This window comes from Canis aureus, chromosome 24 (genome assembly GCF_053574225.1).
Source record: "Canis aureus isolate CA01 chromosome 24, VMU_Caureus_v.1.0, whole genome shotgun sequence".
Taxonomy (NCBI): domain Eukaryota; kingdom Metazoa; phylum Chordata; class Mammalia; order Carnivora; family Canidae; genus Canis; species Canis aureus.
The window spans coordinates 23,083,790-23,227,968 of NC_135634.1; positions in this window are offsets into that span (position 1 = coordinate 23,083,790).

Consider the following 144,179-nt stretch of genomic DNA (forward strand, 5'->3'; position numbering starts at 1 on the left):
AGTGAAGCTTAGGAGATCTGCATACAATAGAGAGATCATAGGGAGGAAAAGAGGAAAGGCATGTCCCATGAAGAAAAGAAGATGCTCAGGGAATGAGGAATGTGTAGGTTGAGACTGAAATGGTATAAGAAGACAAGATACACAGAAGGCGAGCTAGTCCAGATCATACCACAAAGTCCAGATCTAATTTAGATGCTAGACTAACAATGGATAGATACATTCTGGATGGATTTATTCAGTCCACTTGTGGAACTAAGAGGATTGTTTAATCCACCAACACTGCCTTTTCCTCTTCTTTATATGTATTAATTTCTGCCTCTTTTGATCCCTTTATCCCTGAGACCACAGTGCTAAACAAAATGTGACCTCTGTCTTGAAGATCCTCTACTTTATTATGAGCCATGGTTCTTTTATTTACATCAGGAAATTATTTTAATCCGGAGTCAATATAATTTAGTAGTTACCAGAAGGAGTCAGATTTATTGAATTGAGTTCTCTGATCTTTAATTTGGTAACTATTACTAGTTACAATTACTCTGTTATCTCAGGTTTTCCAACTATAAAAGCATATAATAAGGGATGCCTGGGTGGCTCAGTGGCTGAGCATCTGCCTTTGGCTCAGGGTGTGATACCAATTCCAGGATCGAGTCCCACATCGGGCTCCCTGCAATTGCAGAGGAGCCTGCTTCTCCCTCTGTCTTTGTCTCTGCCTCTCTCTGTGTGTCTCTCATGAATAAATAAATAAAATCTTAAAAACATATAATAAGTATCAGCGCCCTCAGGTTGCTTTGAGGATTAAATGAGATACAACCTATAAAGTGCTAAATTAGGACAAGCCCTATACAGAGTAAGTTCTCGATATTTTTAGATTAAAAAAAATTTATCAAGATTCAAACTCTTGTAGTCTTACACAATGCAATTTCTTTTTATTTCTCTTTTTCTTGAAATATTATAATGTTTTCATAAATCTAAGCTACAGTACATATACAAATCACCACTACTGCTATGTTTTCCCCCAGAGATTCTTTAAATCCTCCCTACAGGGTACAAACACAACTATTTTTTCTCTCTATTCCCTTCTTCTATGACAGGAAGTGATAGAATGTCTTCTCAGCTGGGCTACTACCTTCCATTTTGTTTGTCTGTTGTTTTGGTCTTACCTGTTGTATCTCATTTAAGAAGCTTGATCACAAAATAATTCTGGCCTCAGATTTCAGTATAGGGAAAGAGGGATGAAGAAAAAGAGAAGGTTCTGTGCTTACTATATTGTGAGAAGCTTAAGTAAATATGGCAAATGGTGCCCTTCTTGTCCCAACCCAGTGTACGAGAGTTTTCTGCAATGAGAAATCAAGCAAAACCCACACTTAGCAATAAAATAACACTTTGGTTAACTTAGCAACTCTTTTGTGCTAGCATCTTCGCATAGAAATGTTCTGTGGCCTAAGGCAGATTTAATGTTCTTTATTCTTCTTGCTATAGAATACAGCTCTTTTACCAGATTTTCTCATTTAGTTTTCTACATTTAGTATCCCGATTTATCTCTTATTCCCTAAGATTCATTGAAATTACTGGTATTTGAATAATTGTGTTAATTTCAATTTTCCTTGGAACCATGGGAAAAAATTCCTCAGAGTCAAAAATTTGAACTCAGAAGGTAGATACTAACTTTACTTGTCACTTTCAGGTTTTCTTTCCCCTTATAAATGTTTATCTACTTATTTTGTAAAATACCATTTATTTATTTGAGAGAGAGAGAGTGTACACAAGCGTAGGAAGGGGCAAAGGGAGAAGCAGACTCCCCACTGAACAGCCAGCCTGATGCGGGGTTTGATCCATGGGTTCTGGGATCATGATCTGAGCCTAAGGCAGACGCTTAACCCACTGAACCATCCAGGCATTCCTATACATGTTTAAATTACCCAGTTCAGATATAAAATTTAAAAATATTTTTATATATTTATTATAGTTACATTTATAATATCCAATCTTAAAACAATAAAATGAAAGCACATATATTTGATGCTAAAATAAATAAAATTTCAGGGAAAAATGATAAGCTTGGAGGAAGTGTCTCCAACAAATTTAACTAAAAATGGCTTATATATTTAATAAATAACATTGGATTAGATTTTATTTAAATAATCATTAGTAATATTCCAACAGACAAATGGCTTTTAGAAGTTAAAAGCCAGAGACAAGCAGTGCACACATCTCAATTGATGTGGTGAGTTTTGTTTTTATTTGATTGTTGCTGCATATGGCAAAATTTCCTTCTTTTTATGGCTGAATAATATTCATATTCACATCAACATATATTGGTATTCTTTTCTTTTCTTTCTTTTTTCTTTTTTTTTTTTTTTTTTAGAGGGGGAGAGAGAGAACGTGAGTATAAGGATAGGGGCAGAGGGAGAGGGAGAAAGAGTATATTAATCAGGCTCCTTACTTAGCACAGAGCTACACATGAGGCTGGATCTCATGATGCTGAGATCATGACCTGAGCTGAAATCAAGAGTCAGACACTTAATCGACTGAGCTACCCAAGTGCCCCCATGTATCTATATTCTTTATTCATTTTCTTTACATGTTTTATCCATTTCAAGTTTCCTTTATCCATCCATTGATGGAAACTTAGGCTGATTCCATATCTTGGCTATTGTGAATAATTTTGCAAAGAATGTGGGAGCACAGATATTTCTTGAGATCCTGCTTACATTTTCTTTGGATATATAACCAGAAATTGGATTACTAAATCATATGGTAGTTTTACTCTTTTCTTTTTGAATACATACACAGAGGGAACACACACACACACACACAATGGGATATTATTCAGCCCTAAAAAGAATTAAATTACACCATTTGTAATAACATGGATGAAGCTGGAGGACATATGCTAAGTGAAATCAGCCAGATGCATAAAGGCAGATACTGCATAACTTCACTTTTAAGTGGAATCTGAAAGAGTTTAATTTATAGACACAAAGAACGGAATGATGGTTGCCATGGGATGAGGAGTGAGGAAAATGAAGAGATGTTGGGCAAGGGTACAAGTTTTCAGTTCTGGAGATCTAACTTATAGAATGTTTACTATAGTTAATAATATTTTCTTGAAATTTACTAAAAGAGTAGATCTTAAATGCTGTCACCAAAACAAAATGAAACAAAAAAACCTCCATGTGAACTGATGGATATGTTAATTAGCCTGATAGTGGTAATGACTTTAGGATGTATACCTATAATTTTTGTTTGTCAATTATACCTCAGTAAAGCTGGAAGAAAAAAAAAACAGTTGTGAAAGAGGATTTCTCTTATCACAGTAATTTCAGGGAAGATGATAAGGAAAGAATTTGCCTGTGGATGAATGCAAATTAGAGAAAAACAGATTTGAGATGTCAAAGGAAAGAGTTCAATCCTGTTAATATTGTCTGATTCATTCATGCCCATGAAAGAGATAGTCACTTTCTAAAGGCATCAGAGAAGAGGCAGGACCTAGACAGAAGACAACTGTGCCGTCTGTATTCTGACAGGGTCAGAAAGTGAAGTAGCTAAGTGAAAGAACAGCAATCCATGGAACCAAATGTCATGCTAATCAGTAAAAAGCATGTCACAAAATTCCTGTTCAGACTGGTAGACCAGGATCAGATTCCAACCCAAACCCTAAATGCCTTTGCACTAATAAGTTCACAACTCCTGGAAAACATACTGATAGTAGTAGGTTTGGGCTGGACATAAAAATTAAGTTATAGAAAAAAAAAACCAACAACAACAACATCATACTTGTACACTTAGTGGGTGGACCAGGATCTATACATAATATGTTATGTAGCCTTCTCTCAGGTTGAATACAATTTTGAAATATTTGGAAAGTTTATTAAATATTTATCTGGAGGCATGTAGTATCTCATAGTATTTTGGCGAAGATCTTTTTTGAGGCAAGAGATAGATTAAATGTTCCTTTGAAATACATTTCAGATTAATGATTCAATGGTATTTGCTTTTATGTTCAGTATAAAAGCCAGTACTTATACTTCAAAATCAGTGGCCTTTATGATTTTTTAAATTCTGTGACAGTTTTATTATTTATATAGAAAAAATCTCCTTAGGCACGGCATAATAAGAATTATGTAGTAAAGAAGAATTTAATTTTCTTTTCATCTTTGGTCACTGTTATTTTGGGTAGCACAGTATAGATGTCTATAGTCCATCCAAAGCAGCAGGTGAAATGTGTTAGATCTAAACATCATGGCTTTTGGTGGCCTTCTCTTTGCTTAAATTATAGCTAGGTATCTATAGTCACCATGATACCTTTTGCCTGTCTTCATTTCAATACAGTGGCTATGTAATATATTATGTCACACTTGAGAGTCTGGTAAGACAGGATCATAACCTATTTTTCCAAGTATTAGCTGTAAGACTGGGAGAAATAATTTATTAACTATAAAATTCTGTTTCTTCATAATAAATTTACCTGAGTTATTTTATTAAAATACAAATGTAAAATAAAAAATATAGAAAGTAGATACATATTTTATTTCATTTTTAAAAAGATTTTATTTATTTGAAAGAGAGAACATGAGTGGGGACAAGCGTGGGGTGGAGGGAGAAGGAGAAGCAGACTCTCCTCTGAGCAGGGAGCCAGACCTGGGGCTCAATACCAGGACCCTAAGATCATGACCTGTGCTGAAGGCAAAGGCTTAACCCACTGAGCCACCTAGGTGCCCTTAGACACATATTTTAAAGCTCTATTTATTTCAGACATCTCTCAATCAAAATTTGCTGAACCTAGATTTATTTATTTTATTTGATGTTTGGTTAAAATAAAATATTAAATTTTTATTTAATTAATTTAATCTCTTTGCTTGTCAGAAAATTTAAAAAATAATAGCATACCATTAAATGCTTTTACATTATATTACCTCCTTACAACATCCCAAATAAGCCAGTAATATTATTTTCCTTTTACATGAGAATAATCTGAAGAACAGTAAATTAAGTAACTTGGCCCAGCATCACAAGTCTTAAGCAGCCAAAATATGATGTAAACACAAGTCTATATCCACAACACATATTCTCAGCTAAGTACTCCATGATAGTCTTGTTTCTACTTCTAATTGTCATAATAGCGATCTACACTTTCTCTGCTTCAGAATTCTCTTCTATAATATAGATATTGGGACCACATGATTTCTAAAGTGTCTTCTGTCTCACATATATTATTCTATGTCACAATAACTGGGTATATTTTTAAGCATTTGATATGCCAGTGAACATTTCCACAACCAAAGATAATTTCTGACATATTTTGCTAATTAATACCACTTTGTACATATGGAGGTAATGTAGCTTTAAGTAGTTTCCTTTGAATGAAAATGCTTTTTGGGGTCTTCTGGTTTTAATTTTTTTTGCCAAATAAAAATTGTATATATTTAAGATGCACAAAATATTGTTTGATATATGTATACATTGCAAATTTATTACCACAGTGAAGCTAATTAATATAGTCATCAATTCACATAATTATTTTGTGTGTGTGTGGTGGGAGGATTTCAACTATCTAAAACAGTATTATTAACTATAGTAAACATGCTGTCCATTAGATCTCTAGAATATATTCATTGTGCGCCTATCATTCTACTCTCAGCTTCTATAATTCACCTCTTTAGATTCCACATATAAATGAGGTCATATAATATTTGTCTTTCTGGGCCTGGTTTATTTCACTCAGCATAATGCCTTCTAGACATATCCATGTTATCACACATGGCAGGATTTCCTTCTTTAAAAGGCTGACTGTTCCATTGTGAGTGTATACCATGTCTCCTTCCTTTATTCATTCACCTATCAATGGATATTAGATTATTTTCCTATCTTTCCTAGCTAATGTTAATAATACTACAGTGAACTTAGGAGTGCAGATATTTCTTACACTTACTGACTTCATTTATTTTGGATATATATGCAGAAGAGGGATTGCTGGATCATAAGGAGTTCTTTTTAAAATATTTCTGAGGAATCTCCATACAGTTTGCCAAAGTGACTGTAGTAGTTTGCATGCCCAACAGTACACAACTGTACCATTTTTCTCCACATCCTTATCAGCATTTATCATTTGTCTTTCATTCTAACTGGTATGAGGTGACATCTCTTGCGGTTTCGATTTACATTGCACTGATGATTAGTAACACTGAGCATTGTTTCATATATCTGTTGGCTATTTGTATGTCTACTTATAAGAAACGTCTATTCAGATTCTTCACCCATTTTTTAATTGATTGACTTTTTTCTTGCTATTGACTTGTATGAATTTCTTATATAATTTCAATAGTAACCCCACATAAATACATAGTTTGCAAATATTTTTGCCTTTTCCATTGGTTACATTTTCACTCTCTTTCCTTTATCTTGCAGAAACTTTTTCAACTGATGTGATCTCACTTTTCTACTTTTGCTTTTGTTGCCTATACTTCTGGTGTCATTTCAAAAAAAAATATTGCTCAGATCGATGTTATAGAGCTTTCATTCTATGTTTTCTTCTAGGAATTCTAGGAATTGTATGGGTTCAGATTTAATGTTTAAGTCTTTAATAGATTTTGAGTTAATTTTTGTGAATAATTTTTCATATTAATTCTTTATGATCCTTTTTATTCCTGAGTCTTCATTTTATGTCTGTAATCCATTTTTTATTTTATTTATTTGAATCTTCTCTCCCTTTTTGCTAGTTAGTCTAGCTAAGAGTTTGCTGATTATCTTTTTAAAATACCAACTCTTAGTTTTGTCAATTTTCTCTGTTGTTTTTCTATTTTTTCTTTTTTAATCTTTATTATTTACTTCTTTCTGCTAATTTGAGTTTAGATTTTTTTCTAGTTTCTTCACTTTAGATGTTAGGTTTAATTTGAGATCTTTTTAAAAAAAATATTTATTTATTTATTGGAGAGAGAGAGAGAGAGAAAACACGAGCAGGGGGAGGAGTAGAGGGAGAGGGAGAGAAAATCCCAAACAGGCTGCATGCTAATGTGGAGCCTGATTTAGGGCTATTGAGCCCTAAGATTGTGATGAACTAAAATCAGAAGTTAGCCGCTTGACAGACTGAGTAATCCAGGATCCCCTAAATCTTTTTTAAAAGAGATATAAAAGACATACAATTTTTTTATTAGTTTTAGGCATACAACTTAAGGATTTCATGACTATATATTGCTAAGCAGTTTCTCTTCTTTTTAAATGTAGGCATTTATCACTATGTACTGCCTTTGCTGCATTCCACAAATGTTGGCATTTTGTGTTTTTATTTTTGTTTATCTCAAGAACATTTTAAAGTTCCATTTTGATTTCCTCTTTGTCCTAATAGTTATTGAAGTGTGTGTTGTTAAGTTTCTACATGTTTTTTAATTTCTTGGTTTATTTACTTTTAGCAATTTCTAGTTTCATTCCATTATAGTCAGAAAAGATACTTAGAATGATTTTCTTCTTAAGTTTATGAAAATTTATTTTGTGACTAACATGTGATCTATACTGGAGAATGTTCTGTGTGTACTTAAAAATTTTTGGTTTTCTGCTGGTAAGTGGAAAATTCTGTCAATGTCTATGTATTTGGTCTACAGTGTTGGTCACATCAACTGTTTCTTTATTGATTTTCTTTCTGGATATTCTATTATTATTTAATGTGGGCTATTGAAGTCTCCTAGTATTGTATTTCTATCAATTTCTCTCTCTCTCTCTCTCTTTTTTTTTTTTTTTGTTCTTTAATATCTCAGATAATCACCCTTGGAGTGTATACTCCTGATTAGAATACAGCAGATGTTAAAAAATCACAAACACTTGGCAGACGCTTTGAAGTTACATTTTTTTTCTATATAATGGGCCTGGTCTAATTCTCATATAATTCCCTTACTAACCTATTCTTTATGATTAGAGGGGAATCATAGATAACTGTATCATCTTCCTTTATATTGCTAATATTAAAGATGAGAAGGAAGCCCAGACTTCTTCCTTAACCTCTAATATGCTTACAGTATAAGAAAGGAGTCTGATATAGGCGCATAAACTAGAAAAGGCCATTGCCTGAAATATATAATTATCAAAATGGGACTACTCACTGTTTGGATAACATTAATAGCCACAATGGTAGCATATTGGCAATGGAAGCATTACTATTGCAAATTGGCCAAGGCCAATTTGGTGGCTCAGAAAGTATCAAGGCAATTTTGTGGCCTGTGGTAAATATTGTTAGCTGATACTGGGTAGATAATTTTAGAGGCCAAATAATTAGGTGGAAATATCATAGTTAAAGTAAGTCTTAGGCCACAAATCCCCATGCATACAGATATTATTAGGATTCAAGAAAAACAGTCATACACCTGTTCTACACCTCTGGGAATTTACATTTGCTAACAAAGGCACTTATCATCAGCACTTTGCATAAGGCTTGACTTGGACATAATTGAAAGGGTATGTAGGCTGAAGGACCAGCAGGCCTTGTAAATGAGTGAAGTGGCATAGATCCATTGTGAAAAGAGCAATGAAAGGCCAACAGAACTCATGATTGAGAAGTATTATGGTAACATTTGTCTGGCTAGATTATATCTTTTTTAAAAAGGATTTATTTATTTATTTATTTGAGAGAGAGAAGGTATGAGTATGCACATGAATGCACAAACCAGGGGAGGGACAGAAGGAGAGGGAAAGAAGCAGACTCCATATCAACCCCACTGGGGATGCAGTATTGTGACCCTGAGATCATGACTTGAGCTGAAACCAAGAGTTGGATGCTTAACTGACTCAGCTACCCAAGGGCCCCGTATTCTGTATCTTTTTAATGCATAGTTTGAGATACCTATATGATATTTCTGCTATGAACAAACTTTGATACTAATGCTATTAACAGAGTTGAAACCATATATGATTACCTCTCAGTGTATTGATTCTTGATTGAAGTACATATGACATTATCAAGAGCTTTGATTCTTTTTTTTTTCCTAAGTAGGCACCATGCCCAGCTTGGTGCTGGTGAGAGCTTGAACTCAAAACCCTGAGATCAAGACCTGAGCTGAAAACAAGAGTCAGATGCCTAATCAACTGAGCCACTAAGGAGCTTTGGTTCTTGATTTTGTTACCTCACATGCTAACTATCCTTAGGTTCTAGATTACAGCAGCCATCTACAAATATATGTTTGCCTCATGATACACACACACACACACACACACACACACACATTATGGTTTATTCTGAAGTATGTTAATGCAAATCACAGCAAAGGCCATATAATGGATGTATTGTAGTGGTATTCTGGACTTTAATTGTTCTTCCAAGATCTACACTGATTTCCAACTTCTGTCAGAATAGGATCATAGATATTAGAGAAGTTGATAGCTTGTACTTTCCAACAATAAGGATAGTAGAAAAATAGGCATACAATCAAAATAATTTAGTTGTCCCTTCACCTACCTTAAATGTTTTTCTGCTTTTCAATAAATATTGACTCTAATTTCAAAAACCTTCAGTACTTTGTTCATTCTCTGAAACCTCTTTATTTTCTTTTCCACTAAATTTTTCATCCTTCCTGCCTTTGCTGGTTCATTCAACAAAGTTCAGTTAGGACCAATTATATTATAGACAGTATGTTAGCTTAGGTATAAAATTAATATGATCCTCAAAAAATTCAGTCTGTGTGAGGAGAAAACATAGTATGATAAATTCTAATACAAAGACATAAACAAATATTGTGGGTCTTCTGAGACATAATACATTTTTGATGAATCATTTATTGCCGTGATTGTTTTGTTCTAATATATAATGATACATACATTGCTTGGTTATTCCTGCTACTTGTTTATAGCATTAAAACTGTATTAAATAAATGAAATCTACTTTGCTTTTTTAATTATTGAAATGAGGTGATTATCATATATTCAAGTTAAATTGATACCTGTCAAGTGTACAGTATGTGTGAAACCTCTCTATTGTCACATCAAACATAGTAAATCATACCTCTCTCACTGAACTTGGTGTACCTTTAAAATCTTCAGCACTTGGGAAGCCTGGGTGACTCAGTGGTTGAGCGACTGCCTTTGGCTCATCCCACATGGGGCTCTCTGCAGAGAGCCTGCCTCTCCCTCTGTCTATGTCTCTGCCTCTCTCTCTGTGTCTCTCATGAATAAATAAATAGAATCTTTAAAAAATAATCTTCAACACAGTATTCTAGCCAGTTGGTGCCAATTAATCATTATTATAAATTAAAATAAAAATCATTTGTGATTATTAGTAGAGCTGATATGATCTAATGAGTATGCAGTATTTTTTAAAAATCGAAAACTTTATTTAATGCATTTGCATAGCTTAAAGCAAAGTTTTACTCTGCCAGTGTATTAGGGAGCTTTACAAAAACACGTGCCCTGTGGTTCCTTTGTAAAAGCAAACCAAATGTGTTCCTAAATGAGAAGCGGGTTCTAGGCAACCTAAAGCCTTTCTCACATAACCTCTTAAATCAAAATTTTCAAAAGATTTTCTGTGACTTCCTTTTGCTTTTTTGTGAGTTTCTGCTAACCCTTTATGCTTGACACAGTTTCACAATGTATTTGCTAAATTGTGCTTTGACATGTTGTAGCTTCATCCTATTCAGCTTCCAGTTTGAGCTGCTTTTAAAAACAGCTGTGCTTCATCATTCTTTCTTTTGTCCAGAGAATACTAAGTGCTAACCTGCTGTCATGGTGCTGCCAAAGCAAATTAGGTGCTGTGATTCCTGTGTAGTGCCCCAATTACAGGTAAGGAGGGCACTTAACATGTAGTACTTGCCCTGAGATGCAGGAGTTGTAGATTTCAACTGGAAAATAGTTGTTCCTATGAAAGACACTTATGACTGATTACATATATTTGATATCTTTTCAAAACTGAAAAAACAATTTTCTGTGAGTACCCAATTTTTCCAAGTGTCATTGCATATAAGAAATTGAAATACCAGTTCTGTGCAAGACATTTGTAATTTAGTTGAAGCCTATGCTTTACATGTGGGTATTTATTTATTTATTTATTTATTTGCCATCCTTTTTGTCCAGATACTCTTATTTTGTTTAATGTACTTATGAAAAACTTTAGGAAATATGTTTCTCTTTTTGTAGAAATTACCAATCAGTTCATTGGTGGCATTCTCTTTTTAGATGTTTGTTTTGTTTTGTTTGTTTTTCCTTGCAAGACAGGAGAGGAGCTAATGGTTATATAATATGTGTCAGGAACTGTGCTGAGGACTTTTTACATGTATTATTTTATTTTATTCTCCAGATAATCCAGTAAATTCCTGGAACACTATTAGTTCCTAGCACATATTATTTCCATTTTACAGATTAAAACAATGGGAATAGAAAGATTAAGTAACTGGTAGAAGCAAGTCCATGACTTTAGCCGTCTATTTGCTGGTAATCTCTCCCTTCATAACACCTGAAGAAATGCTGGTACATGGACATTTTCTATTTACCTTCAACCTGATGATAATTAATGGGAAAAGGCCATCTGAGTATCCTCTTGTCTAAATGTATGCTGTTTATACTCCGTATTGAATTCTGATTTTGTCCCTTTGTTTATGTTATAGCCCTTTCTCATTCCCCATTTCAGCCTTTTCAGGCAATGTGCATCCTTCATCTGTTCTAAAGCATCTTACTGAGAAAAAAACCTCTCAGATCATTCCAAACGACTTGGATCTCAAACCTGCCCAGATCCTTTGCTCTTATTATCTGAACTTCTCTTCTCAGCTAACAATTTGTAAAATCCATCTATCCTTAAAAATTTGTCACTCACTTTATGATTTTACTATTCAGGATATATGGCTTTGAACTAAAAAACATATTTTCTTAAGCTGTACAATACAATTACCCATCTGACTTCTTATTCAGTATTTTTATATGTTTATTTTTCTCCTTCATCTAGATTGAATGATTATTTTGAGTAGACTATCTTCTGCATCTTTTTGAGCCACACAGTTTTAGCCTAACATTAATATCATAAAAAGTGTCCAAAAGTATTTGATTGATTGAACCGAAGGCAATACTCACTAACCTTAGAGTCAGTCTGCTGCTCTAGACACTAGATTGCACTACTTGTTATGCCACTAAGATTGACATTAAACTTTGCAAGCATGTACATGAGCAATTCAAAATAATTCCCAATATAACTCAAGTCTGATGACATTTGGTACTACTGCACTTTCTAGAAATTGATGGAAAATGTCAATTCTTCCCTGTGGCAGTTTTACCAATTTCAACTAAAGTGAAAGTAGATGTTGCTGGGCAAACAAACCAATTTCTTCCAGGAAAATACATGAGTTAATGAGCAAGGTGATTTGCTTCTAAAATATGTGTACATTATAAAGGATGTAGGATAATACTGAAATTAGACTATTTGAACATTTGAACTTTGAAATTTTTAAATAAATTAACAGGATGAGATTACTCCAGCCAATGTATATTTGATAATACTTCTCTAAGTATAAGGTAAAAGTTGTTCAGTTTATTGAAAAATACAAAAAATTAACTAATCCGTGTTATGTGACAGTCAATCTCTAGGCTATACTAGGCATAGGGGATTGAAATTTGATCAATAATTGATCTCTGCACTTAAATAACTCATAATGTCATAGGGGGAAAGTTAATTGTGATTATTAGTATAATAGGAACATTTATAAACCACATTGGGTGACACAAAGCAAGAAACTCTAACATTGACTTTGGGAGTTCAGACAAAGGTGGTTAAAAAAATCTCGAGTTTAGGTTTAAAGGATGAATGGTGGTTCACCAATCAGATGTGAGAGAAGGTCATGTACTAGTTTTAAAACATAGTCTAATGTCCCCAGTACAAACTGTGCAAGTGAATATTATATGAAGGAGGAAGGAATAGAGTTTTTTAAGACAGCATGCTGGGGTGCAGTTTGGTTACGTTAGGTAAACATTTAGAGGTTTTATGAACAGTGTAAGAAATCTTACTATTTAAATTGTCCTTCGGGGAGGCAGATTGGGCATGGATGGTAGCAGAGTGGAGGTGGAGAGGGAAAGAAACAGGAAGAATATTTCTCTCAGTGAGATATAACTGGTTATGAACAGTGAACATTAGATTAGTTGGTTGCTTTTTGGCCTTTGAGCTAAAATCAAGTGTAGATTATGTTGGTCAAGATTGAACCACCTCAGAGAATTCTAATGTTGGCTTTAAAAAAAATCTAGAAATTCAACATTTTATGAGATAAAATAAAGCATGGCTAATCAGAATGACTTCTTTGGACACTCAAGTTTAAAAAATGTGTATATATGGGGATCCCTGGGTGGCTCAGCAGTGTAGCACCTGCCTTTGGCCCAAGGGCCTGATCCTGGAGACCTGGGATTGAGTCCCACATCAGGGTCCCTGCATGGAGCCTGCTTCTCCCTCTGCCTGTGTCTCTGTCTCTGTCTCTCTCTCTCTTTCTGTGTCTCTCATGAATAAATAAATAAAATCTTTTAAAAAGTGTGTATATATGTTAAATGTGTATATATGTTATATATCTTTTAGTGAAAACTTATGAGCATAAGTGAGTTTTTTTTAAGATTGTATATACAGAATCTATTATATTTATATTTTCAGTTCTACATAAAGCCTTAAGGCATCGATTAAGATGTCCTTCATTCAACAAAGCCTGGAAAGACATCTTCCTGAATTTCCTATTCAGTTCCATTTAGCGGTAGAGAGGAGTCCATCAAGGATAGAGCCACCCTATCTTAATCCACTTTTATATGCAGAGAATGAGAACAAGAGATTGATTTTAAATTTGCAGGTCAATCTCCCTTCCAGGTAACTCCTCCAGTGTTTGTTCTGGATTGAGTGTGAGTTAGAAGATGTAAATCAATTCCCAATTCTCAAATCTCTTGTATAATATAAAGATTAGTTTCTAATTGCAAAACAAAACAAAAACTTTAAAATTAAATGTATGTGTATTTTATATATTTTTACTTTTCTATACTTTTCTATTATGGTATTTTGGCATCCTGAAAAACCTTTCTGACAGAAGGGAGACTATTCCTTTTGGACTAGCTAATTCTTAGGGCTAATAAAGGGCCCAGCTGGTAATATGCCTCTGACATGTGAACTAAGTAATCCAGAGCCATACTTCCTCTCTCTGGCCCTTATACCCAAGGAAGCAATTTTCATTTGCCTCAGACATCCCTGGGTGTAGTGCCAGGTTAAGTAGGGACAACCAAATTGAAATTATCCAAAGTAACCAGTCCTAAACAATTCACCCTGTCCTGCTTTTCCATTCCTGAAGAAACTCCAGTAAAGGCTCTGGTTTTTCTCCTCCCTTCTATCTCCTGCCTCCTGATCCCCTTAGTGACTTTCTAATGTGGCCCTCCATGGCATGGCATGTCTCCTGTCTCTAGGACCTGTGAGCATATCAAACTGTGTTTTCCTGAGCCTCTCCTCTGTCTCCTCTTGTGAAGTCACCTGACTGGTCATTGCATAAAAAAAATCAGAAACAGTTTGCATATTTACTTTAGGTTCATCTTATTGGTGATTTAAGGAAACCAAGAGTAATTTTGACTTTTATCAGTTTCCTAAAATGCCTTTAACTCTTATCAATGTTCATGTGAATCATTATATCCTGACTGATTCGGGGGGGTGGGGGGCTCTTCTAATGTCTTGTTTTGCTTTTGATTTTTCCTAACCCAAGTTTTTTGTTTTTTTTTAAGATTTTTATTTATTTATTCATGAGAGACACACAGAGAGAGGCAGAGACATAGGCAAAGGGAAAAGCAGCCTCCCTGTGGAAAACCTGATGTGGGACTTGATCTCTGGACCCCGGGAACATACCTGAGCCAAAGGCAGACGCTCAACCACTAAGCCACCCAGGTGCTCCCAACCCAGGTTTTTAATATAGATCTTTTTATGTCTCTTGAGGCTTTCTTTACATTAGATTGTATTTTAACAGTTATGTGTGGATGATGGGATTACCCCTAAAAACAAGTCAATTATTCTTGGTTAGAACTAGGCACAAAAATGTATTTGCTTTGAGGTTTTGAGTAAAATTATTTATAATTTCTGAATCTTAGTCTCATCTGTGTTAGCTTTCTATTTCTACTTTAACAAATTAACGATGAACAAGTGGCTTAAAGTTACACTTACTAGTTCTGGAGTTAAGTTTTAAAATCGAAGTGTCAACAAGATTACATTCCTTCTAGAAGTTCCAGGGGAGAATCCATTTCTTTGCTTTTTTTTTTTTTTTTTTTTTTGGCTTTTGAAGCCTGCCCTACATTCCCTGGCTTGTGTCTCTTTTGTCTCACTCCAACTCATGCTTGCATCATCACATCTCCTTCTAGGATTCTGATCCTCCTGCCACCCTCTCATAATGTCATTGTGATTATATTGAGCCCAATCAGTATCTGTAACTTAGAGACATCTGAAAAGTCCTATTCATAATACAAGATGACAGTCACAAATTCTACGAATTAGGACTTGACTATCTTTGTTGGGGAAGGGGTATTTTTCTGTCTACTACATCATCTTCTGTAATGGGAAAAGAACACCTTCCATACTTATTTCCATGGTTTGTCATTAGGCTCAAATGTGATAATTTTGGAGAAGCTTTATGCAATCAGTAAAGGTATCATACTTTACTAAAGGTATCATCCTGTTGCTCCTATTTCATTTCACTTTATTATATAAAATATTTTCATGTAGGGCAGCCCCGGCGGTGCAGCGGTTTAGTGCCACCTGCAGCCCAGGGCGTGATCCTGGAGACCCTGGATCGAGTCCCACGTCAGGCCCCTGGATCGAGTCCCACGTCCGGCTCTCTGCATGGAGCCTGCTTCTACCTCTGCCCGTGTCTCTGCCTCTCATTCTCTCTCTATGAATAAATAAATAAATAAAAATCTTTAAAAAAATATTTTCATGTATTATGAATAAATGATTCTTATGTCACAAAACATGAAATGCAGTACTGCTGTAGATTGCTTTAAGACAGAAAGTGTTGATGCAAACAAAGACTAAAATCAGGAAAGCAGAAAAAGAAGAGATTGTGATTTTTTTTTCTTTTTTTTTGTCAGAGATGCTAGCCATCAGCTACGTTCACAGTATTATTTTCTTTACTTTCCTTGACTACATCAACAACCTTGCACTGAAAATATGTGGACAAGTTTTGAGTGACATAAATTCTGATTTCATGAGCAGGGACGTTGTCTGTTTGATATACATACATACATATCTAACTGCCTGGTAGAGGTTCAAGCCTATCTGTTTGGATGGCATTGTGCCTATTTCCAGTTGTTGGTGTTTAAGTTCAAAGAAACATATAAGACAAGTGTGATATTTTCATTGATTTCCTTCACATTGAGGTACTGCTTTGAAACTTTGGCATTGGCTATAGATAAACCATGAAATTAGTGATATTTTCATTTTTGTAAGGCTTCTACACAATGAAATAACAAGGCAATAGATGCTAAAAGGTGTCAAAGAGAGATTCAGTTTTTAATTTTTTTTTAATTTATTTATGATAGTCACACAGAGAGAGAGAGAGAGAGAGAGAGAGAGGCAGAGACACAGGCAGAGGGAGAAGCAGGCTCCATGCACCAGGAGCCCAATGTGGGATTCGATCCCGGGTCTCCAGGATCGCGCCCTGGGCCAAAGGCAGGCGCTAAACCGCTGTGCCACCCAGGGATCCCAAGAGATTCAGTTTTGATTTATAATTTTTTTCTAAACCATATTCATTTATTTTTGCTTTAGTTTTATTGTATAAATCAATATACAGTAAAATTGACTCCTTTAATGATGAATTTTAAGACATTTATAGATTTGTGTACCACCCTCCCTGATAGAATATAGATCAGTTCATCATCCAAAAAACTCTCACCTGCTACTCTTTTGTATTTACTACTCCAACCTCCAACAACAGCTAATTTCTTCTCTCTCACCATAGTTTTCAGTCCTTGCTCCTGGAAATTCAACATGTAAAACAGTTTGGTAGTTCTTTATAATGAGGAGCATGCGTTTGAGATCTCCAACAATCTGACTCCTAGGTATTTACTCCAGAGAAACAGAAACTCATATTCCCACAGAATGATTATAGCAACAGTATAAATAATTGCCCCAAACTGGAAAAACAAAACAAAACATGAATGTGAATTATTCAACAGAAGAGATGAGAAACAAACTGGTATATCCATAGAATGGAATACAACTCAGAAATGAAAAGGAATGTTTAAAATCATGATTTTAAAAAGAAAAGGAATGTTTAAAATCAGTATTTCCTAATTTGATCTAGCATAGTGGTTTCTAACATGTCTCTGGAAGACTTCAAGACATTTTCCAGGAATCAAAATCTTTTTATAAATACTGTCAAGACTTTATTTGCTATTTTCACTCTGTTGACATTTTCCTGGATGTTGCAAAAACAATGATGTGTTGGCACAAATCAAGGTGTTAGTAACGGTCTGTACTTGACAGATATTATATTCGTGACCACTACGCATTATATTAAAAAGAAAAAAAAAAACACTCTGGTTTTCCTTATAAATGTCCCTGATTGTAGCAGCTGTAAGAAGGTGCCTCTCAGATCTCTAACTACAAAGCCCCAGTGGCTGAACTCAGAAATCCTTTGGTTGCTTCTAGCCGTAATGGCTGAAGGTAGCAGGGACACTAAAGCAAGCTTGTTCCTGGGGATTGCATCCCCTCTAGTGGGAAACTATGGCTGGAAGACTCACCAGTGCCCTTGCCAAACATTCTATACAACTGAACTGCAGTTTTGTTTTTTTGTTTTTAAAGATTTTATTTATTTACTTGACAGAAAGTGGGGGGGCGGGGAGGCAGAGGGAGAGGGAGAATCTCCAGTGGACTCCTGGCTGAGTGCAGAGCTCAGTGTGGGGCTTAATCCCAGGACCCCAAGATCATGACCTGAGCTGAAGTCAGCCACTTAATTGAGCCACCCAGGTTCCCCAACTGAATTTCAGTCTCATGTGTTTCCTGCTAAATCCTCTTTCATTTCTCCATGACTTGGGGTCAGACCTGCACTGTGGTCTGACCCATGTGGATCACTATATTTTTTTCCACAGCTATTTTCCCAGTAAATTTCTTTCAAATACAATTTTATCTTAATGTCTACTTCTCTGATGATGTAACCAACACATTGATGAAGCAGTGAAAGTTATTCATTTTATTAAATCTTAGCCATTGAGTGCACATTGAGTTTAACATTCTCTATGAAAGAATGGAAGTATTGTCTCCAAGAATTTTTTTTTGTGTTATGAGCTAAATTAGTCACTTATTTTGTGAAACATTATTATTTATTTAACAAATTAACAAAATTTGGTCATCCATATTTTGGTACTTGGTCAGATGTTTTCTCAGAAGTCAGTGAAGAAAGCCAGTTACTTCAAGAAAAACAACTGGCAATATTTGGTGGCAGTTATAAAATTCAAGTTTATAAATGAAAATTTGAATTAAAAATTGATTTACTGCTGTAAATCAGGATTTAATTCTTAAAGAATTTTGTCATTTCTTTTAAAGCCATGGTCGAGACTTTAAAACCTCCAGTAATGGGAGGAGGTGTCTACACTAGAGCATGTGGAATTTCTGAGGGCTGTTAGAAAGTATATTTTTATTATGGTAGTGATTACACCACTGGCTGCATATGTCTGTATGCATAGAACTAAACATTAAAAAAGTGACTCTTGCTCTATATAAATTATACTGATAAGTTGCTCAGCATATCCCCATCACCATCCCAAATCTGAATTTTACTTCCTTCACTGTTTCCAGAGTTCTATATCTCCTTCATCAAGTTGATTTATTGAATGGCATTTTTCAAGCAATATAGTCTGCGCTATTACAGAGGGTGACTTGAGTTTATTGCAGTCATTATCAGTGAATTCTCATACATAATGCTTTCATCAATATTCAGCAAGTATTGAACAACTATAAATAGCCATGTGTTGTGAGGTAAAGACAAGAAACAAATAGTCATTCCCCCCAAATTGGGCACTCAGATAAAGGACTCCAGGTAACCAGGTAATTGCAGTACACAGTGATACCATTGCTGTAAAAGGTATGAAAAGATCCTGCAGGGATCTAAGAAAAAAAGGTGGGATGAGGCATTCAGTCTTCTTTTGCTATGTCAACAAAGGTGAGCCCTGAACTGTATCATAAAGAAGATGCGCTTCAGGTCAAGAATAGATGTATCACTGTATGTAATCCCTGTGTCTAAACTGACTATACTTCTGTGTGGCTCCTGCAAACTGAAAAGACAAGTTGCTTGTTTGCTTCCTAATCTGGAGAGGAGACTGTTCCTTGGACAGATGCTTTGTGAACTATGTCATTTGTCTTTTCTATGTCATTGCTGTTAGCTTTTGATAACCTGTCAATATCTTTCATTAATTAAAACACTCTAGAGTCTAATACATCTCCTTCAATAATACATGTTGCTCATCAATATACAAAAACTTGTATTCCTTTATTTGAGCTCTTTATTTCTGTATTGATCACCTAGAGATTTCTCATCATGTCATATAGTTCTATCAAATTGAGTTATTTGGTTTGGAAAATTAGTGCTGTCCAATGATATTTTGAACATTTTGCTATGTGTGCACAGATTGGAGTGGTACACACACACTTAGAGTCCAACTCTAAGGACTTGAAGGACACCAAAGAAAATTACTTAGACTCATACATTAAAAAGTTTATAGATGATTTAAATTGAACAAAGGAAGGCCTGAATTCTAGACAGAAGCTGTAGAAAAGTGTGAGAGAAGAGAGAGAGAGAGAGAGAGAGAGAGAGAGAGAGAGAGAGGGAGGAGAGAGAGAGAGAAGAAAGAAAGAAAGAAAGAAAGAAAGAAAGAAAGAAAGAAAGAAAGAAAGAAAGAAAGAAAGAAAAAGAAGAAGAAGAAAGAAAGAAAGAAAGAAAGAAAGAAAGAAAGAAAGAAAGAAAGAAAGAAAGAAAGAGAGAGAGAGAGAAGGAGGAAACTATACATTCAGGAGACAGTGAAAGGGGCACTTATATTGCATTCCAGAAGGTGGCAGGGAATGAGAATGGTAGGGAGGCTATATATCAAAATATGACAGATCTTTATTCCATTTTAAGGAAGTTAGTCTTTATCTTTCATCTTACAGATATAATGCCCAATTTTAAATATAAGAAAAGCATAAACTACATTTTAAAACATGTTTCTAGCATTAATGTAGTTAATGCATTCAATAAAGAAGCACTTATGATTGAAAGGTAAACAATATTATTTTCCAATAGCCTAACTTTGTGCCTTAATTCAGTCCATACGAATGAAAATTTAGAAGTGAATTATTAAGAAAGGAAGAGGTGAAATAGTCCCAAAATTTGTGGGTTTTGTAATTTGAGAGTTTGGGGGATGGGACTTTTGACTGCAGGTTATTGAGTTTGTTAATTTAGTTCACTAAATAATGGTGCTAACCAAAACAGTGGGTATAGTAAGCCAAGTTTTTTATTTTAAAAGAAGTATAGTTTATTTTTCAGAGCAGTTTTAGGTTCATAGCAAAACTAGGCAAAATTATAAGGATCTCCCATTACCGCCTATCCCTACATATGAATAGTCTCCCCAATTATCAACCTCCCCACCAGACCAGGTTAACAATTCATTAACGTACATTGACACATCTTTATCACACAAAGTCCATAGTTTATATAGGGGTTCACATTTGGTGTTGTCTCCTCTATGGGTTTTGCTGTTTCCAGGATATCATATATTTGGAATCATACAGTATATAGCCTTCTTGGATTGGTTTCTTTCCCTTAGTAATAATACACTTTTAAGTTTCTTTCATGTCTTTTCATGGTTTGACAGTTCATTCCTTTTTTTTTTTTAAGATTTATTTGTATTTATTTATGACAGACAGAGAGAGAGACAGAGAGAGAGAGAGAGAGACAGGCAGAGGGAGAAGCAGGCTCCATGTCGGGAGCCCGACGCGGGACTCAATCCCAGGACTCCAGGATCACGCCCTGGGCCAAAGGAGGTGCAAAACTGCCAAGCCACCCAGGGATCCCTGACAGCTCACTTCTTTTAGCACTAAATAATGTTCTAGTGTTCTAGTGTCTACATGTATCATTGTTTATCCATTTACCTACTGAAGGATATCTTGGTTACTTCCAAATTTTACCAGTTAGGAATAAAGCTGCTATAGATACGTGTGTGTAGATTTTTGTATGAACATAAATTTTCTACTATGGTTAAATACTAAGGAATATAATTATGATAGAGTATGTTTATTTTGGGGTTTTTTAAATAATTTATTTTATTTTAGAGAGAGAGAGAGTAGGGAGAAGGGGCAGAAGGAGAGAGAGAATCCTAGACAGACACAAGGGTCAATTTCATGACCCTAAGATCATGACTTGAGCCAAAATCAAGAATCATACACAAATATGTTTAATTTTGTAAGAAACTGTCAAACTATCTTCCAAAGTGGCTGTACCATTTTGTATTCCCACCAGCAGTGAATGAGAATTCCTGTTGTTCCACAGTTTCATCGGCTTTTGGTGGTCTTACTTTTATGAATTTAGGCCATTCTAATAGGTGTGTAGTGTATTCTTGTTGTTTTAATTTTAATTTCCCTAATGACATGATTGGAGCATCTTTTCATATGTTTATTTGTCATCTGTGTATCTTATTTGGTGAGGTATTAGTTCAGGACTTCTGCCCATTTTTAAATGAGTTGTTTCTTTTCTTTTGTTGAATTTTAAGAAGTTCTTTGTACATTTCTGATTACTGTTCTGTATTGGATATATCTTTTGCAAATATTTTCTCCCAGTCTGTAGCTAGTCTTTCTTAGAGCAGAAATTTTTATTTTAATTAAACTGATAAGTTCAGTTTATCAGTTCTTTCTCTCATGGATTGTGCTTTTGGTGTTATATCTAAAAAATCATAGCCAAACCCAAGTTCAGCTAGATTTTTTTTCTTTGTTATTTTCTAGAAGTTTTATAGTTTTTAAAAAATTTACAATTAGTTCTATGATTCATGTTTGTGAGGGTATAAGATCTTCAGTTTTTTTTAATTTGATGTTATTCTATGTTTCTTATTGTTGTATAAGGAGAAGTTATAATTTTTGTGAGATATTTAAATAGAGTTATTTAGTGTTTATGAGTCTGGAATTCAGGCCAGAGAATTATATGTAAACCTTTACGAATTACTGGCCTATAGCTGAAGTCATGGATAGATTATTAATACAAACACAGAATTTATGGAGGTGAGAGAAAAACAGAAGACTTGGGGAAAAAATAATGTTAATAAAGAAAGAAGGAAGAGAAAAAAACAAAATGCAATTATAAAAGAAATAGATGCTGAATAAGAACAGGTATATAAGAAAGGTCAGATGAGCAAAGGCTTCAAGAATACGAAGTCCTACTGGTGATATAAAGAGAAGTAAAATGTTACAAGAATTTTAAAAGGACCGTTGGCATTGGCAGCTAGTCTTTGCTGACATTAATTGGAAGAATTTCAGTGAATGGTTGTATTGAACTGTTTGAATGGGTGAATAGTAAATTGATTAAGCCTAAACAACTATTTTCCCAAATATGTATACTCCATAAATGTTTAAAATGGTATAAGGAACCAAACCAATATATAATTACTTGGTTTATAATAAACATTTATTAGTTCAAAAATATAAAATTCCCTTTAAATAAAGCACATGTAAAAGCAAGGTGAAAGAATAGGCCAGCTGTGTTTTCATACTCAGTACCATCTCTGTTTTCAAACTTACCCCTGTGGATATGTAAGGCCTGAACCATTTCCCCAACTCCCCTCAGGAGACTCTGTCACATTCTACCAGTGAATGGGCAGATGCCTCTGGGAAGATGGAAAAGAAAGAGAACTCATTATTCTTCTGCGGCAGCTTTGGTAAATCATGTGGAAATCATCAGACAGATTTTGTGATTTACTGCAGTTTTTAGATTGTCTTCTGAGAATTATTCACATAGGTAATATTGATAGCTCATGTCATCCATGGTGACTTCTGAACACTATTCTAGGAAATACTCATTTGGGTGCTAGAGGCCACTGAGACCATCCTTTGTGTTTCTATGACCTGTATTCCTGCATCCTATCGCAGTTGTTTAAGCCTCAACTTTCCTATTTTTAGCTGCTCCCTCTTCAAAACATTTAGGGTAGCTGCTGTTTTTGTCATTAAACACTGATTTTATGTATGTGTATATATATATATATATATACACGTGTATATATATATATATATATATATATACACATATATATATATAGTGGCAATGCTATCTTTAATGAATAAAAAAAGCTTTAAGTTTCAGAAATATTTTTATTGTTCAGATGAGTAAAAAGAGAGTTTATTTGTAGTGCTCCACTGATTAGAATGTTTTCATTTTCCCCTCTATAATCATTGTGCCTTTAATAAAGCTTTCCCCTCAAAATAAAGAAAATTCAGCTGAACTAAAAGCATTTTCTATTTCTTACATGAGGTACTTGCTAATTTTTCAATTTCCAGATTTGTCTTATTTTACAATCTAGTTTTCTACAATTGCCTTTGATCCCATGTAACAGCTTACTTTTTAAATTATATTTAATATTTTCCATGAATTTGGACTGAAAGAAAATTGAAAATACTTATTGACAAACATACTTCAAAGTTGGCTTATTAAATTTCAATGTGTCATTATTAATCTTCAAACACATTAATTAATTTGTAAAAGTCAGAGTATCTGTAATTATTTTTACAAATCCAAAGGTAAGTTATTCAATAGACATTTATATACCTTACTTTCTCAAAAAGTTTAAGAATAATACAATACTTGATAGTACTGAGAATTCAGTAGCTATTACTAAATGTAGAGATACCTAGAATAAAATAACTATTAGTGAATTAAAATCAATTTCACTTTTCTGAAGTGAGTCATATGCTTTGGCCATTATCCTCAACTTTCAAAGGACCATTTCTGTCCATACTTGATCACTTTTTGTTAACATTGGGGCCATTTTGCTAGAGAATCCTCATTGATTTTGTTCTTCTGGTATAACTTCTCTCAATAAATGTATATTATGATGGTTGGTTGTTTACTTCAGATATTTGCTTCACTGTCATTGAAACCTACTAGAGTATCAAATAGAATTTTATTTCCTATAGTAATAGATGAAAGTAATGGTGTAGGCTATAGTCATTGTCACAGTTATGGTAAAATCTGAAAGCAAAGGACCATATATTGTTTCTTTTTTTAAAAAAATTTGAATATAGTTGACACATAATGTTACATTAGTTTCAGGTGTACAATTGTGATTTGGCAAGTTTATACATTATGCGGTGTTCACTGCAAGTATAGCTACCGTCTGTCCCATCATATCACTATTATAGTATCACAGACTGTGTTCCTTGTACTATGCTTTATTCCCTTTATTTACTCTTCCATAACTGGAGTCTGTGTCTCCCTCTCACTTTCACCTATTTTTTCCCAAACCCGTGCTCCCTTCCTCTTTCTCAAAGGACTATATTTTATAACTTTTTGTACAACTAATGACAAAAACAATGGTGGGTTCTTAGTAGATACTTGTTCAGTGTTGTTATATGAATGGGTGATAGTTTTTCAAATATTTTGGCTAATTACAGAAGTAGTAAGAATATTTATTTGCCTCTTAACCATGTGTCATGGATCAAATAATTTGGCCCACGTGAAATAAATGAATGGATTCTCTATTTCTACCTCTCAGAAACCTAATACTGATATTGGATAATCTGCTTTCTGAACCTATTAGGTTTCTGCCCTTCATAAAAAGGAGACTTTGATGTATAGAGTCAAGACCTAAAACTATATAGACTTAAAAAAATAAAGAAAACTATATAGACTTGGCAATGTATATAAAATACAATTGCAAACTGTCACCCAGCCTTACTGAAGATATGTACATTACTGTAGCTAATTTAAATGGTCACCAGGGTTGCATGCTTTGAAGTTTCAAATAATTTGATGACTTCACATCTTTAATTATATAGTTATGGGCCATAAAATTAATTACTTTGTAATCCTTATTTTATGATACATACAAATGTGTGCATGGTGACCTTTCTCTATAGTTAAAACTGCCTAAGCTACCTCATTAACAAGAATGCTTAGTAATGAAGTCTCAAAATTATATAAATCGTTTTAAAAATTATCTCTATAATGATGATCCATTTGTTCACTTCAACATTTATCAGGGTCTAGGATCCTGAATAATTTGAGTCAAGATCCTTTCATCTCCACTTATTAGCGAACATTGAATGACTGTCGTTATGAACTAACCAGAAAGGTTTCTTACCCATAACACATTTAAAATTCAGTTCTACAAATATTTGAGTACCTAATGTTCTAAATACCATACTATAAGTTAAAACCACAAGAAGAACAATATATTCCCTGCCCTTTATGAATTTGTACATAGTGGAAATGTGAGGTGGTTACTCAAATCTTTCATTAGTACTTAAGGAGTTATTATTAATAATGGTCATGGGCTAGGCAGATGACATTTTATGATGTCCTGTCAACTTTAGAAAAGTCTATATCTGGCTTTTGACATCCATTTTTTTGTTGTTGTTGTTATGTTTATATAGTACTAGATAATTGTTTGTTCCAGGATTGCTACAAGTTCTTAGTCAGCTAGCCTTCAAAGAATTCTGAGAGTTGCTTTAATCTATTAAAAATTCTGTGGATTGCCCCTATATTCCAAATTTGAATAGCAGTTTGGAATGGTGTTGCTTACCTAAGGGATTGCTGAGATGGAAATATAATAATGTGAACATTCAGTTCCAGAGTAGTGATGTGATAAGTGTTTACTTTAAAGATTTTAAAAATGATGTCTCACTATAATCTTTATTCCCCTTCATATTTTCTTTCAATAAAATTTGATTAAAGAAACTCCATAGTGCTATTTGAAGACTCTAATTGTATAAGAAGTTTATAGAGCTTCTTAGTCAATTTATCATAGTTGCAGAAAGATATATTTAAAGCGTTTAAGAGACCAGTGAATGGCAGAAACTTTTGAAAGGTCGTGTTTCTTCAAGGCCATATCCCACCTATGGAAAAGAATGTGATTACTAGAATAATTATAAACAGAGATTAAATGCCTATTTATGTCATATTTACAGGAGCTAGAAAAGGTGAAGCTAGTTAGAAATGATTACCTATGAATTTCAATCTTACTGCAATATGTTTATTTACTATATACTATATAATGTCAATATGATCACATTTCATTAACCTCATGGAGCTCAGTTTTTTGCATTTAGTATCTCTAAAATCTGGATATAGTGATGGCATGTGAAAATAAAATTTGAAGTGTTATTCATTCTTACCAGTACATAAAACAATAGTGCATTTAAAGTCAGTGGCATTTTAGATTAAATGAAATGTGCTGTTGTTCTAAGTCAGATCAGAAATAATTGTGTAATAAAAATAACACATTAAAAAAAAAACAACCTTACTGGGTTGGAGAGAGATTTCTTATTGCCATGATGAAGTGTTGTATCCTGCTGTATCTTTCTGCTTTAAGCAATTGAAACATGGAATAAAATATATGAAACACATATTTTTGGACATTGAGCAATAAACAGCACAACACAGTAGTGATTCTTTAAACAAGAGAAATAAAGTATAACAATTATCCATTTTACTGTCAAAAGGGAATTTATAGGACACAGCATTGAAAGAATGAACCCAAACAGAACCCTGAAGGCTCTTTAGTTGAGGAAGCAAAGTTGAGAATTCAGGGTGGACAAAGCAGCTGGAATATACAAGCCATAGAACTGAAGAGAAGAAAAGAACAAAATGAGCATAAAAGAGATGAACAGAGAGAAAGTATAAGAGCTTTCCCCAATATTTTAAAGCTGAACAGTAATCAGTATATGTATCGGAGGCAAAGAACCACTATAAAGGAAAAAGAAGAACAACCTCTGGATCCTATATGAGAATGGGAATAATTAGTTTCCCACCAGCCAAAATGGGAAACAAAACAGAACAAAAAAATGAAAAACCCAAATTATGTCATATATCAGAAGTAGAGAACTTTGAAGGATATACTTTGGTAATGAGTCATAATAATCACAGACTGAATGCTGCTCTAGTTTCAGATTTACTCTGGATCCTTGATGGGAAAAACCCCATTAATAGGTAAAGTGCCAGAAATGACACAGATAATTAATAGAATCAGTAGACCAAGGTAAAACCAGAAGGAAAGAAGGAAAACAGAAGGAAAAAAAAAAAAGGAAGAATGGAGGAAAAAAGAACAGAACTTAAAGTCTTAGCAAGCAGCTAAGTATGTTTGTTTGTAGGTCCAGGAAGGAGACGCAATGAAGGGGATGGAAAAAAAATAAGTAAATAATGGCCAACTTCTTTGAATGAATAGACAGAAAATGAGTAAAAAATGAGAACAGTGGCCAGCAATTTTTTTTTCAATGAAGAGCCATTTAGGTTTTGTGAGCTACGTGGTCACTGTAGTAACTTATTCAACTCTGCCCTCACAGTGCAAAAACAGGCATAAAAAACATAAATTAATGGACTCAGTTCTGAGTATGATGACTACTAAAGAAGATAGTGTGTATGTACATGCACATGTGTAAGATGAGTTTACTTTTGATTCTAATTACAGTCTTGGTAAAATTCAACTTGAAACATCTTATTAAGTTAGCATTCGATGAGATGCCTGATTGGTAAAGCTATATGCTGAGGGCAAAAGAGGCCAGTTTACATAAGGAAACAAAACCATCTGACCTATGAAGAGTGAAGATGAGTCCTTAAGACTTAAAGTGAGGAAGATTGGTCATAGTGGACCAGAGGGCTGGTCACAAGAGGATTCAGTGGAAGGAAAGAACAAGGTCTTTGATAGAATGCCACTTTGTGGAAAGGGAGATTCTGAAATGATATCTTTTTTTTGTTTGTTTTCCTTTTTGCTCAAGCAAAGGATTTTGTGTTAATGCACGTAAGGCTGTTTGGGGAACATTGTGTGACCAGCTTGGAAACCTTTAGGACATGTAACAGTGGCACACAGTTTCTGAAATTTTGGGCTTAAAAAGGGAGATTTGGGTCCAGGAACCTACAGAAGAAAGGGCATTATTGCTAAACAGTCAATATTGTTGTATTTTGGAGACTAAGGTGTAACTGTGTGTATCGTAGCCCTTTGAAAATGAGAAGCATTGAAAGGCTGTGGATTAATGAAAAAGTACAAATTCCTCTATAACTGGTTTCAGCTATTTCCTGTTAATTGACACAGGGGAAGGGGTCATTGATGCTAAATACGTGGATAGAAGGCCTCAATAAAAAGTAAGAGTGATGTAATTTAGTATCTTGATTTGTTCAAGTGTGTCATCAGCTATGGGTATACTCCTGTCTAAGACATATTCTATTAGATGATCTATGTGGCTGGCCTTTTACATGAGATTAAATTTTGAGACTTTCTAGACCTGTGATTAGGTTCTCACTATAACTTGCTGATCATTAAATTCTTAAAGGGATATTGTTGCTCTTTGACAGTTTGTAGGATTTTCTTAACCCTGACCTTCAGGTTTTTTTTGTAGATCATTCAAATAATTGCATATCTTCTGATTGAGGGTCAGTGAAAAAAAAAAAACAAAAAACAAAAAACAAAAAACAGACTGTAGGGTTGATTCTAGTATTTTTTCCTGAGATTCTGATGTGTATAACTGGCTAAGCCCATACTTTTTTACTTTGTTGGTGCTGGTGAATCCTTATTTTTAGCTCTTCATTTTCAGCCAGGAGTTTCAACAAATAAGAAAATCAAAGTGGATTTGACAGAGGAGAACTGATATTATGTTTGTAGGTCAGAGTTACCTGTTCAAATTGTGAGTGCACCAATTATTTCTTATTTGGATTATTAGCCAGGGTTCTACTAATAACATGTTATTTCTAGACACTTCTTCCTGAGATCTCCTTATCAGGGGCTTGAGCTGCAGCTTTTTCCTCTGCTTTGATGCAGCTTTTTCCACTCCTAGCTCTTCTATCATTCCCTTCTTCCTTCGTTCTTTGCAGGTCCATAAAGAGATAGGAACTTTGGCGGGGGCAGGGATTCTTTAACAATCATTTTCCTCTCAGTGCAATAGCCATCTAATCTTTGCCTGGTGCCATTCTGTGGGGAAAAATGGAACCCTGGGGAGCTAGTATGCCTTTTTACCTCTAGCTTGCATTCTTTTTTTTTTTTTTTTTTTAAGAGCGAGAGCATGCATGAGCATGCCTGAGCAAATGGTTAGTAGGAGTTGCAGAGGGAGAGGGAGAGAGAGAATCTCAAGCAGACTCCCTGCTGAGCTGGGAGCCAGATGTGGAGCTTGATCCCAGGACCCTGAGATCATGACCTGAGCCTAAATCAAGAGTCAGAGGCTTAACCAGCTGGGCCACCCAGGTGTCTGTCTTGCTTGTACTCCTGCAGTATGTAATAAAGACTTGATTATTAGTTTCATTTAGACTCATGGTCTAATTGACTACCTTGACACCTGCTTTGCTCAAGTGACTCCTTTTAATATCCACACCCTAACCCAGAAAGCTTTGGAAAAGTCCAAAGTTCTTTCATTGTCATGTCCTTTTCCCTGCTTACAAGTCTTTGAATTCTAGGCTTTTGGCAAACACTGTTGTTTAATGAATTAATACATGAATGAAATACCAACTGAATGACTGGTTTATAACTTAGCAGGACATTTTAGAAATAATATTTAAATGAGTTAGAAAGTTTAAGCTGATTTTTATGAACTAATTAAATCTGGTTGCTATGCTGAGGGATCTGAATGAATTTCTCTGAAGAAATATTTTCATGGTTCTGCTATAATACTTTATTTTTGACTCTGAAACACACTCACAACAAACACACAAACACATATTTATTTATTTGTTTATTTGTTTGTTTGTTTAGTTAGAGTATGTGCATTTACATGAGCAGGGGGAAGGGCAGAGGGAGAGGGAGAAAAGACTCTCCACTGTGCAGGAATCTCAATATAGGTCTCAATCCCAGGACCCCAGGATCATGACCTGAGCCAAAGGCAACCACTTAACCTACTGAGTCACCCAGGTGCCCCTCTGAAACATAGATTTTAAAGAAAAAAATTAAACTACTATTATGCTTCCAAAATATTGTGTAATACATGAATCTATAATTATAAATATTAAAAATAATTATTTTATTCTTTTAAAAAATATAACCTGAAAAGATAATTTATGCTATCAGAACCAAAACTGTGTAGGTCCATGAAAAGAGACATGCTATCAGTTTTATTCAGCAATGTATTTTGATCATTGAACACTGTGGATCACTTAGAGTTTTTATTCAAAATAAGTAGATCAAATATTTTGTATTGGATATATCAATTATAAATAACACCAACCATTTTACAAATAGGGAGCAGAATGGATAATAAATGTTGGAATTTATGTGGAGTCGCAGTGTGCTTTGGTACTTAGTAGAGCTTTGTTTATGGTAGCAGATGAGAGCTAAAGTTGTTGCTATGATAATTGATATATATTTACATTCCTAAGGATTTATCCTGATATATTATAGCCTTGCAATATACTAGAATATACAGTACACAGAGGAAAACAGTTTGGTTTACATAAGTTTGTTTTATGAAGTTAACTCATTTCAAGAGGATTTTCTATGTCCTGCTGTTCTTAATATATTATCCCTGCAAATTCCTATCCTTTACTTCAGAGGAAGGTTTTTTTAATTAAATTTATTTTTAGAAAAGTTTGGTATTTACAGAAAAAAATGAGAAGATATTACAGCTCCTAAATACTCCATACCTGATTTCCACTATCATTAACATCTTAAATTAATATTGTAGTATTATGTTCGTTGTAATTAATGAACTAATACATTAGTATTAGTGACAGTTTCTTTCACTGCTTGTTTTGATGATACTGACAATTTTAGGAAGTACTGGTCTGATATTTCATAGCATGATCCTCTAGTGGAATTTGTTTGATATTCTTCACATGATTATGCTGCTTCTATGAGTTTTTAGCAGGAAGATAACACAAGTAAAATGTCATTTCCATTCTATCATATCAAGAGTATGTATTGTTAACATAGTTTATGACTGCTGTTGTTGATCTCCACCACCTAGCTGAGGGAGTGTTTGTCAGCATTCCACTCTATAAAATCACCGCTCCCCACTTTCAAAGCACTCTTTGGGAGATTATTACAATGTGCAGCCTATGTTTAGGGGGTGGGATTTATGGCCCACCCTTGAGAGTGCAGTATATACATATTACTTTAAATTCTTCTTCATGAGAGATTTGTTGCTTCTCACCATTTATTTATTCAATTATTACATCAGTAAGGTTACATGAATACTTATTTTATACTTGATTTATAATCTAGTATCATTATACTTTTTGGTCACATTTTTCCAAATTTGGCATTTCAGTTAGTTCTTTTTTTTACTTATTCAATTATTACATCAGTAAGGTTACATGAGTATTTATTTTATACTTGATTTATAATCTAGTATCATTATATTTTTTGGTCACATTTTTCCAAATTTGGCATTTCAGTTAGTTCTTGCATCCCTTTGACATATCCTCATTGACTTTTTTTTTTTTCCCCAGCACTTATCTTATTTCCTGGAACTAGGGTATGTTCCAAATTCATCTTGTATATTTCCTGACATAGTCCTGGAATCAGGCATTTCTTCAAGGAGCCCTGGTTAATTTTATTAAAGAATGGAATTGGAAACCAAAACCTGAGCACCACATGTGCCTAGATCTGCGATATATTTAGATTCTTTTACTAGTTTCCATTCCTTTTTGAAATACTTCAACCTCACAAATAGGTGTTTAAAAGTTACGTACATTCAGGTTCATTCTTTGTGCTGCAAAGTTCAGTTAGTTTTCACACATACATAATGTCATATATCCACTGTTAACAGCATTGCATAGAATAGTTTTATTGCCTAAATATCTCTTATGCTTCACCTTTCCAATCCTACCACCCTTTCCCTGGAACCCTTGGCAACCACTGATATTTTCACTATGTCTATAGCTTTAACTTTTCTAGAATGTCATAGAATTGTCCTGTATGCTGCTTTTTCTGACTACTTTCTATAGGCAATATGCATTTAAGATTCACTTGCATCTCTTTCTGTGGCTCAAGAGCTCATTTCTTTTTATTGCCAAATTGTGTCTCATTGTATGGATATACCAGTTTATTTATCCATTCATCTATTGAAGGTCATCTTGGTTGTTCCGGTTTTAGTAATGAATAAAATTCCAGAAATATTCTCATGCAGGATTTTGTATGGATATAAGTTTTTAAATCGGTTAGGTAAATATATAGATGACTGCTGCATCCTATGGTAAGGCTATCTTTAGCTTTGAAAAAAGTTGCTTAACTGTCTTCCAGAGTGGCTATAGTATTTCTTTCCCACCAGCAGGAATGCAAACTTTGTTGCTCCATGTCCTCTCCAATATTTGGTATTGTCAATTTAAAAAAATAAAATTTTTATTATTTTTTATTAATTTTTTAATTTTATTTATAAAATTTTATTCATCTAATAGATGTGCAGTGGATCTCACTGTTTTTGCTTACAATTTCCCAATGATAGGGATCCCTGGGTGGCGCAGCGGTTTGTCGCCTGCCTTTGGCCTAGGGTGCGATCCTGGAGACCTGAGATCGAATCCCACGTCGGGCTCCCGGTGCATGGAGCCTGCTTCTCCCTCTGCCTGTGTCTCTGCCTCTCTCTCTCTTTCTGTGTGACTATCATAAATAAATAAAAATTAAAACAAAACAAAACAAAAAACAAAATACAATTTCCCAATGATAAATGATGTTGAATATCTTTTCCTATGCTTATTTGAGACTTCTATATCTTCTTTGGTGAACTGTCTATTCAGATGTTTGCCCTTCTATTAATTGATTTGTTTGTTTTATTGTTAAATTTTAAGTCTTTTATATTTTAGATTAAAGTCCTTTATTAGATATATATTTTTGCAAATACTTTCTTCTAGTTCATGATTTGTTTTGTTTCTGTCTTCACAGTGTCTTTCTCAAGGCAGAAATTTTTAATTTATTTTAGAAATTTTTAATTCTAACAAGTTACAACTTGTTATGCTTTTATTGTGGTATCTAAAAACTCAACTATTTTAGTTTTGCATTTCTCTTCTGAACAGAATTTGAATGAGACATATAGTAGCATAAGAATATTTATACATTAAGCTTAGACTTTGTTTTTTGAATTTGAATAGAAAATACATGTAATAAAAATTTAAATTGGAATCTGAAGCCAAGGTCACAACACATTCTTAGAGAAAATAAAAAATAATTGTTAATGATCTGAAAACCAAATATAATTTCTGAAGGCTAATGTTGTATAAAAACATGTCAGAATATCTTGTTCTGAATAAAGAAGCAGTATAGTGCGGGAACATTAGACAGACAACCATGGTAATGGGCTTTCTTCTCTATTTATATTACTCTTTTAGGTAATCTCATCTAGGTATATATCTTTAATTACTTATGTAGAATGATGATCCCCAAATTACAACTCTAATGTTGAACTCCAACTTCCACCTGGCTGCAACATATCCACACTTTGTTCTTTCACTGAGAACAACATAACATTGCCTGGGATGGGTGGGAATTCCAGAAGAAAGCAGTGCGTGAGTTACAACCCTAAGTTTAAATTTGAATTCCATCCACAAAAAGGAATAAGTCTTGTAATACTCTTTTAGGGATAGTTAAAGTTGGGACAGATTGGCATTTGAAGGAAAACAGTTTTTGATACTCGTCTGAGTAGGTATCTGTGAAAGGCAGAAACAGCTAGTAGAAGAGCCCAGATTCTCCCGGTGCATGGAGCCTGCTTCTCCCTCTGCCTGTGTCTCTGCCTCTCTCTCTCGCTCTCTCTCTCTCTCTCTCTCTGTATGACTATCATAAATAAAATAAAATAAAAAAATTAAAAAAAAAGAAGAGCCCAGATTATAGTAATTTCTTTGGTATTTGTAAATTTTTTTTCTATATCTCAACATTAAGGTATTTTCCACAACTCCACTTTTACTTTTACATTGACCTTTTTAAAATTGTTTATTTTGCATATTTTTTGTTTGTTTTACAAACTCAATCATGAGTGTGCCATTTGTTATTTTTTATGAAATAAATTTAAATATGTAACCACCACCCAAAGAAAAATATAAGACTTCAATTTATATTTCAAAACTGTAGTAATCAAAACAGTAAGGTACTGGCACAAAAACCAGCAACTCAGCCTTTAAGGCCTGTCGTATTACCCCTAAATATAAGTATTTTTCTGACTTCAAGCCCTATTATGAACTTAATATAAATGGAATCATATTCTTTTGTCTTCATTTTTTTCCTCAACCCTGTGCCTGTGAGATATACCTGTTTTATTAGCTATAGTTTTATCTTTGTAATGCTGACTGATATTTTTATGCTCTTATTGAAGTACAGTGAGTTATTTTTACAATTAATGTGTTATGAACATAATTTATTTTTTATTTTTTTTTTAATTTTTATTTATTTATGACAGTCACACACACACACACAGAGGCAGAGAGAGGCAGAGACATAGGCAGAGGGAGAAGCAGGCTCCATGCACCGGGAGCCCGACGTGGGATTCGATCCCGGGTCTCCAGGATCACGCCCTGGGCCAAAGGCAGGGCCAAACCGCTGCGCCACCCAGGGATCCCCTGAACATAATTTAATATGCATTTTGTTCAAATATGTACATATTTCTTTGGATATATACTAATAAAAGGATTCAATGAGACCTATAATATGCATATACTCAATAAGTAAATAATAATAATTTTCAAAGGTCAACATGGCAATTTACATTATACCAACATACATTTCTATTTGTTTAAAGGCAGGTGCAATTGAATTTATGTTATTTTGAATCACATTATATATATGCCCAGAAAACTGGGCGTTGACCAGGATTGTTGACCCTAAAATCCTACTATATTCATTATTATTAATATATTGGAAATCCTTAAACACTGAAATTTAGAAATTTCAGTTACTTACACTCAGTAATGGTTCTTAATCTTTTCTTCTTCTCTTGTTTTATATATTTGATGGAATTTGGGAGACATATCCATTAGCTACTATGCTAAAATTTCTATATAATAAACTGCCATAAAACCTCAGTGGTATATAAAACTAAGCACTTAATGGCTCACAGATCTGCAAGTTGGCTTGCAGATTGCTAATTTAGTCTGAGTTTATATGAATGTTTCTGGTGATCATAACTCTGAGTAAACTGGGGATTAATAATCAAGGCTGAGCTCTATTCTGTTTGTCTCTCATTCTCCTCTCAAGACCAGTGGATTTGCTGAGCATGTATATTTCATCATCACTGCAGAGACATAGAAGAACAAGCCCAAATGTAAAAGACTTTTCCAAGCCTCTACTTATATCACTAATGTGGATATTCCATTTTTCAAAGATAGAAATCCAAGTGGGAGAATACTGAAAAAAGTTACATGGCAAAGAATTTGATGTGTACTCCTAATATTAGGGAATGAGTGAAGAATTGGATAATGGGACACCTTGGTGGCTCAGCGGTTGGGCGGCTGCCTTCCACTCAGGTCGTGATCCTAGGATTCAGGATCAAGTCCTGCATCGGGCTCCCTTCAGGGAGCCTGCTTCTCTGCCTATGTCTCTGCCTCTCTCTCTCTCTCTCGAATAAATAAGTAAATCTTAAAAAAAAAAAAAAAAGAGTTGGATAATGATGCAATTTACAGCTCCAGATGTAAATTGGCATTTATTACTAGTTTATGTCGTCACAAACACATTACTTATATGCTGTTTTGCACAACCATGTTTTATTTTAATAAGTGGGAGAATACTGTCCTAACTATAACTAAGGTTTCCCGACATGTTAAGTCAATATGATCTTTTCAAATATAGTCAGTTGTGCAGATTCTGAAAGGAAAAAAAGAGCTAAGACATCCTGCTACAAATATTTTAATTAAGTGCCTATCATGTTTTGTTCAGGAAGTGAGGGTTCATTATTTAAGATTTTAGAACTGACTATTCTTTTTGGAGTTTTAAGCTGTATAATCAAATATGTAGCCTGGATGGTGCTTCCCTTGTGACTACTGTTATGATGAAGAGACTGAGAACTGTCTTTCAAGAAATATTCTCTCTGACAGTATCTTGATTAAGATGAGCTTTAATTAAGATAAATGGCGCTGCTTAGTCATCTGCTTGGTATGATGAGCCCTGAATCCTTAGAATAATGTTAAAAGTGTTGAAAAAAAATCTCCATTTTTTTTTTTTTATAGAGGGCACAAAATACATTTAGAATGGAGAGCTTGCCCACCTGTGCCATGAGCATGCACCTATCAGAAAGCCCTGATGCTGCAATTTCATTATAGTTAGCTATCTCTCCATAGGGTGGGCCATGCTGACTACTAACCATCATACAAGGATGCCAGTCAGCAGGATTTGTTCCAGGAAAAAAAAGATTTTTAAACAAAGTTAAGCTTAATTGGTGCTGATGTGTTCATTTATTTGACAATGCTATCATCTTTTTTTTAATTAATCCATTCAAATTCTCCAAAGAAATTACACAGAACACTAAGCTTTGACATTTACCAATCACTATTACTTAAGTGGGAACAACTTTTTCTTAGTATCTGTGTTACTTTTCTGTTGCATTGTGACAAATTACCCCCAATTTAGGATCTTAACACAACAAAAATTTGTTGTCTCAGAGTTTTTAAGAGTCAAGATCCCAGGCAAGTGTTAACTAGATCCTCTGGTCAGGATCCTCCATGTTGAAATTCATGTATTAGTTGGGGTGGTTGTCTAACCTGACAAGATCAGAATTTGAATCCTTGCAAACACAGTACTGTGCACCATTTTCTTGCTGGCATTAGTCTAGGGGTTGTTATCAGCTCATAGAATATCATTCCATAAAGTCATTATTTTACCTTTGAAAGAAATAAGGAATATGAGCTATGATTTCAACTCACAAAATGCAAAGAGAAAATTAAAAATTCTCATTTCAGAGAGTATAATTTTTAATAGTATACACTTTGTGATAGTATTTACTACTGCAGTTTTAGGTGACTTAGGCATTATGTCCCATTAAATTATGAGTGATATCTTTTACTTCATGTTTTTAAAACATGGGCCCATTGGTGTGTTTTTCATAATTATCTGAAGAAAGAGGAGAAGGATGAGAGCAGAGATATGATAAAAGATAAGATCTTCAAATTATGCTACCTAAAGGACCCAAGTTCTAGTATCCAGAGAAAATCCTGGAAATGGCAAGACTTCAAAGGGGAAGAAGCAGAGAGAGAGGCCAGATCTAAGGAATTGGAATCTTTAGCTTGAGTAAACCAGGGATTTCAGAAATTCTCCTGCATCTAAAGGTACCTGTACAGTTATGTTAAACAATAGATAAATGAAGTAAAAGTGACTTAATCATCAGTTTGCTGCTAAGTGAGACCCAGGACAATCGGCACAACCATTAGAGACTTGGAAATCTCAGGAATAACTGAGTTTAATATGAACAGTTATCAGAACTAAAATTTAGTTGATGTAAATATACTTTGAAAGTGTGGACTTAAATATGTGGGCTTAGTCTGTATGAATTTAAATTTGTATCTACTATTTTTCGGCGTCTTCTGTGACACACTTTTAAAAGGTAGTCTTTGAAATACTCATTTCTCACATCTCTCATGTCTGCCATATTCTCCTCACACTGGAAAATTCCTTTATGCTATTTCTTTGATCATACAAACTTAACTTTAGTATGAGTCCAAGAAGGTGTTGAATTGAGTTGGTTAGGAGGGATTCATTTTTGCAGAGTTTAGAATAGGGACGCCTTTGGCTCCGGGTGTGATCCCAGAGTCCTGGGATCGAGTCCCACATTGGGTTCCCTGCATGGAGCCTGCTTCTCCCTCTGCCTATGTCTCTGCTTCTCTCTCTATGTGTCTCTCATGAATAAATAAATAAAATCTTTTTTAAAAAGAGTTAAGAATAAAAACCATAATTAAAGCCAATTTAATGATTTAGAGAAGCATTTTCATCCCTATGAAAAAGACACCAACTTGTAAAGTCCTAGCTGTTCAATAGGATTTCCTAGTATTTATAGATCTCTGTTAATGCAACTCCTTGCTTATAGACAGACTATGAGGACAGAATAATTTAAACTACTTGACATTATTCCACAAATTTACCTACCTTTTTTTCATATAGAACTTGACTAATTTTAGGTAGATATGTTTAATGGAAAATGCATACTTGGAGAAGAAACAGTTACAAAAACATGCAGATATTGAAATTATTCTTAAGAAAAGAATACTTATCATTATGCAAAATAGGGCATATGCATTCTAAAGTGAACAGAAAATCATACAGAAATAATTGTTATATTCACTTTTTTGAAAGGATACACTTTTTAAAAAAAGATTTTAATTATTTATTCATGAAAGACACAAAGAGAGGCAGAGACATAGGCAGAGAGAGAAGTAAGCTCCATGCAGGGAGCCTGCTGTGGGACTTGATCCTAGGACTCCAGGATGACACCCTGGGCCAAAGGCAGGCGCTCAATGGCTGAGCCACCCAGGGGTCCCAGAAGGTTGCAGGTCTTGATCATTCTGGGTAATTAGATAATGTCTATTGTTAAAGGAATCACAGTGATATATATAAGTAAAGATAAAGCAACCAATGATGAAAAAGCAATGATTTCAGAAAACAGATTCCATTTAAGTTTTCCTTTGTTAAAATTGATAAAGTAAAATCAACTAAGTTTTTAACAAGAGCAATTGTTTGAATATTTGTTCAACTATGCTCTAACTACACCAGCTGGGATTTAGACAATTAAAAGTGAAAACTAATAGGATACTTTGAAGTGTATATTCTTCTGATATGTTTAGGAAACACTCAAAGTAAAGAAATCAGGAAAATTCTTAGATTGGGATTTTTTTTTCTTTCTTTTAAGAATTTTTTTCCAGTTATTTGGCATGAAGGCCCAGTTTTTTTGTTTGTTTGTTTGCTTGTTTGTTTGTTTTCTAATTGACTAATACAAAGATCTCTCCCTAGATTGACTTTGCAAAAATAAAGAGGTTAGGAAACATGAAAGCACCAGGGAAAAGCAAGAAAGAAGGCTGCATAGTGTAATTGCAAATTTAAAAAAAGTTATTAGAAAATGTTATTCCTTAAACATAACAGAACTGCAAGTTATAGAAAATTGATAAGAAAATTCTTTCATGAAATTTTATTTATTTACTTACTTACTTTAAAAAGATTTTATTTGAGAGAGAGAGAAAGCACGTGCAGGGGGAAGAGTAGAGCGAGAAGCAGGCTCCCTGCTGAGCAGGGAGTCTGAAGCAGAACTTGATCCCAGGACCCTGGGATCATGAACTGAGCCAAAGGCAGACAGTTAACCAACTAAGCCACCCATGCACCCCTCATTCATGAATTTTTTTAATTGAGATAATATTTATATAAAATGTATAGATGTTGGGATCCCTGGGTGGCGCAGCTGTTTGGCGCCTGCCTTTGGCCCAGGGCGCGATCCTGGAGACCCAGGATCGAATCCCACATCGGGCTCCCGGTGCATGGAGCCTGCTTCTCCTTCTGCCTGTGTCTCTGCCTCTCTCTCTCTCTGTAACTATCATAAATAAATTAAAAAAAAATGTATAGATGTTAAGTATAAAAGCTGATGAAGTTTGATAAATTTATAACTTTATGTACCATCACTGCAAGTAAGATATAAGACATTTCTATTGCAACAGTAAGTTCTTTTGTGCCTCCTATATTCAGTTGGCCCTTGCTATAACTTGCTCTCAGTGTTCCTTCATCAACTTTGATATCAACTTTTATATCATCGATCACCTCTTTCTTTGCCTTTGTGGACACATCTTTCTTATTTTTCTATATACGTATCTGGTCATTCTGCATATTTCTCTGTAAAGGTTAGTTTCTTTAATTTTTAAATACTGATATGCTTTGGAGTCTACAATGGGCCCACTAATTCCCTCTTTATATATTCCAAAATGATTATTTCTGTACATTTCCCCCTATTTTTAGTCAAGAATTTTCTCCTGAAACACATTTGTAAGCAAATATTAGAATGTCTAATAAGTAGCTCAAAATCCACATGCCTAAAAATGAATTGTCATCATTGTCATTGCCTAGTTCTTCTCTGATTATTGCCTTCTAAGTAAATGATTCCACAGAGCAACACTAATACTCTCTTTCACCTCTTTCCAGGCAATCAAAGTATTAACAAGTTCTACCCATTCAACCTTTAATATATTTTCCACATATGTCAGCTTCACTGGATCCTTAATGCTTCCACCCAAATCTAGGTCACCAGCATCTTTTATGGGGAAGTGATAGACTGACTGCTAAGCTGAATTTTCTACCTTTTTGTATGATTGCTACAAATTCCATTCATCATTGCATTCTTTCCAAAATACAGATGTGATCATGTGACTCATTTATTTAAAATATTTTATTTATTCTTCATTTCACTTAAAAGTAAATCCCAAAAAGCTAGATATGGCTTAATAAGTCATCTGTTATCTGGTCCCTGCATACCAGTTAAGCCTCATCTCTCTCTATTCTCTCCTATCTGGTGATACATAGTTACACAAATATTTCTGGGTTAATATTTTATTCTTTCTTTTCCCTATAACCTGTCACTTATGATCCATGGACTTTTCCACTAGAATCCTCTTCCCCATTCCTTTTCCTCATTATGGTACTAAACATTAATCATCCTTCAGCTCTATTTCTGAATCAGTTTCTCAGGGAGGTCTGCCTTAAACTCCATATTTAATTAGGCAAAATACTACTTTGACACCTGTGCTTTCACTATCTCAGCACTTACACATTGTTTTAAGCTTCAGTTTAATTGCCTTCTCTGCTAAATCATAAGGTGACAGGACCAGACCTTGTCTCCTTTTATCAGATTTATTTCCCAGAATACACTATGTGAGACAGGTACAAAAGGCAGTAATGAAGGGAGTGAGGGAGGGAGGACGGAATGACAAAAGAGTAGAAAATAAAAATTCTGAAGACTCTCCTCCTTGGAAAGAAACAGGATCTATCTATCTATCTATCTATCTATCTATCTATCTATCTATCTATTTATCTATCTATCTATCCGTTACTTATTTTGTATCACTTACTTTGAATAAGGAAGTGATAATATCAGATATAACCTTTAACAAGTTTAACATATAATGTTGGTAAAATAGATTGTGACATCAAGAATGAAGGAAGCTTGTTTTCTAGAGCCCTTAGGGGAGAATAGAATCTGAATTAACGTAATGACATAAACATGGATAAAAAAAAAGGAGATTTATGTGTGAGGTAGTCTGATCTTTACAATTATAGAAATTGGAAAATAACTAAAAGGAAAAAAGTTGAAATTGAGATAGGTTTGAGAAAAGAAGTCAAAACTGAGTTTGAGCTTTTGCCTCAAAAAAATTAAGGAAATACTATTGACATTTACCTAAAGAAATCTGAAGAAGACATTAGAGGTGAGGTAAAAGTTAAGTTCTTATCACTAATTTGTAATATTGGTAAATATTCATAAGGGGGCTTTTAAAAATATTTTATTTATTTGAGAGAGAGAGAGATATCACAAGTAGGGGGCAAGGGCAGAGGGAGATGCAGACACCCCACTGAGTGAGGAACCTTATGCAGGGTCTCGATCCCAGGACCCTGGGATCAAGACCGGAGCTGAAGGCAGGCACTTAACCAACGGAGCCACTGAGGTGCTCCTTTAAGGAGGCTTTTTGTAGTGAAAAGGTATTTAGGCTAAAGATCAAGATGTGTGCATCATTTGAAACTCTCAGTAATCTAATGAAATGTCTAAACACACTTTCTTTCCAGAAAAGCAGGTATAAAGACTATGTCTAATATAATTATTGACCAAGATGGTCTTACCATTTCTCTCACGTTGACTAAACTTTAGGTAGGTTTCTTTCCTACTGTAAGTCCCTGGCTTACTATTTTCTGAGAGCATTTATTAAAAAAAAAAAAAAAACTTGAAATTGTAAATTCTTTCAGATCTGCCCCTTTGAGATGTAAATCTTCTCCCAGCTTCTTGCCAGTTTTATAACCCAAAATGCCTTTTTCAAGAACCTGGGAGCCATCCCTTTGAACTATAATTAAGAAAGATAGAGAGGCCCCATCTCCCAGTCTCTGTGGGACAGCAGGAGCCAATCAGCAGTACAGGTAGTCGGATGATGTTGACGAGTGCCTTCCCTCCTGCACCGCCCCGACTCCCCCTCCCCCCAGGGTTTTCTAGCTCTCTTTCACTATCTCCGTGATTAAAAACTCTTGCCTTTTGTTTCAGTTCTTAGTAAAATTTATCTCTTCTATTACAATAATCTTGACCTCTGTTACATAGTCCTGAAAAAAGTCATAGTCTCAGAAACTGCCTAAATTTACACAGCTATTGAGAAAAAACTGCTAAATTAACCGAATGGGTAAGAAATCAGACCCTGAAATGCCTTTGTCATTGCCAGCCTTTTGTAATTTTATCTCCTAATAGAAACACTCCATAATATATGCCTGGAGAACACGGCCATTGGTCAGTCTTTCTTTAAGTCTGCATCAGGCTTCTTCCCTTTGGAAATTGTCCTTTAAAGGAAAACAAAACAAATAATTTACTGTTTTTGAAAGAGAGGAACATCATCACTTCCTGAGTCCCATGCAGGGACTGATATAATCACTCAAGAAAAGTTCATTATGCTATGTTTTGTTTTTTTCTTTCTATTTGATGGATTTGCAGGATGAGAAAAGAGCAAGAAGCATATCCTTGCAAAGCTGTCTGAGCATATTTGCAAGGAAATCTTTACTTGGCCATTTGCTTTCTCAGAGAATGCTAAAAGTAAATAGAAATGAGAAAATATGTTTAAAATACTTCATTAAGTGGCTGAAAACATAAACTCTAATTCTTTGGCAGTAATGTGTTATATAGGAAAATATCACTCAACCCATATCACCATTTTGGGTAAAGAAACTATCAGGTCTATGTTCCTACAAAAACTATTATATATAGGTCATCAATAATCAGTTCTTTCTGTAGCTGAAAGCTATGAAGCCAAATGTTAGGTTTCAATGAAATAATATCACTTGTATCTCAGGAATCACACATTAGCAACCTCTCAATTTGGCATTTTTATTAGACTTGACTTGAAATATAAATGACTACTATTAGAATTTCTCTTCATACATTTATTCTCTGACACTTTCTTCTTTCCAGTTGTTATAAATTTTAGTATATATTAGGTTACCAATAAATTATTTCTGGATACTTTCCTAATGTATACTTCTATAAACTTTATTATTCTTTGCTTTTTGTTTTTAATGCACACAACTTCACGCTATAGTTCTTTTTTCCTCAGTTTTTCTCACTTCAGAGACTTTATGCTTTTAAGATCTCATTTAATAAAATATATGGAAAACTTGCCCTCTATACCTTTTTTTCCTCATTTGCAGGATAAATATTTAAATGTTAAATTTATGGTTCCTTTTGTCCATAACATTTTATGTTTGTGATTTTGCTTCTGAGGTTTTTTTTTTTTTAATTTTATTTATTTATTCATGAGAGACACAGAGAGAGAGGCAGAGACATAGGCAGAGGGAGAAGCAGGCTCCCCACAGGGAGCCCAATATGGAACTGGATCCTAGGACCCAGGGATCACGACCTGAGCCAAAGGAAGACACTCAACCACTGAACCACCCTGGTGCCCTCTGCTTCTGAGTTTTTAGTAGATATGAAATTCTAAAATACTGAAATCTGGGCTGGCTCCTGGCCATCTAGGGGAATCCAGTTCAGCTGATTATATGCAGCTTTATGAGTATGCCCAGATGAAACCAGCGTAGGAACTATCTAACTAATCCTGAGAATTATGGGAAATAATAATTTTCCATTACTTTAAAGCCTGAGTTTTGAAGTAGTTTAGCAATAAATAACTAATAAAAGAATTGGCATCTTGAAGTACAGTATTTCAAAACAAAAACCTAAACATACCTCCTTGGCTGTTAAGTACTGTGACAAGCAGAGCTGGAAGAGTGATGAGGAGTCTATAAACAAAATCTCAAAGAACAGAGTGGTAACTGCTTTTAGAAGTTGGAAAAGGGGTGACTTATGTTATAAAATTGAAGAACAATTAATAAAACCTTTATTATAAGTAACTAGGAAGACAGTGCAGTTAATGCCCTTGTAGATCTAGCATAGGAGATTTTCATCCAGATTAATAAAAATGTCACATCACATTTTTATAGCAACATATGTTACAACAAAAGAGAAATGAACCACAGGATCTGTTCAGTTGAAAGTAAAATTCAGAGAAAAATTGAGAGAATTTGAAGGATCAAAAATAAAAATATTACTCATTATTAGTCTCTGATTGGGAAAAAAGAAAATTCTCAGTGTGAAATCAGACCTGAGACTAAAGATTAGATCAAAAATATGACTTTAATATTCTTTGTTAAAATCTCTGAAAGATTTAGGAAATTAATGCCTGGGGGCTCACATATATTCCAAAACCTTTATTATTATCTCAAAAACATTAGGGATCTTGCTTTTTGGTGAGAGACCATGACTGTGGTTAGAGAAAAAAAGTATATTTTTACAAATTTGTACAAAACACCAGCAAATTGGATTAAAAGCTGAAAATTAAAGGGGCTCTCAGCTTTTTAAAAGCAGAAAGCAAGATGAAAATTCTATACATCTCTAAACCTTGGCCATTTACACTGGGTCTGTTATACTTCTTGCAAAGGAAACATGACTTCAGAGGGCAGAGGCAAAAGCTCCGAACATGGAGGCCAGAGCTGAGGATAAATTAAGTATTCACTAAGAAACCATACCTAGGAACATAAATGAGCCCTCCTCAAGAAACATTTCCTGCCCCTAGAAGAGGAAATGCCAACATGTTCTTGAAGAACATGAGCTATTATAAACTAATGACTGCTTTATACTTTTCCTTCTTCCCCTTTTTAAATGGGATTGTTTTTTGCTGTTATCCTGCTCCAGCCTCACAATTATATGCCATCTGTCTCTATGTTTGGAGTGGGGTGTTCTTTTATGTTCATAGCTCTCTGGATCTGTGTACCTGTACCCAAGAGCCTCTTCTATATTTGGTACATATGCAGATAATAAGATACTGTAATTTGGTCTTGATGTCAAAAGAGATCGAGTAGGGTTTGGAAGAATGGGTATATTTTCCATTGGGAGCATTGGATGCAGTTATGGATAAAGGAAGACTTGTGGTGGAAGCCATAAATTATTTTATTTTCAGCGACTCCTATCTTTAGCTCTACCTCCTGTTTCATTCTAGGTTGTCTTCTAACTTATTGGACTGACGATATGTGGCAGACATGACATTCACAACTTCTAGTTTCTAAGCTTAAAGGCCCTTGCATCATTCATTTTTGCTGCCCTGACACAACTATTTAGAGAAGCAGGCAATCCTACTTGAGAATGAGAAGCCATGTGGAGAACAAATGAATCATTCTAGCCCACAGCCAACATCTGGAGCCAGACATGCAAATTAAGGCATCTTGGACTTCCAGTCTACCTGAATGTAGTTAATTGTACCCACAAAAGTGAACCTGGTGAAATCAGCATAGTAATGGCTGAAGAACTAATAATACTGTGATGAATAATAATCTGTAGATGTTCTAAGACACCAAGTTTTGGAGTGGTTTATTAGTACTTATTAAGAAGTGCATCCTATCACACAAGCACCAAATCACGTAACACACATGTACTGCAGAGTACGTATGCATGTCCAAGAGAATTATAAGATTCATTTGGCAAAAGATAGACTTGGTCTGGAAGTATCTATTTCACTCTCTTTTTCTTATTAGTATATCAACTTATGATATCATTGTCCTGATTATCTCTCTTTCTTTAGGTTAATTTTTTATTTCTCTCAATTTGCCACCTAATTTTATATGACCCATGTATCCTGTTAACAGTTAACTGGCTATCGTAGATAGTACATATGGACTGAGTAAATAACTTACATGTTATTTTGCTCTACAGGCAATGTGGCAAGAAATTAAGTATATAATTTAAATCCTCATAACATTTCACCATCTTCTGGGATGCTTGGGTGGCTTAGTGGTTAAGCATCTACCTTTGGCTCAGCAAGTGATCCTGGAGTCCCAGAATCGAGTCCCATGTCAGGCTCCCCACATGGAGCCTGATCTCCCACTGCTTATATCTCTGCCTCTCTCTCTGTCTCTCATGAATAAATAAATAAAATCTTTAAAAAAAAAACTTTCACCATTTTAAGACCATAATAAGAATTTTACTTTGATTTTTTAATTGATTTTATTTTTTTAGAACAGTTTCAGAATCACAGAAAAGTGAGCAGAAAGTGAGAAGTTTTCATATATGCTCTGTCCCCACACAGGTAGTCTCCTCAGCCATAAACATCCCTGCTAAAGTTCTATACTGTTTCAATTGATGAACCTACATTGATATACCCGAAATCCATAGTTTAAATTAAGGCTCATTTTTGGTATATGTTCTATAGGTTTGGACAAATAGAACAAAATTACATATATGCATAATTTTTGCATCATAATGGAGTTTTATTGCCCTGTATTTCCTCTATGCTTTGCTTATTCGTCTCTCCTGCCTTACTGACTCCTGGCAAACCCCTAATCATTTTACTGCCTCCTTAGTTTTGAGGTTTCCAGAATACTTATGTTTTTGGAATATTCTGTATTATTTTTTTACTATGTGCATAAATAATTGAAGTAGTAAGTATTCAAGTAATCTAGGGAAATAATGATGTTTCAGGTTGGAAAGGTAGAATTCCATATGGAGAAGAGTGTATGGAATATTTAGTATGTATTCTGAGGGTAAGGTTCTTATACAGATCACAAGGGAAGTAATAATCTAAGGTATTACTTAAGTTTTGGGCTTAGGCAACTGGGTGAATTTAACCACCTACAAACTTAGGGAAAGGCAGGGAAGGATAAGAACATGGGTTTCCCTTGCAGTATGTTGTTTTGAGATATTCAAGTTAATCTGGGTTGATAATGAGATCTACATTTGGAATTCACTGGGAAAATATACCATTAAAACCATGGGGAATAATGGGGCTATCTAGGTGGATACCATTAGGAGAAATACCCAATACTGTCTTGAGACATCCAAACATTGAGGGGAATATGTGAAATCTGTGATTGAGACTTGGATAGATGGTCATGGAAGAGCATTCAGAGAGGATAATGTCATTTAGCTAAGAGTATTTTATGAAGAAATTACTCTTGCCAGCATTAAATAATGCTGACAGGTAAAGTGACATAAAGGTTGTGAGTATTCAAGGGTCCATTGAATATATATATCATCAGGAATGTCTACAAGGACATTGTCAGATCAAACATGGCTATGCTTCTGGAATAAAGGAAACTTTAGATGAATTTTTACTGCTGCTGGAAGTTATTAAATTAAAAAAAAAAGAGTCCCATGGTTGTCAGTTTAATACTTCTTCTGTATTTTGTTTGTCTTTAAGAAACTATCATTTCAAAGGATAATAGGTTTTAAAACAATGGAGAACTAATTGGTTCTTAGATCATATGTATACTTGAGACGTTAAAAGGTAATTATTATGTGAGAAAATCAGGTGAACTAAAGTGATCATTTTGAAACTTAGGCATATTTAAATTAAACGAAAACATAAAAATCAAGATAAAAATCTTTATCTATATATCTATATTTGTATCACCCAAATTGATGAAAAATATGCTAAATATAGGTTATGAAATTCAGCTATAAGATCCATACCGAAATAAGTATCCTGCAAACTATATTCCTGTTAATATCCCAAGCTAACATACTTAAAGGGTGGCATATACTGCTACTTTTCAGCACAAAACTGAATCCACAGGTCTTATACTTGTTTAAAATGTGAAAAGTCTGGAACACCCGGGTGCTCAGTTTGTTAAGCGTCCGACTCTTGATTTCAGCTCAGGTCATGATCTGGGGGTTGTGAGATCCAGCCTGGTGTAGTGCTCTCTGCTGAGTGTGGAGCCTGTTTAGGATTCTCTCTCTCCTTCTCCCTTTCCCTTTGCCTCTCCCTCCTTGCTTGCACACGCACGCATACACCTGCATATGCACACACTCATTCTCTCTCTAAAAAATAAAAAGTAGAATATGAAAAGTCTAATGTTCATTAAGTTCTACCAAGTTCAAGGGTATGAAAATCCTGGAATTTCTGAAACCAGGCTTCCTGATGACAAAATATTTTCAAAGGGAATGTAGACTAATTTTTTGTTGATGTGGTGTGATGCCATTGCTTCTCCTGCCAGCAGCAGCAAACACAAAAGTCTCTTTTAAAACATCAAGTCAGGGATTCCCTGAGTGGCTCAGTTGGTTAGGCAACTGACTCTTGATCTCAGCTCAAGTCTTGATCTCAGGGTTGTGAGTTCAGGCCCTGCATTGGGCTCCATGGTGGGTGTGGAGCCTACTTAAAAAAAAATGTAAAGTCAATTAAATGATTATATAAACAACTTGTCATTAAGGTTTCTATGAAGTAGCTGTAAAAGAGTCTTTAAATTGTTTAAGAAATAATATGATAAGACAAAAGACAGAAGGCCCGGGAATTCTGATAGAGTATGTGAGGTATTTGGGTCTAAGAAGTCAGAGACATTGCTGTGCCTAACTAGCATTCTAAAAATTGACTACTTTTTCTGTCTTAATTCTGAAACATCTACAGTTCTAGAGTTCTTCCATGACGTACGCATAATAATAGTATACTCCTCATACCTGCTCTTTTAGGTAACAGGAAGGATACTTTTATACTTTATACATTATCATATTACAGCCTCATTGTCTACAGCCAAGTCCTGGTTCTCCAGCAAGTTTGCTCTACTTTTCTCATGTAACGTTTTCATATTCATACAAAGCATACTCTTTTTTAAAGATTTTATTTATTTATTCATGAGAGATAGAGAGAGAGAGAGAGAGAGAGAGAGAGAGAGGCAAAACACAGGCAGAGGGAGAAGCAGGCTCCATGCACGGAGCCCGATGTGGGACTCGATCCCAGGACTCCAGGATCATGCCCTGAGCTGAAGGCAGGCACTAAACTGCTGAGCCACCCAGGGATCCCCAAAGCATACTCTTTATAAAAAATTTGGCATTGAATCCTGTATAAAATGGAAACTGTATGTTACATAAAAACATTTTTAGATTAAAACATCTGTTTTTCTAAATACAGTTACCCTAAAACTATTTTGTTTCATTTAAAGAAGGATAATATGTTTGATATACATAAAGTCTTAAAATTCTTGCAAATGAGCCATGGTTGTTCATTGTCCTGCCTATGGATTACTGCAAACTTAAGTCAGCTTAAAGTCCACAAATATCATTCTAACTTATTCCATTTGTTTAGGCTAACGACTGATGATGATAATATCCATATAAAAAGCTATAAACTTGTCTCTCTAAAGCTACTGATTTTTAAAAACTTCAGACCCCCATCTAGAATATTCTGCACTTTCCTTTTTCTCTAAAATTAGATTGGCAGCAAACATTTATGTGAGTTACTGAGCCTGACATCTAATTAACACAGTCTTTACAGGTTTAATGAGCAGTGATAAATTTCTATCCTTTCTTTGGCACATTTTAATTAGTTGTAATTATGAGTGGAGTGACCTGAAAAGATTGTTGTCCCACAGAATCACAGTAAATTTGTATAATTTATATTTTCAGGGACAGACTGTGTTTTTATGACTTGAGAAACTAAAAGGTTATTTAAGCCATTTTAGTAGCCATAAAGTCCTCTATAGAGAGAACACAGGTAACTAAAACACTAGACATTCCTATTTTCCCAACCTCAGATGAGATGCTTCATAAATCATATTTATCATAGATCATTTCTCCAGAGTCAGCCTTTGCCATTTATGCACAACTTAAACATATATACATAATGCTTTTTGTCTTATTAATAAGGAGAACTACATTAGTAAACTGTGATTCTTAATATTATTTTAAAGCATAATTATTAATACTTTGAAGAATAGAAAAAGATGCATATTTGTCCTAAACTGTTTGAAAAGTACCATATATTCATTGGGAATAAAATGAAGATAAGGCAGATACTGGCCTTATTATAACAACGGTTATAGTGTAGCAGAAGAAAAAAGCAAGCAATTTTAATAAGTGGCAATATGTGAAGGATAACTGTTGCATACAATGGGAACACCTGTATTGCACTGAGGGATTGATGAAGTTTCCAAGAAGTGAGGGTGATGGTCATGATGGTATAAAAATAGAAATTAACACTTTCTTTGTGTTTACTCATTCATAGGTATTATTTTAAAATTTTACATGCCTTTTAAATAACTGGTAACTTTAAGGAATAGGAAGATCAGTCAATTGAATTTTCCCATATATGACAAAGTTATAGAGACCAAGGAAAATTTGGTGTATAGCAGATTATAATCTGAAATTCACACCTAATGGAATACCCTATAATACATATAGGAACACTTTGCATTGGCAGAGGAGAGGAGGCTTATTTTGGTTTATCTTTTTCCTCTCTGCGTTTTAAATGTACCCTTTACTGTGAAGTAAATATCATCAATGTCAAACCTAAGCTGATACACCATTGCCTACAGCTTTTAATTCTTGCCCACTGCCCACACTACAATCCCCTCTGAACCATCATCTTCACAGAGGAACATAGCATCCCATTCATCTTGGTATAGTGATATAAACTAGGAAGTTTAGGAATAGGAATAGTTTAGAAATAGGAATCCTCATAGGGTTTCTTAAGAGTGAGATCCTTATCAGTGGAAATGAATATAATGTACCTATAAAACTTCTTCCTCAGTCTTTTCTGTCATTTACAAAAGACCCTTCCTTTTCTGTAAAATGTGGTGAATTGTATTTTATGGTTGCATATGGTTGCAGCATATCTAATTCATCCTATAGGCTCTTTATAGTATGACTTTAGCACTGTTCCCATCAACCCTTATATTTGTGCCTCCACTTGAATGGAAGTAAGGGCTAGGACATGAATTGTGACTCACTTGTAACTACCATAAAGCAGCAGAAGGAACACTATGTGACTTCTAAGGATAGGTTAGAAAAAAATAATGCATTTTATGCCTTGCTTGCTGAAGCACTCTTTGCAGCCTGGGGCCACCATGTAAGGATGCTGACTTCTCTGAGGCCACCATGCCAAAGAATCCATGTGGATTTCTCCATGGAGAAACCCTGTGACCACATGAAAGGATATAAATGCATGGCCAGTTCTTAACTACTCTAGCTCTAATGACAGTGAGAAAGAAGCTGCGTGTGAGATCCTGAACCAACACTCTTCAGCCCAGTCCATCCTCAATTGCTAACACACAGAAACTGTAAAATAACAAAACAGTTGTTTTAAGCCAGTAAATTTTGGCTCTGTTATGCTCTGTTATGCAGCATTAGATGACTAGCAAAGAATCATTGTGTAATGTTTAGTACCAAGCTGTGCTCTCCAAGTGTGCCTTAGATACTTTCTATGTATGTTGCAAGGATTTTTATTCTTTGAGAAATCTCCAACTCCACATTTCTTTATTTCTTAGTATTATTGCCTAATAGAAATCGCCTAAAAAACTGTCTTTAAATGTAAACACAAAAAAAGCAGAATGTTATAGTCGCACAACTGCTGTCTTGATTCTGCTGCCAGTAGATTCTGAGCACTTTCTGCAAATCAAAACTTCCATGGGCTAATCCCATCTTGGAAGCTCTAATGCACTATGGCTTCTAGCAAGTCACTTAACATCTGTGAAGCATCTTTTTTTCTTTACAAAGAGACAATACCACTTCCCCATCTCACAGGGGTGTTGTATGATTTCAGTAAGGTTGCACTCTGAAAATATAAAGTACTATAATTTCAAGGTAATATTACATTCTTTCCCATTCTCATTTGTGACCATATGGAATGGGTGCTATGAGGACTTAGTTTCTAGTTTGCAAAGTTTGCACTATTCCCATTGTCACCTTACAGCCAGCCATGTCTCTTACTAACCATTTGAACCCTGCACAGGTTGGTTAAATAAAATCCATGTGTCATCTAGAAATGGGTGCTGTTTTGGGCTTCACTTCCCTAACTTTCGAAAAAATTTGCAGTTTTATGAGGCTTTAATAGTTCCAATCTAACTGGGATCTGTAAGAGAATTTTTACTTTACTGCACTCCTAAGCAGACTGCATCAGGGAACAATTTGCTATGGAAATCTAAGGTCTAGGTTAAGTTTTAGTCAAATTGTTCTAGTAAGAAGACAGTAATGGCTTTTACTCCCTTGGTTATTGATATAAATTCCTTGGCTACAGAATATATGTCTCTTTAATAGAAATTTTGACTATTTGTATATAAAATACACTTCCCTGTTTTTATAAAAATGTATAATTAGCTGAGTTACTCCCCATTCAATTTCAAAAGAGTACACAAAGATTGAACACATAGGAAATATTGGAAATAATGGTGTAATATAATTTAACCAAGTAATATTTTAATATAATTTGGCCAATAGTAAAGCAGAGAGAATTAATCCATGTTTCTACTGTACTTCAAACCTGTAATCATTTTAAATTGCAATATTGGACCAAATTAAGCAATATTTAAATTGGGTTGGCTGCATCCTCCCTGCCATTTCCACAGAATAGCTTAAAATAAGACAAATGTAAAACTGTTTTTGAATGAGAATTGTAATATCCCATATTTTGTTATTAAAATATTTATAGTTACAAAAAAGTGAGAGTTTTAACCTTTCTTCTTAATTTGCAATGCTCATACTGGTCTGTAAATAATCCATCGCTAGACCAGTGGATTCATATGGAAATTACATGGTTTATTTTTCATCCTTTTGACATTTGATTGTTGTTAATCCTAATGTTGTATTTCTGTAAAAATGTGTGCTTGTTTAATAACAAATCAAAAGTCTCTCTTTAAGAGGTATTAGAACACAAGTTGAATTCATTAGAATGTATTTAGTAAATTACCAAAGGAGCATTATTTTCCTATCTTTTTTTTTTTTTGGTGGTTCTAAAGATTTAATGTCTTCTGTCATTTTAAAAATTAAACTAACCTGCTTGCAGCTCAAGACTCTCTGAGCAAACACCCTAAACTCCTCTTTGAGGCAGCAGAAGTCATGCACTGTAGTCCACTTGTCTCCATATTTCCTCCACCTGCTGTTGCTGTTCCAACATCACCCATCTATAGACCATACGTCTTCCATCGCATGGGCGCCACCAGAATTTTTCTTTAAGGTGAAAGCTAGGCATGCAGTTCTCAGACATGGACGTTATGTCATAGCAGATATTCTCAGTTGGAGCTGGGCTATGAGAAACAGGATAGTACAACAATTACCAGTGGACCTCAGGCAGGACAGATAAACTACATTCTGAGGAAAACCCAATAGGTTGCCTAATCCCCATATTGTCTTCTTCATACTAACCATACAACCTTTAGGCTCTTATAGTCAAAATTTATATTCACTGTTAAGTGAACAGGAATCCCAATTTGTATTGAGAAAACATAGACACACACACACACACACACACACACACAGAGACACCAATTACCATTAGTATTCAATCTGGATTTCCCTTTACAAATCTAAACAAATAACCAAAATCTCATCACAAAGTTCAGGAAAGTTACCGTGCTGGAGTTGGAGTTGCGGGCAAGAAGACAAAATCAAAGGATCCTTTACCTTGTTATCGAGTAAATGGAATCCATAAGTTTCCCTAGGAGGTGTTATTCGTGATGTTCTCAGTGAAAAGAATAGTTTGAAACTAGGCACTCCATGAGAAATCAGTTTAAGGTAACTAAGGAATCTAATACATATCAAAATAATAAGCACATGAATAAAATTATACTTTAATGGGATTCATTTTATGCTAGAAGGTGGTAAATTTTAGCATTTTTATTAAATATTTGATGAATACTTTACAACAGAGTAGGTAAGTTTCCCAACATATTACATCTTAAGCTACTTATATTTTTAATGCCTCTATAATTTTTTTAAAAATATTTTATTTATTTATTTTGAGAGGTGGAGGAGGGACAAAGGAACAGGTAGAGAGAGAATCTCAAGCAGAATCCCCACAGAGTGTGTAGCCCCATGTGGGGCTGGCTCATTGAGGGGCTCGATCTCGACCCTGAGATCATGACCTGAGCCAAAATCATGAGTTGGACACAACCCTCTGTCCTCCCTCAACTCTCTATCTCTAATATAAATAAATACAACCTTTAAAAAAATAAACCACGTCTATTTTATTAACAAGTGTTCTGCACAAAATTATCTTTGAATTTAACCAACTCGAATTTTTACACAGAGAGCATCTAGTGTATGGAAATGTTAAAGCATTTAACCATTTAGGTTACAGGGGAGAGAGGAAGAAGTTGTGACATCATACTAGTTTCTGATATTTTTTGGTTCTTTAAAAATAAAATTTATATATTTCAGGATAATTACTTTGATTAGTAAATCTCTAATATTAAGAAGGAACAACTAATAACATAGGATATATTCAGTAAAAATGTTAAATTACCTTGTGGGTGCTATTTATCATTCCTATGTGTCCTTCCATTTATAGAACATCCATCATAATGTGAATTACAATGTCTCCTCCTCACTGTTTTTCTAATCTGTATTTCTTATTAATTACAAATTTGAAAGCAAGAGGGGAATTGTATGCTCTAAATTTGGCATAATCCTTAGCACTTACTAAGAATTAAATAACTACTTCTAGAGTAAAGGAATAAATTTACTATATAGCTATTTTTCTAATTTCTTGTAAAAGTATACTCTGTTTAAGCAAGTTATCTTTATCTTTTTAGGATATTGGCTTTTCATGGATACTTAATTCATACAATATAAATATAGTTAATTACTTTCAACCAGGATATTATTTCAAGTTAAATGTATTTTTTTCTGTTTTTCTTTCCAGAATTTCATTTATCTATTTATTAGAAATCTTAAATCTTGTCTGCTTAATGCCTTAATTAATATTTTTGATTCTGTTGTTTGGAATAGACAAACTCTTCGGTTACTATATTTTTTATAAAAGTAATGCAAAACCATTTTTCACTTACATTTGAGGTTAAATTTTGAGAAATCAATTGTTATTTTCTATACTGACTATCAAAAAGAAGGAATAGTAATTCATACGTATCGATACTTTGTGTGAATACAAGTACATTAAAAATGTGGCACATTTCAAATAGTATTACTGTTGTCACAGACAAGAATACCTTTCTAGCGATAGCAGTTACAGTTCTTGGCTGACTCTAGTCATTTGGCACATATATATTATGTTTAGAAAATAGTACATGCATGGATGTCCACTGTCTGACATGAGGTCTTATAGGGGGCCAGTATACTAGGGTAGGTCTAACATTACAGAATTAAGTCATCATGTTTGTGGACCTGGATATTTGATTTGTCAGTCTCCCCAGGGTGATTCGGCCCTTATCCACTGACTCACAATTGCCAAAATCCCACAAATATGATATAATATTCAGAACGATAGTTTCCTTCCAAGAAACTACCATAACCAATCCAATTTGTTTTGGCTACTCAACATGTTCATCTTCAATGGGCAGATTGATGGGGAATCAATTTCACTGAAAGACTCCTTTAAGAAGAAAAATAAGGGGATTTAGATTCAGTTTGGCAATCTTCAAGACGATAAATACTAATACAAGCCTAATATAGCTTCTAGAGTAGGTTGTGGCAGGGGCCTACAGGCAAATCTGGCCTGTTGTTTACTCATATACAGCCTAAGTAAGAATGGTTTTACATTTTTAAGATTGAAAAAAAGTAAATAAAAGAATAATAGTTCCAGATACATGTAATTTGTATGAAATTTAAATGTAAGTTTCCATGAATAAATTTTTGTGGGAACACAGCACCCCTTGGTCATTTACTGTTTTCTGTGGCAGCTTTTTCTGTAAAGACATAGTTGAGAGGTTCCCACAGAGATTGCATAACCCATAAAGCCTAAAATATTCATTCTCTGTCCCTTTAAATAAAGAATTGGCAAACATTTGCTCTGGATATAGGCTTTTCAATGTTATTTGGCTTATAAATTATTTGAGACTCTCTTAAGATGCAGCTTGAGATTGACTCAGTCTGAGGAAGGGTCTGAAATTCTGAATATCTATGAAACTGATATTTGGAGAACGAAAATTCCAGAACAGTGTCTCTAAACCCTGGCTACACATTAGAATACTTGAAAAGATGTTGTTTCCCTTGTGCACCAAAGATAAAACTTATTATTGGGATAGTCCCCAATAATCATTCCCTTTTAAAAATTTTTTTAAGGTTTGTTTATTTATTTTTTTTTGTAAGATTTTGTATATTTATTCATGAGAAACACAGAGAGAAAGGCAGAGACATAGGCATAGACAGAGAACCAGGCTTCCCACAGGGAGCGCAATGTGGGACTCGATCCCAGAACCCCAGGATTATGACCTGAGCCAAAGCAGACACCCAACCACTGAGCCATCCAGGTGCCCCAGTCATTACCTTTTAAAAGCTTCCAGTGCTAACTCTCTGAAGAAAGTCCATGGTATTTTGATAGGGATTGCATTAAACATGTATATTGCCCTGGGTAACATTGACATTTTCACAATATTAATTCTGCCAATCCATGAGCATGGAATATTTTTCCATCTCTTTGTGTCTTCCTCAATTTCTTTCAGAATTGTTCTATAGTTTTGAGGGTATAGATCCTTTACATCTTTGGTTAGGTTTATTCCTAGGTATCTTATGCTTTTGGGTGCAATTGTAAATGGGATTGACTCCTTAATTTCTCTTTCTTCAGTCTCATTGTTAGTGTATAGAAATGCCACTGATTTCTGGGCATTGATTTTGTATCCTGCCACGCTACCAAATTGCTGTATGAGTTCTAGCAATCTTGGGGTGGAGACTTTTGGGTTTTCTATGTAGAGTATCATGTCATCGGCGAAGAGGGAGAGTTTGACTTCTTCTTTGCCAATTTGAATGCCTTTAATGTCTTTTTGTTGTCTGATTGCTGAGGCTAGGACTTCCAGTACTATGTTGAATAGCAGTGGTGAGAGTGGACATCCCTGTCTTGTTCCTGATCTTAGGGGAAAGGCTCCTAGTGCTTCCCCATTGAGAATGATATTTGCTGTGGGCTTTTCATAATGGCTTTTAAGATGTCGAGGAATGTTCCCTCTATCCCTACACTCTGAAGAGTTTTGATCAGGAATGGATGCTGTATTTTGTCAAATGCTTTCTCTGCATCTAATGAGAGGATCATATGGTTCTTGGTTTTTCTCTTGCTGATATGATGAATCACATTGATTGTTTTACGGGTGTTGAACCAGCCTTGTGTCCCAGGGATAAATCCTACTTGGTCATGGTGAATAATTTTCTTAATGTACTGTTGGATCCTATTGGCCAGTATCTTGTTGAGAATTTTTGCATCCATGTTCATCAGGGATATTGGTCTGTAATTCTCCTTTTTGGTGGGGTCTTTGTCTGGTTTTGGAATTAAGGTGATGCTGGCCTCATAGAACGAATTTGGAAGTACTCCATCTCTTTCTATCTTTCCAAACAGCTTTAGGAGAATAGGTATAGTTTCTTCTTTAAACGTTTGATAAAATTCCCCTGGGAAGCCATCTGGCCCTGGACTCTTGTGTCTTGGGAGGTTTTTGATGACTGCTTCAATTTCCTCCCTGGTTATTGGCCTGTTAAGGTTTTCTATTTCTTCCTGTTCCAGTTTTGGTAGTTTGTGGCTTTCCAGGAATGAGAATGGGGCAAATTAACAAGGCAGGAAACAACAAATGTTGGAGGGGTTGCGGAGAAAAGGGAACCCTCTTACACTGTTGGTGGGAATGTGAACTGGTGCAGCCACTCTGGAAAACTGTGTGGAGGTTCCTCAAACAGTTAAAAATAGACCTGCCCTACGACCCAGCAATTGCACTATTGGGGATTTACCCCAAAGATACAGATGCAGTGAAACGCCGGGACACCTGCACCCCGATGTTTATAGCAGCAATGGCCACGATAGCCAAACTGTGGAAGGAGCCTCGGTGTCCAACGAAAGATGAATGGATAAAGAAGATGTGGTTTATGTATACAATGGAATATTACTCAGCCATTAGAAATGACAAATACCCACCATTTGCTTCAACGTGGATGGAACTGGAGGGTATTATGCTGAGTGAAGTAAGTCAGTCGGAGAAGGACAAACATTATATGTTCTCATTCATTTGGGGAATATAAATAGTAGTGAAAGGGAATATAAGGGAAGGGAGAAGAAATGTGTGGGAAATATCAGAAAGGGAGACAGAACATAAAGACTCCTAACTCTGGGAAACGAACTAGGGGTGGTGGAAGGGGAGGAGGGCGGGGGGTGGGAGTGAATGGGTGACGGGCACTGGGGGTTATTCTGTATGTTAGTAAATTGAACACCAATAAAAAATTAAAAAAAAAAAAAAAAAGCTTCCAGTGATCGGAGATAAGGGCTAAGGGCATTATTAAAAGGATTTAAGTATGCTGTACCCAAAGCCGATGCAGTTCATGATAGTTTGCTATTTTTCTGTCTCCAAAGGCTCAACAAAACTTCCTTTTTTAAAAATTCATGTATAATTAACATACAGTATCATATGTTTCAGGTGTACAATATAGTAATTCAATAAATCTATACATTTCTCAGCACTCATCATAAGTTTAATCTTAACACTTCACCTGTTTTACCCATTCCTCCAACCCCAGCATCCACAAATTTCTTCTCTGTATTTAACAGTATGTTTTTGTCTCTTTTTTTCCCTTTGTTTGCTCATTTGTTTTGTTTGTTAAATTCCACATGTGAATGAAATCATATGGTATTTGTCTTTTTCTAACTGACTTATTTCATTTAGCATTATACCTTAGAGGAGGATCTGGAGGTCCATCCATGGTATTACAAATGGCAAGATTTTGTTCATTTTATCGCTAAATAATATTCCATTGTATATATAAAATGTACCTTCTTTATTCATTCATCTAAGGATGGACACTTGGGTTGCTTCTGTATCTTTGCTATTGTAAATAATGCTGAATTAAACATAGGGTGCATATATCTTTTTGAATTAGCATTTTCATTTTCTTTTGGCAAATAGTAGTGGAATTACTAGATCATATGATAATTCTATTTTTAATTTGTTCATGAACCTCCATACTCCTTTTCACTGTGGCTGCAACAATTTGCATTCCCACCAACAGTGTGTAAGTTCCTTTTACTCCACATTCTTGCCAACAGCTATTTCTTATGTTTTTGATTTTAGCCATTCTGACAGATGTGAGGGGGATATTTCAATGTATTTTTGATTTTCATTTCTCTGATGGTTAGTGATATTGAGCATCTTATCATGTATCTGTTGGTCAGCTGTATGTACTTTTTGGAATAATGTCTATGTCCTGTGCCCATTTTTTAGATTATTTGGGTTATGCGTGTGTGTGTGTGTGTATGTGTGTATGTGTTGACTTGTAGGAGTTCATTACATATATTGAATATTAGCTTCTTATTGGATCTATCCTTTGCAGATATGTTCTCTAATTCAGCAGGTTGCCTTTTTGTTTTGTTGCTTATGTCCTTCACTGTGTAAAAGCTTTTTTTTGTGTGTGTATTCCCAATAGTTTAATATTGCTTTTGTTTCCCTTAGTGGTGGAGACATACATAGAAAAATACTTCTATGGCTGATGTCAAAGAAGTCACTATTTGCATTTTCTTCCAGTAATTTTATGGTTTTAGGTCTCACATTTCAATCTTTAATCCATTTTGAAGTTTTTTTGTGTATGTATGGCATAAGAAAGTGATCCAGTTTTATTCTTTTGCATATCGCTTTCCTCATTTGTTGACAAGACTGTGTTTTTCCTATTGTGTGTTCTTGCCTCCTTTGATTAATTGACCATAAAGTCATGGGTTGATTTCTGTGCTATTTTGATCTGTTGATCCATGTACATATTTTTTGTGCCAATACCATACTTTTCTGATTATTGCAGCATTGTAGTGTATTTTGAAATGTGGAATTGTGATACCTTCAGCTTTGTTCTTTTTCAAGATTTCTTTGGTTATTCAAGATCTTTTGTGGTTCCATACAAATTTTAAGATTATTCTAGTTCTGTGAAAAATGTTGTTGACAATTTGATAGGAATTACATTAAATCTGTAGATTGCTTTGGGTAGTATGGAGATTTTAACAATATTGATTTTTCCAATCCATTAGCATGGAATAAATTTTCATTTTTTTTCTTGTTTTAGAATAAACTTTTTGTTTTATTTAAATTTTTATTTAAATTCCAGTTAGTTAACATATAGTGTAATATTAGTTTCAGGTGTACAATATTGTGATTCAACACTTCCATACAACACCTGGTGCTAATCACAACAAGTGCACTCCTTAATCCCTATCATCTATATCCTCTGTCCTCCCCACTCACCTCCCCCCTGGTGCCCATCACCCTGTTCTCTAAAGTTAAGAGCCTGTTTCTTGGTTTGCCTCTCTCTCTCTTTTATTTCTATTTGCTCATTTGTTTTGTTTTTTAAATTACACCTGTGAGTGAGATCATACAGTATTTGTCTTTCTGTGACTGACTTATTTCACTTAGCATAATACCTTAACTCCATTCATGTCGCTGCAAATGGCAAGATTTCATTCCTTTTTATGGCTGAGTAATAACATGAGTATGGAATAAACTTTCATGTATTTGTGTCATCTTCAATTTCTTTCATCAATGTTTAATAGTTTTCAGTGTTTTTGTACTTTTTTATAATGTATGTATTTCAACTCCTTGGTTGAGTTTATTCCTAGATATTTTATTCTTTTTGGTAATTGTAAATGGGATAGTTTTCCTAATTTCTCTTTCTGTTATTATTAGTGTAAGAAATTATTAGTGTAAGAAATGCAACAGATTTCTGTATACTAATTTTGTATCCTGCAGCTTTACTGAATTTACTTATCATTTCTAGTTTTTCTTTTTTTTTTGGTGACGGCTTTAGTGTTTTCTATATATAGTATCAAGGCATCTGCAAATAGTGAAAGTTTTACTTATTCCTTACCAATTTGGATGCCTTTTATTACTTTTTCTTGCCTGATTACTGTGGCTAGAAATCCCAATACAATGCCAAATAAAAGTGGTGAGAATGGATACCCATTCCTGATCTTAGAGGAAAAGCTCTCAGGTTTTTTGCCATTTAGTATGTTATTAGCTCTGGATTTTCTATATATGGACTTTATTATGTTGAGGTATGTTTGCTGTAACCCTATATTGTTGAGAGTTTTTATCATGAATGGACATGGTCATTTGTCAAATGCTTTTTCTGCATCTAATGAAATGATTGTGTGGATTTTATCCTCATCTTGCTAATGTGATATGTTATGTTGACTGAATTGTGAATTCTGAACCATCTTTGCATCCCTGGAATAAATCCCACCTGATTGTGGTAAATGTTGTTTTCCCCCACCAATGTTTCATTGAATTTGGTTGACTAATATTTTGTTGAACATTGTTTATGTTTATCAGAGATATTGGGCTGTAGTTTTCTTTTTGTATAGTGTCTTAATTTGGTTTTGGTGTCCAGGTAAAGCTGGTCTTCTAGAATGAATTTGGAATTTTTCTTCCTCTTCCTCTTCTTTTTTTTTTTTTTTTGATTAGTTTGATAAGATCAGGGATTAACTCTTCTTTAAATGTTCAGTAGAATTTACCTTTGAAGTTCTCTGGTCCTGGACTTTTCTTTGTTGGGTGTTTTTTTGTTGTTGTTGTTTTGTTTTGTTTTATTATTGATTCAATTTCATTGCTGGTTATCAGTGTATTCAAATATTCTATTTCTTTCTGATTCAGTATTAGAAGACTATGTGGTTCTAGCCTTCCAGGTTGTCGAATTTTTTGGCATGTAAGTTTTCATAGTGTACTATGGAATCCAATTGAGTGATGAAATTGAGGATTTTCAAAGTGCTTGAACTTGGAGCAAGGAATTACTTGTTGGGTGTAGAGATCAAGGAAGGAAATGACAACAGCAGCTCACTCTTCATTGGATGGATAAAAGAATAATTGTGAGAACTATTTTTCTTGGGTAAATAACAAGTGTCTGAATACAATTTATTTTGACAAGATTTTTAGTAATTTCCAAAGTTTTTACGTGTCAGCAATCTTAGGTAGTATCCTTTTAAAGGATGATAGATCCTCTGTGTTAAATTCTTATAATTCCCATTTAGTTTTTAGGGAATTACAGTCATTGACATTTGGAGTAAATAAGGTGACCTCCTGGTTTCCACAGAGGGAAATTACAGTGGAGAATGAGTACTTAAATGGGATCAAAATAAAATACTTGAACTAAAAAGCAAGAATGATATGAACTAACACTATATGTATACTAACAGCCATCTGTGAAGAGAGATTGACTAACACTGAAAATAAAAAAGAATATGGTTTATACCTGAAGAATTTGGACTGATGAAATAGATAAACTGTGAGATGGGATAAGTTAAAGTAGAGGACACATATAGATAGCACACGAAACTGAAGTGAATTATGAGTGCAAGAAACTGACAAGACCAAAAAGAACTGGGGAAAAAACCTGTATTGTGTTAATATACTACTTTGGTTCTTCCAGAAGTTCCAGGTAGTAGAAAATCAGAGTGAAAGAGTACTGTATACTTACAAAATACTGAAAACATTTTACAGCTTCAATTCAGAGATATCTTCAAGGCACCCTCACATAAATTATTACAAGCAGATTTATCATTTCCCATCTGTTTAATTAATGGTACACCTTTGTGATTTTCTAGATGTGCATGGATATATACTTACATGCCAGCACAAAGAAATGGTGTTGTTAAAATATAAGAATGTAGCAATTGTTCGTTCATGTGGGCTTATTCTGTGTCTGGTACCTTTCTAAGTGTTTAGCAAGTGACAACTCACATGATCCTCAATATTCTGAAGTATTCACATAAAAAAGTTAAGGATTGGGCATATTTCGTGAAAACATTAGTCACTCATAAAGTGGAGAGGACAGGCTTTACTTTTTTTTTTTAATTTTATTTACTTATTCATGAGAATACACAGAGAGGAGAGAGAAGCAGAGACACAGGCAGAGGGAGACACAGGCTCCATGCAGGGAGCCTGATGTGGGACTCGATCCTGGGTCTCCAGGATCACACCCTGGGCTGAAGGCAGCACTAAACCGCTGAGCCCCCAGGGCTGCCCAAGGACAGGCTTTAAAACAAGGCCAAATGACTCCAGAACTTGTAATCCTAATCACTGTGCTCTGTGACCTCAAAACATGCAATTAATATGTCTTAATTCTCCACTGTTGAGATCAAATTTTAAATTAACGGAAGTTTAAAAAAAAAAAAAACATGTAATTGCAAATAGTCACTGTACTCTAGTTATTCTTTATTCTTTAGGTATGTATTTTTAAAGTAGAGCTTTATGAAAAGTAAAATGTCCAATTTACTAAATTCCATCTAATATTAATGAAATATTTATTGCATTCAGCATTATCCTAGCAGTAATTAAAGATCTTAGTAAGGGGATTGGGTAGTGAAAAATAGACCTTTTCTCCCTTTGATCTTTTTCTAGTAAGTGAGAAAAAACAGTTATACTCGCAAGTCATTTTCACCTCCGCGCTTTTAGCATTCTAGTGAAAATGGAATATAAGTGCTATAATTTAAATTCCTTATATAAGTTCTGTTATTTGTTAGTGACCAACTTAAATGAAATTTCAACTTTGGGTTTTAAAATGTTCTACGTTTTTCTCACATGTGTAACTGGAGTTATATTTTTATCTGTTTTGCAAGTATGTTGAGAAAATAAAGGTTGGTTTTTACATAATTTAAATTGAAGGTAAAAATTTAATTTACGTAAAATAGCCTTTTTAACTTGAATAAGCAAAACAATAAAGAGAAACTTGTGGTTTTATTGGCTTTACCTTCAAATAATTGTAGTTGCGATTAAAGATATCTAAGAATAAAATTTTAAACATGGCTTTTCATAAAGAAACATCTCTGGGTAAAATTAAAATATTTTAAATCTAGAAGATAATATTTACCAAATTAATATTTATTTAATATTAATTCCATATTTATAACTGCATTAATTCTTTATCGCTGTTGTAACAAATTGCCACATATTTAGTACTTAAATGAACAAAAATTTATTATTTTACAACTCTGTAGGTTAGAAGTCTAACACTGATATTATGGAGCTAAATCAAGGCATTAGCAAAGTTTGTTTCTTTTTGCAGGCTCTTGGAGCAAATTTGTTTCCTTTCTTTTTCCAGCTCATAGAGGCGGCTCATATTCCTTGGCACATGGCCCCTTCTTCTGTCTTCAAAACTAGCAATGTTGCATCTTTCTCTACTTTATTTTCATAGCCCCAACTCTCTCTGACCCTGATTCCCCTACTGCCCCATTCTTCTACTCAGGGACACTTGTTATTACACTGTGCTTTCCTAGATAGTACAGGATAATCTCTCTATTTTAAAAAATATTTTATTTATTTATTCATGAGAGACAGAGAGAGAGAGCGAAAGAGAGAGAGAGACAGAGACACAGGCAGAGAGAGAAGCAGGCTCCATGCAGGGAGCTGGAGGTGGGACTCGATCCTTGGACTCCAAGACCACGCCCTGGGCCCAAGGCAGATGCCAAACTGCTGAGCCACCCAGGGATCCAATAATATCTCTATTTTAAGGCCAGTTGATAAGTAAGTTTATTTCTATTTTCTATCTTAATTCCCCTTTGCCAATAAGATAGCACATACACAGATTCCAAGAATTAAGTTGGGAGCCATAATTCTGTGTATCACAAAAACTGACCCTTTGTTTTAATTGAAACATCACTGATTCTGGATTCTTTTATTCAAACAAAGTGTCAATTGTTACTATTTTCTCCTGATGTCATTAATATTTCTGTTTTATTTTTATATGTGGTTGATCCATGAATATTCAATTAGTGGCATGTATTTATTCCAGTAAGTGTCTTGTTCCTATTGAAGGATTGTCTTGTTCAAGCAGCTTCCCATTGCCTTCATATGCAGGGACATTTAAGCTGCCTGTAGAACTGTAGCAGGCCAGAATTTGTCTACAGGTCCACATCATGGTGGATTCCAGTATATTAGGTAACATGGGATTGTTTTTTAGTATTTCAGCTGCTATTTATTCTTAAGGCTGTCCTCTTTCAGATGGATCTTTTCAGGTGTCTCTAGAATCAGGGCCCATCACACAGTCTGCTCTACTCAGGACCACTGCCTTTTGCAGTACACTCCTTCCTTTGATCTGATTAGAATTTATGATGCTATTGTGCCATGGAGCATTGCAAAATTAGATATCCCCAAAGTCCACTTGTCTGGAAATAAAATAGACAGCCAGGTAGCACACTTCACTGGGACATTGCTTGCTGAATAAGCAAACGTCCTATCAACACTTCTTTTTGGAGTGTAAAGCTGAGGAGATAGCAACCCTCAGAGTACACAAATCTTTTTGAAATAAAATAAGTCCTGTAAGAACACAACCTGTAGTGGAAAAATTCGCTCAATAGAATGAGACCCAAAATTTAATCTGAAAAATTATTACACTTTAACACTTTAATGATAAAACAAAATCCTCTGAGCCTCCAGGCAAACAACTAAACAAAAAGAGACTTTAAATGAGCCTGCACAAAAATACAGTCACATTGATACACATTTTTAAAAAGTTCAGTAAAATAAAACAGAGGAACTATACCTCAAAATTGCTCAAGGAAAGGAAATATGTGCCAAGGATTGAATATCTTGTTACCCAGGGTTCACTATACTAAGACTACTAAAAAATTAACCATATAAGAATGAAGAAAATATTATATCCTTGAGTACTTCCAAAAATAAAGTTTTCACAAGAAAATCTCCTTAAACAGGATTAGTACTACACAGTTTCAAGGGAAATTACACAAAAATTCAGATAACTCCACTCTATTTATTTGATATATAAAAATACATTTAAAAATCTCTTAGTACACTAAAATGCAAATTCCCATTAAGACTAAAAATATTTCGAATAATATATATCCATGCTAAAAACACTCAATAAGATTAAATAGATACTTTCTAAATATTATGAGAGTGTTTGTGTATTACATATGCCGGTTCTAAAGAGCAACATCTTATTGGGGAAAATGGGACATTCTCTCTAAGGAAAGGAAAAGACAAAAATGTAAACACACTATTGTTTGGGGAGAATTTTCCAAAATAGCTATAGAAGAGAAAGAACATTTAAAATTCTCTGTATATAAGATGATATGGTGGTATGCCTGAAAAATACCCCTCCCAAAAAACAAAAACAAAAACAAAAAGTTCTGTAAACAGTGAATCCAATAAAGCAGAATTTTATTAAAAAATTCACTAGCCTTCATATATACACATAATAATTAGTAGAAACTTTTTTAAAAAGATTTTATTTCTTTATTTGAGGGACAGAGTGAGTGCACAAGTGGCATGATAGGCAGAGAGAGAAGCAGAGTCCCTGTTGAGGAGGGGGCCCGATGTGGGGCTCCATCTCAGGACTCTGGGATCATGATCTAAAGGTGAAGACAGATGCTTAACCAAAGAAGCCACCCAGGTGCCCCAGGAGAAACCTTTGGTAGAAGCTAAAACCTATATAAAATATAAATTAAAAACCAGGTAAAGTAATATCACAAAGTTGTAGTAATTAAAACAGTATAGTAATAGTATAAATATTGACGTATAGATCAACAGAACAGAATAGAAAATCCAGAAATAAACCCATAATGATAGTCAATTGATCTTTGATAAAGCAGGAAAAAATATCCAATGGGAAAAAGTCTAAACAAATGGTGTTGGGAACACTGGATAACCACATGTGAAAGGAAGAAACTGGACTTTCTTAAACAATACACAAAAATTAATTCAAAATGGATTATAAACCTAAATGTAAGTTTTTTACTATGATTCTAAATCCAACTAACTTGAACTAAAAATATTAATGCTTATGAGTATGAGTTAAATACCTAAATAAACATGGGACTATGAACTGCCAGTCAACTAACATTTGCAGTTCCTTTTATATTTTGTTGGGGCCTTCAAACCAAATGGGCAATAAGTGTAGATATATGCCCATTTCATTGATCAAAATTTTGGATTATTTTATGATCCCAAAATTTAAACCCAAACTTAAAATAGCATAACTTTCTTTTTTTTATCATAATATAAATGCTTAAGAAATACCTTGAATAAACATGGAGATTAGAAAAGAATAATCTTCAGAAAGGACAAAATATTTTAAGCAGATGATATATTTCCAAAAGTGAAACCCCTTTCCTAGGTAACAGGTAAGGCAAATGTTATTTCTGAGAAGAAGAATCATTCTTTTATTGGATAATTATGGATAGATTCACACCAAAAATTTATATGTGGTTCCACAAAGCATTAGTTTCTTCTTGAGTTTCTTAAGTTAAAATGTTCTATCAGGCTTAGGAAGAATTCAAAAAGAAAGCTGCTAAGTAAAAAATAACAAAAACTACACAAACAAAACATATTTTTTTAAGCTCATCGATCCTTTTAGATAGAAAAATGAATCTAACAATTGACACTTATATTCCTTTGCCTCTACATCTTACTTATGAAAATAAGCTCTAACTTCCTTTTGGCGGCAACAGACTTATTTTACTCTTGTTAAAAAAAACAATTAAATGATATAAAATTTAATATGCACAATATAAACAAAGTTTTTTGAGAAAACTAGAAAATCTGTCTGGAAAAATGAGAAAATACTAAGGAGGTATATAGGTTAGGATTCTATGTAATCATGTCATATTTTAACAGTATAGTTGTATTATTGAACTATAACTATATACAGTATAAATATTAGGTAAACAGTAATGATAAGTAAATTTTAAAATGTCTCTAACACTTAGAATTTTAGAAAGATACCTGTTTACTAAGATAATTGGGAAATGTAAAGCAGTTAAATTTGTATATTAGATATAATACATTGATTTATTTATGAAGTGGAACATACAGGAAAGTTCTGGGTCTGCTTGAGATTCTTTCTCTCCCTCTGCCCTCCTCCCACCCCCTCCTGCTCTCTAAAAAATATAAATACAATAAAAATCAAATTTAATTAAAAGATCTAGAAAGAAAAGCTCATATTCACAAAGAAATTAAAACATGTTGCAAAATCAAGAATCTTTGGTTTTGTGAAATGCTGTATTAAATTTGTGAATTAGAAATAATTTTAGTCATAATTAGCTTCTGGATATCTAGTCTAACAGATTTTTAGGAGTAAATCGTATTTTTGTTTAGATTAGTGTATGATTTTGAACATGAGCCCTGTTGCATTTCAAATTTATTTTTGTAAGTTATGTGTGTCTCTGTGGTTCTATGTATGTCTGCTTTTTAGTTCTTGTTTTGTTTTAGAAGATCTCTTGGGATTCTGGACAAAATAAATGTAGATTTTAGGGAAACTATACATGTTAACTCACTTCATAACTATTTGCATGATGATTGTAATTAACTTAGATGTTTGGAGTTATTACATGTAAAGTGATATTAAAATTTATACATAAGGGTGCCTGGGTGGGTCAGTCTATTAAGCGTCCAACTCTTGATTTCTGCTCAGTTCATGATCTCCATATGTGCAGAGTCAGCCCCAGATGGGCTCTTTACTCAGCACAGAATCTGCTTGTTCTATCTCTGTTCCTCCCCCAGCTCATGTGCACTTTCTCTTTCAAATAAATAAATGAATAAAATCTTTAATATTTATATATACCATTTTGTGTGGAAATTTGCTCTTATGGTTCATAGGTAAATAGATGTTAGAATGGCTTAGTCATATCTCATGGTATATTCATCTTTATAAGGAATTGTCAAGTTATTCTGAAAAATGGTTGCTAGTATATAGAAATATATTTCTCTTTTTTGTTTTGGTTTTATTGAAGTTCAATTTGCCAACATATAACACCCAGTGCTGATCCCATCAAGTGCCCATCACCCAGTTACCCCAACACCTCGCCCACCTCCCCTTCCACAACCCTTTATTCATTTCCCAGAGTTAGTAGTCTCTCATGGTTTGTCTCCCTCTCTAATTTTTCCCACTCAGTTCCCCCTCCTTTCCCTTATATTATAATCCCTTTCACTATTTCTTATATTCCCTGTATGTGTGAAATGATATAATGATTGTCCTTCTCTGATTGACTTACTTCACTCAGCATAATGCCCTCCAGTTCCACCCACATTGAAGCAAATGGTGGGTATTCATCCTTTCTGATGGCTGAGTAATATTCCATTGTATATATAGACCACATCTTCTTTATCCATTCATCTCTTGAAGGACATTGTGGCTCCTTCCACAGTTCGGCTATTGCTGAACATTGCAGTGGACATTGCTGCTATAAACATTGGGGTGCAGGTGTCCTGGCAATTCACTACATCTGTATCTTTGGGGTAACTACCCAGTAGTGCAATTGCTGGGTCATTGGGTAGCTCTATTTTTAACTTTTTGAGAAACCTCCATTCTGTTTTCCAGAGTAGCTGGACCAATTTGCATTCCCACCAACAGTGCAAGAAGAGTCCCCCTTCTCCACATCCTCTCCAACATTTGATGTTTCCTGTTAACTTTCTTGTTGTTTCTGTTAATTTTCACCATTCACACTGGTGTGAAGTGGTATCTCATTGTGGTTTTGATTTGTATTTCCCTGATGGCAAGTAATGCAGAGCATTTTCTCATGTGCTTGTTGACCATGAGTATGTCTTCTTTGGTGAAATTTCTGTTCATGTTAACTGCCCATTAGTGATTGGATTTTTTATTTCTTGAGTGTTGAGTTTAATAAGTTCTTTATAGATCTTGGAAACTAGCCTTTTATCTGATATGTCATTTGCAAATATCTTTTCCCATTCTGTAGGTTGTCTTTTAGTTTTGTTGACTGTTTCATTTGCTGGGGAGAAGCTTTTTATCTTGATGAAGTACCAATAGTTCATTTTTGCTTTTGTTTCCCTTGCCTTCATAGATGTATATTGCAAGAAGTTACTTTGGCCAAGCTCAAAAAGGTTGTTGCCTGTGTTCTCTAGGATTTTGATGGAATCTTGTCTCACATTTAGATCTTTCAACCATTTTAAGTTTATCTTTGTGCATGGTGTAGGAGAATTGTCCAGTTTCATTCTTCTGCATGTGGCTGTCCAATTTTCCCAGCACCACTTATTGGATAGACTGTCCTTTTTCCAGTGGATATTCTCTCCTGCTTTGTAGAAGGTTAGGTGACCATAGAGTCGGGGCTCCATTTCTGGGTTCTCTACTCTGTTCAATTGATCTATGTGTCTGTTTTTGTGCCAGTATCACACTGTCTTAATGATCACAGTTTTGTAATACAGCTTGAAATCCAGCATTGTGATGCCCTGGGCAATGGTTTTCTTTTTCAGTATTCCCCCTCAATATTCAAGGTCTTTTCTGATTCCATACAAATCTTAAGATTATTTGTTCTAACTCTGTGAAGAAAGTCATTGGTATTTTGATAGGGATTGCATTGAATGAGTATATTGCCCTGGGTAGCATAGACATTTTCACAATATTTATTCTTCCAATTCATAGGCATGGAATGTTTTTCCATCTTTTTGTGTCTTCCTCAATTTCTTTCAGAAATGTTCTGTAGTTTTTAGGGTATAGATCCTTTACCTCTTTGGTAGGTTTATTATGCTTCTGGGTGCAATTATAAATGGGATTGTAATTTCTCTTTCTTCAATCTCATTGTTCGTATATAGAAATGCCAGTGATTTCTGTGCATTGATTTTTATATCCTGCCACATTGCTGAATCGTTGTATGAGTTCTAGCAATGTTGAGGTAGAGTCTTTTGGGTTTGTACGTACAATATCATGTTATCTGCAAAGAGGGAGAGTTTGACTTCTTCTTTGCCAATTTGAATGTCTCTTATTTCTTTTTGTCATCTGATTGCTGACGCTAGGACTTCTGGTACTATGTTGAATAGCAGTGGTGAGAGTGGACATCCTTGTCTTGTTCCTGATCTTGAGGTAAAGGCTCCCTGTATTTCCCCATTGAGAATGATATTTGCTGTGGGCTTTTCGTAGATGGTTTTTATGATACTGAGGAAGTTTCCCTCTATCCCTGCACTCTGAAGAGTTTTGACCAGGAATGGATGCTGTATTTTGTCAAATGCTTTCTCTGCATCTCTTGAGAGGATCATATGATTCCTGTTTTTCCTTTTGTTGATGTGATCTATCACGTTGATTGTTTTAGGAGTGTTGAACCACTCTTGCATCCTGGGGATAAATCCCCCTTGGTCATGGTGAATAATCTTATTGTACTTTTGGATCCTATTGGCTAGTATCTTGTTGAAAATTTTGCATCCATGTTCATAAGGGATATTGGTCAATAATTCTTTTTGATGGGTCTTTGTCTGGTTTTGGAATCAAGGCAATGTGGCCTCATAGAACGAGTTTGGAAGTATTCCATCCCTTTCTATCTTTCAGAACAGCTTTAGTAGAATAGGCATTATTTCTTCTTTAAATGTTTGATAAAATTCCCCTGGGAAGCCATCTGGCCCTGGACGTTTGTGTCTTGGGAGGTTTTTGATGACTGCTTCAATTTCCTCCCTGGTTTTGGCCTGTTCAGGTTCTCTATTTCTTCCTGTTTTAGTTTTGGTAATTTGTGGTTTTCCATAAATGTGTCTATTTCTTCTAGATTGCCCAATTTGTTGGCATATAGTTGTTCATAATACATTTTTAAAATCTTTTGTATTTCCTTTGTATTGATTGTGATGTCTTCTCTTTTATAGTTTTATTCAATTGATTTTTTATCTTTTTAATAAGGGTGGCTAGAGGGTTATCTACATTAATAATTCTGTCAAAGAACCAACTCCTGGTTTTGTTGATCTGTTCTACAGTTCTTCCGGTCTCTATTGCATTGATTTCTGCTTGGATCTTTATTATCTCTCTTCTTCTCCTTGGTGTAGGTTTTACTTGCTGTTCTTTCTCCAATTCTTTAGGTTCAAGGTTAGCTGGTATATTTGAGTTTTTTCCAATTTTTTTAAAGATTTTATTTATTTATTCATGAGAGACACAGAGGGAGAGAGGCAGAGACACAGGTAGAGGGAGAAGCAGGCTCCATGCAGGAACCCAATGCAGGTCTCAATACAGGGACTCTGGGATCACACTCTGAGCTGGAGGCAGAGGCTCAAACACTGAGCCACCCAGGCACCCCAAGTTTTTTCCATTTTTTTGAAGGAGGCTCATATTATGATGTATTTCCCATTTAGGATCACTTTTTTTTTTTTTTTTTTTTACTGTATCCCAAAGATTTTGAATGGTTGTATGTTCATTTTCATTAGTTTCCATGAATTTTTTTCATTGTTCTCAAATTTCCTGGTTGATCAATTCATCTTTTAGTAAGATGCCCTTTAACCGCCAGGTGTTTATTTCTTCCAAATTTCTTTTTGTGATTGAGTTCTAGTTTCAAAGCATTGTGAAAATATGAAGGGGTCAATCTCAATCTTTGGTATTAGTTGAGACCTGATTTGTGACCCAGTATGTGATTATTCTGGGGAAAGTTCCATGTGCACCTAAGAAGAATGTGTATTCAATTGCATTAGGATGGAAAGTTCTGTATATATCTGTGAAATGAATTTGGTCCAGTGTATCATTTAAGGCCCTTGTTTCTTTGGTGCTGTGGTGCTTAGAAAATCTGTCATTTGCAGAAAGTGCCGTGTTGAAGTCTCCTACTATTAGTGTATTATGATCTAAGTATCTCTTTACTTTGGTTATTAATTGATATACTTGGGAGCTCCCACATTAGGGGTATAAATATTCATGATAGGTATTCTTGTGGTATAGACCCTTTAAGTATGATAGTGTCCCTCTTCATCTATTACTACAGTCTTTGTGATAAACTCTAATTTATTTGATATGAGGATTGCTATTCCAGCTTCTTTCGAGGACCATTTGCATGGTAAATGGTTCTTTACCCCTTCATTTTCATGCTGGAGGTGTCCTTAGGTCTAAAATGAGTTCCTTGCAGACAGCATATAGATGGGTCTTGCTTTTTTATCCAGTCCAATACCCTACGCCTTTTGATGGGATCATTTAGTCCATTCACATTCAGAGTAACTATTGAAAGGTATGAATTTAGTGTCATGGTATTACCTATTCAGTCCCTGTGTTTGTGGATTGTTTCTTTGGGCACCCTCTTTCTTTTACAGGGTCCCCCTTAATATTTCTTGCGGAGCCAGTTTGGTGGTCACATATTCTTTCAGTTTCTGCCTATCCTGGAAGCTCTTTATTTCTCCTTCTATTCTGAATGACAGTCTTGCTGGATAAAGTATTATTGGCTGCACTTTTTTCTCATTTAGTACCTTGTATATATCATGCCAACCCTTTCTGGCATGCCAGGTCTCTGTGGAGAGGTCTGCTGTTAATCCAATATTTCTCTCTATATAAATTAAGAATCTCTTGTCTTGTGCTCCTTTAAGAATTTTCTCTTTATCTTTGGAATTTGCAAGTTTCACTATTAACTGTCAAGGTGCTGAAAGGTTTTAATGATTTTTGGAGTGTCCTCTCTATCTCCTGGATCTGAATGCCTCTTTCCTTCCTCAGATTAGGGAAGTTCTCAGCTATAGTTTGTTCAAATATACTCTGTGGTCCTCTCTCCTACCCTCTTCTGGAAATCCAGTTATACATAAATTCTTTCTTCTGAGGCTATCATTTATTTCCATATGCTTTTCCCCATGGTCTCTTAATTGTTTTTTCTCTTTTTTCCTCAGCTGCCTTACTTACTGTCAACTTGTCTTCTATGTCACTCACTCTCTCTTCCACCTCATTAACCCTAGCAGTTAAGACATCCAGTTTCAATTGCATTTCACTTAACCTATTTTTAATTTTGGCCTGATTAGATCTCAATTCTGCAGTATTGATGTCTCTAGAGTCTTTTATTTTATTTTTTTTCAGAGCCACCATAGCTTTATAATTGTGCTTCAGAATTGACTTTCTGACATCGTATTGAAATCCAAATTCTGTAACTCTGTGGCAGATAGTACTGTTTCGGGTTCTTTCTTTTGTGGTGAATTCTTCCTTTTAGTCATTTTTTTTCCAGTTCAAAGTGGCTGTATGAGCAGGCTAGGCCACATTTTCAACCATGACCTTGGTAAAATACACCTGAGAGATCCTCAAGGGTGATCCTCTTGGTTCTGAGCATATTTTGCTCTATATGTTAGAAGATGCTCAATCCCAAATTTATATAACCCAGGAATACTTATATAAAGCCCCAACATTAACCACCAAAACATAAACAACATAAAAGGGGGGGGGCAGAATGGGAAGGAAGAGAAAATATAATCTCATAGAATGAATCAACATGGTATTCCACTTGGTTCTGGATGTATGTTGGTCATGTTTTAGAAGGTATTAACTTCCCCCTTTGTAAAACATAATAAGACAGAAAAAACAAAAAACACAAAACAGAAACCCATATCTCATATATCTACCAAAAATAAATTGAGTATTTTGAAGGGGATCTAGCAGTGAAAATATATCCTAGATGTGTAATTGTAGAAATCTGAAAGTCAAAAAGGAAAAAAACTTAAAACTGAAGAGGTGGTAAAATATTGTAGTTAAGATGGGAAAAGAGAAAAACTATTGGAAATTTTTAGTCTGATATAAAAACAAGTTGTAATGGAAAAAGGAAATTAAAAAGGGGCCCTCTAATTCCATATACTATTTTCTCTTGATTTTCCCTAGGATTTAAGAAGATTACTTTTTTATTTTGCATTACTTTTAAGAATAATCTGTTACAATCCTTACCTTTTTTCCTTCTCTAGTAATTTTATTTTAAGCTCTGGTACTTTTTCATTTTTTTTAACTCTGGTATTTTTAAGATTATTTTTTGTCTCTAGTTTCAGCAATATTTGTGATGGACAGTGATTTAGCTTTATGTTTATTCTATTTAGGATTATTCACATTCATAAACTTGCAAATTTATAAGTTTCATCAGATTTGTAAACTGTTCTTATGATATTTTCTCTGTTCCTTCCTAGCTCTCTTCTTCAAGGACTGTAATCATATTTTTATTAGGCTGGTTCAAATTCTATCACAATTGTTCCACTACTCTACAGCTCATTTTTTTCAAAATGTATGTTACATTTTGTAGAGTTTCTATGTCTTCAAGTTCACTAAACATTTTTTCTTCAATGTATTGTTATTAATATTGCCTGTATGTTTGTATCATAGATAAATACCTTCCTGCAATATTTTAAATTGTACCTTTTATAATAAATTTTTCATACCTCTACTTCGCATCATAAAATTTTCTTCTAACTTCTTCATATGGAATTTAGTTATAATTTCTGTTTTTTGTTCTTATTTAATTATTCTGAGTTTTAAGCCTGATAATTAAAAAAAAAATTATTTATTTATTCCTGAGAGTCAGAGAGAGAGGCAGACATAGGCAGAGGGAGAAGCAGGCTCCCTGTGGGTAGGCTGATGGGGGACTCCATCCCAGGACCTTGGGATCATGACCTGAGCCAAAGGCAGATGCTCAACCACTGAGCCATCCAGGTACCCAAGCTTGGTAATTTTTGATTGGAAGGCAGTCATTCTTTTCAATCTTTTTTTTTTTTCATCATAGGGAAATTTCTTTATACATTTTTTGAGTACTTGCTTCTATATTTGAAGTGTACCTTCTGAATATCCTTGAGTTTCTATGTACAGTTATCCTCTTTGGTACTCTTCCCTGTAAATTCTAGCCAACTATATTCTCCCTGAATATTCTATAAATATATGATCATACCAGTTTATAACTAGGTACTGTCTCCCTGTACTGTATTCTGAAAAGTTGTCTGGGTAGTAAACTGAAGCAATAATGGGATTCACTTCATTTGTTTCCTATCTCTCAGTGATTACTGGTTTTTGTTACCTCATGTCCAATGTCTTCAGGGTTGTCGTTATACATATTTTATCTAATTTTTTAGTTATTTCAAGTACGATGGTAAATTCAGTACCTTTTCTTCTACTTGAAAACTTTAGATTCCTGTTTAACATTTTTGATCACTCTCTCTCCCTCACTCTCCCTCTTCCCTCTGTGTAAAGTATATAAAAATACAGAAACTAAAAATTGGCTGGTAGCCTATCATTTTACCAATCTATTCCTTTTGTTGCAATTGAATTAGAGCCTTTTTCCCTACAAAATAATTTTGGTTTTAGAGCAATAGTGGTTATGGGAAGAAATGCTTCTCAATTTTATTTCTGCAGTATCTTTTTGTCACGTCAGCTGTTCATAGGTGACCATAGCTGCTCAGTTTACTAAGAACTTACCACATACTGAAAACATTTTAAAATGTTTTATATGTATTTTTTAAAGATTTTATTTGAGAGAGAGAGAGCGAAAGTATGAGCAGGGGAAGGGGCAAAAGGAGAGGGAAGAGCAGACACCCTACTAACACAGGACTTGATGCCAGGACCCCTGAATCACAACCTGAGCCAAAGGTAGATGCTTAACTGATGGAGCCACCTACACACTCTAATATCTTTTATGTATTATTTTGTCTAGTCTTCATAACTATCTTTATCCTACTTAAAGACAAAACAAGTGAATAAACCTGAAGCATAGAAAGTTTGACGTGCTCAAGATTATAGAGTTATAGATGCCAATATTTGGATTTGAATTCATATAGTCTAATTCCACAGCCTGCCCATGTTCTTAAATGCTCTGTATACTGCCGCTATCTCAGCTGTTTTGAACCTTAACAATACAATATTACTATCTGGGGAAACTTTTAAAACATATCAGTTCTCAGATCTCATCCCCTTGATTTCTTTTCTCTCTCTCTCTCTCTTGTTAAGATTTATTTATTTGAGAGAGAGAGTGCATGAGTGGGAGGGGCAGAGAGAGAGGAATAGAGAATTTCTGGCTGACTATGCTGAGAACAAAGCCTGACACACAAGGCTTGATCATACAACCCTAAAATCATGACCTGAGCCAAAACCAAGAGTCAGACACTTAGCCTATTGCACCACCCAGTTGCCCCATCACTCCGTGATCTCTGAATTAATTAATTTAGGAAAGGTCTGATATTTGTATTTTTAAGGCCCCCCCTGGTTTATTATAATATGAATCAGTATGGCATTGGAAACCATGCTTCACTTCACAAGTCATCTAGGTGGCAGTGGCTTATGAAATAAACTGACAAAATATATCAGTGATTGTATGGAGATTCAGATAGTCACATAATCAATTCTTTGAAGTACTTGTGTACCAAGACAAGTGAATCAAATTATAATTAGTTTAATTAACACTTTTACAAGCTTTCAAAGGCTTTACTGCTAACTACCTTCGAGTTTAAAAGGGTAAAACTCCTGTTTTACCTAAGAATATAAAGGAAATCACTGGCTGTAAACCTTTTCGTGATTAAGGAGATCTTAGCCTGTCAGTTTTTAGAGGTAGTTACTTTTTAGGCATGCACTCAGTTTTACTTTCCAAATAAAATAACAATAAATGTCTAATTATATGGAGACAAGTGCGAGCGTAAAATTAAAAATAAAATAAATATGTTGAAAAGAATTCAAGGGCAATCTTTTTAGGCAGGTTAAAAGCAGGAAAAACTTGGCATAAGATTTTAATTCCTCATAGATTACCTCAGTCCCTCATTTGACAGTTTATTTTCATACTTCCATTAGACCTGTTCTTAAGTCTTTTTAAAAATATAATTTGCTTATAGATTTTCTGTAATTCTTCTCTCATTGTTGGTAACCACATTGTACATTGCCATGATAAAACCATTGGTTCCTTTCCTGCTTTTGCTTACAATCTGTGTACACAATTTATAAGGTTCATTACATGCAAAATCAATAAGAACTTCACTGTGCTGTTCTCAGCATTTTTGTGCCTTTAGCAGTATAAAAGTATTTTTGCACTTTTGCTTGATCTTCTTCACTTCTATGTAATGGGTTTGCTAAAATGCAAATTCTATATTATTTTTCATGGGCTTTTATGGTTTTACTTACAGATTATTATTTTACCTGATTGTTATCTGCAAGCTCTGCTTCTAAGAAATTTTTACACTGAAACTATCTTTAAAAACATAGCTATGATCATGCCCCTCACATGCTCAAAAAAAAAAAAAAAGGAAGGGAGGAGGGAGGAGGTGGTGGCAAGTACTATCCAAAACATGCATGCTAAATAAACTTTAGTATCTTTTCACCCATCTGTAAGCACATTCTCTCCTTTGCTCCTGTGTGTTTCTAAGTAAGTAAACACAAAAATAATGAATATTCTTTTAAAAGATCTAGAGTTTCCTTGTTTTGAATTTCCAGAATCCTTTGATTCATTAGCTTATGACTTGAAATACTCTTCTTCTTACCTTTCCACTAGTTCAGATGTTTGTATTAGATGAAGACTTCTTGGATCACAAAAAGCATAAAAAGTAGTTTTCTCTTTTTTGATAGAACCACAAAGATTTTTCTTATGCATTAATTAGTATACAAATATATTAATGCTTCATTCACTAAATTTTAAGCCCCATTGAAGCCCAAAACCTCACACTTCTCACCTTGTAGTTTTAGTATAGTTTGTCATTCATAATGGGAACCATATAATGCCCATTCAACTTAATTGATTTAATTTATAAACCATATTTAGAAGTAGGTATTTTTTAATTTTTATTTATTATTTATGATAGTCACAGAGAGAGAGAGAGAGAGGCAGAGACACAGGCAGAGGGAGAAGCAGGCTCCATGCACCAGGACCCGATGCGGGATTCGATCCCGGGTCTCCAGGATCGCGCCCTGGGCCAAAGGCAGGCGCCAAATCGCTTCGCCACCCAGGGATCCTGAGAAGTAGTTTTTAAGCTATGTTACTTAGGTATGTATCAAATATGTATGTGATGGTTGGTATATACACAACATTAGTGTATATTAAAATTACCTTATGTCATAGGTATATTCAAAGTTGTGCTTTGATATTAAACATTTTTCATATATAAAATTAATGATAAGCTCCTATAAGAGAAAAAGTATGTTTTTATATGATGTACAATACAAATATATTTTAGTTCTCATTTAATTATTATTTATGCACTAAATATTAACTTATAATCTATTTAAAATAACATAAAACACAAAATATTTAGGCGTAGTTTGAAGACTCTATTTTGTAAATTTTAAGTATGAATACATTTCAGCTAAAAAATAAACCTGCTTTTAAATATCAAACTGACAATTTTGCCATATTAAAAGTAATAAAATACTGATTAGAAATGATATATTAAAAATGACAAAGCTTAAACAAGAATTATTTATTTAAAAAGGCATTCTTGTAAACCTTTCAAATGATGAGGGATAAGAAGTTTTCTCGGATGAGTTCATTGGTGTTGCCAACTATATCATGTTTCCATGAAGTACTACTGTCAAGAAAAAGAGGAAAAAACACTGAATGATTAATAGTATAGTCAGTTTTCTTCCCCAAACAAAAATATTCTGATTAGAAAACATAAATTTAAAGTGTCCTCTCAGCTTATAGAAATTTGATAGTTGAGAATGATTTGTATACTATGGAGAATCTATATCCAGTGGCACCACTTATTTTAGATTAACGATCCTAAAAATGGAAGCATCTATGGAGACATAGGTATGAATTTTTAGATTCACTTTAGCAGATCATTGAGTAAAATATATCTGATGACAGAGTAAATATATTTCTAGGGATAGTATCAATACTTTCCCATTTATTTCACCTTCTATATTGATACTACATAATATCAAATGTACAGAAAGTGAAAGTGACCAACCGGCAGATAATTAAACATGTATTAAATGGACACTGAGCTGTCCTTTTATAGAGCATATAGAGAATAATTTGACTATTTTTGCTACAGGGATTTTAAGTTTTATCCTGTAAAATAAATTTACAGCTCACTGATTATTGTTTTAAAATTATTTTATGTTTCAAAAATAACAACAAAAAGATAAAAAGTATGTGCTGGATTTCAGTTCCCAAAGAAAGTTAATAATAAATGTGGAACCAGCCTAAACCTTGACATTTATTATCAATCCTGAGGGCTTTCTTTAGTGGTATTCCTGATAGGATGAAAATCAGAAGACGCATGTGGATATCTGAATCAAAAATAATAATTTTGCTTCTATTATTAAATGCTCTATGTCCATTATAAAAAATCTGGTTTTTGTTTCTTTGCTTTTAAGACTTTATTTTTGAAGAAGCAATTTAAGGTTGGTAGAAAACTGAGAAAAAGGGATAGAGATTTCCCATATATCACCTCCCTAGCCTCTCCCATGATCAATTTCCTTAACAGTGTGGTGCATTTGTTGCAGTTGATGAACCTACATTGATACATCGTAATCATTCAAAATCAATAGATTACATGACAGTTCATTCTTGTTTGTACATTCTACAGATTTAGCATGTTATAATGGCATGTATCCCCCATTATAGTATCCTACACAGTATTTTCACTGCCCTAAAAATCCTCTGTGTTGTGCTGTTCGTCTCTCCCTATGCCGAACCCCTGGAAATAGTGTTCTTCTATCACAATAGTTTTGCCTTTTATGGAATGTCATATCATATACTTTGCCACGGAGCCAGGATAGTCAGAGGTGAGGATATGAAGAAAGATTCGAAGTCTTACTGAATTTTATTTTATTTCATTTTTTTTTTCTTATTGAATTTTGATCTGGGGAACAGGGGAGCCAAGACTCTGATTCGGACCCTGAGGCTTTGTCTCCTTCAGTTTGTACTGAGAGCTAGCAGATTGGCTATTGGAATGATTAACTTTGGGAAGCAGAGGAAAACATGTTTACCTCAAAAGGTAAAAGAATAGGCTATTGACTTAAGGAGGCAGGGAGCTGAGGAGCTGTATCTGGAGAACAGTGTGGTCAAGAGTTAGTGTGCAGACTCAGGACCTCACGTGTCCCCACTGTACCCAGAACTATGAGATGCAGTTCTCAGATAAGCTCTATAGCTGGTTCCCCACAACAGTAGAAATCATACAGTATGTAGCATTTTCAGATTGATTGGTTTCACTTATGTAATATGGCTTTAAGGTTTCCCATGTCTTTTCAGGGCTTGAGATAGCTCATTTCTTTTTAATGTTGAATAATATTACATTGTGTGGTATACCAGTGTTCATCCATTCACCTATTAAAGGACATATTGGTCACTTATATGTTTTTGGTAATTATGGATAATACTGCTATAAACAACTGTGTACAGGTTTTTGTATAGGCATATTTTCCATGTCTGTGGGTAAATACCAAAGAGTGTTTTATTAAGGTACTACAAAATTTCTTCCAAAGGGGTTGTACCATTTTGCATTCCCACCAGCAATGAACAAGAGTTCATGTTGATCCATGCTGTTACCAACATTTGATGTTGCCAGTGTTTCAGATTTAGCCAGTCTAATGAGTGTGTAATGATAGTTCATTGTTGTTAATATTCATTTCCCTAATGGCATAGAATGTGTAGTATCATTTTATATGCTTATTTTCCATCTGTTTATTTCTTTAGTGAGATACAAGTTAAAGTCTTTGGCTTATTTTTTACCTGGTTTGTTTGTTTCCTTACTCTTAAGTTTTGAGAGTTCTTTGAATATTCTGGACAACAGTCTTTTATCAGATATAGCTTTGCGAATATTTTCTCTTAGTCCATGGCTTGTCTTCTCATTCTCTTGGCATTAATATTTGTATTCTGCAAAGCAGACATTTTCAATTTTAAGTCTAGCTTATTACAAAACTTAAAGGAAAACTTACATGACCTTGGGTACAGAGATGGCTATGTTATCTTTTAGGAGTTTTATAAATTTGCATTTTACATTTAGGTCTATAATCCATTTTAAAATAAGTTTCATTTTTAGAATTCTGTTGTAATATATCTAGATACACAGTTTTGATATTTATATTTTTTAATTTTTGTATTTCAGAAATAATTTTTATTTTTAAAAAGATTTTATTTATTTATTCATGAGAGACACAGAGAGAGAGGCAGACATAGGCAGAGGGAGAAGCAGATTCCCTGCAGGGATCCCGATGTGGGACTTGATCCCAGGACCTCATGATCACAACCTGAGCCGAAAGCAGATGCTCAAACACTGAGCCACTCAGGCATCCCTAATTTTTCTTTTTAAATAGTCATTAGTTCAAGCTATTTTATAAGTCCAACAATATAATAAAACTGTTTTTTCAATCAATAACAAGCATTTGCTAATTACATAGTTTTTAAGTATTTTTAAAAGTCCCTTTCACTTTTAAAATTATTCTAATTTAAAATTATATGGCTATCCATGGGGAACTTGGGTGACTCAGTCGGTTAAGTGTCTGCCTTCAGCTCAGGTATGATCTCAGGGTCCTGGGGTCAAGCCCAACTTCAGGCTCTCTGCTCAGTGGGGAGTCTGCTTCTCTCTCTCCCTCTGCCTGCCACTTCCCCTGTTTGTGTGCTCTCTCTCTCTCTTTGTCAAAAAAATAAATAAAAATTTTAAAGGAAATTATATGGTCATCCTAACTATACTAGCTTACTTAATATAGAGTACTGTTATTTATGCTAATATATTTTTGCTTTATTGCCTGACATTGTTTATTGCTTTTTATCATGGTTTACTAATGTGGTTAAGTTCGTCATATCCATAAAAGATCAAGTTGCTGAAAAGGTAATGTGAAAAGGTAACATGAAGTCTGTGTATGATGGAAGATGGCATAGGCAGGATGAAAAAAATCCCAAGATATGGTCCTTAGGAAAGAAATTTTAAGTTTAAAATAAGATATATGAGCCAACACTGTAAATAAACTGAATAATGCCTAAATTTATGTGCTATAAGTGAATATAGGATGTAAAATGGAACATGTAAGTTAATTAAATTCCAAATTTTATGGTCCCAATTTCTGTTTCTAATAATAGTGAAATTTTTATGCTTTTGAAATAGTAATTTTTGGTTAATTATAACAATTACAATGAAGAAGGAAGCATTTTATGGTATGGAGATAAAGTAAGGAATGACTACACATTCTAAAATCTCTGGGAACCAGAGAATCAGGGAATCATGTTTAGAGCACACTTGTCAGAATGATCCATTCTCTCCACCTTTCACAATTCTACACGTTTGAGCAATGAGCAACTGCTGCCATGAAGCCTATAGTCCACGTTTGCTTATCTTCACTTGATACCTTCTGAGTAGAGTATGGCAGCTCAGAAAACAAATGAACAGAGCTGCAAAGAGAAATACTCTTTCCTTTCACATTTACTGTGCACTCACACCATACATATACAAATTACATGAGTAAAATTTCTAAGGATCTTTTGTCCTCCACACTATTATTTACAATAATTTAAAGAGTTATCCAGCTTTTACCTTTATTTTTCTGTCTGTCCATCATGTTCATCCAGATGTCCATTTATCTCTCCACCCATCTATCTATCTTTCTATGAGATATAGAGTGTGCAGCAAATGTGAAAGGAAAGAGTATTTTGCTCATTGTTCAAACATGAGTATTACTCACTGGATATTATCTTCCTCTAGAGAGGATTTTAGTTTATTTCTAAGGGTTGCTCTGATAAAGACACAAGCAAATCCAAATTCTCTTATATCAAATGGTGACTGGGGTAATTTAAAGCTGGCTTCAGTTCATTGGATTCTGATTTATTTCAGGTTTAAACTTACCCTTTTGGTTTAGTCTTTTGTGTTCTAAGCCTGAAACCTATAAAGTTTGCCAGAATCTCTCCTCTTTGGCAGATTATGAATGTCAACTTTTGTCTTGCCAGTTCTGTAAAGTTGGCAACAGATTTGTTCAGCCTCCCAGCATCTTAGCCAAACATTTAGAAACAATTCCCTGGGCTTTATTATTATTATTATTATTCTATTTTTTTTCCTTCTAGGACATTGGTCTTACAATTTCTCACTGCCTTATTCAGTAATATTTTTAAAATTACATTTTGTCCAATTTTAAAATTATTCTTTGGGTGGTTGCCATTGCTGGAATTAGAATTGAAAACATTTTTGCTTCCTGGTTTCTAATCATATTTTTTGATGCCCTACAATGGTGCCATTGTCTTTTCCCTCAACCAGAAATACGTTTCATTGTCAAATTATTATACATTCAGCAAGGACTTGTTCAAATGTCACTTTGAGGACATCTTTCTTGATCCTCAGTGTTACCACTAATCTATTTTAATCTGTCACTAACTTCTAATACTCTCGAAAGCAAATCACACTGTACCATTTTTTCCTTTAAATGCTTGGTAGCATAGTTGTTTTTGACTCCTGAAACGGAAGTAACTAAGTTGCAAAGATGGTACTTTCTACATTTCATGATATTTGGAACAGTTTATCATGATGTCAGCTTTCACTTTGATTATATGTAAAGTGGCATAATATTGCCAATAACTACACATATTCTATGTCATCTGCAGGATTAATTGTATTACGTTTTTATCAAGTACACAATAATGGGAATATTTAAGATTATAAACCATTTCCAAAATAGCATTCTTTTAAAAGATCTTACTTTAAAATTCTCTTCTACTTATAATGAGATGACTCTCACTAGGCCATTGTGGAATACTCATCTGGATCCATTTTTAAGTCAACTTTTAAAGAATATGCCTTATAAAACATGTGTACTTATTTCCACTAAATCACGCTGTAAACAGATGCGTACATTTATAAATACCTATTAATAAGGAGCTTGATGATAGTTGGATTTTATTTATTTTACGACTTAAAGATATTGATTATGGTTGCAACCACCCAATCCAATCATAGGTTGGGATTCTTTCCTCTCTTAACCCATACTCTACCTTGCAGGGCCCAGAGTAGCCCTTATACATAATTCAGGCTAATTTCTTGATTTTGAGTTAGAACTTGGATGGGCTTAAATATGATTATAGGACAAAGGGTCTCATTGAGTTTCCATGTTCTCCATGGCCTATATTTCAGTGTCAGGAAAATTTTATCTTTTAATTCATTCAAAAATGAAATAACCACTGGCTTTGTATTTGCCCATTTTGTGAACCTACTTAAAGAATGAAAACATGATAATTGTTTTTTCAGGAAAAGATCCATGAATGTTAAAGTATGTCTGAACTCTAGAAAAGGATTATAGGTAATAAAATGTTTCAGCATTCCCAAAACACCTGGAAAGTTCAAATGAATGTTTAAGCCTGGATTTTCAATTTAATCCAAAGTATTATACACACTAAACCATGGCTACTTAATAATAACTTTAAAATTTTGAAGCCCATTGTATTGACCTGAAGCGTTATTCTAGAATTTCCTAGGATTATCTCTACTCTAGTCCACTGTGAAAAACATACAGGACCAATGCAAACTCTCCATAGTAATTTTCTAAACTGTGGAATTGTTTGGAATTTCCGGTCACTAGTAATTAGAAGTGGTTTTCAATCCAGACTGACTTTTTCTATTTGCTACTGCCAGTGATCTTAACTATGAAGATATTAATTTCTGAAGGTTATCTTTAAACAAATACAGTAATTCCAATCTATTTAACTGATTTATCATCAGTTAATTGTTACAGAAAACCATAAAACCAACAAACAAACAAAACCACAAAACACAAAAAAGTCAAAAGTACTGGGCAAGGATGGGGCACCTGGGTGGCTCAGTGGGTGAACATCTGCCTTTGGCTCAGGGCATGATCCTGGAATACTGGGATTAAGTCCCACATCAGGGTCCCTGCAGGGAGCCTGCTTCTCCATCTTGCTCTGCCTATGTCTTGGCCTCTCTCTCTGCATCTCTCAAGAATAAATAAATAAAATCTTTAAAACAAAACAGAAAACAAAAGTACTGGGCAAGGTAAAACACAAAATATAACACGAAAATGACAAATTCTTGGCATTATTTTTCATTCCATAGATTAAAACATTTAGAGTAGTTTTATTTAATTCACATTTTTTTATTTATAACTATATTTTAACTGAATTATATATTTTATTTCATTCCTATTCACTTAAAAATAGATAAATCAGTAAAATAAGATATCTTTGAAAATACTTTTTTAAAAAATACTTTGTAAATATTTTGAAAAAAACACAATTAATCATGAATGGAAGAATATAATAGTGAATCAAAGGAGCTCTCTGAAAAAGAGAAAAGAAAGAAAATCTGCCTGGTTTTCTTATTTTTATCATTCTTCTCATAAATCCTATAAAATATACTTGTAGCAATTAAGACTTGTTCATTTCATTCTATACCTACATATAAATGACTCTGAATATTAGAGAAGTGAAAAATTAAAGCAGTGATATATTAAATATATATATTTTATAGGTGATTACACTTATTATAGTCCATGTAGTCAAAAACTTGTATGAAACCACCAGAAACTAAGCTTGAGATTTTCACGTTGACCATTTACTTAAATTATCATGACTCTACAAGTTCCTCTTGCCCACTATAGTCTCTTCTGCTCCTTTTATGTTTTCTTAACAGCTTTATTGAGATATAGTTCACGTACTATGCAATTGACCCATGTAAAGTGTACAATTCAGTAGTTTTTAGGATAGTCACAGACCTTTTCATAGTTTTATCTATTCTTTCTTCTGCCCTTTTAATAGCCTTCCTCTGACCTACTTCTCAACTAAAAAGTAGTTTTATTTGAAAGCTAATGGTATGAAATGACCTAGTATGGCTACTGGTAAAATGCCACAAAGAACCAGCCCTAACTGAGCTGTATTGTAGTACACTGGGTGGCTGTTATCACTTCACTTTATTAAAACCCATATAGGTTAAGGAATAGCAGTAATAAAAAGATGTCTTGAGGATAATAAGAAAATATCACTGGACACATTTGCCTCCAGTCCACTTGGCATCCAAATTAAAAGTACTAAAGGGGAGTCTGGAGTCCCTTTATGTTATCAGTAGTGGTAATTCTTGTGAAACTAAAATTCATAAATGCCTGCCCTGAATTTACCTACCATAGTAATTTATGAATCAGGCAGTACTAATGTCACAGCAGCTCAAGCTCTTATGTATTCCTGACCACCACATGGAAGTGAATATAATATGGAAGGGCATAAATTAGATTTCCCAGTAATGAAACTACATGCCCTTGATCTATGAAACAAATCAAAGAAAATCTGTTTTATGTGAATTCACAATCTATACATTGGTGATTCCTTACACATTTGATAGGTGAAACTGAAACTGCATTTAGAACATATTAGAAGCTGCAGATACTAAAAGCCTGTTAAGAGTTTTGTAACCTGAGTATATTTATTCTACTCTTATTTTGCATTGTCTCCAAAAAAAACTTGCAAACGTTAAATAAATTAATGTAATCTAATCTCTATTGCACATTTATATACTTAAAATGAAGAAGCCCAAGGAAAGATATATTTCTATGATTGGAAGCTACATGCCTTATATTTTTATATGTAATCATCTAGAACTGAATCTCAATTGTAGAGTTACCCCAATTTCAGGAGGATGCTTTTATTGTTCACTAAAATAATGGAGAGCTAAGTTTTTGGGAAAAGTAAAATTAACATACATATTAATGAACTTTGTATTCTTCTCTATCACAGAGGGTTCCAACAGTTGAAAGTGTAATGTAAACATTTTTTGTAAAATTAATTTGTGAGATAAGTTTTATATAACATGGAAAACAAAGATACATAAGCATTATTATTAGATATCAAAATAACCTCTCTAAAAGAGAAAAATAACCCATTAAATTATATGTTTAAAATGTTTGGAAGTAATTCTTTGGGGAGAAATAAATCCACTAAACACTATTACAGTACATTTTAACAGCATATCATGATATGTGTACTAAACTGATGATGGTTCATAGATTGTCTCTACTGAATCTACGTTCTTGAATTAAACAGTAGCCCTAACTTAAGATGTCAGAACATATTAGTGTCCAGTCTGAATGTTCATGTCTCTGTCCTTCTTTGAAACTTGCCCCAGTAGTCTGGTATACTGGGACAGATTAAGCCTCATTTTGTTGGTAGTATTCTAGACAATGAAGAAGTGGTCATATTTATTAGCTTTGCTCTCATCTGCTTTTCTAAGCTGATATTAAAAAATGTACCTAGTAGTTACTTAGAAATACTACCCTTATAATTCAAAGATGTAGAAGGAGAGAGGCATCTGGATATAAACACCTACATGACACACACACAGGCACACATAATCCACTATTCCTTTTATATGATTCCTTTCTTCTCTTAATTGATATTTTGATATCAAAGCACGTTGATATGTTCCTGTTATTATATCATTATTATATTTTATACTGCATTGAGTACAGCATCCCACTATGAATGAACAAATAACCAAAAATTATTGAACCATTGCATAATCAAAATTGTGTTCTTTAGATGCTCATATCTTAGAAAACAGAGAGAAAACTTCTTCCGGAAAATTATTTTAAGGAAATTTCTCTAACTAATAAAATAAGCTGTTATTAAACAAATATGGATTAGGTGAAAAAAGACATAAACTAATTTTATCTCTAGGTAACTCATCCCTTCCAAATTCATGAGGGTTTTTATAACCAAAATGGAAGGAAAATAAGAGAAATAAAATTTATTGTGATCTAGAGCCATAATAATGGACCCTAGTGAAAACCACAAGTGAGTTAGAATTGACCCAGTGGATGATGTCATTATCTATTCTAAATAAATTATAACAATGTAAAAACAAGACTTATGGCAGCCCTATCTGATCTTCCTATCCAATCAGAGAATCTAAAACACATCTTATATACAGGCATACCTTGGAGATACTACGATTCCTTCACTAGTTCAGTAACCAAAAGTACCCTTAACCTGTTCAATCCAGAGCTCTGATCCTCCTTAGCAAAGATACCCAACATTGGTCAATTGATTCCTCCAGTAATTAAATAAACTGACACTAGTTTCTTAGCTGGCATGCAGGAATCCTAACTGATCTCAATACTGGAGAAGCTCTACCTCTGAGTTTTGCTCATACTGAATCCTTCATGTGGCTTATTATCCCTCTTTCTCTGTTAGTTCCTTGATGTCAGGTCAGGGCACTTTTCTTGCTATTGTAACTCCCAGAGTACCTGACTACCATATCATGACCTGAAAAATGTAATAACAAAACATCACCATTTCTCCACTATCGAAATTATTTGAGCTCTGTAGGACAGTTTGGAAGGTTGTATAACAACCATTTTCATTTGCTATGCATAACTTTGACAAGTAAAAGAGTTAGTAAATATTTCTTACCTACCATCCTTCTCCTCAAATGTTTAATGACATTATATAGCTGGAGTCATCCGCAGTATTATTGGTCAATTTATGGGTTTTTCTGTGGGATGGTCACCACACGTTTTTTTATGTTTTATGCCTCAAATATTAAAAGCAATAAAGCTCATTTTAAAAATGGAGTAAGGGGGTGAAGTTAACAAAACAGACTTCTGTGACAATTAAGTGTCTTAAAAAAAAAAGATTTTATTTATTTGAGAGAGAGAGAACACTAGAGAGGGTGCGAGTGAGGGGTGGATGGGCCAGAGAGAGAGGGAGAAGCAGACTCCCTGGTGAGCAGGGAGCCCAGTGCAGGGCTTGATCCCAGGACCCTAAGATCATGACCTGAGCCAAAGGCAGATGCTTAAATGACTGAGCCACCCAGTTGTCCCCAAGTATCTTCTTCTTCCTCTTTTTTAAAAAATAAAACAGGGAAGAAAACTCCTTGAGAAAAAATAGTATTAAGGAGAAATAATTTGCAAAAAAAAAAAAATAAGAGCATTTCATACAAGCAGCACTACATCTAAATTATTTATGCTACATATTTTTACACACACACACATGCATGTGCACACACACACACACACATAGAATTCCCTAAGTAAAAAGATCTTAACATTTTTATGCATATTTTCAAAGACTAGACTACCTCAGGATAAAAGAGGGAAACATGTATCACTAAAAAGTAACACTTTTGCTTGCAGCCGGCTCTCAGCAGCTTGGCATAACTAGAAGACACCATTGCTACATATTGCAGAGGTGTACTACTAAAGAGTGCTGCTGCTGAGGATGTTTCTTCAAAACATATTGAACTGCCTCAAGCTAGCAAGTTGTTTAATGACATATTGAGTCCATATGTTAAAAAGTAGGGAATTATTTAGAAGAGTGCAAAGCTATAATTATCTTTTCTGTTACCAGCCAGCACATTGCAAATCATCTTCTCAAGGATACAAATTCTCCTCATACTATATAGCTCAAACCCTAGCTTCTCTTTTTATTTTGATAAAGATGAACCTTAAATAACTCAGTGTGATATTTCAATAGTATCCCCTCAATCACTTATAACATCATAACCTTGGAGGCTTATTAAAATGAAGATTCCTAGGCCCATCCCAGACCCAGAGAACCAAAATCTCTTTGAGTATTGAGTGCAACTCAATAGATTGGAGTACAGAATTCTTTACACTTAAGCATAATGGTTGACTCTAAGGCCCCAGGGAATTTGAGAACCATTATTTGCATGATACAGGCCAGATGGTCACCTGCAGAAAAGAGTTTGATTAAATTGTTGCTTAATAGGATTCTCTATCTACAGGCCTAACTTAAATTAAAAGAAAATATTTTCTATTATTAAAGCAGTTGCGATTTTGCTATTGAAGGAAATAATGCCCAGGCCTTTCTCCTCCTCTTAATATATTGTATTTACTACAGAATAAAGGGAAGCATGGAGGGCTATGGCAGTTCTATTTGGAAAACATGGGTCCTATCCAGTTTTGTAAGGGACAAACTTAATTGGATCCTCTTGATTATTTTTACTTTAGCTTGGCTTTCAGTTTGAAAGGAACAGAAAACTACAGATTATTGGAATTTACAAACATATTTATATATATTTTATATTATTATTAGCCATACAGCCACATCTCATGAAATTAGAACAATGCTCCTCATCTTTCTGCATAAAACATGTTCATTGTACCAGCAACTCTGATAACCCAACAGCAACTTTAGGGATTCAATTTTCTTTAGCTACCCCACTATTATGAAGCAACTGGCAAGCAGAGGGACACCTGTTTCCTGCTCCAGAGATTTAAGAATATTATTTCATTTTCACTTTCTAAATTTGCCTTATCTGCTTCTGTCTCTGCCTCTATTGCTACCCTGCATTTTACAGGCACCTCAGACTTTATACCTGGATGGATGAGTTTGGTTTTAGTCAATATAAAAACCAATTCATGGAAAGATATCTCTATCAGACCACTGCAGAGCTCAGGCCTTCCTTGTGTCCTGTTACCTTTGCCTAAGAGTCTGAGGTAGCTAGAGTTGGTAATAATTTCACTAGAGAACCTACTACCAAAAAACCTTAAAAAAGATTACTTGGACTGCTTTCTTTGTCAGGTGAGGTGAGGGATGGATTATGAACTTAGAATGTTTATTGGTTTAGGTTTGCCTATGAAAGGCGAGAGAAAGAGTGAAAAAGACTGAGAGAGTAAAGAGGGAGAGAAGTTAAGGAAGTAGGGTATTCCTTCATTGTTAGAGATGATGCTATCTACCTGGGCAACTTATTCTATAAAAAAGAATCTTTTAAAACAATTTTGAGATGTAGTGACTTGTTAGTATCCAGCAGATGTGAATTAATAATATTATTTAGCTCTCTGTGTTAGATATTTCTGGTTATAAATGGCAAGTTTTTTCAGTATTCCTGTGGTTTAGAAGAATGACTTTGGATACTATCACATCAGGCTCTTTGGAAATTTCAGCAACTACATAGAAGATTGCCAGTTTTCTCCATTAAATAGGTTGCTTCTATCAAATGGCAGCTATAGTCACAATAAGAAATGTTTGCATAGTTAGTATTTATTGTCTGAGCCTGTAATTTTCTATTTTGTCTCTGGTTGTCTTTTACAACTTGGGGATATTTCTAAGTAAAAGCTATAAAGAAAAGAATCATGATTTTCACAAAATCCTGCATATAAATGCCTTATGTCTTAAATTCTGTAAAACTAAGCTGTAAATACAGTACTCAATTCTCCTGAACAATATGTGGGGGAGAAGATTTTTACTAACATAGTTACATGATGTTACTTGGCTGAGTAGTATTATTTTACTTTCCCTTATGTCCAGTGACACTTTTACCTATTTATTACATGTCTTACCCTGGAAAGAATGAGGCTAGGATTATTATCAGCTTGATAATAAACAAAGTGCACCTTTTCTATGTAGAGGTTGTTGTGGGAGATTTTTTGCTCTTCCGTAAAGAAAAAGAACTTTTCTATACTACTTACTAAAAATGCTTGCTTTCTTGTCATTTCCACTTAAGGAAAAGGGCTACATTTTGTTCATTATAATACATTTATTTAATATTTTTTAAACATTTCCTTTTTTTTAAGAATTTTTTTTTATTTATTCATGAGAGACCCAGAGACAGAGAGAGGCAGAGACACGGGCAGAGGGAGAAGCAGGCTCCATGCAGGGAGCGCGACGCGGGCCTCGATCCTGGGACTGGATCCTGGGACTCGATCCTGGGACTCAGGATCGCTCCCTGGACCAAAGACAGGCGCTAAACCGCCGAGCCACCTAGGGATCCCCTCATTATAATATATTTAAAGTCAATCAGAATGCCTATCACAAGATAGAGTCACAGAATAGTTATTCTTAGAATAGATGGGTGAAAGAATGAATGAATTGGAGGGGATTTAAATTTTTTTTTTCTCTCTGTCACAGAGTAGCTTACCACATAACTTCTGAAACAAATACTCATTTGAATCACCCAGTTATCTAGGTAAAATGCATTCATTATCTCTTTGGTAGTCCTGAAGTAGGGCCTGCCATTTTTAGTTTATAATGTAAATGATGCTAGTAATTGTAGTACATGGAACCCCTTCGAGAAGGAATTGAAAGGAATTCAATTTGAAATTTGAAAGGAATGCCGTGGTGCCTGGGTGGCTCAGTGATTGAACATCTGTCTTGGGCTCAGCTCGTGATCCCGCAGGGAGTCTGCTTCTCCTTCTGCCTATGTCTCTGCCTCTCTCTCTCTCTGTGTCTCTCATGAATAAATAAATAAAATTTACAATAAAATAAAATAAAATAAAATAATAAAATAAAACAAAACAAAATAAAATTAATGCCAAGGTCCATTACATGACGAAAATTTCATTTTTATATTTCCTAATGAAAAAATACAATGTAGTTGCTTTACAATCATGTCATATTTTCAAATGTATTAGTATTTTCTTTCTTCAAAGCAACAAAATAATACATATTTGTATGCATCAAAATATTTATTAATATGCATAGAATATACTCATTGCTTTAAATCTTCTTAAGCATTTGTCCTCAAAGTATATAATATGTGGAACAGTGAAGATCTTGGGACAAAACAAATCCATGAGGTCCAAAATTATTTTCATAGTAAACTATGATAATTTTGCCACAAAAATATTTTCTTAAAAACTAAGATGTTGTTTGATTTCTCCAGCACATTGACATTGGTGCAATGGTACACGAGCAATAGCTCCTCAGCATGAATCAAGGTAATGGCATCAAACTATGCTAGTCATGCTATTCTTGACCACCATGTATTCACAGTAAAGGTAATGCTAGTTTCACTGAAAAATGGCGATTCTGAAGCAATTCAAATTATACTTTAACGTATTTAACCTCAAGTACATGCCTTTTTAACATTCTGTATGATGGAAGAGGAAGTAGGCATATCACATTTTTTCTGCATAATGAAATGCAATATTTGTTTCAAGGAAAGGCACTTCTGCAGTTTGTTTATAAAACCAACTGATGTTTGCATAGAACACAATCTAACTTAAATAAATGACAAACTATGATTTTTCTTATTTAGTTATATAGCAGACATTTTCTTGATTTTTGAATGAAGTGAGTCTGTCATGTCAAGATAATAACTGACAGTATTTGTTGCCAATTGTAGAATTTGAGATTTTAAAGAAAATCAGATTTTGGAAAAATTGGATTTGCCACTGTTAGTTTATTTGTACCTAACACTTTTCTGATGAGAAGAGTGATGATATTTAAAAATGTGTTTTTTTGGTATTGTATAATGAAGTCTGTCAACATTTGGAAGATATGAAAAATATACCAAACCAATATTTTCCAAATGACCAGAACATTATGTCAGAAAATCAAACATGGTAAAAAAAAAAAAAAAAAAAAAAAAAGGAAGCTTTTCACAAGTGAGAAAAACCAATGAATTTTAGTGTAACAAAATACAAAATGCTTTTTTGATAGGGTTTTAGATTCCACATGCAACCAATATTTCTTAAAAGTACCATTTGTCAAGAGACTTGGTATAGCATTCAAAATACATAATCTGAAGTTTTAATATGCTGTTATGTGATATGCTTTCAATTTGATGTGTATAAATTTAAAAGTATTAATTTTAAAAAATATTAATTTATACACTGTTTAACCACTCCTTACTTCATTCTTTTCTCTGAAGTATGTTTTGATTTAGTGAAATATTGGAGTCTTCCAGGCAGTTCTGCATTTGTATAGATACATATATATCTATAATCAGTAAAATAGACATATATCTATAAAATCAACATAATTTATTTTATAATACATATTCATATAATTATATAGATAATTATACAATGTCTAGTGGTTGGTTAACAGCTCATATAATTATACTTAGTTTAATTTTCAGTCACTGTAAATTTATTTGCAAAAGTGTGTGTGGGTGTTTATGTGTTTGGTTTTATGTTTATTACAATCACAAGCATATGGATGGATTCTGTAAAAATCGTAAATATATATCTGAGCGTGTATTGAAAAATGAGCAGTTTATAAGAATTATTTTAACACTAAGTCAATATTCCCACTAGTTAAAACTTTAATTTGCTCATTAATCTAGCTATATTCTAAATATCAAAACAATTCAAGTATTTGTTGTTGCTGTTTTTAAATTGAGTGAAATACAAAATATACATTCACTTTAAAAGTGTTCTCGAAAATTTCTTTTTTTCCCCCAATATTCTCATGGGCCAGATATTTTATAATAAAAATAAGATATTGACATAAAATTTGTCAGTCATATGACTGAAAAAATAAATAACTTCTGAGTTACTTAATCTCTTTGAGTGTGAATTAAGTGTAATGACATTGCAATATAATTAATTTTTAAATTTTTGAGTATTATTATCATTGAAATAATTATAGATGGATTGGCAGAAAGCCTGAGGATTTATATCCAGAATTGTTCAAGCAAATGGATTGCTGTTTTGTTTTTTTTTTTTTATTGCAGTTTTGTATGATTTTCTTGTGATCATAAAAGTCTGTAACAGGTTCACCAATGCCAAACAGGAATGAATCATTCTTTGTTTTACTCTAGAACAGGAGTCAGCAAACTTTTTCTATAAAATGTCAATGTGGAAATGTGTTTGACTTTGTGGTCCAGTCTGTTACATGTCCTCAACTTTGTTGCAATATGAAAACAGCTGAAGACAATAAATAAATAAACGTGTAAGTCTGTTTTCCAGTACAACTGTATTTATAGTCAGTAGCTGATTTGGCTGAGGAGGTTGTAGTTTCCTAAACCAAGCTGTAGAAAGATGATATAGCTTATTACTGGGTCCCTGAAACAAAAGCTTCAGAAGTACTTGGCTCGATGATAGTCATTGCTGTTTTTAGCATTCTTGCTCTTCTAGAAGGCAAGCCGAATGCATACTATGTGTCAGGCACTGCCTGGGTGCATACAATATGGCAATCTGTGATCTCAGTGTCAAGTTAAAGATATCAAAATTACTTCTCTAAGAATAGCAAATGTGATGGGAGTGACATGCAGACTTGTGTGTTGTGTCCTAGCAAGGGATCCGAGGGGTGCCGCAAGATGAGTTTTGAAAGGCAAATTCATTTTGCTTGTTTTGAAATAGGATTTAAGAAGCATACAGGTGAGAGGGTATTTGTATTTGTTACTCTTTTGAAGTCAAAAATTTACTAAGTGCTTGACATTATGTTTTGAGTGTAAGATTTTACCTTTAATTTTTAACCTGTATTGCTTCTTATCTCTTTTATGATGTCAGCTCAGGAAGGGCAGTCACTTTTGTTTTGTTTATTATTGTGTCCTCAGCTAGCCACTGTTGCAGAGGGTTTGGATTTCTAGTGAAGGGTTAGGGGTCTCATAAGTGCATCTCTTCTTTGCTAGAGTTCTCAACCAATTGAGAAAAGAAAAATGAACATGTAGATGGGGCTCTGTATCTTTGTTTAGAGGTAACAGTGGTCATCATAAATAAACTTATTTCAAAGGGTTCTTGTGAGGATTGAATGAGATAATACTTACAAAGCACTCTCAGTAGTGTCCATTCTGTCCCCTCAGCAACAATCAACCATTACTATTAACAAACTACAATTATATTTTAAGTAAATAAAATTAATGTGCAGTACGTCTCATGGTGTTTTAACCCAATATAGATTAATTTATATACAAGATAATGTCTAAAACTAAGAAAACAACAGCACATTTGGACTCTTATTGTGGTAATGGTAAATTTATTTCTACTTGATGAGAATTATAAAGGAATCCTGAATCTATTCCTCTTCAATATAAAATACTGTTTTTTTCTTCTCAAATTATTTACTGTGATACTATAATAGCCTTAAAGTTCCACTTAAGTAGTTTTTAATTGCTATTATCTTCTTCAAAAGGATACAATGAAAGATAAAACCTAGAGTCTCAAACTCTATTAGTGGAAAATTCAATCTGTTTACAATTATAAGAGAATGCTGGATTTATCCGTACATTGTATATATTTGTTGTGCTGCTGAAGTAGCTTTTAAATTTCTATTTAATCATAAACTACGGAGAGAAAGAGTTGTATCATCTATTACAAAGCTCTTTGTGGGATCCCTTGGTGGCGTAGCGGTTTGGCGCCTGCCTTTGGCCCAGGGCGCGATCCTGGAGACCCGGGATCGAATCCCACGTTGGGCTCCCGGTGCATGGAGCCTGCCTCTCTCTCTGCCTGTGTCTCTGCCTCTCTCTCTCTCTTTGTGAGACTATCATAAATAAATAAAAATTTAAAAAAATAATCTAAAAAAAAAAAAAAAAACAAAGCTCTTTGTTCTGGCTAGGCTCTTTATTGTCCCAAATGATTCTCCTCCCATCTCCCCCCCCACCTACCACTAGGTGCTAACACAGATGAATCAGTGTGGACCATATTAACCAGATCCCTTATCCAATCACTGACCAGAAGATCAGAGGAAAGGGTTAGAAGAGGTTGCAGTATATATTCCTCTCAAGTTGTCACTGGATGATTTCAACCCTTGTTATGAGGTTATAGATATTGTTAGGCAATTCCCTATACATGGCTCTTTCTTTCTTCAACTTCAAGTAAATGTTCCCTGCACTACCCTCTTCAGGCCAGGGGAAGGCCACTGCTTTCCCCTTACATTAAGCTTGGGATACTGCTCTATACCATGTGGTTTTCTTACACCTCACCATGACTAATCCATATAATCCATGTAATCCTTTGGTTAAATTCTCCTCACGTTATCCCAATTTGAGTGACACATATTTTTCTTCTCAGGACACTGATGGAACACTTTATGTTGCAAGTAAATGAAAAAAAGTTTTTGAGAGTAGGAAGTATTTGTCTTTTACTCAGATTCTTAGAGGCAGATGGGGCTTAGAATTGAGGTCCTTCAGGAATAATTAACATGCTTAATTGCCTAAATTAGTAACTCTGAAAAGAGAAAGGAAGGCAGCAGTGCTTCTCTGTATTTTACACCATGTACGTGTATGTATACTCATGTGTGCACACACGCACACAAACATACATGTGTACATGTACTGCCTGTGGTCCCTGCAGGGTGGTGATTATGTGAGAGGCTCTAGCATCTGGTGAGTGATTTAAATCCAGCCTTCACCACTTCCTGGCTGTAAATGGCTGAAAAAATAAACCTCAGATTTCTTATTTGTAAGGTGGGGAAAATAAAATTACTTACCTAATAGAGAATGTTATGGAGATCAATTGAGATGAACTTCTAAACCATTTAGCAGAACTATTCCTAGTAGAAGGCATAAATCAGTGCCTGCAACCACATCATTTTTACTAATAATTGGTAAATAATAGTGATACTATTTTGATAAAATGAAATGAGGTAGAATCAAGAGGACATGTTTTGTTTTCTTTTCCTTTATTACATTTTATTGAATTCATTTTATTTTATTTAAATCTATTTTATTTGAGCTCGGAGTATTAAATTCTTCAATTTTGAATTATTAAAGTTAAACCCTTTACTGCAGCCAGGGTTCTTAAAACACCTGATATTTTATGTACATTTTGAAGGAATATGCATTCTTGGGGTTAGATGAAGAATAAATAAAACTTCATAAAAATTAACTAAAATTTATTTTTATGTATTTGAAAACCTTATTATTTTATAATAGGATCATTTTGTTTTTTATTAGGAGCTGTATTTAGGAAATTGTGTAAATTTCCTGAGTCCATTCTAAATTTTAGACTATAAATGCACTTCTTTATTTTATAGTCACAAAGATTTATGCAGTTAAGGAAAATGGTATTTTTGTGTGCTAAAATATTTAATGCAAATCTGTAAATCAGTCTTGTTATTTCAAACAAACTCTACTTTGATGAAAACCATATTTTCACATATGTAGGTGGAAATTCAGAGGCAGAGATTTTCTACAAATTGCTTTCTCAATTATAAGTCAAAAGGGATATTTTAATTAGAAAGTCTATAGAGGTTAATAATGAGTTAGGAGATTTCCAAAATAGATTTAAAAATTCTTATACTTGGTTAAGCTATTCCTCTTTTACTATGTTCACATTAAAAATAATCATTTTGGGGGACAGCTCGATGGTGCAGTTGGTTAAGTGTCCCACTCTTGGTTTTGGCTCAGGTCATGGTCTAATGGTTCTGAGATTGAGCCTGGGTCAGGCTCTGTGCTCAGAGTGGAGCCTGCTTGAGATTTGCTCTTCTTTTCCCTCTGTTTGTGCTCTCTCTCTCTCAAATAAATAGATAAAATATTTTTAAAAGAATAATCATTTTTTCCTGATGATAGTTATTCTAATAAGTGTGAAATGATATCTCATTGTGGTTTTGATTTGCATTGCCCTGATGATTAGTAATGTTGAAGCATCTTTTTGTGTACCTTTTGGTCAGTTAGATGCCTTTGGGAAAATGTCTATTCAGTTCCTCTGCAAATATTTCAATCGGATTGTTTATTTTTTGTTATTGAGCTGTATGAGTTCTTTACATATTTTAGCTATTAATCCCTTATCCAGTATATGATTCCCACATATTATCTCTCATTCTATAGGTTGTCTTTGCATTTTGTTGATTATTTCTTTGGCTGTGAAGCTTTTTAGTTGGATATTGTCCCACTTCTTTATTTTTGCTTTGGTGGTTGTGCTTTGGGAGTCATAACCAAAAGTCATTGCCAAGACCAAGGCCATGGAGCTCCTTCCCTGTGCTTTCTGCTAGGAGATAATAAGTGTTGGCAAGGATCCAGAGAAAAAGAAACAATTGTGCACTGTTACTGGGAATGTAAATGAATTCAGCAGCTATGGAAAATAGTATAGAGACTCCTCCAAAAATTAAAAATTGAATCCAGCAGTCCCACTTCAGGGTATATATCTAAAGCAAATGAAAACAAGATATTGAAAAGATATCTGCATTCTGATCTTATGCAGAATTATTCACAAGAGCCAAGATATAGAAATGCCTAAGTATCTGTCAGTGAAAGAATAAATATATAATCTATATCTACATTTATTTATCTATATCTATTTTCACACAAAATGAAATATTATTCAGCCATGAGAAAAATGAAAATCTTGCCATTTGCAACAAAATGGATGGATCTTGAGAGCATTATGGTAAGTGAAATAAGACAGAGAAAGGTAAATTCTGTATTATATCACTTATAAATGCAATCCGAAAAAGCCAAACTCATAGAAACAGAAGAGAAAGTTGTTTACCAGGGGCTGGGTGATGAGAAGTTTGGGGAGACATTGTGAAAGGATATAAACTTTAACTAGAGAATGGATAAGGTCTGGAGATCTAATATACAGCATAGTGATTACATCAATGATACTATATTATATACTTCAAAGTTGCTAAGAAATTAGATTTTAAGTGTTCTCATCAGATAAAAGAAATAGTAATTATGTGATGTGATAGAGACATTAGCTAATACTTTAGTGGTAATGATATTGCAATATATGAATGTATCAAATCAAAGAATTGTACACCTTAAATTTACACAATGCTATATGTCAATTATAACTTAATAAAAAACTAATCTTTTTTTCTTGAAAAAACAATTCCATTGATTAACTTGAATAAAAAAAATAGGAAGTAGAATGGAAATGAAGAAGTTAAATAAAAGTAACTTTTATGATATCAAGAACCTATGGCTCTCCAAACTCAATTCTCCCTTTTAATGACATTTTAGGTAAATATGTAGCTAGCTAGGTATCTAGAATGGTAGTTTCTTTTAGTCCTAACCCTAAACAATAAAAAGCTAACAATATGAATTTCCTCATTCACCTGATTATATCATTTAAACTACATGGTGCTCATTGAAATTGTACTTATGGCACAAGAAAAATCTCCTGATATTAAATATGCTTTATAATCCTTGGTCCTTCTGGTATATATTGACAATTTTTTAAATCTTTACATGGCTTCTGGATGAGGTTTAAATGACTTCATCTGTATACTGGTCATCTGTGAGCTGTTTTATGCCGCAACAAATAATTAGCTATAAAACAATTCTGTGCAAAAATGAAAGAAACACAGGTTACTATGTGAATTTATGTATTGGATTTTTGCAAAATCCACATCCAATCTTATTTTTAATTTACTACAGCAGCAAATCTCTTTCGTTCATTGAAAAGCTCTTCAGAGTGAAGATGAGAGCGACCAATGTGGTGAATAAAATATAAACATTCAAATAAAAATATGAGAGAAAATAGGCACCTTCCTGTGTTTAACTATTTTTTCCTATTTCCTCCAACAATCATTGAGTTGCACATTGAGGTCCATATATGTTTGAGAGATGATGCCTTAATGTCTCTTGTTCCAGCAGAAAGAGGGTGTCGAATATTCCCCAAAAAAATCAAGTGCTAATGTATTTGATCTGATTTTTCGGTCCATTTGTACTTTCTTTTTTGATTTTGCAGTTACAATGGTCTGAATTTAGGTCACAATCACACAGGATGATAGTATTAACAGATTGTTGGAAGTTATTAATGACTACTTACATTTTCAAAACTAAATATGTAGATGCACCATAGTGTCCTTAATGCTGACTTCTGTTGTTGCTACATTTTTGCCTTATTCTTTTTTTTAATTTTAAAAAAATGTTTTATTGGAGTTCAATTTGCCAACATATAGCATAACACCCAGTGCTCATCCCAAGTGCCCCTCTCAGTGCCCATCACCCAGTCACCCCAACCCCCTGCGCACCTCCCCTTAACCACCCTTTGTTCATTTCCCAGAGTTAGGTGTCTCTCATGTTTTGTCACCCTCACTGGTATTTTCACTCATTTTCTCTCCTTTCCCTTTATTCCCTTTCACTAATTTTTATATTCCCCAAATGAATGAGACCATATAATGTTTGTCCTTTTCCAGTTGACTTATTTCACTCAGCATAATACCCTCCAGGTCCATCCACGTCGAAGCAAATGATACTGTATATAGAAAACCCAAAAGACTCCACCCCAAGATTGCTAGAACTCATAGAGCAATTCGGCAGTGTGGCAGCATTTTTGCCTTATTCTGTTCATTGAAGCAGCACACTTATTTAATTTTGTAAAGCAGCTGTTGTGCAAGGGAAGCAGCTGCTTTGCATAATGTTTATTTACATTGCCATAATGCCATTTAAGAGGCCATTATTATTCCATTTTTAAGGCCAATCCCATATTCTTTTGTAGATTTTGTAGGCAATGAACTTCTATGTTTGTCAGAGCCTGAAGTGACAGGGTAAACCAAATGTAATCATGATGTACTTCTTTGATTTTGTTTCATGAGTTATGAATAGAAGTGTATAATTTATTTTCCACTTAGTAATAACTTACTTGAGAAAGTATGTGTGAAGATTATAAAACATTGTACAATACTACATTTGAGCATTTATGCTGGAACACAAAGTTTATGTGTTTATTTTGACTTCTTCTTGCTCTTTTCTCCTTTTTTCTCCTTGTTTGACATGCTTGTTGTGTGGGTTGCCCCCAACTTTCAGATTTGGATGAAACACGCAACTCCTGCTTGAGAGGTTACTGATGGGCTATTGATTCTTCCACAAGGGTGAGCAAGTTAGTCCCCCTGTGGGATGAACCTGAACAAATGAGAAGCAAGATCTGAGCAAGGTAATCTCCCCTGTCTTTCCATGGTGCGATTCCTCCTTCCTCACTCTACTAAGGAAGATGTGCTGTGACCTGTACAGTGGAGATCCCTAGGGTAGCAAGAATCTCAGGGAAGCCCAGGGTCATAAGCAAGGAAGTAACTTAGTTCAAACTGGGAGCAGGGGCCCCTGGGTGGCTCAGTGGTTGAGCATCTGCCTTTGGCTCACATCGTGATCCCGGGGTCCTGGGCTCAAGTCCTGCTTTGGGGTCCCTGTAGGGAGCCTGCTTCTCCTACTGCCTGTGTCTCTCCCTCTCTCTCTGTGTCTCTCATGAATGAACAAAACAAAACAAAACAAACACCCTAGGAGCAGCAACTCTGCTGACAATCAGTTGAGTGAGCCTAGAAGCTGATTTTTTCCCACTTGAAACCTGGGGTGACAGCAGCTCAGTGGACCCCTTTTGTAAATCCTATGAGAGACCTTGAAGCAGAGAACTTGACTAAATGCATACTCTAGTTCTTGCCCTAAGAAACTTAAGCTGCTAAGTGTTGGGGAATTTGTTACACAATGACATTTAACTAAGGTCCTAGTGTTCCTTTTGCAGATGGCATTCTGCAGCCTTCCATTTACTAACAAAATCTTTGTCAATCAGAAAGTTCCTACAACTACATAGGCTCTTAGGTGACCTCTTACCTTAGTCTTAAAACTATGCCACATTGTATGGGCATGGCTCATGTTTTGGAGCTCTAACTATCCATGGTAAAAAGACCTCTTTCCTGGACACCAACAGAGATTTCTCACCTAAGCATCTATCTGTGGATAATACAAGCATGGGAATGGATGTGATGAGCTACTTCTCTGTGTAGGATTTTCTCTCTAATAAAACAAATTTTGCATTTATGCCATACAGGCCTGTTTATGTGGGAGCTCAGTTTTCATCACATCCAGAGTGATGGTTAATTTTATATGTCTAATCCATTCAGCATAGTTTATTATTATTATTAATTATTATTATTGTTAATGAAGCTACTTTCATGTTAGAGTTTAATGGTATGTATTGATTTGCAGGGTTGATATTCTATACTACTGATATATTTCTCTTTTTTTAAGATTTTTTTTATTTATTCATGAGAGACAGAGAGAGGCAGAGACATAGGCAGAGAGAGAAGCAGGCTCCCTGTGGGGAGCTGGATGCAGGACTCCATCCAGGACTCTGGGATCACAACCTGAGCTAAAGGCAGACACTCAATCACTCAGCCCCCCAGGTGCCTCAATATATTTCTTTATTACTGTGAAATCCAAGCCATTTCAATTATATTTTTATGGTAACTTTTGATATCTACTAGGGCTCTTTCCTCTTTTTTCTGTTTGATAGAAGTATCTTGATTATTAATGGGCCATTTCTTTTTTTATAAATTTTAGAAAGAATGTTATTATGTTTCATTAAAACCTTAATTGAATTTCATTAAATATGTACAGAGCTAAGTTGAAAAAAAATATGGCATTTAATCTTTTCATCCAGAAACATAGGGCATCTCTTTAGTAGTATTTTCAAATGTTTATATTCCCACATATATTTGTTTTTAGCTGCTTTCAGATCCTTTATTTTTATGAAAATATGTTCGAACAATTGGTTTCTCTTATGAAACATGCAATCATTTTTCATACATGAATCTAAACCTAGCCACCTTGCTGTTGGGAGACACTTCTCTTAGGTTTCTCACATAGTTGTATATCTTCTTAGCAGAGACATTGATTGATTTTGTTGTGAACTATCTTCTTAAGGGTGTCTGGATATTGATCAAACTTGTAAGATAGATAAAGTAAGTGTCTTCTGCTTGGACATAGGATAAATGCTTTGCTATCTTAGATAATAAAACTAATGACTCCTTACAAAGAAATGTGTAAGTGTTCTACTAGTCCCATTTAGGATTGGGGATTTCTAAGTTTGCAGTTTCTCAGCTATGACACAAACCCATATGTACTTGAAAAGAATGTAGTGTTTGTGGTTCTTGCTGATAGTATTTATATATGTGTGTTACGTAAAGTTTGTAATTATGCTACACCAACTTTTCTATGCTTTGTTTTTACTGTCTGATCTATCAATCACTGGCAAGGATGTATTGAAAATATTCACACCATTGTGGATTTGCCTTTTTGCATTATAATCTGTCAACTTTTATGGTTTATATAATGAAGTTATATTGGTGAATTGAACAATATATCATCAAGAAGTGACCTGTAGGTACTATTTAATATTAATATAGCTATACCAATTTCCTCTTTGGTAGTGTTTCTGTCATTTAATTTTGCTCATTTTTTATTGTGAATTGGTTTTATTGTGCTTTGTTTTTAGCTTTGCTTCCTGTTGGCAGGTTCTTGTTGGTTTTACTTTTTAGTTTAGCTCAATATTCCTTTTTCAACAGAAGCATTTATTCTATTAACATTTTGCATGATTTTGATAAATCTAGGTTTAAAGCTACAGCCTTATTTTCTTCTTGACAATTGTCATACTTATCTTTCTTTTCCTCTCCTTTCTTTTCTATTTGGGATAATGTTTTTAAACTAGTTTTTTATTGGTTTATTGGATCACTTGTTTTAGTAATTTTATTGTGAATTTATTATATATTATAAGTTTACTTTCAAAAGTATTTCACTAGAAGCTTAAAAAGATTATCATGTAGCTAATATCTGGACCATATTAAAAGCAGTTCTTATTCTATGATAATTGATTTTTGGCTTTGCTTATTAAATATGCTTTCCAGTTGTGCATTAATATAGTGAGATGCAGAAAGCAGGGAAGTAAAGTTACATAGAAATATAGTTAAGTGACAAGATGAAAATAAAATTATTTATACTCAACAAACTAGTTAGAATTAGAATTCATGAAGTTTAATTTTGCCTCAGTGTAAGAAAATATTTCTCTCAAATACAGTTATCCTATAGTGAGATGGAGTTCCTTTTCATGAAATCAACTCTGCTCTGTGAATTGCTGAACTATTTTGGTTGTGGTGAATGCTCTCAAGGAAACTGGAGATGCAGGTGGATTTCTCATTCCTCTTATTCTCATTGACATCAAGACCACACCAGTTGGTGAATATTTGCACTTGGGAAGGGAAGGAAATATGTGTCCTCATTGGATCTGATGAAATAATCATTTTAAGCCAGCTATTAATCACTCTGAAATAGAAAGGTTTCCAAAAAAAAAATGGAAATAGAAAGGTTTCATTTGATTATTATTTTTTTAGTTTTTATTTAAATTCCAGTTAGTTAACATGCAGCGTAATATTAGTTTCAGGTGTACAATATAGTTATGTACAGTTTCATACACCACCCAGTGCTTATCTCAAAAAGTGCCCTCCTTAATACCTGTCCCCTATTTAACCCATTCCTTTACCACCTCCCCTCTGGTAATCATCAGTTTGTTGTCTGTAGTTAAGAGTCTTTTGCAGAGGGGGCAGTGGAGGTGGGGGGAGCCATGGATGACTCAGTCAGTTAAACATCTGCCTTTGACTCAGATCATTATCCCAGGGTCCTGGGATTGAGTCTAGAGTTGGACTCCCTGCTCAGTGAAGAGTCTGTTTTTCCCTCTCCTTCTCCTTCTCCCTCTGTGTGCTCTCTCTCTCAAATAAAATCTTAAAAAAAAAAAAAAAAAAAAAGTCCTTTCAAATAAATCAATGTCTTTTAAAAAGAAAGAGTCTTCTTTTCTTGGTTTCTTCACTCTCTTTATCCCCCCTTTGTTCATTTGTTTTGTTTCTTAAATTCCACATATGAATGAAATCGTACGGCATTTGTCTTTCTCTGACTGACTTATTTCCATATAATTATATTCTCTCACTCCATCCACATCATTGCAAATGTCAAAATTCCATTCTTATAATGCTTGAGTAATATTTTGTTATATATATATCTATATCTATATATATCACATCTTCTTTATATACTCATCAGTCGACGGGCAGTTGGGCTGTATCCATAATTTGGCTATTGTAGGTAATGCTGCTATGAACATTGAGGTATATGCATCCCTTTGAATTAGTATTTTTATATTCTTCAGGGTTTTTTGAATCCTATGTTAATAAAGTTAGTGTTTGACTGAGGACATATTTTATATTCCTAAGACTTTCTGCATTGTTCTAGGCTCCAATTTTACTTTCCCTCTAGCTTCTTTAACTTCTGCTTCTCTTATGTTGTCAAATTATCCTTCATAAGGTGGTAAACTGATTATTAATATGCTCTAATAATTCTCTCACCCCTAAGAGTCTGTGATGACCTTAGCCAGAACTTTTTAAAATATGTATTTTAAAATAAGCCGAAATTTAATTTTAAGTTTCATGACACAACTCTTGGTTCTCAATTTATGAATACCTCAGTGATAAGAAATGACTACTCTTCATCAAAATGGAACTAAACTTTAGGGCATTAATATTAACTATAGAGCAGTGAATCCTTTCAAAATATGCCAAAATGTATTTCATTTGAATATCAGCATGATCACCATTTTTGTTTTTAAATGTGCTGAACCTAGATTAAAGAAGATTAAAAGTAACCTTATATTTCTAAATTTCTATATTTTTATTTAAATTTATTTTCACTGACTTTCTCAGTTTCTAATAGTTGATCAATTGAAATAAATCAGATGTTTGAAACTACTGGCAAGCTGTCCCTGCTGTCAATTCTGTTCTCTTTTAAAGGGTAGAATAAAATAAAAAGGAATTGAACTCCTGTGGCTTTCAGCTAACTGTAGCCATCTGACTTCAATTGTGATTTTAGGCAAATCTTTACATATATGAACAATTTTTTCTTTATTATTTACAATTTAATAAAAATCTTTTGAGAGCTCTTAAAATAACAAAACTCATTAGATATTTCTTCCAACAGGTTTGATTTTCCTCATATTAAAGGTAACATAGTGGGGTAACTTCAGAAAAAAAATATTTATCTCTAGCTGTGGTAATGTATGTCCATAAATGTCAAAAAGTTTGACTATTTTTCAAAAAACATTTTATAATTATTTCTATTGTGCACTAATATTTAGACATACATACTTATAATATATCATAATATACATTGTAATATAAGCTGGCTACTGCATTAAGGTTATCTAAAATTATGGTAATAATAAAAAAGTAATTTTAGCCATCCAAGAAGAAAATTTGAGAATGGTGCCCATTCATATTAAATTTATATCAACTTTATAGGTCTTTTGTCATTGTGACATATTTATGAAGCTGTTAACTTAACTGCCCAGAGGTTATAATGTACTTGATGCGATCCTTACATGCTAAGGTGATTTACAAGTTTCACTGATTATATACCATTCAGAAATAATACTAATTTGGTTTCCTATGCTTTTAGTAGAAATCTGTGAAAAACGATGGCCACTTAATATCTTAGAAAAAAGTGTCTGTATAAAATTGTACCTGAATAATATAATTGAAATGCCAAATTTGATAACATCACTGAAGTACAAATAATAGTGCATTAGATTTATTTCAAAACATTAAATTGGCATTTAATAACATTGTATTTTCCAAAATAAAATTAAGTTGTTTGTATTTTTGGCACTTAAAATTAAATGGAAACACAAATCATAACTCAACCTTTACATATTGTCTCTACCATCACCAAAAACTGCCACTAAAAGTAGCATATTGATATAAAAAGGTATTGTGGAAATTCTCTAGGGTTTTGATATCAGACAGATAATGGAGTTATTAATTTGATTGACCTTTTATATTAATTTCTCTTACTATTAATGATAGTTGCAAAGAGAGGGTTGTTGGGTTTTTTGTTTGTTTGTTTTTAATCAGCTTATAGGGCAGATGTCTTTTCTCAAATATTTACTTAATTTCTGATCTGGACATCTCATTAACTTTAAAATTTATTTCTACTATTTTTGCTAAAAGGATCTTTATCACTTCTTAGGTAGCCATTATAAGATTTAACACTCTTTTTCTTGTTCTCTCTCTCTCCTGGTCTGGTACATGTAGTACAAAGTTAATTAATATGATGTTGTGCTGTGGTAAAGCACTTCTCAATTGCAAATAAAATTTATTTTATTTAGTCCCCATAGTTCTTCTGAATTTTATCTGTGCAAATCATAAGACATTTCTGGGAGTGGAAAGACCATTGAAAGTTCATGATAATCAGTTTTGAATATATGGATTAAAGGTTCCCAAACTTTAGCAGCATCAGAATCACCTCTAAGAGTTATTTAGATACAGATTGCTGAGAAATCACTGAGGAGGGTCAGAGGTGGGGTCCTAGAATTTGCCTGTTGACACTGATGTTGCTAGATGGGGGGAAATAATTTGAGACTGCTTATAAAACAAATACAGTATTGTATCTCAGCTCTGACTACTTCAGGAACTAGGAAACGCAGTATTTACAAATGAAGACATTTCTAACCTAATGCAGTGATATGTCAGTAAATTTTCTGGACCTATTTCCCTTTTTGGGAGGCAGGGAGGCGCAGAAAAAATATAAACAGATATGATAGTGATCAATTTATTGTCTTTCAGCTCTTCATCCACCCTTCTTTGCTTTGTTTTCAGATGCTACAGCAGGAAACTGTCCCTTCTAGTTTTCCTTCTAAAAAAGTATAGTAACCCATGGGTTGATGTGCAGAGATCCTGGGAGCCTGACCCCACTGCCTTCAGGGATTGCTTCTGCAGTACTCTTGGGCTGCCCTCTGTATCTGGCAGTTGCTTCCACAGCAGTTCCAGCCATAGCCTCAGGGAGCTATCTTTTCACTGTAGGGTACTCCTACTGAATATCATCCATGACTAACGTCTGCTTGCCCAAACCATTGGGCAAGTTCCTGGGCCATGGGTAAACCTTGTGCTCCATGGTAGCTCCTTCACTGAAGAGGTCTAAATACCCACCTGACCTGTCCTCTCTTCAAAGACCTTGGTGCCTATGTTATCCGCAGGTTCCTCAACCTAGACTATTTGCTTTACAGTTCTTGCTACATCTGGTCCTGTTAGAATTTTGTTTTACTACTCTTACTAGTAAGTGATCTTTTAAATCAGGTAACAGTTCATTCCTTATTAAATGTTCCTCTTCAATTAACTGCAGTAGGTAAGCTCCTGACTGGCACCTGATATGTCTTGAATATATTTAAATGAAGGTTTTGTTTGTTTGTTTGTTTGTTTGTTTTTAATTTCCTTACTGATAAACTCCTTGTTCTTGTTTCACCAGTGAGCCTCCTTGTTAAGACTTTTGTGGACATAAAAAGAAGAATGAATGGACTAAGCTCATTTTAGGAACAACTATTTTATTTTATTTTTAAAGATTTTATTTATTTATTCACAAGAGACCCAGAGAGAAAGAGGCAGAAACATAAGCAGAGGGAGAAGCGGGCTCCATGCAGGGAGCCCGATGCAGGACTTGATCCCAGGATCCTGGGATCATGCTCTGAGCCAAAGGCAGATGCTCAACTGCTGGGCCACCCAATGTCCCAGGAACAACTATTTTAAAATAATAGTATAGATGGTGAATGGAGGACCATATCTTCAAAAAAAAATGTTGAGATTTCACTGATTTTTTTTATTTGGAGGACTTGTCTGATATACCTAAAAATTTTATCTTTGTGATGTGGCAGTTAAGAAATTCTCTCTCATGTCCAAATCAACCTGTCTATGCTTTGCTTTGTGCTGAGAGTCTGTTAACATTTCTTTGTCATCTGACTCTTTTTTTGAGCTCTGTTATAAGTGTGTGCTAGTGGGAGAGTCCAAGACTAGAGAAAGAATGAACTTACTCTTTCCTTTTTTGTTTCCTGTGTACTTGCTGTTTGCTTCCTCCTTCTTTCATACTGTTAGAATCACACACTTCTTCATTCCAGCAGCACCAGTTCATTCCCATGTATTTTTCCTCATCACATCTTGAAGCCTAGAACACTCTGTGAGATATCCACTTGCTCCTGAGACCCCCTCCTCCTAGGTCAGATGCACGCACATCAGCCAGGCAGCCCTTCCTCCTCAGAGGTCTAAGTTTCAGATCTGTGACTCCTTTGCCAAAAATACCTAAATTGAATGGTGCTTTCCTCTTTCCTTTGTTCCACCAAACCTAGGAGTATTAGCTGCCTTCCTGGAATTGTTTTTTCCAGTGACAAGTTAGATGTTTTATTTTTATTTTTCTCTCTCTCTTTTTGGTTACCAGTTTTACACCTATCTAGCAATTCTTTTTTTTTTTTTTTAAGATTTTATGTATTTATTCATGAAAGACACAGAGACAGAGAGGCAGAGACATAAGCAGAGGGAGAAGCAGGCTCCATGCGGGGAGCCATATCCCGGGTCTCCAGGATCACACCCTGGACTGAAGGCGGGTGCTCAACTGCTGAGCCACCCAGGCATCCTACTATCTAGAATTCTTTACATTAATTTTGCTATTATTGTTCAAGTAACTGGTGTCGCTTTCATCCTATAATAGGACCTCAATAGTAACAGAAATTGGTACCAGGGGTCATGGCAAGAAATAGATTCTAAATTATAAAGTGTTGATTTGGTTTGGTTTTATCCCTGTGCTTGAATAGAGGGCTGATTCCCTTGCAAATTGGAGATTAGAATCTAGTAATCTATGCCATAAGGTGGTATTATGATCAATCCAATTTTACCTATTGCTGATTGCGATGAAGTCTCTACTAATGCAGTGCCTTGGGAACCACGCAGCTACTGTGTTTGACTGATATGACAGTAACAGTGACTACAGACACTGTCATGTGGGATGTACTTCGTTCAGTGCACTAAAGTACTTAGAGAAAGAACATGTCAAACTTGAAGTATTTGAACTCTCACCTCGAATCACAGTCAAAGACAGAGTATATCTGTGATATTCTAACAGATTCCTTTATTTCTTATAGCCACCAGGCCAAATCGTAGTGAACATTTTTTTAATGTAATTTTACTTGTTGCAGAATTAAAACATAATTTTAATCTAATATCTCATCAAGTCTTATAAAATGTAGTGCATTTTTTAAATAAAAAGTGTGACCCTAAAATTTTTAATTAAGACATTTAGTTGTAAGCGGCTTTCCCTCTCACATACATACATATTCATACTTCCTTTGCTCAGAAAGACAGTAAGAATTACAGAGTAATTTTACTTTCAGAGAAATCACCATTCTCCTTAAAATCTACCCCAAATAATCCTTCTTCCCATTATACTTATTGCTGGGTTTATATCCTAGTATTTTCTAACAGAGCAAGTAAATGACTGATAAAAGAAGAAATGTTTTATATATCAAAATAATTCAAAGATTTTGCTAATTTATATCAGCAGAATCCTGAAGAATATGAGTGGCAATGTATATCAAAGGTGACATACCAGGTAAAATTGAATATAACACCAGATTTGACATATATATATACTTACCAGAATTTCTGGATTTAATGTTTGTTCATTCAGCTATAACTGTCCCTAACAGCTTACTTGTTTGGTTGACTGAAATTTGTACTCAACAGAGCCCTATGCTTAATGAAATTGGTATGTTAGAATGTTTCTTGGCCTAATGTAGATGATAGAATTCAAAGGCTTAAGGAGATAGGAATGTTGGAGTGTGTTTATTATATGGCACCTATACATATACTTCACATATTACATCTCACAAGACAGACCAGAGGATATTCCCTCCATAAGGCCTTAGAATCATTAGTGAGGCAAGTACCAGCTCCCTCACAAGCACTGAGGTGCCTCTGCTGCGTTGGCTCAGACACGATGGTGGAAATGCTGAAAATAACCATCACATGGTGATGCTTTTTATATTCTTTGCAAACAATGCATTACTCTAATTCCCTACACTAATTGTAAACCACTCTCACTATCTCACTCTTGGATGCCATTGCTAATGCAAAAAGATGAATGTGTATCCAGGTAAATCCAAGGAAATGAGACTCTTCACAAGATAAATTATAAAGATGTCTTTAAAATGTTAAAAGGTATTTTTCTACAACAGTAACCCAGGACACAAAATGTTGAGTTGTTTTCTTTTTTTTTTTTTTTTTTTTGTTGTTGTTGTTTTCTATTGGAAAATCATTTGGCAGTCATTTCCAAAAGGAATTTTCTTTGTATTTTTTTCTTTTCTCATTTCTTGCTGAACAAGTGAAAAGGATTTGGCACTGTTCACTTGAGAATACATGGTCAAGTGATATTTCTAAGTAACATTGAACTAGAGAATGACACAAAAATATTAGGCATCCATTTACTGCTGTACTTAACTCTATAATATTATTAACCTGATTATGATTTAAATAACTGCTGGGTCTGTTATAATCACCCAGGACTCCACCATATAGCTTTTAACACATAGCATGGCTAAAATAGCATGCTCAAATCATGGATCAACTAAACTAATGTGTTGCTATATATAAAATATACTAATTACTATGATGTAAATGATATAAGATATAAAATATAGCTTAAATTCGGTTATCTTAAATTCATTAAATACTATTATCAGATAAAACTAATTCCAATTTTAAGTTTCATCTTTAATAAAATAAATATTTATAATTGCTTTGATTTTAAATAAAATGCCTTTTTAAGTATCAGATATCTTAGAAAATAGAAAAATAGAAGCTTCATATTTCACATAAGCTTATATAAGCTCAAATCATTGTATATATCTAGATAATACTATTCTCAATGATAAATTTTTCATATGGAAAAGTTATAAATACAAAATGAGTTAATATTATCATATTGAGCTCACAATTATTTTAAGGCTTTTTATATTTGAATTTGTTTCCAATTATACAGAACAAACAATTTCTGGAAGTAATACTTATGGAAAACTATGGTACACAACTTATTGCATATAAATGCCAATATTTGAGCATCGTCATATTCTCATCAGGTACAACTCAATGTAAAATAACTTAGCAGCCTCCCTAATAACCTTTGATTTTATGAAGAAATAGTGTGTTCAAGACCTTGCGATAACAACCAAGGACAATATGCTGAAAGGAGAGGAATAAAAGTATATAAATTGAGTTGCAGATCTGATCTCCATAAATCATTTATACAATGTAGTGCTTAGTCAAAATAGCTACATTTATTCTAAAGAAATAACATTCACATTTCACTTTTAATAATGTTCAAAGATATTCTTCAAAGGTGTACAAAAATGAAGCAGAGCAAAAACTTTAAAGGATTTAATTAGAAATTCTCTACAACATGTATACATATTTGACATTATAAAATTGATTTCCTCGTGTTTTCAAAGTTGTCTAAATTCATTTTCTGAATACTTTGACTTTGTACTTTATAACCTGCCAGTTCAAAGGTTTTGAACTAGGTCTTAATGTCTGTGCAAATTTCAGAAGCATATATTTAGATATAGCTCTAGTTATTTTTAATAGCTTATACTCATCTAAATATAATTGGACTCTGATTGACTAGAAAATTGGATTAGCTCAGTATAGTCTATGAAAATTATTGTGCAGAAATTAAATGAAGTTCTTTGGGTTTGAACAATTTTTGTATTCTAAAACACTTTTGCTTATGGCTGTCAATTTATTGGCAAGGAATTTTCAACTTAGCCAACTCAATGTAGATTTTGTCAGTCTTGTCTGTCAATAGCAACCATTTTCATAAACATATGCTATAAATTTCCCTGCAGTTCAGGATTAATTCAACGTAATGGACACTGAATTGCTTTTTTAAACATTTCCTTCAGCCACTGGTATCTGAAAATATAAAGACATTTCTGCATTTCTTTTCTGACTAGTAATATTCCACCTCTAACGTCTGTCTGAGCGACTAGTCATCCCTAATTAAGCAAGGCAGATAATTTTTAAAACATATAAAGCAATATAAAAATATTTGTTTCAAATTTGAAATATCTTGCATTTTTTTCTTTGAGTATATTCTTAAAGCAAAACCCATAATTATGGAGATATTAGATAATCCATCTCATTAATTTGTTTGATGGGTAAATGTGGACACTAAAATACACTTGTAGTTTTCTTCTGTGTCCTGAAGTCTCTTAGGTTTAGACCTTAACTTTTGGAAGAGTATAACTCAGTACTCATTAAGTAATTTGTGTTAAATAAAATAGCTATTGGCAAAACTACACATGAAGTAAATTGTATGTAATATATGTCTAATTGGTAGTTAAAATGATATGGAAAGACTTGGATTTAAAATAAAGAAAAAATACGTAGCCCAAATATTTAAGTTGTGTTTTATGATTATTTCCTATTTTCTCACAATATCACATCACATTACATTAATATAAAATTCCTCTTTGATAAAATAGCTTAATAGATTTTGTCACTTCTTAGTAATTCTGACATGCATAATTATAAAAAATATACACAAAATTTATCTCACTGTTTGTAAAAATCAGATAAGGAATCTAGAGTGTTCTTATCAATATATCAGTGTTCAGTGGAGGCATAAAAAGTTTTATTTATTCATCCTTGTTTCAAATTTCTGTCAGTGTCCTTTAGAATGTACTTAGGGAATTTGCTAATGACATTGAGTTCAGACTGAGTCACAACCAGTATTAATTTCAATTTCAAGTGACCCTAATGTTGTATTAAAAGATAGAATTAAAATTAATAAGACCATGAGCAAGATATCACACCTGAAAAATAATAAACTGCAGAAATATAACATTATGCATCAAAATCAGTTATTTTTTAAAAAAAAGAACAAAAGAATTCATGAACAGAGCTGACAGTTTATTGGTTTTAGTTTCCCATCTAAAAATTGTGAAAATGGAATTCATGAAAATGATATTATGAAGATATTGACTTCCAGCCTCAATAGCTGACAAGTTAATTTTTAAAAGAACATCTTTGTATATGAACTTTACAAAGCCAGTATTACATCTGCATTTGCCGTTAAGGAAACTCAGAAAACCTGAGGAACCCTCAACTGTTCTATATTAATTAAGTGGAGCCAAGGCTTCAACCCTGTTGTTTGAATCAGAAGGAATGAAGATTTTATGCATCTATGAGTATATACCCGGCAGAACAAGTTTCTTCTGGATTTCATAAATAAAAAGATAAAGTTTTTTAAGGAAGAAATGAAAGCCATCACAAAAATGATTAAAATATTGGTAATTTATAGCCATATCCATATCAAAGCATTCAAGAACTATATCATGGAGAAAAAAAAAAAGTATGGAGCAATGTATTGTTAACCTTAGTACATGTAACTCTTTCAAAACTGGTAGGAAATACATATCTTTATTGAGATCCTAAATTTATTTTTGCCTCTTATTATTCAAAAATTGGTGATTGCTTATTTTTCTATTTATCTCTTTAACATATTACGGAAATAAGGCTGCATTCTAAGAATGCAACTTAGCAAAAAAAGTAAAATGAAATTACAACTATGCTTAGTGAACAGTAAGTATAAGATTGATAGGCTACCCCTTACTTGGGGATGAAACTCAGAGCTAAGAGATAAGGCTGAGTCAAAAACCTTGGGTATTGCTATTAATGCAGTTTTCAAATAAAATCATGTTTAGACTCTAAGCTCTGTAACACAGATCCTAATCAAAGGAGTTGGATCCTTGCCTGGTTAAATCAGGCTTAGAGTTGATTGCTCCCTTTCTGAGCCATTCACTTTAGTATTCTTAATTCTGTCTCAGTGGCTTACAGGGAAAGACTGTGGCCTTTTCGCTCAATATTGAGAGTAAACTCTTGGAACTACTAGAATTAGATCATCACATTGTTGGTTTTTCTAACCCCAGCACAATTAAAGGAATAGAAAGTAACCAACGGTCAGGACGGCAGTTTTGATTGGGTCAGGGTGGTGGTATCTCATTGAATGCCAACTTAGTTTTGACACTTAGAACTCTTAGTTAAGTGAAAAATAGGGTTGATTGACTTCCCTAAGTGGTTCTCCAACTGATCTGAGATATTGAAAATGGCTTCTACAAAAAGGAACAGCTTTCAGAATTGATAAATCTGGCTTAAAGGATTTGAAACATAGTATCCCCCAAATGAAAAGATTATGGAGATTAAGTAAAAGATGAAACTTCATATAATATAAAACCTTTTTTAGTCTTAGGGTTAGGTATATATAAATTTTGTGATAAAGCTTATAATTAGAATATGGTATCTATACAGTGTTCCTTTATTGTTATAAAATAATTTTTAAAAAAATATTTTATTTATTCATGAGAGACACAGAGAGAGAGAGGAAGACAGAGACATAGGCAGAGAGAGAAGCAGGCTCCATGCAGGAGCCCAATATGGGACTCCATCCTGGGACTCAGAATCATGCCCTGGGCTGAAGGCAGACGCTTAACCACTGAACAACGCAGGTGTCCCTTTTCTTGTTATAAAATAAATTGAAAGTAACCTTAAAATTGGCCATAAATTAATGTTCATATGTTCAAAATTATGTGGTTGCTTTCCATAATACAAAAATATAGTTAAGAAAATTATGCAAGTTATTATTATTTGCATAATATTGTCAGGGTAAAAGATACAGAATATTGCTAAAAATAGAGAATCAAATCATTTAAATAACCACATTGTTATTCTTTGAAACATTATTTGACTTTTGAGAAACTAGTGAATGTTATGTGTACCTCTATGTGAATAAATTATTATTTGCATGTTTCAAACTTTAGTTCTAATTTTTAGTATGCTGTATGAGCAGTTAAAATTCCCAGAACTTTAAATCTAAATGAAATAGTAAATCAAAATCTGCCCTGCTGAAGAAAAATATGTACTATAAAGGATATAAAATATCCTTAAATCTGATCAAGGAATTAATTTAAATGACATTATAAACTACAATATTGCTTTGGCTGTGAACTAAAAATAGTACAGCAGATGAGTTATTTATTAATATGATATAATACAATATATAATTTTTCCACTTGCAAGACATTTGAAGATTTCTTTTTATCTTGTAAAGGTTTTATTTATTAGAGAGAGAGAGGATGCATATGCACAAGCAGGGAGGGATAGAAGGAGAGAAAGAGAGAGAATCCCAGGCAGACACTCTGTTGAGCACAGAGCCTCACAGAGCACTCTATCCCATGACCCTGAGATCATGACCTGAGCCAAAACCAAGAGTCAGCACTCAACCAACTGAGCCACCCAGGCACCCCCATTTGAAGATTTTTATAATAATTTTTACTGTGGGGGATAAAGTGTGTAATAATTTTATGAAAGAACTTTAAAAATTACCCAAACATCTTTTCACCCAAATATATCGAATCAATAGGTTAAGCTTAAAATACCATCAGTAAACTCAATCTCTGTTTTGTCATCTGTTCATTTTCTCCATAAATGCTGAATATAGTTATTCATGCTGAGTAGCAAAGGCTAGCAATTCAGAGATTACAGAATCAAATAATCTTGGAATATTAGATCAGACCCTTGAAATTACATCAGAGGAAATTAAAATCAAGACAGTACAGGAAACTTAATAAAGTTACTGAATGAGTTAGGAGCAGAGCTAGAATTAGCAATTTTTTTGGATGTACCAGGTAGAGGTTTATATTCATTGGCAGAAATTCTAACCTATCTTAGTGATGCAATATTCTGAAAATAAATTGATGTAACACTAGTTCATCTAAGTCAAGAATTGTTATTAATATTTAAATAATCAGATAGTTCTTTTCCTCTGATAATAGGCCATTCAAGAGCTCTTGCAAAGTTCATTCAGTACCATCGGATACTCCTTTTCCTTAGGCAACGTATATACATGTATAGTTGATCAGATGTTTCTTTATTTTCTTTTTTGTCCACCACAACAAAAGATAAAATATGGGATAAATAAATTCTATGGGCTATGAATATCGCCCTTAGATAAATGCAATTATAAGAGTCAAAATTAATTTATATAGAAATATACCATAGTTAACATAAATGTCAGAGCATATAATCTACAAATGAAAATAACTTGTATAATATTTGATTTTGTATTATTTTGTTGGTCTCTTTCACATTAGTTTCAGCTTAATTTCTAGAGTGCTTTATATTTAATGTAGACTAAAAAGCTATATCTATATAGTCTGGTATAAAATGGGGATCAGCTTAGGCCACTTATTTTACAGCTGCATTTGCAGAGCATGCTTGTTCATTTCGATTTAACGCTGTAGACCATTAGAATAATTGAAGTTTTCTAAACATGCTTTTTATAATCCTAAGAAAATTTAGCACCATTATTACTAATATTAATATAAATAATGTCATTAAAATAATTTGGAAAGCTGATGGAGATTACAAGAGATAAAGCACTCAAATTACAACTACTCTGATACATCACTGTTTTCACCCAAGTCTTATTTTGTCAAAGAACAATAAATAAGGATAAGTAGACATATACGTAAATGCATGTATATAGAAGTAATACTTGTTCTGTGTGAGCAGTTTAATTATTGTTGCTCTCATGTGGAAGATTTGCCTAAAGACCCTCTGTTTTTTTTTGGATGGAGATTTCAGCAGAACCTAAGGCGTGGGTTTTGGTGAACCAAAGGATTTCTTTTCCTTTCTTTCTTCTTTTTCTTTCTTTCTTTCTTTCTTTCTTTCTTTCTTTCTTTCTTTCTTTCTTTCTTTCTTTTCTTTCTTTCTTTCTTTCTTTCTTTCTTTCTTTCTTTCTTTCTCTCTCTCTCTCTTTCTTTCTTTCTTTCTTTCTTTCTTTCTCTCTTTCTTTCTTCTTTTTCTTTCTTTCTTTCTTTCTTTCTTTCTTTCTTTCTTTCTTTCTTTCTTTCTTTCTCTTTACTTCTTTCTTTCTTGAGAGAGCATTTGAGTGAGTTGGGGAGGGACAGAAGGAGAGAGAGAGAGAGAGAATTTTAAGCAGGCCCCAGGCTGAGCATGGAGCCTCACACAGGGCTCAGTCTCATGACCCTGATGTCCTGACCTGAGCCAAATCAAGAGTGAGGTTTAACCAACTGAGCCACTCAGACATCCCAGAATCAAAGGTTTTCTTAATGCTATTAGGGAATAGATCATCTAGAACTCCCCTTCCAGCAATAACTTTCATAACCAGATGCTTTTAAAGTTTCACAATGATACTTATAATTAGATACTTACAAAGTATATATGTATTCATATGTTATTCATTCCTTGTATATTGCCCTTTTGGACTTCTCTATTATTTTCTATTAAAATTCACTTGATGTTCTGAAGAGTTGATGTGGGTCTGAGGCACTCCTAAAATTCTTGAAATAGTGTGAAGTTGTGATAGGAAGCACTCAAAATGTACCCCCCCCCAAAAAAATCCCTTGTTATAAATAGCTTTAGAGAATACTTAAAATACTATAAATGATATAGAATAGAGTATCCAAAGAATTCAGTCCTATGGCCTTTTTGTAGAATTCATGCCAGATCAGAATTTCCTTTTCAAATTCTAGGACTTTACAAATGCTCAGCAGAAGACCATTACACAGGAGGGCATCAATTTGTTAGCAAATGTGGTTTCAAATTTAGCTAACAGAATACTAGCTAAGATGGATGAATTTCTTTAATTAGAAAATTACAGTTTATAATTATCAAGCCTGATAAATCACACTTAACATGATATACTGAAACTTTAAAGTAATTACAACTTATCCACTTCCTCTGATTAAAATATATCCTTTTTAGATAAATAGTTGCCTGGTTATTTTGTTTTGCTAATAAGAAAGTTCCTGTCTGTATACTTTTTACATATTTAAGGAATGTTTTTATAAAACATGTATAAGTTGTCTTCCAGTTATAAATTTTTTTGCTGTTTTCTACATGACCTCAGCAGCTAAGTTTGAGGAAATATATATTTTTTTCTCATGACTCCAATGACCAGCTTGTAAGAGAATCTTATGGTGTAAAAGACCTAGATAAAGTTTTAAACTACTTTCTGGGGTCAATTTTAATTTAGAAACTTCTACAATGATATGAAATACTAGTAATTCAATATTGTGTCAACACTTATTAATTCAATGGACTGATTTGGAGAAATAGCTTCATGAAGCAACTGAATTATTTCAGATATTTATGTCACCTCCTTGGATAGGATGTATTTACCTGACTTTCAAATTCACCTTATCTATGTTTCTATTCTTATCTGCTTATTTATCTGCCTGTATTTCTACTCACTTTCTCATTTATTCATGAGCCACCATGTACTTCTTATGTGACCAGCATTGCAGTAAATGCAAAAGATACAAGAACATGCTAGAAGCATCTCTCCCCTTAGGGACCTACAACTAGGTTAAGGGAACAGATATAAGTAACACAAAACAGAATTTTAGGAAGAAAGATTATTTTTACCAAGTTTTCTCTAGTTTGAGTCTATATCATTGAATCTATTAGTAAAATTAAACCATACTAAATGTTTTCTAAATTTTTAAATAGCAGTTTAATAACTTTCTATAGTTTTAGTGATTGCAGATTGGACAAGCCTTAATAACTTTAATTTAAATACTATAATTAATTTATAGTTTAATATGAATGCAATAGGTTATATAGGAATATACTGCTCATTTCAAAGTGATTTAAAATTACAAAGAAGATTCTTAATCACTCTGTTTTTTTTTTCAGAAGAAATGTTCATTTTAAATAAATAACATTTAAAAAAATTATCAAAATTAGCCCACTCTCGTCTATGAACAGGAAGTTACTGATGTATAAAGAGTGAAATATATACATGTATATTTTTTGGATTTATTTTAAAATAATAAGCAACAATCGTTTTTTATAAACTTTACTGATTTTTAGCATAAAATAACATGTGTTCTCCATCTTATAATTCAATGTTATGTTTCTACTTCAATTTGGTTCAAAGTCTGAGTTGTGAAAGAAAATAGTCATGTTAAATTCTAAAAAAAAACCAACTCTATTATCCTATATATATTACCATGCAGTTAGTGTTTTAGTGTAATCTCTGTCAAAACATCCTTTGGAAGTTTTAATTAAATTCTTAGGTTCTAGTACTTACAATATGTGCAAAGGAAAAAAAATCAGAATTTTTACCCCAAAGAAATATAGCTTTCAAATGACCTATTTGCTTTAGATTTTAAGATTGTGATTTTTAGTCATGGAAATAAAAATATAAACATAATTGTATATTTCTCCCAAAATGATTAAAATAAAAAATGCATTCTAACTTTTTTATAAAGCTAAGGCATACAGTCATTTATAAATAATGATATAGCTCATTACTGAACTGCTAAAAATGGAATACTAGAAAAAACAAAAAATCATTAGACAGCATTCTTCCCAATTAAGTCTAATAACTTGACTTTGACAACTTTTCAGAAATAAGTCAATATTGATTCTCTGGTGAGCTTTGAAATGACTTTCCTACATCTGATTCATTGGGTCATTACAAAGAAAAATTGTCAACCACATGACTATGTGATTTGTATTCTGTAACTGTCTGCCTCAAAATTCTTTGTTCTGCTCATTTTCACTTGGGATTCCAGCCAAAAACTGACAGCTAGAGAACAGTTGTCCACTCGTTTTGCTACATCATAAGTCATGTCAACCATGCTGCCAAAGAAATTATATTCCTTCTGTACCTATCATTGTCACCACATCAAAGGTAAAAGACATTGATGATGTAATTTCATTCACTTTTTTGGATGTGTTTGTTTCTAGCATAACCATTGGTGGTTTTAGAAAAATTTCAATGTATTTATTATTAATAAACATTATAAGACAGTATAATGTTGATTTCTATGTTTCTTGGTTGCATTCTCTTTATGTTGAGACTAGGCATTCTAATAAAGATGATTAAATGGAGAAAATGGAAAAAAGTTATTGCAGATTGTCCAAAAAAAAAAAAAAAGGATGTAGCAAATCAGCTTTTACTTTGTGACATTTTTTTTTTCTCAATTGACCTCAAAATTGTCTTAAGCAAAACAGTATCTTTCAATTTTATTTACAAGGGAAATAAGGCCAAGAAATAATAAAAAATGTATACAAGTGACCCACCTTGAATGCAGGCTTCTATGCAAAGACCTGAGATAGGGAAACCACTTGCCCAAAAAGTGGATGAAGACATTAATATTCATGTTCCAAAGGAAGACATCTCCACATACTTCTACACACACACCTATAAACACCTAAGTACATTCATCTCCCAAATGAAATTAATAATATAAAAATGAAGACTATCAAGATAACTGGTAGTTTGACCAGGAACATGGAATTATCTATCTTCTAAGTCTTTTAAACTAATAAAAAGCTAAAATACCCAAAAAGTCCCAAATTGAACACTTTTAAAAAATGAAATAGAATTGACATATAACAGTAGTTTCATTTATAGAACATAATGAGTCAATGTATGTATATTGTGAAACAATCACCACATTAAGTCTATTTAATATCCATCACCACATATAGACATTTATTTCTTGTGATGAGAAATTTTAAGATCTATTCTCTGAGCAAATTCCAAATATATAATACAGTATTATTAACTGTAGTCCCCATGCTGTGAATTACTTCTTCAGGACTTATTTTATAACTGGAAGTTTGTACCTTTTGACTTCACATATTTCACTCACCCCCACCTCCTGTCTTTGGCAACCACCAGTCTGTCTTCTGTATCCGTGGATTCAGGTTTTGCTGTGCTGTTGTTTTAGATTATACATATGAGTGAGAACACATAGTATTTGTGCTTCTTTGTTTGTGAGCACATTTTTTAAAATTGTTTAACCATGTAAGAAATATATTACAAATGTATTTATCACTTATGTCCTTCACCAATGATCTTTTGCTTTTTATAACTTGAAAACAAAAGAGAGTCATTACTAAGTGACAAACCAATAAGTGAAAAACTGAGACACAAATTAACATATTAGCAAAGGTTGTTCTTCAAGAAAATACGATCTAATTGTGCTGTATACAATTGACTGATATGTAGTAATTTGGTGAATGAAGCATAGTTTAGTTACCAATTGATAAATATTGTAACAATGATTAAAGGAATTAGCTTAAGTCCTACTTGCTCAGTCTCATATGATGACTGGATTAAATTAAATATACTTTTTATTTAGTTTTAAAGAATTTATTTATTCATGAAAGACACACACACACACACACACACACACACACACACAGAGGTAGAGACATAGGCAGAGGGAGAAGCAGGTTCCCTGTGGGGAGTCTGATGTGGGTCTCGATCCCAGGACTCTGGGATCATGACCTGAGCGGAAGGCAGACTCTCAACCACTGAACCACCCAGGTGCTTCTAAATATACTTTTTAAAAAGGGGTCAGAATTGTGCTTGTCAGGTGTGGACGTGTTTATATATTGTTCAAAATGTTGAGGAATATGTGTGTATGATGTAGTATCCTAAGGAACATGTCTCTAGTGTGGTAATTGCTTTGATATTACTGAGGTAGTACTTTTATTACCCAATGCTTTATTTTAATATGTTAATTTACTGCAGAACTTAATTTCCTATCCAAAAGGCTTATCTTATTTTTATCTAGTAATATCCTGAGCAGTCAGATATCAGAGCATTTTGATGTAATCAGTTTTCTGACCCTTCCATTAAAATGTGGGATGGATTCTTGAGGACTTTCTCATCTTCTTTTCTCCATTACATAATGGAATGTACCCAAGAGAAGACACTGTGACATCATTCTTGTGAGAAGTATAGCATTCTTATTATACAATCATGACCCTGAGACTTAGACAAGGTAAGTCCTTTGTCCATTTTCCTGTAACTAGGAAGCAGAGCATCAGAGATTTTTGTCTATGTATGTATGTCCAAATTCAAATTCTATTCATATCTATTATATATTTGCCCTTCCAATTCTGTGTGTATTGGGGGGGGGGGTGATGTTGGTGTGTGCCTGTATATTTTGAGTACTTCTTTGTAATTACAAATTAAACTATATTATTCCCTTGAAATTGAACCTTCGGATTTATACTTAAGGTTAGGTAAATTGTTCATGTTTTCATTAACTTAAATATACTCAAATCAGTTGTATACATATAATAGATAGATAAGGTAAATATCAGGTTTAACTAAAAATGATTTCAATTTTTCAGGGTTTGTTATATAAATTTGGAGAAAGAAGCTATTCTATAAAAGACAGCATATTTGAAAAAAAAAAACTCAGCTTCATTCAGTCTTTCATGGACTAACCTTTTCCACTGCATTCATGGTTTATATATTATCCCATATTATCTCAGAGTAAACTACTCTTTCTTGGCCTTGGCTAGTTTTCTCACTTCCAAGACAAAGAGGCTTGGAGTGAAAACTCACAGTATCCTCATAGCTGTAAAGCCCACTCCTGCACCTTGAGGACTGGATAGAGAAAGGACCTGACTTTGCCAGAATTTGCTCTGAGGCCCTGGGTAGCACAACCTTTAGTGTAGGTTGAAGTTCCATGAAAACAGAATTTCAAAGTGTGATCTGGGAAACGGGATGGAGTACAGACAAATAAATACTTTTTCTACTAATGGGTTTGAAATATCATCAGGAAGAGTAACAATACATTTTGTGATCATTGCTTTTAAATGTAGCAAGTACTTGATATCCCAGTATGGTTACCTTCTACTTCATTTTATATATGTTTAACACAAATGAAACTGTTATTCACTGTGCTATCACTGCCTACTGCACCTTCCTTATCAGTCATAATGGGATACCTGTTGCCCTCATGGTGCATATAACCCCATTCCCAAATCCCATTCTAAGGTCTGTTTTTAATTGCATATCTACCATCCTAGTCCGTAATCCCCAGAAGACAGAGTCCAAAGCAAAAATTTTCCTGCTAAAGTTTTATTGGATGCAATTTCAGAGAAGCAGCAGTGAAGGAAAATGGGAAGCAAGGGAGGGAAGAAGGAAGAGCAGATGGAAAAAGGCATTTAATGAAGTTTATCCCAGATTCACCATCACCCATAACACCACCACCAACAACAAGAACCAAAGCTGATATCTCATTGTGGTAGATTGAATTATTGGCTTCAGCTCTCTACCTAGATCCATTCCCTTTGCTTTATAGCTTTGCAGTTCTTCTCATCAGAGACAAAGCATGTTTCTCTAATGTACTGAACTTCACTTCCTTACCTTAGTCAGGCTTTTAGATTTGGATCATTATTCTAGCCACCAATTAGCCTAGCCAAAGTTCTGGATGACGATGCAGAAAAATCTAAAAAGTTGGTGGAAGCAGTAAATGAAAACCAGTTGTAATCCTGGGATCAGCAGTTGAATCAATTTTTTTTTTTTTTTTTAAGATCTGGCAACTTTCCATCTCTTCCTCTCTTTACAAAGAAATGAGGGCCCATTATTGAGATCAGTACGTCATGAGAGAGGGCTGAGTGAATCAAAATGATACAAGGAGTAGACTGGATTCAGCTCATGTGTCATCACAGATCGTCACAGTCTTAACTACCGCCCCTCCAAGATTTTGGCAATTGGTTCTGCTGGTCCTAGTGAGAGTTTGTAAGCCTGTGCTCACATACCTGCCACTGACGTTGCCTCTAAAACCTCCATGTGGGGACACCTGGGTGGATCAGCAGTTGAACGTCTGCCTTTGGCTCAGGTCATGATCCTAGGGTCCAGGATAGAGTCCCACATCGGGCTCCCTGCATGGAACTTGCTTCTCCCTCTGCCTGTGTCTCTGCTTTTCTCTCTGTGTGTCTCTTATGAATAAATAAATAAAAATATTTAAGAAAAAATAAAAAAATAAAACCTCCATGTGTGCCTACTATTACAGAGAGAGACTGGCAAGCACACACACTAGCTAAAAGCAACCCCCAGAAGCTTTGACTTCTCTGGGGCTTGACTCAAGATGCTAGATGACACAACTCCAGAATATAGGAGAGTTGGTATGGTATTGGATAAACTTACTTCTGTAAGTTTTCTCTGGGAAATGGAAGTAAGAGAGGCAAAAATATTTTGCACGTCTTTCACATCTATTCCAATTAAAGGTTCTGAGATTCAGTGGTTTTAAAAGTCCTGTCTGAATATGTACCAGTAAGAGGTAGCAACTAATAACATTATTATGTAGTTGTAACAAACTTGGTAATGCATCTACTTTAGTTTCTTTTCTTCAGTTTTTCTTCACCTCATTTTTTCTCTCACTTCTTCTTCCCTGGGAACCTCCTTTTTCCCACCTCAATAAGAGATTAACATGAAAGGCTTTTGTCTCTTGATCTTTTTTTCTAGGGATGGTGAGAAAGATGTATCAATCATAACCTGTTTTCATAACTTCACATTCTCTCTACCATTTCACTTTTATATGATATTTTGACAAGTAACAAATACATAAATAAATATTTGAGGGAAAATGAGCTTATACAGAAAATACTACAGCTCTTCACAGCAGCATATGTTGCTGCTCTATTAATTTCAGTGGTTAACTACTGCAGAGTGAGCCTCCAACAGAGCATTACCTGGCAACAGCTAAAAATGTAAGCACATTAGTAATTGCAGCATTATTTTCTCTAGCCAATCAGAAACAAAATAATCATATGCTATCTGTAACTAAGCTGCCCTGGGAAATGTTATTTGGCTGAAAGTAAGGTAACTATTTGCTTGTTTCAGGATGAAGCATTTCCTCTGACACATTTGAAAAAGAATGTTAATAATAAAGCATAGTAAACTAATCTTCTATTTGTGCCATGTGGATAGGAATTCTGTTAACTTAAAAGGATAAATTTCTTTCTTTTCCCAAACCTGAATTCTCAGTCTAATGAAGTAAGTATGCAGTTTTTGGCCCAATATCTCTCCTATATAAAAGACCAATGGAATTTTCTGTATGTATGGAGAGCTCCTATTCCACCTTCAAAAAAAATCTCTACAGAACCTCACATTTTGTTATCAAAATCCAGGAAGAAAAGTTAAAAGTTTTAGAATGTAGACTCAAAGCACAGAAATTTTTAATGTGTATAGAAATTTGGTAACATTATAAATGAACACTTAAAATATATTATGATTATGCTCTGTGTGATATATCTCCCATGTCTAAGGTGCTTGCATTCTAACAGTTTAAATTTGGAAACTTATGTACTGATTACTCAACATGATAAACAGAGACTGAACTTTTAAAATCTTAATGATATTATCTGGACATATATTGATTGTTTATTGTGCTAAATTCTTTATGTGAAATATCTCACTGAGTATTTCCAAGGATATATATATGAGAGATGATATCATTATCTCTACATTATAAATAAAGTATCTGACACTATAGAGTTTTGTTGCTTACATAAACTTTGTATAAAGTGACAGCACTGGGACTCAATCTCAATGTTATGGGACTCCAGAATTGATATTCTCTGAATTGTATTTACAGTAAAATTGTTAATAATCACTTTTACTTACTAAATGAGGGAACCCTGGGGCATTCTTTCTCTCCTTTTTCTATACTGCCCTTTTAGATTTTGTCTTCCTAGGAACTCCCTAGTTCCTCAGTGGTAGCAGTTCTTTGACTCCCAGTATTATCATTAATTCACTGATCTTAAAACCTTTTGATTGGATTTTATCCTTCATTTCTGAGATAATAATCTATGATCCATTAGTACAATCAATGCTTCCTATATTCCATCAATACAATTTCCTCATTCTCCCACCAACTTTTTGGTAAAGTCACAACCCCAGTTAATTCAATTTTCTATGTTTTCTTTATCATTGGAAGGTTTAAGCACAAGTCATTTTAGATTATTGCATTTCATGTCTGTGTCCACAGACTTTCAGTATGGTCATGACAATCCTAAAATAATTTTCTGCACGCTTTAAACTCCTATAAAAGATCATCTCATATCTTCTCATCTTAAGCTTCTAAAATTTGTTTTTATTCTCAGCTGATAATATTGCATAATTTACTGCCAAAAACAAAAACAATAAAAAGATACATTGTTAAGAGGAAGACAGGATAAGTTACAGGCTAGGAGAACATAGTTGCAAAACACCTATCAGACAAAACTAGAATGGAGAATATACAAAGAGATTTTAAACATAAAAAGTACAAAAATAATTCAATTAGAAAGTGGGCAAAAGACCTGTACAGACACTTTATTAAAGAAGATATACAGGTGGTAAATAAGCACATGAAAATATGTTCAACATCATTACTCATCAGGAAAATGCAAATAAAACCAAAAGATATTACTGTTCACCCATCAGAATGATTAAAATACAAAATAGTGACAATACCAAATATTGGTGAGGATATGGAGAAACTGGATCACCTACACATTATTGGGTGGCGTGGAGCAAATGTAAAATGGCCTAAATATCTGGAAACTATTTTGGCAGTTTCTTATAAAACTAGCCACATAATTACCATATAGACTAGCCATTTCACTCTTGGGCATTTATCCCAGAGAAATGTATTTCCATCTAAAAACTTAGAGAAGAATATCCATAGCATCATTATTGTAATAGCCCCACCTGGAAACAGTCAAGATGTCCTTCAACAGATAAATGGTTAAGCAAGCTGTGGTATATCCATACCACAGAATGCTATTCATCAATAAAAGAAACAGGCTATTGATAGACACAACACAGATGATTCTCTAGGAAATTATTTTGATGAAAAATCTAATATCCAGAAGACTGCATGCTGTACGATTCCATTTATGTAACATTCTTGAAATGACAAAGATACAGAAATGGAGAATACATTATTGCTTGCTAGGTGTTAATAAGGAGAGGGACTGGAGGAAAATGGAGTGACTATCAATGGGCAACATAAGGAATCCTTATGGACATGAAGATATCTTTTATTTTGGCTATGTCGTGTTATATATTGAAGTATAATTCTACATGATATTCTCATTGGAGGAGACTGGCTAAAGGATACATAGGATTTCTCAATATTATTCCCTACCACTGATTGTGGTTCTAGTTATTTCACAATAAAAACTTTAAAAAATAAACAAAAGGTAAAACCACAGCAAATGAAAACCTTTCTTGACCTCAAATTTTCCTCCAGCCTCTGCTTTATTTCTCAATTCTCCTTCATAATAATTTAAAAGGTTTGTTAAAGGCTTGTTTACAAAGAACAATTCTTGTTTGTGCTTCTAACCTTTCTCATTAACATTCAAATCTTCAGCGTATGGCTATGGCTACTTCCTCGGTCTGGAAGCCTGAGAAAAGATTAATCTAGTTTAGGAACATGTGGTATGAGTGCTAAGTAGACATTCAATTGTGTGGCTTTTTATTTAACCTTAGTATAACTTTGCTTAGGTTATCTCAATTTCACAATTATTTATATTTGAATTAGATGATTCTTTATTGTGGAGAGCTGTCCTATGCTAGGCTATCATTGGCAGTCTCCCTGGCCTGTAATCACTGAGTATCAGTAGAACTCCCCCAACCCATTGTTAAATAAAAAAAAAGTCTCCAGATATATCTGCATGGCTCCTAGGGGATAAAATCACCCCAGTTGAGAATCACTGCTTATCCTGACATAAAATTAATGAAGTGAGATAAACATAACTATATAATATTACATTCTTAAAACCTAATGTGATTATAATTTATGAATAGTAGTCAGGAATAAAATGAGATTTAAACTGCTCTATAGTTTTTGTATTTTTATACATATGCAAAAATATATTTAATCTATAAATCTATTAGTATTATATTAAAATTTAAATGTGCTAAAAAAATTATCAGCCTAGGTGATACAAAAAGCCTAATTATAAATACAGGCTGTAAGTGTACTAAGCAAGATGCAAATGAAAACATTTGTAAAAGCCAAAATATTGTCAATAAAAAGTAATTAAAAATATGTGTGATTATTTACATTAATATCAATCAAAATACATGTCAAGTCAAAAAGTAGTAATTGAAGTCAATGTATTATATATTTATGTATCTATGTATCTATCTATCTTCATTACAGGCACATAAAAGGCCCTACTATTTGGACAGATAACAGTCACTGGAAATTTCTGCATCACGAAAGTACTCTTTCTCTACACACACACACACACACGGAAAATTTGGAAAATTACAAGAAAATAATTGACAATTCCAAATCCACAGAGTGGGGAGCTTTACATACCTCTAACAGAACAAATAGAAAAAAAAAATATCTATACTTATACCTATCTCTGTCTCAGATATATAGATGATTTAAATGAGCTTAAGAAACATGGCCTAAACATGAACAAACATGACATGTAGAACACTATACTCAATAAGCATGGGGCACACATTCTTTTTTTTGAAGTCTAAACAAAATATTTATGAAATTCGATATATACTGAGCTATACAGTTTTAAGAACATCTCAATAAATTTCAAATCACTGAAATATAAGTTGCTTTCTGGCCAAATGAATTTATATTAGAAATCAATAAATTACTAACCTCAAATTATTCCTAATAATGTATTTGGATATTTCAAATATGCTGATAATTTATAAATAAAAAAATCATTATTCAAGGGAGAAATTAGAAACTGTTTTGAATTGGATAATAATGAAAGTGCTACATAGAATCATTTCTAGCATCCAATAGTATTTAATAGAAAATTTATAGCATGAAGTGCTTATATTGTAGAAGAAAAGCTAAATCTAATGATCAAGCGTTCATCCCAAGAAGTCTACAAAGTAATACCAAAATAAACTCTCAAATAGAAGTAAATAATTCATATAGATGAGCTAAATTGTTTTAAATGAGATAATTTTTTAAAAGATGAAATATGCATTGAAGAAAAATATTGCTTAAAAGAAATAATATATGGAACTGATGAGTTATTGAACACTACAACTGAAACTAATGATATACTATATGTTAGCTAATTGAATTTAAATACAAAATTAATTTAAAAAAGTCAAATAAAAATAAATAATAAAAGGCTGGAAGGATTAAAAATGATTAAAAATGAATGTATAAAAAACCCATAAAATAATTTAGACAGTATTATGAATATAAGGGGGAAATGTATAAGTGATGATGAAAGAAGTTATACCTTGGAAGGAGGATAAGGGTTTCTTTCTCTTTTTTAAAAATGTTATTTATTTATTCATTCATAGAGACACACAGAGAGAGAGAGAGGCAGAGACACAGGCAGGGGGAGAAGCAGGCTCCGTGCAGGGAGCCGGATGTGGGATTTATTCCCGGGTCTCCAGGATCTCACCGCGGGCTGCAGGCGGCGCTAAACTGCTGCACCACCTGCCAATAGGGGTTTCTTAATAAGAAGGGACTCACTAGACCAGAGTAGTGGTTATATAGTCTTTACACTTACTACTATGCTGTACAATCATATTTAATGAAGCTTTTATCTTGCTTATTATATTTTTAATCAGAATATAGGTAAAATAGTTTTAAAATAGATCTATAGTTACAAGCAAAATGTCTATTAATAGTTTATAGGCATTTTAAAACACATTGTAACTCTATACCCAGAAAGGCCCTACCTTCTAAGAGAATTCTAAATTTAATCTTATTCAGAATGAAATTATTTATAATTAATAAGATAAAGAATTTCATTACAAAATTTAAATGTTAAAAATAATTATGATGGTTTATTTTTTTTAATTTTATGATGGTTTAAATGCAGAAATTTACACACCATGGCAATGGTCAAGGATTATTTTAGGAATTACTAATGCCCTATCCACATAGTTATCAGAGATTTCACTTATATCACAGTAGCCTCAAATTTTAGGATGAGAGGTATATTATTATCTACTTAATATAGATTATCCACGTGAGATAACTTAGAATTAAAACTTTAATAGCTTACTCACTTTCATTAGTAAGTAGGAAACCAAAGTCTATTTTTCCTAAAGCCAGGATTACACTTCATGAATTATGCTGTTTACAGATAAGTTTTAATGAATTACTTAACAGTTATACTTCCAAATCATTTTTTTAAAGTAGCATATGCCTGATAACAAAACTTAACAAAGACAGTGCCTTGAAAGAATACTGTCTTTTTAATATCCTGATTATGGTTTGTAAAGTTAACTTTCTATAATCACGTTGAAGTTAGTTATAGTCACATTAAAGTTAGTTATAATCACAAAAAAACAAAAGGTAACTTCAGTAAATATTAGAATTGAAAGATGTACAGTATACTATTCTTTCTACCTACACTTCTTTTGTTTCCAGGAAATATTTCTAGTGTTTTTGTAAAGGTGTGATCATGAAATTAAGAACCAATTTAAATATAAATGAATTTAATATAAACATAAATATGCAAAGTGACTTATAAATTGCATGAGGCAAAGTACTTCCTATACTTGAAAGACCTCAATACAGTTTCAAACGTGCCTATCACAAAATTTTATGACATAGTACTTAGGTTACACTGTGGCTAGAAGGATGCAGTAAATATGTGTAATTTCAACTTTCTTATACTGTAATGTTTTGTTTGTTGCTCTTAAATAATTAACTATATATACAGCAGTAAATAAGGCAGACTGAAGAAAGTAAATGTATATAAACATATTTAGCATACAAATAATTTCTGAAAATATGACTGACAATGCCAAATTTGCTTCATGGCCCTGCAATCAACTTTACCTACTACATTCTAGTGAGTCCTGTATAGAAACTCATGATCTCTCATTTGTAGGGCCACAATTAGCAAAATAGTGGACAGTTGCTTATCAAATAAAAATAAAAATTTTCCTTAAATATAAATTATAAAAGGCATTGGTATATTTCTTGAAATACACAAAATACTCATTCTTTAATAATACAAATACTTTTAATTTTTTTCTTTTTTGTAAATTACAAAAGATGTGTTTCTTTCTTTAAAAGAATAATAATATAACTTAGTGTTTGAAGATATGCATATTCAAAGACTTTCTGAGAAGTAGAATAGCCACTTTTTATTGATTTCAAATTTCAGAGAAAGATCTTTTCAGATATAAATTATTTTGCCTTTCTTAATAGATAAAAATACTTTTACTTCTACTTAAATCTGGAAATGAGAGGCAAAAGATTAAAATTAAGGAAGCTCTTTTTCTGGAGTTCTGAAAGTCTCAGAGAGAACTAGCCATTACAATGGGTTAAAATGTGTTTTGAAAGAAAGATAAATGAGTAATAGTGATAAAAATCTCTCTCTCTCTCTCTCTCTCTCTCTTTCTCTCTTTTTTTGTCAAAGGCTAAAAGAGACAAATCAATTAGATTCATGAAATGATAAGGTTAATGTTCAAACCAATGTACTTAATGCCACTAGCTTGTATGAATAGCATTCATTTTATGTTCCTGATTGCCCTTTTAAATGAATGCCAGAGAATGGATCTCTAATATGCCAAGGTTTTGCCCTATACTTCAGGGACTAAAAATCTCTTTAATTCAAGAACCAAGCAATTCCATTAAAATTCTATACTTGCCAAAAGATTTTGATTAACATTTGACATCAATTTTGAGCTCTGGAGCATTTTAGTAGAGGTTACAAAGGATTTAACATCTTGGAACATACACTTAAGTGTATTACCTTAGAAGGCATGGGGACCTTGTAGTAGGAAGTTATATTTTGAAATATTAATTTGATTCCGTGCCTTGGAAGCAGTGTTAGAAAGGCTTACTAATAAGAGAGGATAGGAGGGTCAAATAAGATGCATTTCCTCTCCTAGTATATTATTTAATTACTATCATTGAGTTGCCCAACTCACTGGATAACAATCAAATCCATCTATCTAATTGTAGCTATTTGATGTGATTTGTAGTTTGGCATTAAAATTCAAAATTGGGCAATATATTCTCATTTGTCTCTGTCTCTATAAAAATGTATTACCTATTAAAGATTCTAGATGCATTTTCTATTTGTAGCCATATTTCTAACTAAATAGAATCATTTTCATTAACAATTCACTGAGCTGATATTCTTTTATTTGCAAGAGTTAATGAATGAGCTCATAAAAATAATTCTGGTCAAAAATAACTAAGTTTAATAAAATGCATCTAAACTGCTTCAGGTAAAAAATGTCTGAGTTTATATTCATTCATTGATTATTAGAATTAATGTGACTTATCCCTTGCTGTCAAAATTATAAATCTCTTACGTATCAAACACATTGAAAATTGGGATGGGAAGGGGCAAGATAATCTTTGCCCCTCCAAAAAAATCAAAAATAGAAGAAAATAAAATAACTCATGAGGAAGGGAAACATTTTTGCATCTACCTTACCATTTAAAATATTTATTTAGGGATCCCTGGGTGGCGCAGCGGTTTAGCACCTGCCTTTGGCCCAGGGCGCGATCCTGGAGACCCAGGATCGAATCCCACGTCGGGCTCCCGGTGCATGGAGCCTGCTTCTCCCTCTGCCTGTGTCTCTGCCTCTCTCTCTCACTGTGTGCCTATCATAAATAAATAATAAAAAAAAAAAAAATTTAAAATATTTATTTATATGGTAAAACATTAACATGATACAAAAAGTATACCTTCAAACTAAGTCTTTATGTCTCTGTGTTTACCAGTCACTTATCTTCCTCCTCTGAAAGTAAATTATTAATATATTACCATTTATTTTATTGCCACCACAATGAAATAGGTATAAATCTAGCAACATGTATAAGATTTATATGAGTAAAACTATAAAACTCTGACATAAGAAGTCAAAGAACTAAATAAATGGAGACATAGTCCATGCTTATCGATATGGAGCCTAAATATTGTCAAGATGTCAGTCCTTCCCAAAATAATCTTCAGATTCGAGGCAATCACAAGCAAGTTCCCAGCAAGTTATCTTGTAGGTATTGGTAAGTGACTCTAACATTAAATGAAGAAGCCAAAGACTCCAATAGCCAACCACAATATTGAAAGGAAAGAACAAAGTTGGAATACTAACACTAACCAACTTTGACTTACTGTAAATCTATGGTAATCAAGACAGTGTAGTTTTAGCAAAGTAACAAATAGATCAATGGAAAAAGACAGAGTACCCAGAATAGACCCATGTGAATACATTCAAATGATCTCTGACAAAGGAATAAGGAAATAAAATGGAGCAAAGATAGTCTTCTCAACAAGTGGTGTTGGAAAAAAAACTTGCAAAAAAGTGAATCAAAACAAGACCTTACACTTTTCAAAAAAAAAAAAAAATCAAAATAGATCAAAGACCTATGTTAAAATACTAAACTATAAAACTTCTATAAAACATGGATGACATTGGCTATGATGACTTTTTAGAAACAACACCAAAGGCACAATTTGTGAATGAAATAATTGGTAAACTAAACATCATTAAAACTAAAACCATCTAGGGATGCCTGGGTGGCTCAGCCAGTTAAATGTCTGCCTGCAGCTCAGATCATGACCTCAGAGTCCTGGGATCCAGCCCCACATTGAGTTCTCTGCTCAGCAGGGAGTCTACTTCTCCCTCTCTCTCTGCCTCTCCCAAAAGCTGCTTGTGCTCTCTCTCTCTCTCTCTCTCTCTTTCTCTCTCAAAAATAAAGTCTAAAAAATTAAAAGTTATCTGGGCTGTGAAACAGAATGTAAAGAGGTTGAGGGGACAAGCCACAGACTAGGAAAAAATATCTGTCAAACATGTATAATAATGGGTTGTTATTCAACATATAAAAGAACTCTTCAAACCCAATGATGAGAGAATAGTTAAAAGTCCCGAACAAACACCTCAACAAAGAAGATATTTAGATGACAAATAATCACATGAAAAATGTAAAATACTGTATGTTATTAGGGGAGTGAAAATTAAAACAACAATGGGATACCTTTACATGCCTTTTAGAATGTCTAAAATACTAACAACACCAAATGCTAGTGAGGATGTGGAACAATAGGAACTCTCATTCATTGCTAGTGGAAATGCAAAATGGTATAGCCTCTATGGAATATAGTTTAGCAGTTTTTAGAAAATTAAACATACCATACAATCAAGCAATTATGCTCCGTGGTATTTATCCAAAGGAGTTGAAATCTGTGCCTCCACAAAAACCTGCAGGTAGATATATACAGCAACTTTATTTATAATTCTCAGAACTTGGAAGCAAAAACATGTCTTTTGTAGGCAAATAACCTGTGGTACACCATGAAGCCTTATTCAGTACTAAAAATGAATAAATTATCAAGCCATGAAAAGACATGAAGGAACTTAAATGCATATTACTAAGGAAAATAAGCTAATCTAAACGGGCTACATACTATATAATTCCAACTATTTGACATTCTAGAAAAGATAAAACTATGGCGACTGGAAAAGAAAAAAAAAAAAAAAGATCAGTGGTTGCCAGGGACTAGGATGAGTAAAGGAACTAGGATAAATAGAGAACAGAGGACGTTTATGTCATTGACACTATCCAGTATTAGACTACAAGGCTAGATACATACATTTGTCAAAACCTATATAATGTACAACTCCAAGAATAACCTTAATACAAACTATGAACTTTGGGTGATTATGATATGTCACTGTAGGTTCACCGATCATAACAAAGGAACCACTGCAGTTCAGGATGTCAATAGTGGGGGAGTTTAGGCTTGTGTGGGGACAGTGGGATATATGGAACTTTCTCTACACCAAGAGAGAAACTTGAATAAAAGGAAACTTTTATACACCAAGGGACATAATCAACAGAGTGGGAAAGGGAAACCACAGAATGGGAGACAATATGCTTATGATAACATGTCTTATAAGTGGTTAACTTATAGAATATATAAACAACTCTTATAACTCAATGAAAAATAAAATAATCTCTTTTAACATTGTGCAAAAACTTGAATAAACATTCCTCCAAAGAGAATATACAAATGGTCAATAAACATATGAGAAGATGCTTAACATCACTAATCATCCGAGAAATGCAGGTCAAAATCACAAAATGCAGGTAAGATATCACCTCACACTCTGTAGGATGGCTACCAAAATATATATATATATATATAAGACAAAACAAAACAAAGAAATAAAATAGGAAGTGTTGGTTGAGATTTGGAGTAATTGGAACCCTTGGACACTATTAGTGGGAGTGTAGAATGAAACCACTACAGAAAACAGTATGGTGGTTCCTCAAAAATTAAAAATGGTTACCAAATGATCCAACAATCCCACTTCTGTATATACATCTTAAATAACTAAAAGCATGGTCTTTAAGAAATATCTACTCACTCACATTCACAGAAGCATTATTCACAATAGTCAATAGGTGTAAGCAATCCAAATGCCCATTGGCAGATGAAGGGATAAAGATTATACAGTAAATATGTACAATGGAAAAATACTCACCACATCTATGCTCAAACCAGTACTGTCCTCAATAGCCAAGAGGTAAAATCAACCCCAAATCCATCAACAAATGAATGGATATACAAATGTGGTATTCCATTATATATGGAATATTATTAAGCCTTAAAAAGGGAGGAAATAGTGTCACATGCTAAAATGTGAATGAACCTTCAGAACAGTATGCTAAGTGAAACAAACGTTAAAGCAAACACTGCCTGATTCCACTTATACGAAATATCTAATGTAGGCAAATTCTTAGGGATAGTAAGGAGAAAGGTGTTTACCAAGGGCTTATGGGAGGGGAGAGTGGGGAGTTATTAATTTGGTATAGACTTTCCATTTTACAAGATGAAAAAATGCTAGTGATCCGTGGATCTAAGGGCAATGTGGATGTCCTTAACATCTACTGAATTATACACTTCAACAGTGGTTGGATAGTAAAAAATTTTTAAAGTATCCTTTATTTCATACAATTTAGAGTATTACATTATATAGATATACCATAATATATTTAACTAGTGCTTTATTGGTGGACACTTAAATTGATTTCTAAAAATATTCCTGTAAAAAACTGTGCTGTGATATATATGTTCTTGGGTATTCTCATATTTAGAAGTTATAAGAGAAGGAGAAAACTGCAAAAAGATTGAGTAGCAGGAGCTATAAAGTAAACAGATAAAATGAGAGATGGTGTCATTGAAGCAAAGAACATACAGTAATTCAGGAAGGAGAAAGTGAATAACTGTAAATTTTTGCTTTTTTAGTTTAAATAAAATGAGAAACCAGAATTGAGCACTTAATTTGGCAAGACTGAATCTTTAAGAATGTCATTTCAGAAGGGTAGAGGGTATGAAAATCTTATTAGAGAGAGATCAATGTTAATGCAGAAATATTCAATATATGGCACTAGTGAACTACTAAAGAGGCAGAAATATTCAATATATGACACTAGTCAGTCCTGTGGTCACCAAATATTTGGGCCTCTGTCCCTCCTGTAGGCAAAATCAATCACATTCGTTTTCCAAAGGCAAAGTTCAAAAATCCAATTCAGTCTCAATATGGTCTCAAATTCCAGGATTTCTACATAAAGTAATATCTACATAAGGAATTATTAATTCATTGTGTCTTTTCATCATATCTTGATGTTATTCCTCTGAACAGTAAAAATAATGTTTTGTTCTCAAAATATGCCAACATATTATCACTGGGCAAGGAAAGAAATTAATAAATCTATTTGTTAGGGTTAGTAGAAGAGACCCACAGAAATCACTGTACAAAAGCTGTTCTATAATCCAAAGTGCAGAATTTTTAAGGTCCTCTGTCCCACTAATGGATAGTATGCTTTGATTAGGCTCTAATTTTATTCCCTTAGATGGATCGCCATGCCTATTTATTATTCTTTGTAAACCTAGCCTTTGGAAATTTCTTCCAGTTGCCATGTTCTTTTGGTCCACAAACAAAATAGTTACTTGAAAATATGCCTTACCTGGTTCTAAGAAGATTTGTTAGCCTTTGGTCTCAGGGAATTTCCCTTTGTCAATACAACTCTCTTAAGAAAATAGTGAACTTTTTATCCCTTGATTCCAGAATTATAGGCCATTGGATTTTTTAAACAAAGCTAAATTTTAATTGGTCTTTATCATTCTAAATTTTTATTTTATACTAGTTGGAACTTCATAATTTTTTCCTTCCAAATAAATATCCAGTTTAAATGCTGGTCAAATAATACATGTATATATATAAATTTATAAGAAAATGTCATACTCTTATGAAGGCATTATACAAAGCCTTCAACGATTTATGTCTCCACTATTTTCTGGCTTATGTAGGTTCTAATGAGAGGACTGCTGCACTTCTTATCTATGTTCTTCTGTTACATGTCTTAGTTCTTTGGCTGATTTAAGATATTTTTTGCTCACTGGTTTCAGCAATCTGGTGATTACATGCTTTGTTGTAATTTTCTTAAAATGTTCTGCTTACATTTATTGTGCTTTTTTGAGCTTTGTTTATAGTTTTCATTGCATTCTTTACCCTCCTATTACCAGTTTTTATCCCAGGGCTCTGATTATACATATTTAACACTAGATTATATAGCCACACCTTTTCATGTTTTCAATCTTTATTCCTTTCTGTGCTGCATTTTAAAGTTTCTATTGCTAGTTTTTTTACTCGCTCTTACTTTGCAGTCTAAGATTTACTTTACCCAATACAGTATTCTCAATTCTACAGGTACCATTTTGGTCTTTTCTAAAAATTATTATTTTTCCTTTCATCTGTTTATGCTTTCCTCTAACATCTTGAACATATAATGCAAATTCATGCTAACATTTAACATTCTTGTTTGCTAATTCCATCATCTCTGTTGTCTTGGCTCTATTTTTATTGAATGAGTTTTCTCTTCATTATGAACGACATTGATCTGCTTCTTTTCATGGCTGATAATTTTTGATAGGCTGCTGTACATTATGTTAACCGACCTTTGGGTTTACAAATTCTATTTTCAGCTAGTTCTTACCTGCTATTATACCTATCCACTGAATTTTTAATGTTGACTATTGAATTTTCATTCATAAAACATTCAATCATTCTTTTTCTAATTAACTCTGTGACTTTTTGTAATAACCTTTCCAGCTCATCTTTCTTAATACATGGTAAATATATGCACTTTATAGTTTGTATTTGATATTCAACAACTGTAGAACTATGTGAGTTCCCCCAACCCACACCCTGCAGCCCATCATTTCTGGTAGTCTTGCTCATGAAGAAGAGAGTCTCAGCATAACTTTTTGTATTTTGCCATGTGATTTCCTAAAATATATATATTTTAAGATTTTATTTATTTATCCATGAAAGACACAGAGAGAGAGGCAGAGACATAGGCAAGAAGCAAGCTCCCTGTCAGGAGCCTGATGTGAAACTAAATCCCAGAACCCTGGGGTCATGACCTGACACTCAACCACTTAGCCATGCAGGCATCTCCCTAAAATATTTTAATAAAAATTTATAGATATTAATTATGGTATATTATTCCAGAGAGTTTCTGAGTATATATCAGTTTACCAGGGATAGTTTCCTGAGTATAATTCTGTTTTAGAACAATGACAAAGCTCTTTTGAAGCTTTAGATTCTCTGGATGACTCAGGTAATGAAAAGGGTGGTGGCTCTCCAGAATTGGTACATTTCCAATTCTTCAATTCTCAATTTGAAGATGTAGCCCTTCTTATAGGGAAGAGTTTCCTTTTAGAATCCTTCATTCATCCTGAGTTATGGAATCATTAAAAACAAAAATTAAATTTCTTCTTACTGACAACACACTCAGAGAAAAAGCATGTACTAGGCTTTTTTCTTCTTTGAATTATGTTTTCCCTTTAGTTTTAGCCTGAAAATGCCTTTAGTTGGGCTCTTGGATGGTTTTAAGAAGAAGTTTGTTAATATATATAAAATCTCAAGTTTTTATAGTATTTTTCAAGAGGGTATATGGTCTGAAATAATTATCCTTTTGTTTTTGGAAGCGAGGAGTCTACAACTTATTTTTTCTACTTATTCTTTGTGACATCTATATCTTTGAAATATTTTAGGATTTGGTGACCTTTTAACTCTTTTAATGTAAATAAAGTTCAATTGATTATAATTTGACTTTTAGAATATGGTGATAAAAAGGAATTATGTGTAGGTTTATAAAGAAGATAACAAATAGTTAACATTTCTTTGCATAAAACATTTGACAACAGCCAAGAAGAGGTAGGTGTTAACTTTCTTGAAAATACTATAATCTTAAAAGTTTTGTGTTTTGATATAGACAATTTTAGGCCTAGTTAGAGGCTGTTCCTATAGATGGCCACACTGAACCCAGTAATGCCTAGAATTTTCAAGAAATGGAACATTCAAGATTTCTGCAAAGAATTGCACCACATATTACTTAATTACTGTAGGGCAGGATATTTTTGTTAACAAGAATTTGATCCCATGGCACAGTGATGGTTCAGATACACATAAAGCCATCATGTAGACTCAAAATCTATAAATGGTAAAAACAGAGAAAGAACCACAGGAATTACATTAAGCTGAGCAGCAAAGCCTGTATTTTGGAGACAATACAGACATAAAAGATTCTGTGTTGATCATCCCCAAAGCTAGTCCTGTTTTTTAATTCCTATGAGCTATGATATATAGAAAAGATTTATATAACTTTACTAGGGAAACTCCTTCATGAAGAGTAGAAGAGTCTTTCCTGTTGGCAACACAAAATGATCTGATAGAGGTTAATAACAACATACACACAACAGGAGAGAAATATAGTGACTAATATTAATTAAATATGATAATACAAGCAGTAAACACCAAAGCATATAGCATTAATACTTACCGGTCTCTACTGATGTACAAGAACTCCATCAATCTTTTCATCAATTCCAACAGGGTATAATTACAGTTAGAGGATCAGGATAAAATGATTGAGCATCTTGATAGAACACAGTTATAATCTTGACCTTTGGAGGATTGCTGTAAATATGATTTATTTGTATTTAGCATTTGGTGAGACCATTCGTGACATGGAGAAAAACATATTCATATAAATTATGTCATTCAACAAAGATATTAAAAAAGAGCTTTGATCAAATTTATATGTGTATATAAAATGTAACCTGATATTGCTGAACCAAATCTAGCCAATTTAAAAAGAATGAAATGGAAATAAAATAAATGTCAAATAAATAAAAAAAATACATGTGAATTTATTGTATTAGTAAAGGAGGGTCAATGTATTGCTTAATGAGCCTGATGCCTACAATTATTCCCAGATAATAAGAGAGGTGTTAGAGACACATTAACTCTTTCAAACCACTAACCACCTAATTTGCAATTGGGGAATATCTCACAAAAGATATAACAGAAGCTGTTAAATGTTTTTAGATATTTATTGAAATTCGCACTATAAAACTTAATGGAAAGGCTTTTGTACAGTTTATAGATGATTATTACAAAGCAAATAAATATAAACTTTTTTATAAACTCTTCATGAAGAGTGAAGGAGTTTCAGTTTTAGTACATAAATAGAATGTTTTCTTCAAGATAAAGGGAGACTTTTAGGCTCTATGGTACTTCAAGTAAGCAGACATTTTACTTTATGATCATTTTAATTCTCAAAATTTCAGTTGGTTTTTCTTTCCTTACCTCAACTGCATTTCAAAGAATCATTTGTATTTGATAGCATTAAATTACTTGAGCTGAACAGTGAGTTTTCCAGGAGAATATTAAATATACTGCTAAGATTTACTTAGGTATTAATGAGAATGCATATTTTTACAAGGACTATATATAAAGAATAGTCAAGGGGTGTTTTGGTGATTCAGTCGGTTGAGTGTCTGCCTTTGGCTCAGGTATGATCTCAGGGTCATGGGATAGAATGCTATGTCAGGCTCCTTACTCAACAGGAGTCTGCTTCTCCCTCTCCCTCTCCTCCTCCCTCTTACTCATACTCTGTCTCTGTCTCTCTCTCAAATAAATAAATAAAATCTTTATTTTAAAAAACAGTCAAATGTTAAGAATTCTGTGTGTTTAGCGCTGTTATGCCATTATATTTTCTAATGACAAAGAATAATATACCAAAGTGGGGTGGTTGGGTGGCTTAGTCGGTTAAGCATCTGACTCTTGGTTTGAGCTCTGGTCATGATCTCATGAGTCTTGGTCATGAGATTGAGCCCTGCATGGAGCTCTACACTCAACAAGGAGTCTATTTGAAGGTTCTCTTCCCCTGCCCCTCCTTATGCTCTCTCTTTCTCAGGTAAATAAATATATCTTTAAAAAAAGAATAGTGTAACAAACAAAAATAAGGGATTTAGTTATTTCTATTGTTTTTCTCAATGTTAATCTTTTGTTATTATTATAAAGGTCTGCGATTACTTTTAGGACTGAATATAAGCTAGAAATAACACAGGGGTGCTTTTAGTTTTGGTATAGAAAGATGCCTATTAAAAGATGAACTTAAAAAAAATAAATAAAAATAAAAGATGAACTTGTTTTCAACCAAAAAATTTCATACAATATCTCCGTTTCTTTTTAGGTTTGAACTACCATAAGCAATATATTTTTAAATGCCTTAAAAAATGCTTTATTAATATTCTGTCAGTAGAGCAAACCATTTTTATTTATTCTAATTTATTCAATATTTATTTTGAAAATTTAAGAAAGCCTTGGAATTTACTTAAGCAGATCTACTACCGCTTCATATTTACTGAGGCTTTAAAATATAATTTGAATTGGATGGATTCTCCTCTATAAAAAAAAATATGTTTTAGCTGCTCAAATATTTTTGAATAAGATAAACACTGTCTGATATGCAATGAAAATTAAAATATTGGGTGACTTCTAGTGCCTATCCCTGTGCTGTGGATGTCTGAGAACTCTTATGGTCACTTGATGGATATGAAAAACATATTTGATTATAAAATGTGTAGTATAGTGGCTAAGAGTAAAAGTTCTAAAGCGAAAAAGATTAGAAGCTGAGCCTCTCCCTGTAGTCCTTACTAGTACTTTGACCTTACGAAAATTACATCTCTAAGTCTCTGTTGTCACTCAGAAATGCTACCAGTATCTTTCTCTTAGGGTTACTGTCACGATTAAAATAGAATTAAATGAGTCAATCAAAGAAGGACAAACATTATATGTTCTCATTCATTTGGGGAATATAAATAATAGTGAAAGGGAATAGAAGGGAAGGGAGGAGAAATGGATAGGAAATATCAGAGAGGGAGACAGAACATAAAGACTCCTAACTCTGGGAAACGAACTAGGGGTGGTGGGAGGGGAGGAGGGGGGGGTAGGGGTGATTGGGTGATGGGCACTGGCGGGGGCAC